Below are 144,179 nucleotides of genomic sequence, written 5' to 3' on the forward strand. Positions count from 1 at the left end.
GCAGAAACGATCGCGTGGAAAATCTTATAGTAAAGTTTTACACAACTTTCACCAGACACCACCTAGCTTTGGCAAACAACGCAGACTGTCAGTTAAATTGACACCTGAACACACAAAATCACTCTATGCATCAGATCCGGTAACATATAATCACTTCGGATAGAATTGTTCGAACTGGAATTAATTAAACAACTTTGCCATCTTCTAATTAGTCATCTCCAATTTTTGCACGAAATCCGTCGCTAAAACTGAGCATCCCCATTGATCTGCGACGAACAAACCACCTTCTTAGACTTGTTTACAAAAAAATTCCCAATCTCAACAATGACTGATGCTACTGCGCACCTAGCTGGAAAGAAAATATTTGCATAAACGGCTTGCAGTCAAACATATTTTTTTGTGCAAATGGCAGATTACCCGAGTACCAAGTCACTAGCATTCAATTTTGGTGCACATAATTTTGCATTCAAAAATTTAGCACAAGATCGCAGACGATCCCCAACAGCATTTAGCTCCGGCGTTAGTAAACAATAAGAATCTATAGTAGGAAACGACAAATATTTTGTCTCATTTGACGATCTTGGTAGTGGTGCAGTGGACAAAAACTCTCCCACCAATATTTGGAACATATTTTTCCATGCATAGGAAAACTGGGTTTAAACCTCTCTTTTGAGAAACGTCAGGATGGTACGGGAGAAATTAAATTCCTTGGTTAAAAAATTATGTAACATTGAATATCTCCAAATCGTGAAAAATTGAAAAAATTTTGATATTAAATAATTGCTCAAATGGATCTAGCAAATACGATGTCTTATTGAACTTATAACTAATCTAGTTGTAAAATGGTTACCATTCTTCAAGTTTGTCAGAAAAGACCAAGAATTTTGATCATCAGAGAACGTCAATAGGGTCTTTCTATATTGACAACAGACTCAGTTAGCTAACGTAAAAATTCCTTTCAACTGGATGGGATGTCAATTTGACATTTTCGATGACGCGAGTCATTTTGCTGCAGGATATACTTTCATCGAAGTTTACCTTTTCCACTCTAGGGAAAATGTATGCCCCAGTTGCATTTGGTTTACGTTTTTTCTCTCCTAATCAATTAGCTCTTTTTGAACATTATACAAGTTACCGTACAGCCCTAGGATATCCTTCTACATTTATTTTACTTGGAAGAATTCCATTGGATCCTATTGGTCTCTAAATCATTAAAAAAAATCAAAAAAATACCAAAATCCTCATCAAAATGTTATCACGTCAGCAACACTCAAAACAAATGCTCGATTTATTTTCAGATTTGAAAAAATCACCTATAGTGTCCGTCAACAAAAATTGCGAATGCACTTGCTTCTTCATCCAAAAAAGTTAACCGAACATGACGAAATTGGAAACCTTGAATGCATATGAATAGATGTATGTCCCATAGGAAATACACCTATTTACTAGCAGTAATCACTTTATACAAAAATCAAGTAATAACCATACCCACATTGTACACCATTGTGTCCGCTTGAAACGTTCGAATATTTCAATGCAAAGAAAGATTGAAAGAAATGAAACGGACTGAGTAGAAAGCTTACAATCTCCAAAAAATTCGTTGAATCGGCTAACAGAAAATACGACTCCAATCATAAAATAACCGGAACGCCTTTCAACAAACAGAACTTCCTTCATCAATAGAATCGCCAGTGGAACAGGCAGTGCACTGGCTACAAAACTGCTTGAGCCAAATGTCGCAGTATAAAACCGTCGCAAAAGCCTTAGACAACAGCAAAAACAACAGCAGCAACAACGACCTCAACAAATTTAAACGCATTCAACAAGTCGATCGAATCCTGTGCTAGTTTGTGCACCCCGGGTATCTAACACAACATCCAAAAACCACATTAAAAACTATTTCATTTTTACTATCATCGTTGTATTTCATTCACAGTTATAACAACGTGATTTTTCCAAAATACATTCCTTGTACTAAACCTTTACTTATTATTTTTTCAATTGCATTACGGCATTCTTAGATGCTCGTAAATTTGACATTTGTTCATTGAATTTATAGTACCGTTACATACTTAGACAATAGCCTATTATTGTATATAAACACTGCATAATCCATAAAACAGCGTCTATATTTACAAAATAAAAAGCACTGCCTCCAATAGTGCCCCAACTTATCACCGCAGCTAGGATAAGAATAATTCTTGAACTTTCAAACAATAGCGAAATAACTGCGTGTTATTACTAATCTTATTAGAATGCCGAAAAAAAGATAAATTAGTTGTGCAAAAACAAAACCGTTTTTGAAAACTCCATTTCCGAGATTTTGATCTACTCATTGCCCATTCTAGATTGATAGTTACTTCATATAACCAAATATTTAGCAGTACTGTGGGGTAAATGACTAGGGAGCCCTTAACTTAAATGCATTGACTGCAGATAAACAGTCTGCACATTTTACTTTGCCGCCATTTTGGAACTGCTTGCTCCATGCACGACGAATGACTGAAAGTACTACATGACTCTGTGGTTTGTTGAGCCAACAGACAAATGAATGTTGCTTTTTATCAAGGAACTACAATTCTTCAATATATGTTTCGTTTTATGTTTCTGCCATTTTGCTAAAACCAAAAAAATATATTATATTTGTGAGAATTTTATTTCACCCATATGCTATAATTTTAACCTTGTTCTTTAGCTCGCTTTTCCAGATACATTTTACGATCGGCAGGTTAAAGCTTTGCTTTCTTCTTTTCATTGCTCTAATTTTGCCGTTTTTTCAGCGACGCTTAGTAGAAGTATTTGAAGACACGTTGAAAGCATGCAAATAATCAGTAAGAAAACCAAATTTAATACTACGGGAATACGCATTGATTTGCCAATTAAAAGGTAGCCCTCAACGCCAGCACAGTTTGAAGAGGATTTAGATCACTCATGACGTATACCACTGCCACAACTGCGCGATAAACGAACAATTGAAAAAGAGCATTTTTAGAGGCTTCCCAACCCCATACCAATAACACAATAGCCGTAAAAGTAACAACAGCCTGCGCATAAAAAACTATGTTGGTACAAAAGGAAGTTTCGCTCGGTAATACAAAAATTTACAGAACGTTTTGGGGCCCGCACTTAAAAAATTTCAGAAAATCATGATTAAATCAAAATTTTATTTCAAAGTTAAAGGAATGCACACCCGGAGTACAAATGGAGAATAAATTTTTTCCATTCAATGTTATCGAAAATGAATTTTCGCCTGCTGTCTTGGTGTGAGCATCAGTCTACAAAACATTAAATCGGACAGTTGCTTTAGAGTTTATTGTTTTAAGAGCTATGGGATTTAAAATTTTACAAAATTTTGGACTGAGAAACTATTTGACCATGAAAACTTTATAATATCACCATTCCATCGTATGATATGGATTCTCTTCCTTGGGATCTTTGTAAAGAGTGAAGATGAAAATATTTGTGTAATAGATTTTGATATTCAAATCATGTTTCATGGAGGTTGTATAAAAAACAAACAGTTGGTGATTCTGTACACCAAATAGAAGCTCTACCCAATTGTTACAAATGTAGCTTGCATAGTCAGATTGGGAGTTCCTGCTGCAAGCCATGATTCAGCACCGTTTAAGTCAGCAACTGGTAATGGTTGCCAATCGAATGATATTAATCTGTTTGTATTACGGTATGTTTAACTGAGTTTTTCGAAACAATCGTGAATATCACGTTGATTTGTGTTTTGCCTTGTTTGAGCCTTTACTTTTTAAAAAAACATATCTAATACTTATCCTGAAAAATTAGAAATATAATAGAAAGCGAAGTTATTGCAACCATTAATTGCCGCAGTAGATTCAAATACCAAAAACTACTACACAAAGCCAACAACAATCACAGAAGACCAGCACAACAGAAACATACACGTGGCCCTTGCCAACTTTAACAGCACCACAACAGGAATTTTCTCTTCATGGCACGTTGTAGACAATTAAATTCCCCTCGTAAGCACATTAACTTTTGCAGCCTACTAAGTTAGTGTCACTGTCCAGCTAAAAAGTTTTACAAGAGGCAACCAAACAAGAAGAATGGGAAGATAAACACTCATAATTCAAACTTAAAAGAAACATTACTTGATTTTCCTCTGACTTTATTATTTTCTCAAACATTACGTTTGCAGAGCTAAAAAAACTACAATAAGAACATTTTGTCCATTGATTATCGAAAACTCACCCCGTTAAGTTAAAAACTCACCCGTATTTAAGATAGCTTAAATTAAAACTTAATTACAACTGACGTCTATTGACAGAAATTTTCGAAATTGATGCAACAACAAGCTTGAGCGTCATAAAAATTGGATAACCTGCAGCAAAATTTTTTGAAAAAAAATTACGTTACTTCAAAAAAGATATCCTCAAATATAAGTTCTTCATGGAGCTGTTTTGATTTAGCGAAAATCATTAAAGTCTCGCCGCTTTGCCGTTAGGCCCCCTTTTCGAAAGAGGACCAGATGTTGTAGATTACCTCACCGGAAGTATCTAATAAAAATAATTTTTATCTCACATTTTCTGCAGGCTGTTTCGTTTACTTCTGTCTGTCCACTTAAAGTGTGACGTTAGTCCCGTACAAAAAACAAAAAAGAAGATCAATAATTAGATCTCTTTAATTATTGTTTTCGTGCTCGAGTACAAAACTTTGTAACTGCAATTTTACATGATTTACATGATCCTTGATTCCAGCAGCAGATAACTCTAATTTTGATATTATACAATATTGTTGTAAACTTAACAGTGTTTATATTATGCTTGTTCTAAAATTTTTTGGAATAATTTTGATTCCCTTTGCACAACCACTTCCAAGCCTTGATATGAGTTTAGAAATTTTATCTACAGTTTTTGAATGATTTAGGCGTATTTTCAAATTTGGATGCAATATGAGCCATGTAAATACTGACGAAAAAGATCTGAATTTTTGATGCAAGCGTTTTCAAATTTCGGAAACGCTTGCATCAAATATAACAAATGCTAGACAACGACGTGGTTGATTACCATTGATTGTTTTTGTTGCTTTCTCTGCATTTGCAGAAGGAGCTTGTGCAGTAGTTAGTATTTTTGGAGGTTGCGTCGGTTCAAGTAAAAATCGAGAGGATATTGTTTTCGTCTTAAAAGAATTAGATGAACACTAAGAAAAAAAAGACAGCAGTCAAATCGAAATTAGAAATGGAGTTCTCCTTGTGGCATCACAATTGACAGAAATGAAGCAAACAGAAAAGCAGATTTGATTGTGCAAAGACACGAAAAACATTTGATGGTTTTTAACTAAACTAATCATTTGATAGATCAAACTTTCACAAATTTATGCCGTGTTCAAAGTTTTTTTACACTGAAAATCAAAGACTGAAACTTCAAAAAAATTTGGCAAGCTCTCTAATTTTTCTTAAAAATAAGATAAATTGCTATAGAATTGCAACAAATGCCTACTGGTTAAACACCTTGATAGCCATTATTACAATGGTTAATAGAATAATCCCGGTAATTTTTTACCTAAACAAGAATTGAAACAAATCTTGAAAACTTTTGAGTGAAAAAAACTTACGTCAATCAATCGAATAACTTTGGCAATCCCACGAGTCCAACTTTTGACCTATTATGAAACAAAACTTTGAGTGATTCGGAATTATCTTCCGACTTGCTATGCCACTTGCCTCTGGCTCTACTGAAGTGAATTTGTATGATCACTATTTCAACCAATGTGCCAGTGAATATTTTCGTGGGCTACGTTTCACAATAGGGAACAGAGGCAGACTTGATTGCAATTGCAGAGTCAACAAAAAAAATTGCGCTCCTCTCTCAGCTTGATTTTTCTATTTGTGTCGGTTTCAGCAGTTTTTGGTCGGTACTAAACGTTTTTCTGTCGAAGCGGCAGAGGACACTTGTCTCTGTCTCTTCTCGTAAGAAATTAGTTCGCATCTCTAAAATATTGCAGTGTAAATACAGTTAAATTACCTGTCAAAGATTATGCGCAAAATCTAGGAATTGGAATTTGGCTCGAAAATTTCTGCTTCTGGGCAGTTCGATATATTTCTGAGTGAAGTGAGGAACAACTATCTTCTCGGAAGAAAGAGCCTTTGCGGATGTACTGCTTGTCTTCTTGAATTTGAAAGCCGAACGAAAAAGAAAAGGAGTTTCATAGAAATACGAGCTTTAATCTTCTCTTGTACGAACAACAGTGCAATTCCAGTGGACGTAAAATTGACAGGTTTTCTGCGATTTCCCTTTTCAAAAATCACTTTGCGAAATGGTTCGTATTGCAACAGTAACACGTGAGCAACAACAAATGAGTGCAGTTAGAGATGACGACAAGGAGTAATTATTAAAGGAAATCATTTGACCAAACTGATGAGCTGACAAAGCCAATAATAAGCTACATGAGTACCATAGGCCAAAGTGTGAGAAGTTGATTTTCAGCTACAACAAATTGGCAGTTAACGAATATGATAAGAATCCTTTCTTTCAATATATCAACACTTCTCCAATATAAGTTTGGATTTTTATGGAATCAGTTGCAAAAACGTCACTCAGTTGATCATTGGGAGGAAAGAGATACAGTTCGGACCAGACAAGCTCTAATTCCAAGAGCCCCGAGTTATGACAAAGTGACAAGCTCTCCAGTGAGAGAGAGAGAGAGTTTAGGCTTCTGTGGGTCTTTCCACATGGGTTTGCACCCTTCATATAACGACTGAGCTGAGCTTCTGCACCGGGTTACAATGTCCACAGCTGCAGTTGAAAGCCCAGGAACATAAGTTGACTTCCGAATAACTTTTGAAGAAGTAGTTCCAATATTTTTTTGTTAAATATTTCTTATCAATTTGATCGAGATCGACATTCCCTACTTTTCGTATTATATTTAGTAAATAACTGGTTCTTTTCCAGAAGTTTTCATCAGCCTTCCTTGTTCTTGTTTCATTAATTGTTATTAGCTCGTTTTGACGTGTGCTTAACAACCCTTCATTATTGTTTGTTTTAATGGGTATTTTTATATTGTAAGATCCTTTAAGCAGTGAGATGAGCATTAATAGATCATGCAACTCAAAGTAATATGACAATGGCAGCGACTTCAGTGTGGTCAGTTTTTGCTTGTAACTAATTTCCCAGTTACTGATTATCCACGACGTTGCTTTTCTTTGAATGCGCTCGATGTCTTTGCTTTCGGTCTTATTCGCGATCCATGCTTGTGAGGCATAACTTATGACTGGTATAACGTAGCCGACATATGCATTGAGTTTTGTTGTTTGCGATGCAAGGTTTGATATGTTTCGTTTTAGGAAATAAAACGCTTTCCAGGCTTTGCTACAACGTTTCTTTATATTCGCTTTCCATGATAACTTAGTAGCCATAATTATACCTAGATCTTTTTGCTCGCTTTTATTTGAGAGAGTTTTAGAGTTAAGTATAAAGGAGTGCCAATTTTTTTCGTTTACTTTAATCGGTAGGATGTGACATTTGCTTTCATTGAGTTGCATTCTGTTGTTGTGGCACCATTTTTCGTTTTTTTCCGGGTCACTTTGTATATTTGCTGGATTTGTTGATACATGCTTGAAATCATCTGCGTATCCAAACGCAGAGCGTTTTGATGTTTGTTGTGGAAGATCGTTTATATAAAATATGAAAAGTAGGGGACCTAGGAGAGATCCTTGGGGGACACCACTGGTTACTGGTACAGTTTCAGATTCCGAGTCATTTACTTTCACGTATTGTTTTCTATTTGATAGGTAACTGGCTACAATCTTTAAGAAATTTCCCCCTACACCCAGGTTCTCCACTTTGTTAATCAGAAGATCGTGAGGAACTGTATCGAACGCTTTTTTGAAGTCAAGGTAAGGTACAAAAATTTCGTTGTCTTTTTCGTCGAATTCATTATACAACAGGTCTAGGAAAAGCAACATCTGGGTTACTACTGATCTATGCATTCTAAATCCGTGTTGTGATTCTTCTAGCTTTGTCTGGACAATTTCATATAATTCGTCGAAAATTAGTTTTTCTAATACTTTTGAGGCGCTACATAAGAGACTAATAGGGCAGTATTATTCAATCAGTGCCCGATTCTCATCCTTAAATATTGGTACAACTTCACTGATTTTCCAGTAGGATGGAAAAAAGCCTTTGTTCAAGGCAGTTTTGAAAATCAGAAAAAGGGATTTAGACAAGGCTGGCAGATTTTTTCCTATCCTGTCTGGGCCGCAGGCTTTGTTTGTTTGAAGTTTTGACAGGATTTCTTTGATCTTACTCTCGTCTATTTCAATTTTAATGTGCTGATGTTTATCGAAGGAGTTTTTATTGATTTGATTGATTTTAAGGAAAACTTTAGAAAATAATTCACTGAAAAACGCACACTTTTTCTTATCTTCATTAGTTTGTGCATCCTTGTACTTCATTGTTTCCGGGTATCTACTACTTTTATGACTTGACTTGAGATATTTTTGAAGTACAATCTTTTCTCATAGTGAATGCACTATGAGAAATGATTAAACTACAGTTAAAAAACAATTAATGGGCTAATATGCATTACAATTAATTTATAAAAAGGCTGTAGAAAACAATTTTGAGGCGTTTTTTGAAAAAAGAGGCGCGGTAATCTTAGCAATTTTGTATTCAGAAGCTTATTGATTAATACATTTTGGCTAAAGAAAGGGCTAAAATAGTTTTTATGTGGCTTTTATATAAAGGCGCAGTGTCATGTGAACTCTCTAATACTCGTACATGATAGTTAGTGTGAAATGAATCTCTTGCCGATAGAGTCAAATTTTTAAATCTCTCAAAATTTAATAATTTTTAATGGCTGCTTAAAGTACGTGAAATTTTATAGAACTAACCAAAATCAAGTAGACAGTTGTTGATTATTAATAGACTGAAAGCAGTTGAAAAGAAAGAACAATTGAATTGCAGAATTGTTTTTAAAGAGAAAGGGGACAGACCTCACAAAGAACACCAAGAATTCGAAGACCTGAAACAAGGAGAAAAGATAACACTGAGATAGCAAATCTGATTTCATATACATACACGTCGTACTTAAGAGAACCAATTAGTTTTTTGGTGAGGGCTTTCTACTTAACGAAGAACCTCTTATTCCGAGAACCTCTTATTTCACTGTTTTGTTTATTATTGCAATTTAAATAATTTTATTTCTAAGTAGAGTTGCTTTAAGTTGCTCTTTACCAGATGATGCTAGATATAGCGAAAACGTTTGTACTGTAAATAGAATGACTTTAACTTGCATTTTACATTAAATTTTATGATTGACTTAGCTTTAACGTTTTGTTATGCGTTGAAAAAAAATTCATTATATATCCACCGACTAGGCAGATACTATGTTGTTTATCCATCTGGAGATAATTAAATCTAACATGCGAGCAAAGGCACTTGAATGCGCTTCAACAGCAGAGTGTACTTACCAAAAAAAACAGAGTTTTACTTAATAACATATCGAGTTGCAAACCGACTCGAGCATCTCGTGAACTTTAATGTCATGATTAGCATCAAACTTTATTGGAAGTAATGCGGGAGTTTGAGGACGATCAGTTCTTGGAATTGAACATGTGCTCGTGGTCTTTAGCCTGTGAATGCCAACAGTGTCGTGTAAACTGGACGACTCTTTAGAGGCATATCGGGTACAAGCTGCCCCTCAGCCTTAAAACTTCAAAAACAAAAACGATCCCCAACAACAAGGACGATAACCGCGTCTCATTTTTAGAACCGATGAACTCTGAAAATCTATATCAGCTAACTCTGAAAGTCCACATCGGCGATGTCTTTGCTTTCGGTCTTATTCGCGAACCATGCTTGTGAGGCATAACTTATGACTGGTATAACGTAGCCGACATATGCATTGAGTTTTGTTGTTTGCGATGCAAGGTTTGATATGTTTCGTTTTAGGAAATAAAACGCTTTCCAGGCTTTGCTACAAAGTTTCTTTATATTCGCTTTCCATGATAACTTAGTAGCCATAATTATACCTAGATCTTTTTGCTCGCTTTTATTTGAGAGAGTTTTAGAGTTAAGTATAAAGGAGTGGCAGTTTTTTTCGTTTACTTTAATCGGTAGGATGTGACATTTGCTTTCATTGAGTTGCATTTTGTTGTTGTGGCACCATTTTTCGATTTTTTCCAGGTCACTTTGTATATTTGCTGGATTTGTTGATACATGCTTGAAATCATCTGCGTATCCAAACGCAGAGCATTTTGATGTTTGTTGTGGAAGATCGTTTGTATAAATTATGAAAAGTATGGGACCTAGGAGAGATCCTTGGGGGACACCACTGGTTACTGGTACAGTTTCAGATTCCGAGTCATTTACTTTCACGTATTGTTTTCTATTTGATAGGTAACTGGCTACAATCTTTAAGAAATTTCCCCCTACACCCAGGTTCTCCACTTTGTTAATCAGAAGATCGTGAAGAACTGTATCGAACGCTTTTTTGAAGTCAAGGTAAGGTACAAAAATTTCGTTGTCTTTTTCGTCGAATTCATTATACAACAGGTCTAGGAAAAGCAACATCTGGGTTACTACTGATCTATGCATTCTAAATCCGTGTTGTGATTCTTCTAGCTTTGTCTGGACAATTTCATATAATTCGTCGAAAATTAGTTTTTCTAATACTTTTGAGGCGCTACATAAGAGACTAATAGGGCAGTATTGTTCAATCAGTGCCCGATTCTCATCCTTAAATATTGGTACAACTTCACTGATTTTCCAGTAGGATGGAAAAAAGCCTTTGTTCAAGGCAGTTTTGAAAATCAGAAAAAGGGATTTAGACATGGCTTGCAGATTTTTTCCTATCCTGTCTGGGCCGCAGGCTTTGTTTGTTTGAAGTTTTGGCGGGATTTCTTTGATCTTACTCTCGTCTATTTCAATTTTATTGTGCTGATGTTTATCGAAGGAGTTTTTCTTGATTTGATTGATTTTAAGGAAAACTTTAGAAAAGAATTCACTGAAAAACGCACACTTTTTCTTATCTTCATTAGTTTGTGCATCTTTGTATTTCATTGTTTATGACTTGACTTGAGATATTTTTGAAGTACAATCATTTCTCATAGTGAATGCACTATGAGAAATGATTAAACTACAGTTAAAAAACAATTAATGGGCTAATATGCATTACAATTAATTTATAAAAAGGCTGTAGAAAACAATTTTGAGGCTTTTTTTGAAAAAAGAGGCGAGTAATCTTAGCATTTTTGTATTCAGAAGCTTATTGATTAATTTATTTTGGCTAAAGAAAGGGCTAAACTAGTTTTTATGTGGCTTTTATATAGAGGCGCAGTGTCATGTGAACTCTCTAATACTCGTACATGATAGTTAGTGTGAAATGAATGTCTTGCCAATAGAGTCAAATTTTTAAATCTCTCAAAATTTAATTATTTTTAATGGCTGCTTAAAGTACGTGAAATTTTATAGAACTAACCAAAATCAAGTAGACAGTTGTTGATTATTAATAGATTGAAAGCAGTTGAAAAGAAAGAACAATTGAATTGCAGAATTGTTTTTAAAGAGAAAGGGGACAGACCTCACAAAGAACACCAAGAATTCGAAGACCTGAAACAAGGAGAAAAGATAACACTGAGATAGCAGATCTGATTTCATATACATACACGTCGTACTTAAGAGAACCAATTAGGTTTTTGGTGAGGGCTTTCTACTTAACGAAGAACCTCTTATTCCGAGAACCTCTTATTTCACTGTTTTGTTTATTATTGCAATTTAAATAATTTTAATTCTAAGTAGAGTTGCTTTAAGTTGCTCTTTACCAGATGATGCTAGATATAGCGAAAACGTTTGTATTGTAAATAGAATGACTTTAACTCGCATTTTACATTAAATTTTATGATTGACTTAGCTTTAACGTTTTGTTATGCGTTGAAAAAAAATTCATTATATATCCACCGACTAGGCAGATACTATGTTGTTTATCCATCTGGAGATAATTTAATCTAACATGCGAGCAAAGGCACTTGAATGCGCTTCAACAGCAGAGTGTACTTACCGAAAAAAACAGAGTTTTACTTAATAACATATCGAGTTGCAAACCGACTCGAGCATCTCGTGAACTTTAATGTCATGATTAGCATCAAACTTTATTGGAAGTAATGCGGGAGTTTGAGGACGATCAGTTCTTGGAATTGAACATGTGCTCGTGGTCTTTAGCCTGTGAATGCCAACAGTGTCGTGAAAACTGGACGACTCTTTAGAGGCATATCGGGTACAAGCTGCCCCTCAGCCTTAAAACTTCAAAAACAAAAACGATCCCCAACAACAAAGACGATAACCGCGTCTCATTTTTAGAACCGATGAACTCTGAAAGTCTATATCAGCTAACTCTGAAAGTCCATATCGGCGGGAAGCTTCGTGGATCCTCTCCTCTCCAGAGACATGGGAATATGACTTTTACGCCACCAGGCGCACCTGCTAACTTTTTAAAGATTAACATGCTATACGCTGTTATTGTTTGTGGAGTTTAACATCAATATGCTGAGGGGATTGCTCCCTTGCAGTCAATTAGAACGTCGTCCAGGTGTTTCTGCAGTTGTTACAGTCACATTGCAACTACCAGGTGCAGGCATTCGATTTAGAACTTTCCCCAACCTTTCCCATCCGCAACCTTTCCCATCAGAGTAATTAAGCTATTCTTAAGTCCCACTGGGTTGAGAAACTTAATTGGATTGGATGAATACGGTTCTTCACAAGCCTGTGCAGCCTGAAGCCGAATTCCGTTCTCGTTTTCTAATATGGTTTTCGGGAGTTGAAAGAGGTGTTTTCTGGTCTCGTCTCGATCCGACTCTAGCGATGAAATCACATAGTTGTCTCCGCTTCACATCATTGTTAAGTGAAGAAGCAGGCGATTCAGCTGGATGTACAAGGGCAATGGCAGAATATTAAAAACCCTCAGCTGTGTTAGGTATTCGTCACTCGCTCCTCATAACCATCTAATTACTCTCTTCTTAAATCTCCCATTTAGGCTGGCTCGTGACTAATGGGCACATTTGTTTATCCAAAAATATAACAACTAACACATGTTCCTGAACTAGACTCTGCTGCAGCAATTACAACCACATGCACAAAGTTCTTACTAAAAACTCTCTAATACTCGTACATGATAGTTAGTGTGAAATGAATGTCTTGCCAATAGAGTCAAATTTTTAAATCTCTCAAAATTTAATAATTTTTAATGGCTGCTTAAAGTACGTGAAATTTTATAGAACTAACCAAAATCAAGTAGACAGTTGTTGATTATTAATAGATTGAAAGCAGTTGAAAAGAAAGAACAATTGAATTGCAGAATTGTTTTTAAAGAGAAAGGGGACAGACCTCACAAAGAACACCAACTTTTTAATTTCATGATCCTTGTTGCACAGTGTTGCTGATGTTGGTATTGTTTCGTTGATGTTGGTTTGTGGTTAATGTTGGTAACTGCTATGGATTCAAGCAGCTAAGCTCATCAACATCTTGTGGCGACACCACGAATGGCCTGAACAAACAGAAACTCACAAAGATGTACTCCGAATTCTTCAACAGAATCTACAACGAAATGGATTCCTGCACCTGGAGGATTTTATGTTCATGTGGCTGATGCAACCCGCTCAAGAAAGTTGTGCCACTTGAAAACTGAAGGGTAAACAACCCCTGAATGGAATGCTAAAGACTTTCCTACTAATACTACTACTACTACTATATGCAAAGTTCTAATTTTTCCAAGTGACTGAAGTCAAGTTTTGTGATGCTCACACCCAGGACTTTAATTTTGCATTATCAAAATCCCTTAACTATCTAAATTCTTTTTAATAGCAGCGTCAGCAATTCAAGGTGACTATTATTGCGCTCCTAATTTTTTTTTTAATTCAAAGAATTTGAATTGTATAGGGGTGCTGTCTTTTAAGATCTATTCAAACATTTTCAAGATTTTTGAAGTCAAATTGGAGTAGTGATTTTGGTCAAGCCGAAACAGGAAATGGAGCGAAAAAGCGAGTGGTTTTGCGGCGTGAAATTTTTTCGCTCTAATTTTAAAGTAGAGTGAGAAAACAGTGTTTGAACGAAAATTCGCTTTCTCGCTAGAGGTTTTTTTGTTCACATGCGGCAATTTCACTTTGATTTTTACTGTTTTTTCGATTTTTTGGATCGGATTTTTTTCTAAGTGGTTTTCCCAATCTATTCATAGTTCATTCTAGGCCTAGTTTTTTTGTTTGAACCAAACTTCCTTTTCTCGCTAATGGTTTTGTGTTCACATGCGGATTTTTCACATTGATTTTTTTTGTTTTTCAAATTTTTTGATCTGATTTTTTCAGAAATGGTTTTTCTCAATTCACTTTTAATCCATTTTAGGTCTGGTTTATTCCATAAAATTTTTTGAATTGTACGTCAGGACTTGCCCTGCTATGTTTTTTTATTATTCTAATTCAGAGTTTTGTTTGTTTCAAATACTGTCCTTAGTAGCCTTCTCTGCTTTATTAACGCTTCAATGTGGAGACACCAAATTTTGTTTTCAATACTTGCAAAGTAATGCTTGATTTTACTTTGATTTTGGTTTGCATTTTAATGTATAAATTTAAATTTAAATGTTTGCATTTAATAACATTGATGTAAAAGTATCAGTTATTGACCGTATCCACTGGGGAAGAGTAAACGTAGTTTTTATTGTGGGTTAATTACTGATCTGGGTTCTTTAATTTTTGTTGCATGTCACAGTCTGAACGGAAACCTGAGTGTCCAGAGAGCTAATTTGAGTATAAAGAAGGAACTATTTAATCAACAACCAATCAATAACGGGGATAAGCTTCAGAGGTAATAACTCCAAGGTGTCTAAATTTTTTGTATAATTTTGCACCACAGAATATAATTGAGCTTTTATATGACCCGAATGTGCTCAGGTTGTCAAAAGCATGCACCGAGTTGATCACTGCAAGAGTTACGGGATAATACCATTTTATTTTTTGATAGATTGTTTGTAATTAAGCTTTAAGCCATTTTTGAAAATTAATGTTAATTCCTGAATTGTAGAAAAATGCTGAGTGTACAGCATGGTTTTGGGTCTTAATTTCTAAAATATAACGAGAACTTACTGAGTCAGAAATTTATGATCGTGAAAGGTCGGTACAAAGAGATTTCAATTCATCTGTTTTTAGTATGATTTTTTTCCGATTGGATTTACAAGTTAACTTCTGTTTAGTATCCGTCTTAGCTAGTGCGAGCTACTTAACCCTTATTGATAGCCGCGTCAGCAATTCAAGGCGGCTATTATTGAGCTCCCATTTTTTTTTTACTTGGGCAAACAGATTTTTGTTTCGTCTTACCCTGACTTCTTGGAATTGACTTTTTCAATGGCTTCAGTGACTTCTACTGCTTTGCGTACTAAATTTGTGTTCGTGACGTCATTTCTGCTTTTAGGTCAATTGCGTGATTTACCTCACTCAAAAAATGATTTCTGAACTCACTGATGGAACTTTATTTCATGAACATGTACTAGTTAAAGATCAATAGTGTGCGTCTAAGTAGTCCCAACTTATATGCCCTAATTCTTGAGTATTAGTCGTAAGTTTTTGATTTCGAATATGTTCATTTTGAAAAAGCTCTTTTAGGGCTTTTTCCTTTTAGACCGTATGTGTCAAAATTGAGAGTCCGAATCTGACCCAAAAAGTCTAGTGGTCTATTAAGGGACTGATGGTCGATCTGTCTATCTGATTTCTTTAGTTGTTTCAATTCCATGAAAGGCCACAAGCGTCTATCGCGGCTATTTTCCGGCAATCTGCCGGCTATGTTTACTGAGTCAATTGTTGTGACGGTTTTTTGATGTTTTGGTTATTAGTCTTTCCTATTATAGCTTCAATTCTGATATGTGTAGGGTAATGGGGATATACGTTATATAACCACTAAGCGAGGAGGAGGGCTATAATAGAAAAGACCCAAATTTTCTTTGGGCTGCGGCGGAAGTTTTCAAAAACAGACAGGTTGGTGAAAAGAGCTTCAAATAAATATTCCCCTTCATCAAAATCGATTAAAGAAACATTAAATGTTTATTGTTTATATATCTGTTATCTCTTCTACTTATGTTTGTTGTAGCTTCCCTCTTCAGCTTGCGAGGGATTTTCAGCGATGTGTGTCTTCGATTTTTAGAATGTATTTCAGATTCACATGAAAGGTGAATCTGGGAAGACAAACGGGGCTTTCCCATTATAGCCCCCCAAGCTTAGTGGTCGGATAACCTATGCCCCCCACCAACTATGGTAAATATACCGTAATGGGAGGGGGTATAATTTCATGGGGGGTATAATGGGAAAGACCCAACAAAACATGATAACTTTGTTGTGATCGATCGAATGACTTACGCATTCTATTTTCAGATTGAGAATGCAGGCGTTGGAATGGAAGACAATCATTCGTATAGAGAGTTCCAAAATGAGCTAGCTAATTCCGTATCAATCACAACTGAAATTAATAGATTCGAAGCAGTTCACCCGCATATTTATAAATGCTACGATTTGCTTCAACGCGTTGATGATGCTGCAATAAGAGAAAGCATACAAAACTGTCTTCTCTCTATTGAAGGTACTTTTTGATGTATTGAAATTAACTGTTGCAAAGGTATTTGCAAACTGGAATTTAAAAATTGTTTACTGTTTTCAGAGTCCTTCGTTAACAGTCAAGAATGGACTTTAAGCAAGTTTGTTCCTGAAATTAGATTGGTATGATTTTTTTCATCCTGTGAAATTAAAAAATTGTAGTATTTATATGCATAAAATAGAAGTTTCAGGGTGTACTTGGTAGTTCAAACAGTGGGAAAAGTGCTTTAGTGCATCGCTATCTTACAGGGACCTACCTTCATGAAGAGTCACCCGATGGTGAGTTTCAATTTTCTGAACTGCCCACTTCCCTGGGTACATTTTAGAGCTACAATTAATATTACACACAGATTGATAATTAATAGCCGCCCTCATCTTCTCAGCCGGCTATTATAGCGCTCCTATTTTTACAATTCAAAGAATTTGAATTGTATTGGGGCGCTGTATTTTTTACGACTCGAAGAGGAGTATTGGTTTTTACGACTCGAAGAGGAGTATTGGTTTTCTTAAGGTTTTTTTTTTTTACCGGAAGTACTATTCGTTCAGACGATGTTTTGACCTAAAAGCGAAAGGGAGTAAAATTGCAGTGTGAACTAATTTTTTCTGAGCGAGAGAAGTTTTTTGATCATGCGCTGCGTTTAGTGAATGACTTTTTGACATTGAAAAGTAGTTTTTGACTGAATGGCACATACAGATAACCGTTTTTAGCCGTTTTTTCGTCTAAGTGGCCTAGTTTTTTTGCCTTGTAATTTGGTTTTTTGTAGAAATAATTTTTAATCGATGCTATGTTGAAATGTAAACCCCGGAAATTGATAGCACAGTATTTTGCATAGCCTGAAATTGCGTTTCAAATGCGAAATTGGCACATATTTCCTGATTTTTTAGTTAATTTTTGGCTTTTTTTTCTATTAATTTCTTCCTTTTTGGATCTTCTAGCTGTTTTTTGTCAAAAATCAGTTAATATGGCAACTTCCCTTTGATAATTCATATACTCAATGCCTCTTTCTACCTCGATGTAATTTTGTTTCATAAAATTGTACATTTGCTAATCCGATTTTCGTAGTTTTTTGCCAAATTTTTTCAGTATTTTGTTTGTATTTTGCTTTTAATTACTAGAAATAGTTTTTTGGGGAACATTAGGGACTTGCATTTCGTTTCAATAAAAATTCAATCATTTTTTGGAGTTAAGTTTTTGAAAAAACAGATAAATTTTTTTCATAAATGCTGTCTTAAATATTTTTTGACCACTTTTTTGCAAAATGTTTTATTGTTTCGTATGTCTGAATTCTTCTTTTTCTTGTTTTATTCTGTTCAGCAAGTTGGATTTTTGTCTCGAATTACTCGTTGTCTTTTCTATGTCTCGAATGCTGATCAATGAAATGTGCTCGTTTTTCTTGATTTTTTAAATTTGATTTTTAACTTTCAAAAATCAAGAATTGGTCTTTTTGTTACGGTGTTCCTAACATTGTGTCCATATTCTTACCATTCTCGTTTGTATCATTCAAGTTTTGTCCTGGCACCTACTTTTATATTAGTTATATTCATTTTTTCGGTTGTTAAAAAATTGAGTGAATTCAGCTTTTTCTTAGATCTTGGTTTCTTCGGTTTGCAATTGATTTAATTCAAAATAAGGCAGTACTGGGAGTCTGCTAGAAAGGCTTTTCAAACATTTCTATTTTTTACTATTCATTGCAATTTTCATCCGGGCTTGGTATTGTTTTTGGACAATTTTTTTGTTTTTGAATATTATTCTGTTGCTTTTGTTTCTCTATGATTAATTTAATTTTTGGATTAGTATGAAATCATGTTGTCTAGCATATATACAACAAGGAAGAATCATGTATTATTTTTTGTCCTAATTGCCTTGATTAGAAACCTAATTGTAGTGGTTCTCTGATTCTTAAGTTTGAGCACTCTTTTTAATAATTTTCACTTTCCTGTCTTTTTTGAAAAGTTTTTATCTGCCGTTTGCTTTCGCGATCTTTTTGATATTAGAATCATTAATTATCTAAGGGCAATTGATGGCCCTGTCACCTTTGTCAGGCTATCAGTTTTTTTGATCATCCTAAAAATTTCAGATTTTTTTAACGTTACCAAACGTTTTCAATAATAAAATTTTGCTGCATTTTCTTTCTCTTGGTGACAGTGGTTTAAATTTCACCGATTTTTAGATCAGACACGGGGAGGTAATGAGTTAATGGTTTAATACAAAAGGTAATGGCTTCAGCTTTTTGTGAAGTTTTGGTGCTTCGAGTCGCTTCCGGAATTCTTCCGGCTATGTTCTTAAGGTTTTTTTTTTACCGGAAGTACTATTCGTTCAGACGATGTTTTGACCTAAAAGCGTAAGCGAGTAAAATTGCAGTGTGAACTAATTTTTTCTGAGCGAGAGAAGTTTTTTGATCATGCGCCGCGTTTAGTGAATGACTTTTTGACATTGAAAAGTAGTTTTTGACTGAATGGCACATATAGATAACCGTTTTTAGCCGTTTTTTCGTCTAAGTGGCCTAGTTTTTTTGCTTGTAATTTGGTTTTTTGTAGAAATAATTTTTAATCGATGCTATTTTGAAATGTAAACTCCGGAAATTGATAGCACAGTATTTTGCATAGCCTGAAATTGCGTTTCAAATGCGAAATTGGCACATATTTCTTGATTTTTTAGTTAATTTTTGGCTTTTTTTTCTATTAATTACTTCATTTTTGGATCTTTTAGCTGTTTTTTTTGTCAAAAATCAGTTAATATGGAAACTTCCCTTTGATAATTCATATACTCAATGCCTCTTTCTACCTCGATGTAATTTTGTTTCATAAAATTGTACATTTGCTAATCCGATTTTCGTAGTTTTTTGCCAATTTTTTGTTTGTATTTTGCTTTTAATCACTAGAAATAGTATTTTGGGGAACATGAGGGACTTTAATTTTGTTTCAATAAAAATTCAATCATTTTTTGGTGTTAAGTTTTTGAAAAAACAGATAAATTTTTTTCATAAATGCTGTCTTAAATATTTTTTGACCACTTTTTTGCAAAATGTTTTATTGTTTCGTATGTCTGAATTCTTCTTTTTCTTGTTTTATTCTGTTCAGCAAGTTGGATTTTTGTCTCGAATGACTCGTTGTCTTTTCTATGTCTCGAATGCTGATCAATGAAATGTGCTCGTTTTTCTTGATTTTTTAAATTTGATTTTTAACTTTCAAAAATCAAGAATTGGTCTTTTTGTTACGGTGTTCCTAGCATTGCGTCCATATTCTTCACATTCTCGTTTGTATCATTCTAGTTTTGTCCTGGCAGCTACTTTTGTATTCGTTATATTGATTTTTTCAGTTGTTAAAAAATTGAATGAATTCAGCTTTTTCTTAGATCTTGGTTTCTTCGGTTTGCAATTGATTTAATTCAAAATAAGGCAGTACTGGGAGTTGCTAGAAAGTCTTCTCCAACATTTCGACTCAATACTATTCATTGCAATTGTCTTCCGGGCTTGGTATTGTTTTTAGACGACTGATTGTCTTTGAAAATTATTTTGTTGCTTTTGTTTTTCTATGATTAATTTAATTTTTGAATTAGTACGAAATCATGTTGTCTAGCATATATACAACAAGGAAGAATCATGTATTATTTATGTCTTAATTGCCGTGATTAGAAATCTAATTGTAGTGGTTCTCTGATTCTTAAGTTTGAGCACTCTTTTTTGAATAATTTTGACTTTCCTGTCTTTTTTGAAAAGTTTTTATCTGCCGTTTGCTTTCGCGATCTTTTTGAGATTAGAATCATTAATTATCTGAGGGCAATTGACGGCCCAGTCAGCTTTGTCAGGCTATCAGTTTTTTGACCATCCTAAAAATTTCAGACTTTTTTAACGTTACCAAACGTTTTCAATAATAAAATTTTGCTGCATTTTCTTTCTCTTGGTGACAGTGGTTTAAGTTTCACTAATTTTTAAATCAGACCCGTGGAGGTAATGAGTTAATGGTTTAATACAAAAGGTAATGGCTTTAGCTTTTTGTGAAGTTTTGGTGCTTCGAGTCGCTTCCGGCATTCTTCCGGCTATGTTTTTTTTTAAGGTCTGTTCACACATTTTCATGATTTTTGAAGTCAAATTGGAGCAGTGATTTTCGTCACGCCAAAACAGGAAATGGAGCGAAAAAGCGAGTGGTTTTGCGGCGTGAATTTTTTTCGCTCTAATTTTAAAGTAGAGTGAGAAAATGGTGTTTGAACAAAAGTTCGGTTTATCGGTAGTGGTTTTTTGTTCACATGCGGCAATTTCACTCTGATTTTTACTGTTTTTTCGATTTTTTGGATTGGATTTTTTTCTAAATGGTTTTCCCAATCCATTCACAGCTCATTCTAGGCCTAGTTTTTTGTTTGAATTGAATTTTCATTTCTCGCTATTGGTTTTTTTTATCACATTCGGCATTCTGACATTGATTTTCAGTTTTTTTTTTCTTATTTTTTGATCTGATTTTTTTCAAAAATGGTTGTCTCCATTCACTCATAGTCCATTCTTGGTCTAGTTTTTCTGTTTAGTCAATGAAAATTCTTTGAATTGTACGTCAGGTTCTGTCTTGCTATGTTTTTTTACTTCGTCGAATAAAAAGATGTTTCGCTTTACCTCATTTTGCAGCTTTTTCAACATTTTGCGTGATATCTTTTTGACTTCTCTAGGCTAGTTTCTCTCTTCTCTCATTCTGCTAAAAGTGATTTTGAACATCAGTTGCTCAGCAAAGCAATTCAAAATGAACAGTCAGTATAAAAAAATTGAAGTCAGAAGTAGAAACGGGATAAATCCATTAAGCCCAATTTTAGATGCCCGCTATGTGAACGTCGTTCCTATAAGTCTTAGTTACCATCTCTAATGCTTATTGTTATTGATAGTAGCCCCTGTAGCCTCTCTCTAACAAACAGAAGTACGTTATGTTCAACTACGAAATGCCATCAAAATAAATCGGACTTAAAAAATGTTTTTGTACAAAAATCTTTTTTTTTTTTCAATATCTTCTATTCTTTCGATCCCAATCATGCTTATTGGAATCAACGGCGGCTATTTTCCGGCAATCTGCCGGGTATGTTTACTAATTGCTGTGAATACTTCTATCTCTTAATAAGCGATTCAATTCGTTATCAGTGCAAAAAAAATCAGGATTAGCACATTCTAATGAAAAAAAATCTGTTCACAGTGTACAGTGGGCAGAATTTGATTCATTTAATAATCTGCTTGGGCAAAGTAAGTTTGTAAGTTTGTGCATTACCAGGAGGACGCTTCAAGAAGGAAGTGTTTGTGGACAGTCAAAGTGTTCTCATGCTCATCAGAGATGAAGCTCCTGGTCCTGAACTACAGGTGAGTTAAAATAGGTCGCTCTTGTCTGTTTCATTTTCAATTTATATATGCCGTATTTCATTAATTGATGAGTTCTTATCCTACCGAAACCTCTTTTTATAAGCGCATTGGTAATGTTCTTTGTTTATTTGGTGGTCTACTCGCCTCTTAAGGTGACTTGGTTTAATTTTAAACGGTACAATAAAATGTAGGGTTGGGAACATGTAACCTATAAGACGCTTGAGGCCATGTTTAATTTGGAAATTTCAAGATCAAGAGGATACAGTCAAATGTCCACATCGGAATAAACTTTTTTGGGAGGAAAACAGCTTATTGATGCTAGATGATGAAACCAGCAGCAAAAACTGGGTTAAGAGCATTAAATAATTGATTTTAAAGAACAACGATTGTGAGTTTTTAGATAAACCGAGGAACTAACATTTTTTCTTCTACAGAATCAGCATCAGTATAAAATTGACACAAATCAGTTCAAACACAAAACAATTCCGAAGTAACCAAATTGACACATAGGAATGACCCGATGTGGGCAATAAAATTGTCTTAGATACAAAGCGTTCAAGAAAGACAACAATAACTACAAAGCCGATTCACGAAAATCAGCTTAATGACATGATCAAGGGTTTTTGCTGATATCAGAGGCCGTGGCTCCAAAATGCCCCAAATTGTCAAAATATATGAGAAGTGTAAATTCTTAAATTTGCAGTCGCTCGTGCACTCACTGAACAAAAGATTGGTGTACTTACTAACGTAACAATGCAATATCGGACTTAATATTTGTACTTTTTAAATTGTTAATTTTTATAGGTGTAAGAGTTGAATATCCTCAAATGAAGGAAATTGTTAACATGCTTTTTTCCTCAATTTTTGGTCCAGCGAAGTGTTTTGTTAATTAGTAGCATTTCGATATAAAGCATTACGTTTCATTGAGATTTTTTTTGGTCATTGACTTAAATCGATCGCTCAACCACATTTGTCTGTGAGATAACCTTTTGTACTTGGTTTTAGAAGTTACGAACTCTTTTAATTGTGAAAAGGTTGCCTGAACTATAGGATGTTGCTTGAAAGTGAAACTAAATTAATGTGCGACTATTTCTTTTCGCCCCAATGTTTTTTTTTTAAATCTGTGTCTTTTTTTTGTGCTTCCTTTAAGGTACTCTACCGACTTTTTTTGTCGTTATATGCTCATATTTTGTTCAATGATTTTTTTTAAAGCAAGAGCTCAATTTGCTTTAATGACCCCGATCAAAACTGATTTTAGAACACCCAATCCTTTTTCAGTTAAATAATGGGGTATAGCATTGTGGTATAGTTTGTTTATCCCTGCAATGTACAGTTTGTTTAGTTGAGCTTTCTTCGAGGGGGGGGGTAGTGGGTGGATATTTTGGCGAACATTTCTTTCAAGTTTGTTTTTGATATTGAAAACAATGGTTTTTCTACACTGCCTATCATTTTTAACCGGTCGTATAACGATGGGATTCGAGGAGCTCGCTGATGTTTTTGGACCTAATTTTCGGATTAAGAATTTCATTGAGGTATAAATTTTAGATAAAAAATAATTACTTAATTTTTAGTTCCGTTTTTCAAAACAATGCATTTGATTCATAGAAACCTTTGTCGAATTTAGAGCATATGAAATTACGACGGTTTCCGTGACGTTTCCTCCACGTCAAAACTGTAGGAATTTTTTTTTATATTTATTTATTGTATTGTTCTACTCTGCAAGGGCTTTGAAATGATCACTCATGCCCTTCGCCCTAAATTTTCGGTAATTAAGACAACCGAAATAATGAAGTCGAGCATGGATTCTTTTCTCCGGTACAGGTTTTTAAATTTCCAAAAGAAAGTCCTCAACTGGGTTTAGCTTTATGCGTGATCGCCAGGTTGAAACAAACCCAAAAGATCTTGCTCACTATCTTCACTTTGTGCTGTATTGGATTTTTTTTAATCTAATAGATAGATTGATTAATGTGCCATTGAAGTCAGATTTGTTATTATAAAAGCCAGGTAAACCAAGAGTTACATTAGAGTACCAAAATGATGCGTAACATTTTGTTCTCTTTACACGGCCTATTTTGAAGCAGCGGTTACGGAAATAGAGTTTTTGTAAAGATTGTGATAAAATTGGAGGCTGAGAACAAATTTGACTCAGATTAAGGATCTTACTGAAAACTATACAAGCTATGAATTAGAATTTTAAAAAGCTTAAGCCACAATGACGTGTTACTATATAACTGACTGACACTCAAGGTGTAGTTTTATTGATTACCGGCGCCAGCCTCTCATCGGTTATTATTCAATTCCTCCTTTTTTACAATGCAAAGAATTGGGGTGCTCTTTTTTAGGATATGTGTACACTTTTTCATGTTTGAAGTCAAAGTGAAGTAATAATTTTGGTCATGCCGAAACATTGTAGAATCTTTCAGTAGAGTGAGAAAATGGTATTTGAACAGAATTTCTCTTGTGGTTTACGTTTTTTAATCAAGTTTGTGTTTTACATAAGTCACGACATAAGTTTGTGTTTCACATTTGGTCTCGATTTACCTCAATCACTGTTTCTACTGAATGAGTTTTAATGTGGTGCTTTAGGTTATCATGGTGCTGTACGTTACTAAATTTGTATTGGAGCGATTACTTGCTGCTATTATTATGATTAATAGCCTTTAGTTTAGAAGCTTAATTAGGTATGATTTTAGAATCTAACTAAAACTGCAAACCAATTTCGAAAGTGCTCTAAAAATTTCGGTCAATCTTTTCCTTTTCTTTTTTTTTGTTTTAATTCTGATATGCGTCAGGGGCGGCTATTTTCTGGAAATTTGAATGTTTTAATGTTCTTGACGTTTTTAGGGTGTCGCAGCTTTTTTGGTCCCAAAGTAAATTCTGTCAGCACAAATTTTGTGAATTACATTTCCAGAGAAGGTTTCAGAATGATCAACATGGTGGTAGGAATTGTTTTCATTTTGTCCTTTTGTGAAAAGAAGTCTTTATCGATAAGTAATTTTTTCTATAATTTGTTATTAGGTCGCGTTGTTTTATACTTTTATAGTTTGCAATTTTCCGCCACCATTATCCCCCATTTGACAAAATGTAGCTTCACACTAATTTTCCAGCAATATCATTATTAGCATTTGAGAGAGTAGTATTTTTTGTGAATCAGGCTTTAGTTATGTTTACAAAAATTGTTCGCAAGCATTTTATTGTGTACGTATGAAAGTTAATTTCTGATTCATTCTAAATTTGTAATTCAAAATGAATGAAAGGCAAAAATGTTATTTTTACCGATTTAACTAACGTGTTTGTTTAGTTTGCCCTATGGATAGACGCAGTTGTGTTCGTGTTCGGTCTACACGACAAGGAAAGTTTCAACACAGTGCTAGAATACTACCAGGTATGAGCAATAACTTGTCTCGCAAAAGAGGAGCGCTTTAATTACTCTGTATTGGGTTAATTGAGTCCAATAAAACTTAGGACACATTAACAAGACAATTGGTTCCCTGTCTAACCAAAACATTCGGAAGGCCTTGAATGTAGAAAAAGGCCTTGAAGGGACTGAAATTGAGTTAAACATTTAGTTATCAATTACAGCGAAAAGTAACATACTAATATGCTTTTGAAATAAATCACACCCAGAATTCTTTTAAATTTAAATTTATCATGCTTATAAATGCTATTGGGGTTGCTCGTTTTTCCTAAAATAGGTCCCTTTTGTCTGTTTGGTGTAATAAACTTATGCTGAATCAGCTGAAAAGAGAGTTGATTTAGTTAAAATGTGCTTCTCATTAAGCTTATTTGCCAGTTGAATGTGATGGGTGACTTTTTTTTTCATTTTAGAATGCTTTGTAGGATTAGAATGATTGTTGTTCTAGAAGCTATCATTCTATCGGCTGCTTAAAGATGTGCCTGTAATACTGGTTGGAACCCAAGACTACTTGTCTGACGATGTGCCCAGAGCTGTGGATGACGCAAGTGTCCGCAAACTGGGAGCTGAGATCAACAAGTGCGCTTACTTTGAGACCTGTGCTTCTTACGGTCTCAATGTTGAGCGAGTCTTCAACGAAGGTTAGCGGGCCAAGCGGGACTTCTTCCAGTTTGTTTCGATCTCTAGATTAACTAAGTTCTTTGTCCGTTAGATCCCTTTAATGTTACCCAGTAACGTGCATGTTGATCAGTTGGGTCTTTTTAGTTGCTCTCAAACGAAGTTTGTAGCAATTATATTAGTCATGTCGGTCTTTTTTATGCGATTTTTCGTCTGAAGCTTTTGCTTTTTCGTCCTCAAAAACGGGATAAGGAGGTAGCGCCCAGCGGGCATTATGTGCTCTTAGAGCCTTTCAGCTCTGTTTCAGCTCAAACTGTTTTGGAGACTTATACTTATGGTGTGAAGGGCGGTTATTAGAGGTTGGAGACCCCTCCACTGTTGACTCCACCCCCACTATTGCCCCCACCCCCCGCGCGCTCTTACTTCTCCGCCAACCCCACTGTTGTACCCCCTCATCAGCCCTCAGTGCACCCCCCGTTTTTAGCTACTGACGAACAACCGCTTGCTAAATACACGCAAATTTATACTATTTTGCACAATTTTTCTCAATCTTTTTGAAATTTTTTTGACATTTTTAATTGCTCTCAAACGAAGTTTGTAGCAATTATATTAGTCCTGTCGGTCTTTTTTTTATGCGATTTTTCGCTTGACCAATTTTTCGTCTGACGCTTTTGACTTTTCGTCCTCAAAAACGGAATAAACAGGTAGCGCCCAGCGGGCATTATGTGCTCTTAGAGCCTTTCAGGTCTCTTTCAGCTCAAACTGTCTTGGAGACTTATACTTATACTTATGGTGTGAGGGGCGGTTCTTAGATGTTGACACCCCCCCCTTTGTTGACCCCCCCTCACCCCCACTATTGGCTCCACCCCCCACCGCGCTTTTGCCCCCCCCCCACCCAGTGCTGCCCCCATCAGCCCCCGGTGCAGCCCCCCCCCCGTGGCTAGCTACTGACCAAGCCAACCGCTCGCCGGTCGTTTGAGAGCAATTCGCCCGACGTTAGTCGGTTATGTTTTGAATTTTATTAACCCTAGGTGTCAAGGAACCTCCTCTAAGTTTTAATGATAGGTTACTGCATAGTTTCTTGTGGTAATGGAATTGTTGCTTTATCATGCTTTCAACATTTTATCATCCAACATTTTATCATGTTTAAACGAATTTTAGCATTTTTTGACAGAACGTGCAATTTTTTTTCAAAATTTTTTTCCTTTATTTTTCCTTTTTCAGGTCTTTCCAGACTCAGGGGCTAGAAAACTTCCTAAGGGGTTTGATAATAAGTTACTGACAAATTTTTTTTGACCATGGAATAGGTATTCATTTTTTTTAATGTCTTAAATTTTAGCAATTTTGTTTATAAAACATGTTAAAGTTTTTTGAAAATGTTTTGTCGTTTATTAGGTTTTTTGAGCCTCAAGATCCAAGGAACATCCACTAGGGTTTGAAGATTGGTTACTGTATAATTTCTAGTTGTAATGGTGTGTCTTGCAAGATTTCAACATCACTAATTTTAGCGTTTTTGCCATTTCTAATTTTTTGACATTTATGGTCAGTATTAAGGTTTTCTGAGCTTCAAGGATCAGAAAACTTGGGTTTGATAATAAGTTACTGGAAATTTTGTGGTGGTCATGGAATAATTTTCAACTTTTTGATATCACTTTTACAAGTTTTCTCTTTTTACAAGTTTTTTGAATTTTTTTGTCGTTTTTTTAAAGTTTTTTTTCTAGCCGCAAGAGCAACGGAACCTCTTCTAGGGTTCGATATTATGTTACTGCATAGTTTATAGATGTAATAAGATTTGATTATCACGAATTTGATCAATTTTTTAAAATATTTGCATTTTTTCATGTTTTTGAATTTTTTCCGGCACCCGAGGCCCTGGGACTTCCTCCAAAGTTTGATGATAAGCTGCTGCATACTTTCTAGAGTTAATGGAATGGTCATCATTTTTTTTACTCCAGTTTTTGTAATTTTTGACAAAATATAATTTTTTTTTCAAATTTTTGGAAAAATTCTCATAATCCAAGTGTATGGATCTTTGAGACAGTAAAACTATTTCAGGCTTGGAACAGGCTACTAGTTGGTCTCTTGAGACAATGAAATGGTTCTTAAATTATTAATACCTTGAACAAGATTTAAAATTTGCAATTTTTTCTAAAATTTTCAATGTTTATCCTTTTCTGAGTTTAACGACCATTACTTCCCAACAAAACTTTTCAAGTCTTGGAGATGGTTTACTTGACAGAACTCTCGAAACAAAATGGTTTTGAACTTTTTTACTGCGAAGTTGAAAACTTTTGTTTTTAGTATTGCCTTTTTTCAGTTTTATAATTATTTACTAACAAGGCTAGAAAACTAGAAGTTGCAAAGTCGAATCCCATCATGGAAAATATTCCTCTCTTGCTCTCTCTCTCTGTCGGTTGGGGTTTATTTCTTTCTCGTTCTCGTTTTTAGCTCTCGCTCTATCTCTCTCTCTCTCTCTCTCTCTCTCGCTTGGTTGATGCTGCTCTTCAGCTGCTGTTATGGCGTAATGTCATCATCTCGGATCCTCATTAACAATGAGTTATACAAAAGCAATTTGTAGCAAATATATTTATCCTGTTTCTCTTTTGTGAAATTTTTCGCTTGGCCGATTTTTCGTCTGACCTATTTGACTTTCGTCTTCAGAAAAGGTACAAAGAGGTAGCGCCCAGTTTGCATAAAGTCTTCTTAGAGCCGTTCAGCCCACAAGACTTCAAGTATTCAATTAAGAGGAACTGTTTTGGAGACTTATATTTATGGTGTAAAGGCGGTTCTTAGAAATTGATCCCACACCCCCACCCATCCACCGCCCGCACATCAGTCCCCCAATGCACTTTTGCACCCCCGCTGCGCAGCAAACCGTGGCTAGCTACTAACGAAGCCAACCACTCGCCGCTCGTTTGAGAGCAATTCGCCCGACGTTAGTCGGTTATGTTTATCGCTGTTAATATTTGCTCTTAAACAAACGTGTTTTTTCTTGCAAAGTTATTCAAAATTTTTGAGCACCTGAACGTAACTGGTGCCAGTTCACGTTTAAAACTTTGTATCGGTGGATAATAAGCTCTATGAACATTTTTTGAAGCCTCTCAGTCCCGCCCCTCTAAAGCAGGGTGGAATAGAATGGAGGGCAATTCGTGCAACGTTTGTCGGCTGTGTTTATCTGTCATCACTTCATGAAAGGTGGTTAGGAACTATATAGAGCCTTTTTGAAGAGCCCATTTTGGCGAGCCCATTTTGGCTGAGCAATTTGTATCATCAAAAGTTTTTGAGAAACGGAAGCGGATGTTGAGTTGAACAGACCTTATTCATTTTTTTTCGCTTTCTCGATGAGAATTGACTCATTAGTTGAACGTTAATTTTTTTGAAATTTAACATTTGTTTAAGCGCTTAATTTGTGCTGTAAAATTGAGCAGATTTCTAATAAATATGATAAGATAGATAGCTAATAATATCTAATAGCATTAAGCTTCAGGGTTTTTTTCCCAGACAAACATTCGGACTACATTTTTTAAAATAAAGAGTAAACATTTGAAAATCACGTTGCCTCTTGACAACTGAAGAGACCACGGGAAAGGGTTTTCGAATTTGGGTTAAATTTTGAATCTAAAACTTTGACTTTGGCCTTTTGAACTTGCTGGAATGTTTGCGTTGGGGTATATTTTTAATTGCTCACGAACTAAATTTTAGGCAATTAGTGTAAAGTGTGCTTCCTTTTTGCTTGTCCGTTTTGACTTTTTGTGTGATCTAAATTTCTCTCTCATTCACAAAACAAAGCTGGTAAACTCAATTGGCGGAAGTTTACTACTAAAAGTTATCTGAAAAGTGGACCGAATTTTGTGTCATTTTTAACTTTAAATATTAATTATGTTATATAATAACCTTTAATGACTTCATTTGAATTTCCTTAGTAAACTTTGTTTTTCTCACTCTTCCGCGCTAACTCCTCTCTTGACATCAACAGGCTGTAGTAGATTAGAGCTCCACTAGTTGTTTGGGAGCAATTTTTCCGGCGTTAGTTTGGATATCATTTTTTTAAAATTACAACGAAAAGGCGATTCAATAACAGATCAGACTTTTTGCAATGTCTTCTTGTTTTATATGCTCTTTAATGATCTAATTTCTGTTATATTACTGCCTTTTTGTGTCATCTTTTACCCTGCTGAGCCAGCGTCCTTGAATTTAATTTATCTACAGCCGAAATCAGACCCATCTGATTTGCTTGATTGCTGCTGAGCGAACTTTGAGGCTATTGTTTTTTTTATATGAAGAGGAGTATTGTATTCCGCTTTTTTAAAGGTGACGCTGATTTTTTGAGTAAAATTTTTGAACATTGACCTCTGTTCACTTGTTTACATTGACATCTGTTCTTTCGTTGTTCATTTTTGTTCATCGAGTTTTTTTTAATCATTTGCGTGATTTAAGTCAGAGGTGACTTACCTCACTCTCAAAAATGATTTTCCTCACTTGCAATTGACTTTTTGTTGCTCTAAGGTTATTTGAGAGTAGCTGATGTGAGCAGCAATAATGTATACATATTCTTGATTAAAATATGACATTGAGCAGTTAATAAAAAGAAGAAAAATGGCTTTTTTGGTATCTTTTTTTCATCGTGTTTTGTGACTGAAGATCTTCAAAGCTATGGAAGCTTTTTTCTGGCAATCTGCCAGCTCTGTTGTTCTATTGCGCTTTTAATTTTTACTGTTTGTTATAAATATTGTTGCATTCATGGCTTTCTTTTCAAAATTTCTGCGTGGCAGTTTTTGTGTTTACGGGTTGTTCTGTCCCCGACGTTTTGCGTGATCTTGACTGGTTGAGTATTCTCACTTTTAATCAGCTGACCTCAAATTAAAAAGAAAGTCAATTAAAAAGAGCGCCAAAATTGCTTAATAATTTAAATATAAAATTTAGTGGTCTATAATATTCACCGAGAACGTCATTTGAATCCTCGTAGTGGAAATATTGCCCCTTTCCTACTAAACGGGCCGTCTCTCGCCGCACAACTACATCTCCGACTTATGTAGTCTACAATATAACCTAGCCGATGCCAATTGTTTGCGATCAACTCCTTGGTCTGGAATGTAATAACTGTTAGTAGAAGAGTTAGTAACTAAAGTGACCGGAAGAACTTTTAACGTGGCGCTTTTTCGCTTATACGTTACACTAAACAATGCTAACTTCCAGATGTTTTTTCAAACGTAACAGCGATAAAAGAGTTCAGGAGTTTAAAGTTACCAACATTGGGCTGTACTTTTTGTACAAGCGTTGAAATAGGAAATTTAAAACCAAAAACAGTACAGCGACGAAATTTGAAGGGCTTGGGCTGCTTGATATATCATACCGGCTATGAACGCTTTTCATCATAAAATCAGAATTTCTCTCATACATTCAAAAAATCGATAGAAATGAAAAAAAAATAGGACGAGTCCTTGGTAATGTAATTACCAAAAATGACATCAAGAAACAAAATTTTGGTTCACCATTGAAATAAGGAATGCCTCTGCAAAAATGAACAGCTGTTGTGAGAAAGTACTTAGATGAGAGATCAGTAGAAAGTAGAGAATATAATCGATAAAATAATATACCAAAGATCGGCCGCGGAACGCAAATAAGGTTTACTGTAAACATTCTTCTGTAAACAAATTGACTCGAAAGGAAAAAAACTTCTTCGGTTACTTGAAAATTTGTCAGATTAAGAACTTAAAAGTACAAAAACGGGAACGAAAAGTTTTTTTTCATAAAAATGTCTGTTGGACTGTCACTAACGAGGAAACTTAATGAAACGTAGGATTGAAATACTGTCCAGTCTATTACTAATTCTTTTCTGCTGAAAGCGACAAAGATATGTCCTTCGTGAAATAAGAAGTCTAGCTGGTAAAACTAGTAAAGATACTATGGGTTTTAAAAACAAATCAGTAAAGGGGGAAATTCAATTATAAACGAATATCTAGCATTTTTTAAAGTAAGGGTTTAGACTAGACTGAATGCTCAGGTAATATAAAAATCACCAAATTAGAACCAATCTTAGAGGAGAGATATAAATTTGTTCTAATTTGGTCTTATAGACCTTCTTTATTCCGGTTTTCGGCCATTTTTTGTTAAAATTATACATGAACGAAGTACATAATGAGTACACAATCATACATAATGCCTTTTTTATAAAGCGCTGACTAACAAGCAATTTGGCTTTCCATGCAAACGATCAACAGTAGACACATTATCGAAATTCTAGATAGTTTGAAATTTATTAAAAAAAGTATTCTGTCTCATGTAGGTTGCTAGGCCTATGAAAAGCTTTTGAGACAGTTGGTCTGGATACTCTTGGAGAAATTCTCCAGATATTGTGTCAGAGTTTGTTTGTGGGATCTGGAATCATACCTAGACGCAGACAACAGTCTGCTTTCTTTCAGTCAAAGAATTGATTGGAATTGGTCACAAAAGTAAATAGTAGAGTTCCTCAAGGATCAGTACTTGGTCATTTGCTCTCACTTAGGGGACCTGGTATCAGTGCAATAGAATTAAAAATTTTCTGATGATTTAGTTTTGGCTGTATTGTCAAAGAAACAAAGCTCATGAATGACTTTATTGCATTATCAGTTTTTTTAACGGGAACTTAATTTTATAATGATTGCGCAGTTTAACAAATTTAATCTTAGTTTTGATCAACATCCATAAAAATTTAAATGAATCCTGCAAGGTCCGATGGTAACAATTGCTGAGCGCAACTTTACTGCGCAACGCCAATTTTCATTTTTTTGGCATTGAAAACGTAGAGGTTAATTTGAATTCTTGTATTTTGATATTTTGTAGCTCCCTGCTGATGGATGAGGACAAAAACTAGTAGTAAAGTTAACTGGGATGAGGACAAAAACTATTAGTAAAGTTAACTGAAGTCCCCACTCATTGGCCGACATTTAAACAAGGAAGAGCTCCCCTCTCATAAAGTGAGTCCGATATCACTTGAGGTTAGTGAGTTCTTGAACCCGACTTTCTTGACCCTCTCACTGGGCATAGCGGCGCAATTGGATGCGACAGTCCTCATCATCTCTGGCTCGTAATCGCGAATCTCTTGCAAACAGCTTTGTAGCTGAGCCACGTATGGCACTTATTGATACCGCTTGAGTGAGGCTATTGAAGGCAACTGATAGGGCTGGAAACATTTATCATATAAAGGTGCTATTCTTTTCAATGTTCTTCGCGTTGTTTCGGATAGTACGCCGAAAGTTTCTAACGAAGGTATTAAGTGGATGCCCACATCGCTGTACTTGTGGTAATAATGACCAATCCTTCTGTTTTCCGCTAGGGTTAGAGCAAAACCACATGTCCTGCCGCATCTGCGATAAGACTGGCTTGCAGTGGGGACATAATAGTGACGTCTAAAGCTGCGGCTTTTCCTGCTATAAAATTGGGCAAATGCACGTCGCCTGGACTTGAATTGTTTTCCGGCAGATGTTTTGCTCACATACCTGCCATTATTGTGTCTCGTATTCTGTCATGACGAGAGATATCGCCATCCCCCTGATATGAGACGGTATGATCTCCAAATATGTCCAAATTAGCTCTTTTACAATATGGACATCTTTCCGAATCAGAGTGGAATTCCTAAACGGTATTTTAAGGCAGCTCGGAACTCGTTAGGTTGAAGGTGTAAGCTAAGAGCGGGGATAGGTGCTGACGTCAACCAAGCTCTTGATTGAGGGAGGGAAAGAGATAGCAGTCTAGCTTTTTCTCTGGTAGAGGTTTGACCTTCAAGAGGGTTGCTTAGAGCTGTATTGTCAAATTGTTCTTGAATTTTCTGTTGCGTCAAATGAGGAATCACCAAAGTGCTAAACTTCTCCGCTAAATCTGAAACTACTTTCGTGAGTTGGGTTCACTCAGTAATTTATTCTTTGTTTGCTGACTGAGATAAGGAACCGACATAAGCAGCTTTGAATTGGTTCAGAGAACGTAGAACTCCAGCTCCTGTTTTGCTTATTGGCAGGCATGCTTGGTCCCATGAATTTTTGCTGATTACAGAACCCAATATAATTTCAAAAGTTCGTTGGAGATGATCAAATTGTTCAAGTATTTTGTTACTCTCAGGGGACGGAGTGTTGCATCTCAACGAATACACCAATTTAGGTGCACCCAGACATCTACGCAAAGTTCCAAGAGTGCATTGAGGTTCCTCTAAATAGCCTAGATTGTCTAATACTATCTCGAGTTTTTTAACCCGTTTTTTTATACAAGATGCAATAAAAGTGGGTGTTCCAAATGTTGCGCTCAAGATTTCGATTCCTGATTGGCTGTTTTTCCTTATTCTGCTATCAGCAGCATTAAAACACGTGGTGGACCACAATTTCCACTTGTCTCTTCTGAGTTCAAGGCCACACTTGTTGCCATGAGTTGATAAAATTTCTTATGATCCACATAGCTTCTTCCGTTCCTGCTATAATTCATCATCAAGTTAGCAATAATTCTGCATAAGATTTGTTAACTTTTTGTCGAATTCTTTGATAATAGGCCAAAGTGCTAAAGAAAACAGTAAGGGCACCAGCCGGTCTCATTGTTGAACTCCTGATTGACTTTGAATGTAAGTTGAATTTAAAAAGAGCTTGCTATGCTGAGAATAGCAAAAAGAAGCAAAAGGGGCTAAAGCGGGAATAATTTTTTGCACTGCATCTAACCCACTGTTTCTATTAATAGAATTCAAAGCATTTTGGAAGTCGGTTTGAAGTAGGCCCGGTTTTTCGTTGTTCAATAACTTTTGAAAAGTTTGCTTTGTTGCACGTACAATGCTTTCAGCGCCGCATTTGACTGTCACGCCATGTTTTCTGGATGAAAAAAGTTCAACAGCCTCAGAACTGGCGTCTTGCGCAATACATTTGGCTATGAGACGTCGAAACACTTATCCCACGGCGATTGGCCGTACACATTTGTCTTTTTCAGCGCTGTAAGCGAAGCAGAGCAACAAGTTGGAGCAACGAAACTGGGGAGCTGCTCTGTGCTAGCCAAATCCACTAATTATGTGATGCTTGAAATAGATTTTTTGACTGATCGGGGACTGAGCACGTTATGGCATGTAGGTGCTCATGATACATTTTGGATGGATCGGCTGCTGTAAAGTTTGAGAAAGATTGCAATTGTGTAAACACAGACGCTTCGTCAAACTAATAAGCGTAACTACTGTAATCATTAGTTTCACTCGGTGGCACTTCTGCTGGATGCAAGTTCATCAACTTTGTTTCTTTATCAGGGGCCACTCCATCCGCAGACAAGAGTTTTGCATGTCCAAATGGGCCTTGAAGGCAAAGAGATTTGCACGTGCTGCAAGTGAATCCATTGAGTCATGTATTTCATTGGCGTGTTTCATTGAGGCTGCTTCGAATCATAGCCCATCATAGTCGCCATTCTTCCAAAGCTCAAAACTACTCAACATGAGCCGTTCTTGCTGCTGTTTGTGTTTCTTACCCCCTCTGTTGCTAGCGCGCTGAACGCACAGAGTTTTTTCCAATTTTCTGGTGAACTTCGTTGAGAATCACAGCCCTCAATGATAGGTGTTAGCAATTCAGACCATCTTTTCCGGAACTTGACAGAAATAAAGCGGAGTGTAGGTACTTTTTCTTGCAAATCGTTTCAAGGTCTGGGAGGGCTTTTAGGTCCAAATCTGCTGTTTTGAAAGTTGTTACTTTCGACATGTTCTTTGCTGTTTGTGGCAGAGACTAGCTCGTGAATGCGGGCTGCAATATCATGGGGAATTTTCTTATCTGTTGACAATTTACTACTAAATTGAGAGTACGCCCAAATTTATCTACAACATACCCATTCGTCAAAGCTTGCGCCCCAGTCTTCGTATCGTGTTTGTTTTGCTTGATTGATGGTCGAGTACAACTACTTTATATAAGTTGTCTTTTTTATCGGGGTAGAAGAGGGTTAAGTGTGTGTAGAAACTTTGAAACGCAAATCAAAATCATCAATAGTTAAATTTTGCATTTGTTGTTTCAGACCTGACGAAGTATTGGTCTAGTTCAAAAGCGTTGAATTTTGTTTTTCCTGTCTAAGTTCCGCAGCTTTCTTTTTCCTGGAGGTTCAAGGCATGTTAACAATATCTGCAATAAGGGAATATTCATTGCTATTAACCGTCTTTTTCTTTCGGTTTCATGTCATGTTAATGAAAAACTATTTGTATTTTTTTCTTAATGCTTATGTTTCCTAACGCGTTTAATTTTCCTAATGTGCTCGTTTTTCAATGTTGTTAATGATAAGAAGAAATGTTTCTTACATAGAATCGAAACGGGGTTCTTGTTTGTCTTTTTCTTCTGTTATGTTAACGGTAAGGAGAATAGTTTCCTAGAAAAATTGCAATTGGTTGTTTCTTTTCCTTAATTTTGTTTTTGTTTGAGACCATGGAACTGCTGTGTGAAATTGATAAAGCCTGGAAAAAGAGTTTTTGGGTCAACCACCGAATAAAAAGGGAGAGGGGGAGAAATTGGTTTGATCTCAGTTTATTTCGTCCGTTCACACCCCAATAAAACTTCTATTCCTCGAATCCAAAAGTAACATTCCATCACAAAAGTCTCTTGCTGCTGTCCAGTTTCAAAATAAATAGTAAAAAGGGGGTTATGTTCGAGTCCAAAAGATGTAGTCAAAGTTCAAGATATATTTTCTGCCAATTTTGTTCTCTTTGGGTAAAAGAGATTAACTCAACGCACGTATCAAAGTGGCTGAAAGCCGAATGTTCGCTTGTTCTCCGACGATTATTGAAAAGATGAGCGCAGCAGGTACTGGGCAACAGATTTTCACGAAGTACCTAGGTATTGAAAGTGACAAAGTTTCATTTCGTGAACGTTTATACTTCGTTTGCAAAAATGTAATCAGTTTTTTAAACAAAAAATAACAGCAGCAAGTTGCTTGTGAAGATATACAAACACTATGCTCAGCCACAATACAATAATGGAGTTCTTATATGCAGAAGAGCAATTAGAAGAATCTATATAAGTTGCAGCATGAAAAAATGTCTTAAGGATCATTTTGGATGCCGACACGAAGACAACTAAATTGCTTCTATTTGAGCTGCATGATTTCGAAATTTGAAATAGTCTAAAATGGCAAGAAAATAGCATTCCAGCAAAATAAATAATGCGCTTTTAACAGTCAGAAGTAACGAGTTCACTTGATGAAGTTAGATGAATAAAAACGAAGCCCTTTATAGAGAAATTAACAGAAACCTAGAAAATTCGCAAATCTACTCGAAATCGAATTCTCTATAACTCTAGCGAAATTTGACTTAGTTTCAATTATAAGGGACTGTGAAAGCAATCGGCTAAATAAAATGCTTCATTCTTTTTTCGAAATTAATTGCTCTCAAACGAAGTTTGTAGCAATTTTATTCGTCCTGTCCGTCGGTTTTTTTAATGCGATTTTTCGCTTGACCGATTTTTTGTCTGTCCCATTGACTTTTGGTCCTCAAAAACGAGATAAGCAGGTATTGCCCAGCGGGTATTTCAGCTCACTAGTCTGCAAATATGCGATTCATAGAAACTTTGAAGACTTATACTTACGGTGTGAAGGACGGTTCTTAGAGGTTGACACCTCCCACATCCCCCCCCCCCCAACACTCAACCCCCCCCCCCCCTCATAAGCCCCCTCTCACGTCACCCCCACCCCAATCCCCATCCCTGCACATCGTTCAGGCCGTAAGGGCCATGTGCAGTCAAAAAACCCTCCCACTGTTGCCTCACCCCCCACCCACTGTTGCCCCCCCCCCCCACAATTAAGCTAAAGCTAAAGCCTCGCTAAACCGCGACGAAGCCAACCGCTCGCAGGTCGTTTGCGAGCAATTCGCCCGACGTTAGTCGGTTATATTTATTTTTTTGTTCTCCGTGATTTGAAACTTTTGAAAACCCTTCTTTATTGTGGGCTTTTGATTATTGATTCCGAAAAGGAGCCTCCTTTTTGCCGCTTTTTAGAGCAAAACGTTGTAGGTTCTCATCGATTTTGTTCTTGTCTAAATATAGTAGTCCTTGCTTTTTGGCTATTCAATTTTGTGAAAAGTCCCATGAAAAAATTATTTCAAGCATGTAATCAGCTATATAGATTGACTTTGAACTGCTCTGAAAAGGTGCTGAGTTATGCTAAACGCCTCTTGGCATCCGCTGGGTACGGTGCTAAACAAATATCCAATTTATATTTGTTATTGTACACAAAAATGATTTAATATTTTTATATAGAATGGAAAATTGGTTTTCCAATTGAATCCCTGGCCAACTTTACTTAAAACCGGTAGACGGAAAGTTAATATTTAGTCTAGGATAAGAAACGAAAAGTTCGAATAGATAAGAATAGCTTCGGCAATAGCCTCTGTTCTGTGTTGGCACTTGTTTCAATTGTAATGGAGGTAATATCTATGACGCAACACAGCCGATCTTCAACGTCATACCGATATTTTTGGGCACAGGAAAGATTTTAAAAGTTCCCTGAGCCCAAAAGTTTTTTTCGATAAATTGTTTGTTTGCTTGTTTTGGGACACCAGCTTAGCTTTGCATATCATCGTTTTTCGTATAGTTTTACTATAGAATCTCTTCAGAAAGTCTTTATACTCTACACCGCTTTGTGTTTAAGATGTGATCATTCGCCCTATGAACTTATTTTCGATTCAGTTAGTTTTTTGCTTTCATTTTCAGCGGTCAGTATAGTAGTATTAAGCTTTTAATTCAATACTTTTACTATTCAGCTGTTAATTAAAAATAGTGAATATACAAGTCAAGTTAGCCTGAAGTGATCTGATGATAATTAAAAATAAACATGTGCTGCACATTAAAAATTCGAAAATTCTGAGCCAAATTCCTTAACAAATTGTAAGCTTTTGCGGTTGAATACAATCAATTGATGGTTTTCAGCGGCTTCACGTACAATCACACTTAAAAGGTCTTTAAATGGCCTCGCTAACTCTGCAATCTACAACACGTCAACATCAACAGCTAGTCCTCAACACTTCTTCGCCCAGAGTCTGAACAACTCAAACGCATCTGGGCTAAACAACCAAGGCAATAAAAATCACTCCGCATCCTCATTGTTGCAATCTAATAGTGGAGGGGCTCTCGGAAGTTGCAGGTTTGTGAAATATCAATAATAACATTTTTGTGCGTAATTAACTTCTGCGTAAATTAGGTACAATCAATTTATTGTAGAATATGTAAATATTTAACCATCTGGCTATCTTTTCTCAATTTCAACGTTTGCAATAAAAAAAAATCGCACCAGAACGGCATTAAGCCCTTCACTCTGTAGTGGATTAACAGATGATTGTTCTCAGCTGTCGATTTCTATTAAGCCCCACATTTCAGACGTTCTCGCGAGCACCATGGCTCTTATTTGTTTACCATGGTCACTTTTTGACGTCTGAAACTTTAACCTGGTGCCACCAATTCAGCCGAGATTAATCCAATAAAAAGCTTTTCAGCAGAAGCTATGGATATTTGGGATCTATTCTGTCCCCCCGCCCAAGTGTTTTTATGACCCCCAGTTACAAATTATGTGCTGTTATATAGCACGTTACTATGTAAAAATAATGCACGTGCGCTTGGAGGTCATAAAACATATATTCCCACTAAGCTGGGGGGGGGGAACAGAATAGATGCGATATTTTAACTACTGGTCTGGCTATTATCGTGCTTTTTATTTGTTCGTGCATTGGAGGCGTATCTCTTTAGACCTGAAGGGAAGTTGTGTTGATCTATTTTGATTAGAGCTAGAAAGGGAGTAATGATAGAACAATTTTAGAAAGTTATCGAATGCAATTTGTTACGTGTTCTTATTATTCAATTTTTCAATCCCGATGCAGGTAAAAAAAGAAGTGGGTAATCGAGGCTAAGATGACAGCGTACTCTGAGTGCCAAAATACTTTCTAACCACTTAGTTTGCAATTATATCACAGATGATCATCTGTCGTATCATCCTATTTCTTTTATCGCAATGTTCTATTACTTCGGCAGCTGAAATTTCGTTTTCCGGGCATATTATGTTAAGTGATTTGCTCTTCATAATTTTAATGGAAAACAACCAGCATATTTAAGGTAGCTGGGATCTTTTGTGGAGTAATTACTGTTTACGTCCGGTAACGAATTGAAATTTCTTCGTTCGAACTTAATTCCTTGACAACGGTAACGGCAGCAATTTTAAGTAAACGACCGCTATTAGTAGACTGCATTTTCGAACAAATTTTGAGATTGGAATACTGCTACTGGATATTACTTTCCAGTGAAACGAAACATGATACATTTGGTACAGATAAGCAAGCTCTTGATATTCTAGACAAAAACTTGAGATAACTTAGTTACGTTTAAAATAAGTTCGGATGGCTTATCAAAATGCTTCGTCAGCAAGATCTGATCAATCGATTTCTATCAAGTTTTATTCACGGATTGAAGTAGTGTGGTGAACTTGGATTTTTAGGTACTCGGACCACAGTGGATCAAACCAGGGCTCCTCTACGTCTCTGAACCGGTTGACCAACGCCTCATCATCCTCACAACAGCAACTGGTGAATGCCTACGCCATCTCGGACACCTTGCCCAGCTCCAGCCAGCCGCCTCCAGTGCCACCCGCTCTGCCGCCCAGGAACCTGCCTCACAGGGCCACAAGCACAGCTACTCTCGCCACAACCAACACCAGTGTCGCAAACGCAACCACCCCAACGCCACAAAATGTCATGCCACAGGTGCCATTTACATCCCAACCCCCCTCCCCTCCCAATTTTTATATATGTCTATATGGATTAGTGAATAAACTAATCCATATATACAAAAGCTTGTTTTGCCTCAAACAGAATTGGTGTTATATCACAATCAATGCACACTATTGCGATATTAGAAAATTAGTGAGATGAGAGGAGAGAGATATGTATCAAATATTATGCAGTCTACTATGAGATTGGATTTTAAATATCCCCAATCAATTAGCCCAATTATAAGGGTGTCGAGTTTTAATCGTATTTGTTGTTTTCTACGGTCTCAGATTAAGAACGAGTTTGGTTAAGAGCGTTTTAACCTGATTTCATTATTCCATGTGACTGATTTTCATGGTTCCTTAGGTGGGCCGAGGAATAAGCCAGCAATCATATCACAGCCAACAACTGGTGACATCGACAGCAGCCAATTACCCTCAAGTGGGGCCCCCTCCAACTGGTCACGTGATCCACCAGTTGCCAGGCGCTGCAGTTCCCTCGCCAATGCCACCCCTCCAGACAGCAGGAAACACCAGCTCTCTGACCTCCAATGCCAGCAGTTCCTTATCTTTCGGTGGCGCAATCAAATGTTTCCCAGCACAGCAGGTAACTACATCATGATCAGCTTGATATCGGATAACTTCCATGACGCGACTGATTATATATTCTTAGTCAGGAACTATAAATTGAGATTTGAAAAAATCCGTTTTTGTGAAAAAAAACTGTTCGCAGACTTAAAAGTTTTTTAAAGGTTTCTGTAAGATTCAGCAATAGGGAACAAAATTGCTCAGTAAATAGGGAACATAATTTTCTAATTGACAACGTCTAATCAAAATAAATAAATCGATAAAAAGTGGTGGCTCCTGGAACAACTTGCATGCTAACGGGAAGGTTTAGTTGAGAGTGTAAGGGTTAAATTACGGTTTACATCGCGATCTCGTTTTTTGGCCTTTCCTGCATGTTATCTTTATACATTCTCTCAATAAGTGACAGCTGAACTGTAAAATGTTTGGATGTGAACGTTAAATGGAATCATTTAATTTTTAGGGATATCTATGTAAGAAAAAATTTTGACTCAAGCCTAGACTTAAGTTTGCGTCCAGCTTAGCCTGTTCACTCACAAGGGTTTATTTAATAGCCGAGAAGGGATAGCGGTTATTGTTGGGGACATCGTGGTTTTTTTTTAAAAGCCAAAGACTTTGGATTGTATTGGTGCGCTGTCTTTTTTAAGATGTTTTCACACATTTTTCAATGACTTTCATCTTTCAAAACGGGATAAACAGGTAAAGCCCAGCGGGCATTAAGTTTCACTAGAGGTCCAAAGTGGTCTTTAGTAGTCCTTCAAGTGCTTAGACTGGTGCAGCTGCTGGGATGACCTTAATTTATGTAAAAAAAAAGGCCATTTTTAGGAGTATTGAGCTCAAAATGGTGCAATTTTTCATGTTTTTCTTGTGTTTTTTGTGTGATTAGTCTTTGGTTGAGGTTTTTAAAAGTTGATGAAGGTCTTTTGCGAGACAAAACTCCTAGTTATGACCAATTTGTGATTTATATGTTTTGGTACTACAAACACAGAAAAAATGATACTCATTTTTGCAATTGTTTTCGAAGTTCTTTTTTTTTAAAAAATGTATTTTTCGAATTTTTCTAGCCTCAGGGGCCAGGAAATCTCCTTTAAGGTTTGATAATAGGCCACCGCATAATCTTCAGTAACAATAGAACGGTTTTCAACATTTTAATGTCTTTTTGATGAAATCTGCAATTTTTTTCAAATTGTCCAAAAATTATTGTCAATGTTTGGTTTTTGTCCAGCCTGAAGGGCCGAAAAACCTATTCAACGATTTGATAAAAAAAGTCACTGCATTGTTGTTAGTGTCAATGGAATTGTTTCCAACAATTTAACATTTGGAATTTTAGAAATTTGATTAAATTTGCAGTTTTTTTCAGAGCAGGTTTTGCAAGTTTTTTTGAAGAGTTGTCTTTTATTCAGTTTTTCTTGCGCAGTAACAGGTAACCTCCTCCAGGGTTTGATAGTATATTTATATTCTTACGTAATTGGAAGGGGGAATGGAATTGTTTTAAACTTCTTAATAGAACAAAGTTCTTTTTTTTGATAAAATTTGAAATTTTGTCTAAAATTTTTTGTCTTTTACCTAGTTTATCGATCTTTATGAGACAATGAATTTTTTAAGGCTGGGAATTGGATTACTGGATAGCCTCTAGAGCCACAGAAATGGTTCTTAAGATATTGATATAACGATCTTCAGCAACATTTCATTAACTGAGTTCTGAAATGTTGAATCTGATTTTCTTGAGTTCATCGATCTTCACGGGCCAACAAAAATACAAAAATTGGTTTTGAACATATTTTTGAAATGGGTATGTTTAAGGGGATGAAATTTTGCCTTCAGGAGTTTTAACGATGAGTATATTTTTGTTTTGTTTGATTGTTTTAGTTTCAACTTTTTTTGATAATTTTGTTTGTGTTTTGGCTGGCATTGTTGATATGATCTCCTGGTCAGGCATAGTACTTCTAAGTTCTTCATTTAATTCTTCGGGTTGTATTTCAGGACTTGTCCTGCTATGTTTTTTTAATTTGTCGTCTCCGTCGATCTTTCTTGCGACCTGACTTCTTGGAATTGACTTTTCAATTTCAGTGATTTCTAGTGCTTTGCAGTTAAAATTTGTGTGCGTGACTTTATTTCGTCTGCTTTTAGGTCGATTGGGCGATTCCCTCTCAAAACAAATACTTCTGAACTCACTGAATGAACTTTAAATTTTATGATCATTTACTAATTAAAGGTCAATAGTGTGCATCTAAATGGTGCCAAACGTATATGAATGAACTTTTTCAAAATTATGAATGCCCTAATTCTTGAGTATTAGAGTCTTGACTTTTCAATTTCAAATATTAATTTTGAAGAACCTCCATTAGGGCTTTTTCCTTATAGAGCGTATGTGTCTCGTAAAAATGACATTCCGAATGTAACCAAAAAAGTCTAGTGGTATATTAAAGGACTGGTGGTCAATCGTTCTATCTTATTTCTTTAGTTGTTTCAATTCATGGAAGGCCAAAAGCGTCTATCGTGGCTATTTTTCGGCAATATGCCGGATATGTTTTCTGTCGTTGGTTGTCAGCAGGCAGCATCCGGAGCTTGCGATTGAAACTGAAAACAAAATTTCAGCTTTCTTTTCGTTAATGTTGAACCCTAATATTAACAGCAGTTTCTTTTTTTTTCACTCAAGCAAAGCATGTTGAAATAATGTATTAACTCTTCTTTTGTATCGTTGCTTTCAAATTTGCGAGAGCCATCTGATCTGTTTACTAATAACGGAATAAAAAATTCGACAGAAAAGACAGGTATCAATGTGCAATCAAAGTAGTTCGTTTCAATATGATTTGTGTAAAATATAATAGGTTTTAATTTGCCCTCAAAAAAGTTTTGGTATTAATTGGGTCCTGTATATATTTTTCCTGCTATTTAATTGCTCTCGAATGAAAATTGAAGCATTATTGTAAACGTGACACTTCTTCGACTTTCGCGGAGGAGTATTGGTATTATAAAAGATTTTACTTGAAGCTCATTTGATCATAACTTGAACTTTGTCTTATTTCTTTTCAAACTGTGACTTCTGCTTTCCAATGTTGGGCTTTACTTAGGGACTGTGTTCCTGATGTGCAATAGTTAAGTAACCTCTGGCAATAGTCAAGGTAAACATTTGAGAAGTTTCGTTCAAAATAACTCATACGCCACGCCCTCCTGTCTTCTCAAACTGGAGATTTTACGTACCCCCTCCCAGCCTCATGTCCCCCACTCAACCAAAAATACTACATGCCAATTATCCCCCACCCCAACCAGTTCGAGATTTTTAATTGCTCTCAAACGAAGTTTGTAGCAATTATATTAGTCATGGTGGTCTTTTTATGCAATTTTTGGCTTGACCGTTTTTTCGTCTAACCCATTTGACTTTTAGTTCTCCCAAACGGCATAAACAGGAAGCGCCTAGTGAGCATTAAATTCTCTCCGAGCTTTTCAGTTCATTAGTCTCCAAGTATGCGATTCACAGGAACTGTTTTTGAGACTTATACTTATGGTGTGAAGCGCGGTTCTTAGACGTTAGTCCCCGCCCGCTCCCAACGTCAGACCCCCTCACTTAACCCCCCCCCCCCCCAATCTCCACCCCTGCACATCGTTTTGTTATCTCCGCTCCTTCAATGTGCTTCCCTTGCCCCACCTAACGGGCGAGGCTGGCTATGCAAATATTTCGCTCTTTTACAGCCTTGACTCTTTCGTTTCGCGTGATCTAAAATTTTCTTCACAATTATCAGCAGCTGAACACAAGGGGCGGCAGTTCACTGGTAAAAGTCAAATGAAAAATACGCCGATTGGTGTGTACTTTTCCACCTTAAATTTTAATGACTTATGACGTCATTTGAAGCTCACTTGGTGAATTAGTTGATCTCCCCCTCCCCTGAAGACTGCGCCCCATTAAGAGTTTACAAAGATCGTTCTTCTGCTCTAAATTTTTCTCCGCTATATTTGCTGTTTTTAAACAGTGTTCTGTAAACGTTGTTGAAGTTGATGTTTTAAAACCATGATGATTCTGCGAACTCGGCGTGGGATTTTCCGAAAGTTGGTATGTCGGGGGGTTTTTGAAGATTTCTCTTCAGGTAGTTTTCGTTTTGAAAAATGTCTATTGGGCAGATTTTTTGTTTAAAGAAAAAGTCTATAGAGCTTTTTCTCTTTTATGACAAGCTTTCGCAGCTCAACTGGGTTGCTTTTCAGGTGAGCCGATTCAAATTTTTTTCGGATATGTCAGGCGATGATTTAGAGCATTTCGTGCGACATCATTTTTTGCAATTAATAGGGTTCTGTTATTAATAGCCAATTGCTCCTGGCGAGAGGAGCGACTTTACGGACAATGACGAACAGATGAGTAGTGGCAGTACACCCAATGCACGTAGAAAACACGGTGGAAGCTCCAAGCGGAAGTCCAGTCTGTTCTCGGTTAGTCAGTTGGAGTGATAAACTTCACATAAACTGTCCAAAAGTTGCCAACAGCTAATTGCGGTTTTTGTTGAATTTACTCGAGCTATGCACAGATATCTAGTCAAATAGCAAATAGCCAGTTTCGTGTGATAGTTTTTGATGATAAGAAAAAATGCACCCAATCAAATTTTGAATCTTTTAATTTAGAACTTGGGATAATGAAGTATAAGCACTATTAGCCTCGAAATGAAAGCCATGAAAAAAAAATTGCTTAACTTGGTGTCGTCAATGCACAATAACTTAATGTAGTGTTTGTCTGCGGTGTTAACTGAGTGCTTTTAAACTGCCTGCGTGCTAACAGAGCGCAATGCTGGAGTGCTTTTCGCCTCAAGCGGTGCTGCCGAGCCTCCCAGGGGTGAACAGTAGCTCGTATGTGCTCAACAGTTCCCCCTGCTCCGGCAATAAATCCGGAATCTCCAAATCGGGCTTTGCTGGGGTATCCAGCAGTATACGGTCGAGGCGAAAGTCGACAAATGTTAGTGATTCGGACAGAAATTCCTTTGATAAGAAGAAACAGGCCGCTTCGGGTTCTGGGGCAAATTTTGCGGCGGTCGATGGTGTGAGCGGTGTGGGTTCTGTTGATCATGATGCTTCAGTCTTTTCATCGGGATCTGGTGCTGCAAAAGTAGCCCCCTCCCCCAAAGCAGGGAGACGGGCAAGTAGTTTGGTGCGTAGGTCACTTGTCTGTCAGACAATCAACCCGCTATCCTTTAATGTTGAATAGTTGCAGAAGTCTCTCGAACCTGTTTACATCCTTTATATGTATGAATGCTTGCTTTGAGAAGTGGAAGCCTATGTTTGATGTTTTGATGTTCGGATCCCAGATTTCGAAAGCTGTGTCGAAATTGTTCTTTTTTGCTAGCTTTGTTCATTACACCTCATTACAACTTTTGGATTGGACAAAATGAGATGTTTGTATCTTTCATCATGAGCTGAATTGAAGTATGCATTTTAGCTTAATCTCTGCTTTCGGAGCGGCTGACCTCAGTTCATTTCAGTTAGAGCTGGGGAATATTTTCCATACTTGTGCATTGCCGCTTAAGTTTCTAAGGACAGACGGGTTAACGCGTAACTGTTTGCTTCTCGAACAAGCAGTCTTTTTGCATTGCATCTCATAATTTTTCCAATTAATTTCAAATTGTTTCTAAATTCAAGCTTTCGAATTGTTTCTAAATTCAAGCATGCATATATGTTCTAGTTTGATTTTTGCGTTGTTCAAATTTGAAAGTAGCCAATAATCGCCATTGCAGGCAAGAATTGTTGTTCAAACAATAAGAAAGACATTGGTGCTGTCATTTAAAGTCGTCGCAAAGTAGAGAACTACTCGAAAGAGTTGTTTTGAATGTAGTTTTTTCTGGGGGATATGAATTTTAAAAAAATCAGTTCTTCCTTGAAAGTTAGGTAAAGTTATCCCAAACTGTCTAAAATAATAATGCCAGATTTTGATACTGATATTTTTGGTCCGAGTGGTAAATCCTTAATTCCAAAAAGACCAGGCAAGATCTTGTTTTGTTTGTTTAAATATTACGCAAAATGTATAAGTTGAAACTTAAGCTGAAACATTTTTAACATATATGTTTGCAATTCTAAGATTCTCGCCACTGGGAACGTCTACAATAACAATTCATATTATTTAGGGAAGCGTTTAATTCTCAGAGGATATCATAGAACGACCGTTGAAAGTAACGACAGTCAGCTGCAGTTGATCTTTTCGAAACTCTTTTTGTTGTGAAGATATAATAAAGAATAAGTTTTTTGCATTCTTTTTTCTACAATTCAATTCTATATACATTTAATTGAAACTAAGCAACGGTAAATGATTTAAATATTGTATGAAGTGTTATCTAGCGGACGTTTTCGATGCTCGAATCGTCTTTCAGTTTTTAGGTGGAATCCTGTAATTAGAGTGTTGAGTCCTGTTTTGTCCTGATAAAACATAAAATTTATGGAACAATTAATTGTTCTCAAACGAAAAATTGAGCAACTGTATTAGTCCTGCTGGTGTTTTTGCAATTTTTTTTTGTCTGACCACCAATTTTTTCCACTTTAAGTGAACTAGTGAAAATCGAGGGCATTAAGTTCTCTGCACACCCTCTAGTCAGTCACTGTATGCTATTTGCCAAAGCTGTTTGAGACATGGTGTGGAGAGCTATTCATAGAGTTTGACCCACTCGAACTCAACCAAAATCTCTACTTACCACACCTCTCTGCACTTACCCCCCATTTATCCCCCCGCCCCCACTCACGCCGCCTCATTTGATCTCCAGGAATTGCTCTCACCCATCACTACCCACCCCACGCCCTTGACCTCATTCCTATCGGTACCCCACACGCTCACCTCTACCCTCGCTCAAAGACCATCCCCTCCTCCAATGCTCGCCTCATTAGTTAACTTAAAGCTAGTGTCGCTAAGCTGCAGCTAGTTATTGACTAATCCAATCTCGATTGGAGACCTTTGTTTGAAAGTAATTCACCCGAAGCTACATTTGTTCATTTGTAATTCACCCGTTTGTTCATTTGTTCATTAATGCAGACAAATCAAACGAGACAGTATCCGTTTTATAGTCTTTTTTAAAAAAGTCCAGTCAATATGTACTAGTCTGTCGGAGTCCGTAAAAGAATGCCAAGTAGTACGAGTTCAGAGTAATTCCGCATAGTAAATTAATTGAAAGAAACGGGTTCTCAAAAAATAACCTTTTAAAGCAGTTCGCTAGTTAAATGCTCTCAAACGAAGTTTGTAAAAGTTATATTGCTCTTGCTTGTCTTTTTATGCAACTTTTCTTACAACCTACTTTTCTTCTGATCTTGTCTGAACATTTGACTTTTTCTCCTCGAAGAATGGATAAGCAGGAAAAGCTCGAATAGCATTAAACTGCTGAGCATTCCTCTTAGAGTCGTGCGACCCACTAGTCTCTAAGGGTGTTTGGCCGAAACTGCTCGAGGCATTAATTCACGGTTAAATAGCAATTCAGTTAACCCCCCACACACTTAAAACCCTTCCCCCATCACTTGAGAGAGAGAGAGAGAGAGAGAGAGAGAGAGAGAGAGAGAGAGAGAGAGAGAGAGAGAGAGAGAGAGAGAGAGAGAGAGAGAGAGAGTTAATTTATCCTCGCTTGCAAAGTATAAATAAATAAAATAAATACAAAATTAAAAAAATTAAATAAAATAGCACAATCAGCAGAGTGTATTGAACTTAAAGCAAGGACAGGACACGCATCGAGGTCGTTCGACCTACTTCACAGCGTGCCCAGAAGAAAGAGAAACATTTTTAATTTCATCATTGACGAGAAACGTTATTAAAACGTTATTCATTTTTTTAAATAAAAACTGGATTTTCCAAAACAAAATGTGATTCATTCAAAATTTAAAAATATTATATCAACTCATTTCTGTTTTCCGGCTTCTATGGTATTTAAGAGCTGACTTAAGAGAACACACAAACTTCGTTCAGTAATAAGGAGAGAAAAAGGGAATTGTTGATAAAATTGCATATTAGAACACAAAAACTCCTAAAAAACATCTTTAGAACTTAAAAAAATCAAGTTTTGATTGCAGAAATCGAACCGCAATGCCTTCTACGAAGGCACCGCAACTAATTTTTGTTAAGATAATAATTTGCAAAGCACGCATCAAGGATAGCAGGGTTCCCAACAATTAGCCCAAAAACTGTTCGATTAATTATATTTTAAGGAAGAAAGGGTCTTAGAAACTATGATAGATAACTGAATAATGGCTAATGATTATTTCTACGACTACAGACCGAAGACTTCCCTTGACAGCTCTTGATTTCTTTAAATATAATTATCTTTAATCCTATGAACAGTCGACGAAAAGTTTTGATTTGTAAGGTCTTCACCGTCGATGATGGAATTTTCATGCAAAAGGTTATACCGTTTACTTCCACGATACTTTATAGAGCAGCGCTGTATTTTGTTTTTTGTCATTGGAACACTTAGAAAGTTTTCAGTTGATATTCTGGTTGAATAAATGCTTGTTTTTTCAAAAGAAAATAAATTATTAAGAAAACTTTCTGCGTGCATCTTGAGGATAGATCGGGAAAAAAATTTAACTAACTCGTAAACATAAAGTTCATGATCCCTACTTTAACCCCTCCCCACTTGCTCTCACAATTTTAAGCAGCTTTTGTCAAGTGCAGTACTTTACTACTCAAATTCAAATATAAGCTCACCAAAATTGATTTTAATGTTTTGCTTTTAATACTAGAATACTATATAAGCATTAACTATATCCTTTAAAACCACATAGAAAAACCATCGCCTCGCTCCTGCTAATCCTTTCGCCCGGTGAAAGACTTTAGTAAAATTTTCCACCTGAGAATCGTTTGAGAGGAATTGTTCCGACATTTGGAAGTTTCTCTCGTATTAGCAGTTGGTGGTCACGTGTGCCAATAGGAGACTAGCGAGCTATTGAGATTTTGGCGGTTTAAAAGTTTTTGTTGTTCAGCTAAATGTCCGGATGACCGATTTTTTGTTCAACCCATCTGACTTTTAGTCCTCAAAAACGGTATAGAGAAAGCAGCGCCCAGAGGGCATCAAGTTCTCTTAGAGCCTTTCAGCTCACTAGTCTACAAGTATGTGATTCACAGAAACTGGTTGGGAAACGTATATTCATTGCATGAGTAGCGGTTCCTAGAGTTTGTACACCCCCACTCACTCCACCCAATCCCCCTGCACTTCGTTCAGGGCGTACGGACAAGGTCTCGTGCAGCCAAAGTCACCCCACCGTTGCCCCCATCAAACCTCTCCCCACCAGCCGCTGCGCTAACCTCACGCCACTTCTTCAATTAAGCTAAAGCTAGCTTTACTAAAACGTAGCTAGCTTATGGCGAAGCCAACCTCTCGTCGGTTGTTTGAGAGGAATTCGCCTGACGTTAGTTGGTTATGTTTAATTTTTGTATGGGTAAATTGTACGCTTGCTTTGTGAAGAGATCCAAGGCTTTTCATTCCTTATGTAAATAATGGATTAGTCATTTATTTTTACCGTTTGCATGTTAATCGCAAATGAGAGGAGTGATTCGTGGACATTTTTTGCGATTTCATCTGTTCCTATTTTGTCGACCTTTTGTCAAATTAGTGCAATCATTTTGGTAGTAAGGGAAGCAGTAGTATGTTTTAGAAGTAACAGAAGTGAGGAACGAATCTTTTTAAGGCGTGACCTTTTTCAAACAGTTTTCAAAAGTGAAATGAAGAAATTGTTTTTAAATAGATTTTTCATTTTTTAGAGCATTTTTTTCACGTAAGGCGATTTGACATGGTTTCTGTTTGAATATTTTAAAAAGGCCATGAGTTATCTTATGACGTATAGTGGCAGTTGTTCAAAATCATAAATGTCAACTATTAGTTTTTAAGAAAGACGCTACTCCTCGTGGAAGTTTTAGTGATTTTTGGGTTTTGTTTGTTTTTGTTATTTTGTTATTTAGTCCTAATAATGATAGGTATCAATGACTCTTTATACAGGTATATTTAAATTGGTTTACCAATTTTAACTAAAAAAAATTAACGGTTTTAATGAAGTTGACAACATTACCTGTTTTCAAAAAGTATTCCCCTTTTTTGATTTTTCCATATTTTATCATTAACTTTTCAAAGCAGCTTGGAGTTAAATGCTCTCAAACGAAGTTTGTAAAGATAATATTGCTCTTGCTTGTCTTTTTATGCAATTCTTTTTACTCCCTATTTTTCTCCTGCCTCTGCCTGAAATTTGACTTTTTCCTCTAAGAATTGAAAAGGAGGTTGAGCGCGGATAGCTTTAAACTGCTGAGCACTTCTATTGGAGCCTCAGGACTTACAAGTCTACAAGTGTGTTTGATCGAAACTTTGAGACAAGAATTTACGATATGAATAGGAATTCAGTTTGAACACTCACAATTAACAACCCTCCCCCATCACCTACCCATCACATCACCCACCCCAAATTTAACCACTCACGCTATAGTCAAATGCGGTACTTTACTACTCAAAGTCAAATAAAAGCTCATCAAAATTGATTTCATTTTTTGCTTTTAATACTAGTATTCTATATAAGCATTAATGACATCATTTAAAGCCGCAGGCAAAAACCATTGCCTCGCTCCTCCTAATCCTTTCGCACGGTGAAAGCAGACTTCAATAAAATTGTGAACCTGCCAGTCGTTTGAGAGGAATCGTTGCAACATTGGTCGGTTATTTGGAAGTTTTTCTCGTATTGGCTTTTGGTAGTCACGTGTGCCAATTGGAGACTAGCGGGCTATTGAGGTTTTTGCGGTTATAAAGTGATTGTAGTTCAGCTAAATGTCCGGTTGACCGATTTTTTGTCTCCCATTTGACTCTTAGTCCTCAAAAACGGGATGGAGAAAGCAGTGCGCAGAGGGCATCAAGTTCTCTTAGAGCCTTTCAGCTCACTAGTCTCCAAGGATGTGATTCACAGAAACTGGTTGGGAAACGTATGTTCATTATGTGAGTAGCGGTTCCTAGAGTTTGAACCCCCACTCCACCCAATCCCCCTGCACTTCGTTCAGGGCGTACGGACGTGGCATCGTGCAGCGAATGTCACAACACCGTTGCCCCCATCAAACCTCTCCACACCAGCCGCTGCGCTAACCTCACGCCACTTCAATTAAGCTAAAGCTAGCCTTAACTAAACCGTAACTGGCTATTGAGAAAGCCAACCGCTCGCCGGTCTTTCGAAAGCACTTCGCCCGACATTAGTTGGTTATGTTTATTTTTGTACTGGCCAATTGTACGCTTGCTTAGTGAAGAGATCCAGGCTTTTTATTCCTTATGTAGATAATGTATTACTTTTTTTTACCGTTCCCATTTTAATCGCTATTGAGAGCAGTGATTCGTGGCCATTTTTTTGATTTTTAGCTGCTTGGTTTTTCTGCCTTGAAACAAAACTTTCTGCTTTTAATTAGACAGTCTTTGTTACGCGGATTAATTGCCGCCCACATCGTCTCAGCCGGCTTTTATTGGGCTCCTATTTGTCGTTTATAGATCAAAGAATCACGTGCGGCAATTTGACTAGTTTTCGCTATTTTCTGTACGAATACTTTTAAAAGGTCATATGCATTTTCTAATAACGTATAGTTGCATTTGTGCAAAATCATAAAAGTCAACTAATGGTTTTTAGACGCTACTCCTTTAGTTGAATTTTAAATGATTCAAAGTGATTTCTTTGGGTTTTTCTTGTTTTTGTTGTTTTGTTATTTAGTATTAATAGTGATATGTATCAGTGACTCTCTATACAGGTATATTCAAGTTATTTTTCCAATTTAAACTAGTAACTAACGGTTTTAATGAAGTTGGAACTACCTGTTTTCAAGAAAATATTGACTTTTTTTGGATTTTTCCATATTTTATCATTGTTTTGTAATTTTTAAAGCATTCTGTCACTTATGTCTCGTTATGGAGTGCTCATTGTGTTTCTTTGTGAGTTACAGTTTAATCAATTTAACGGGTTTTTACAAATTTAACACTTGTTTTCAAAAATTTTTGATTTTATTTTTCCAGCTCTTTCAGTTATTTTTGTTTGGTCACGCTTTTGGCAATTCTCAAGGCCCTCTGATGAGTCGTGTTTTAATCTTCTTTTCTTAACTATTTTTTATGCCTTTGAGAAATATAAGTGCTTTTTTGCTGTTTTTGTTCAAGTTTTGCTTTGTTATTTAGTCTTAATAAATGATAGTTCTGAACTCAGTGAAACTCTATACAAGTATATATAATTTAATTTGAACTGAAAACTAACGGTTTTAATGAATTTGACGCTACCTGTTTTTAAAAAACATTAACAATCTGTTCTTTTTTTCGTTTTTTAATCGTTTTTTTTTGTCTGCACTGTTTCTGCCTCTAAGCAAACTTTTCTGTTTTTATTTAGTTAGTCTCCTTCTAAATTTTTGCTGAATTCATTTGAAAAGTAACGGTTTCAATGAATTTGACAAAAGCTGTTTTCACAAAAAAATATTAACGAATTTCTGGATTTTCCATGTTCTATCTCTATTTTTAATGTTTTGTCACTTATCCTAATCACGGAAGATCTAAGTGGCTCTTGTGAGTAAAAATTGAACAAATATACCAATTTTTATCCGTGTTTAACTGATTGCAGGACTTTGACACGACTTGTTTTCAAAAATTTGTAGTGATTTTTTTCTGCACCGTTTAGATGTTTGTGCTGTTCTGTCACTTTGTTCGCTATTAACAGGTTTCAGCTCCCTCTAACGAGTCATGTTTTATTTTTTTTCATTCTTAGTTAACTGTTTTTTGACTTTGACACCACTAATTTAAACAAAATTTTAGTGCATTTTTTTTATCTTGCCCGGTTTTTGTTTTTTTTTTCTTGTTCTGTAACTTAGTTATTAATGAGAGCTCTCACTTGCTCTAACTAAGCGAAATTGGATGCAATTATGGGCTTCCGCTTATTGCTAATGTTTTTTAAAACGTTTACACTATTTGTTCTCAAAAATTTGTTGGTTTCCATCATATGTTGCTACTTTTTGTATGTGGTCCCTCAATTGTTTTCTTGAAAACTGATTTATGTTTTCTTGATAGAACGACAGATTTCGAAGTGTTCAAGTTTTAGTTGCGTGTCTCAATAACTAAAATCGTAAAAAAAATTGATTTCTGCCAAAGGTTTGTTCTTTTACTTCGTCAGTAGTTTTTTACGAAGCTGGCGTTTGATGTCTAAATTCAAATTGTGTAAAGGTCTTACGAGCTTGGAGAAATTAGACAGAGTAGATCCGATAGCCCTGTTTTTCTGAAAGAGAAAAAAATAAAATATATTTGTAGTGTTCTGTTTACTTTTGTGGACCTTTTAAGGAGGCTGATAGTGTTGTCTTCAGTCTGTTTAATTCTTTGAATTGTAATTCAGAGCTACATTTCTTTGAATTTTAGTTCTTTGAATAGCAATTTTGTGAATGCTATGTTTTTTTACTTCGTCTAAAAATTTGTTTCCCGTTATCTTAGTTACAGCTTGATCAATATTTTGCGTGAAATCTTATGGAGTTCTATAGCCTAGTTCCACTCTTCTCTCATTCGGCTGGGAGTGTTTTTAAGTAGCAGTTTCTCAGCAAAACACTCTAGAGTCCATGAAGTCCATATCGAAAAACAAAATCAAAAATGGTAACTGGGATAATCCCATAAAGCCCAATTTCAGATGCCCGCTACTTGAAGTTTTTGTTTCAAGTCAGTATCAAAACCCAATAACCATCCTTAATGCTTATTGGGTTTTGATGCTAATTGTTTTCTTTCATTAAGAATTAGGAGTATGTCTAACGCCGAAATGAAATGAAAATAGTGCTCACTGTTAAAATTGTTAAAATGACATCAATACTTTTCTTTTTTTGTTCTTTCAATCCAAATTGTGGTTTTAGGAATCAATGGCGGCTATTTTCCGGCAATCTGCCGTGTATGCTCTCACTTTTTGTCTGAGACCTGATAATTTCCACGTTGTGCTGATCTTGATCATTAGCCTTCTTCGTTCTAAATCGGTTGGCTGAACTTAGATGAATTGCATTGTGTATCATTGTTGAGAGATTCTCATTTGAAAATTCCTTATTTATATCTGTGAAAATTATTAGGTATATAGAAGTATAAACCCTCACAATAACCGAACTTTTATACGAAGAAAGGTGAAGCGTACAGTGAAGTTTTTCTGGTCTATAAATGAAAATTCATCTTCTGAAATTCTATCTGTAATCAATCGTCTTGTAATCACACCTCATCGATTTGAGTTCAGCCATGTAAATATCTGATGTGTTAAAGTATTAAAAAAAAATTGCATACTATTATGCCCTGCAGCGAATTAACGGTTATAACAGGCTATTTGTCCTCGGATGCATATTCTTGCAATTAATTCATACCTCAGCTATGCATTTTTAAAACCCTAATTCGGATAACGTAAATGACTGAGTGATTGATTTTATAGAAGCTGCTTGGCGTAAGTTGTTTGTTGTTCGTGTTAATAAACAAAATTCTTGCTGGAGTTGTGGAGATTCCTTAATCCTCCTAACATTCATTAGATGACATATCGCTTTGTCATATCTAATCAAGTCAGTTTTTGTAAGAATACAGGTGGTATCATAGAGAACGAGTTTTGAATTTAGATGAAGATCTTTTTTGCTCAGTATTTTGCATTAGCACACCAAGTCAATTAGAAAGGCACTTAAGGCAATTAGAAAAAGAAATCAAATTGTGAAGAACTAAGTACATTTTTAAATTAAAAAGTTTCCGTTCCCCGTTTCTTCCAGTTTAATGATTCCAGGGTTCTTTTTGAAATGCTATTTTTTTCAACATTGAACCCGCTTTTGAAGTTAAAAGCGTTAACTTTTGTATTTTCCAGACAATTTTTTGTTGCTGATTAATAGCCGCCCTCATCTTCTCAGCCGGCTATTATAGCGCTCCTATTTTTACAATTCAAAGAATTTGAATTGTATTGGGGCGCTGTCTTTTTTTTTAAGATCTGTTCAAACTTTTTCATGATTTTTGAAGTCAAATTGGAGTAGTGATTTTGGTCACGCCGAAACAGGAAATGGAGCGAAAAAGCGAGTGGTTTTGTGGCGTGAAATTTTTTTGCCCTAAATTTAAAGTAGAGTGAGGAAATGGTGTTTGAACAAAAATTCGCTTTCTCGCTAGTGGTTTTTTGTTCACATGCGGCAATTTCACTTTGATTTTTACTGTTTTTTCGATTTTTTGAATCGGATTTTTTTCTAATGGTTTTTCCAATCCATTCATAGTCCGTTTCAGGTCTAGTTTTTCAGTCAATGAAAATTCTTTGAATTGTACTTCAGGACTTGTCCTGCTGTGTTTTTTTACTTCGTCGAAAAAAATGTTTCGCTTTACCTCATTTTGCCGCTTTTTCGACATTTTGCGTGAAATCTTTTTGACTTCTGTAGGCTAGTTTCTCTCTTCTGTCATTCTGCAAAAAGTGAATTTGAACATCAGTTGTTCAGCAAAGCAATTCAAAATGAACAGAGTCAGTATAAAAAATTGAAGTCAGAAGTAGAAACGGGATAAACCCATAAAGCCCAATTTTAGATGCCTGCTATTTGAAAGTCGTTCCTATAAGTCTTAGATACCATCTCTAATGCTTATTGGTATTGATAGTAGCCCCTGTAGCCTCTCTCTAAGAAACAGAAGTACGTTATGTTCAACTGCGAAATGCCATCAAAATAAATCGGACTTAAAAAATATTTTTGTACAAAAATCTTTTTGTTGTCAATATCTTCTATTCTTTCAATCCCTATCATGCTTATTGGAATCAACGGCGGCTATTTTCCGGCAATCTGACGGGTATGTTTTTGATAGATTTCGAGAAAAGTTAAATTGCTCAGCTGCTCTCAAACAAAGTAATTCGTATTTTAATCTATCTAATGCGTATTACTTGTTAATAATTTTCCTTTGAAAGGAACAAGATCAACTGGCAAATCTTTGATGGCAAATAGATGACGATATCGCTTTGTCATATCTAATAAGTCAGTTTTTTTAAGAACACAGTTGGTATCATAGACAACGGGTTCTTAATTTAAATGAAGATGTTTTTTGCTCAGTATTTTGCATTAGCACACCAAGTCATTCCCATAAAGCAATTAGAAAAGGAAATCCAATTGTGATGAACTGAGTACATTTTTAAATTAAAAATTTTCCGTTCCTCGTTTCTTCCAGTTTAATGATTCCAGGGTTCTTTTTGAAATGCTATTTGTTCAACATTCAACCCGCTTTTGAAGTTAAATGCGTTAACTTCTGTGTTTTCCAGACAATTTTTTGTTGCTGATTTTGGTAGATTTCGCGACAATTTAATTTGCTCAGCTGCTCTCAAACAAAGTGATTCGTATTTTAATTCAATCTAATGCGTTTTACTTTTCAATCTAATGCGTTTTACTCTTAACAAAATCTACTGGCAAACCTTTGATGGCAAATAGATGACGATATCGCTTTGTCATATCTAATAAGTTAGTTTTTTTAAGAACACAGTTGGTATCATAGACAACGGGTTCTTAATTTAAATGAAGATGTTTTTTGCTCAGTATTTTGCATTAGCACACCAAGTTATTCCCATAAAGCAATTAGAAAAAGAAATCCAATTGTGAAGAACTAAGTATATTTTCCAAATGAAAAATTTTCCGTTCCCCGCTTCTTTTAATTTAGTGATTCCAGGGTCCTTTTTGAAATGATATTTTTTCAACATTGAACCTGATTTTGCAGTTAAAAGCGTTAACTTTTGTATTTTTCAGACTTTTTTATTGCTGATTTCGATAAATTTCGCGACGAGTCAATTTGCTTAGCTGCTCTCAAACAAAGTAATTCATATTTTAATTCGATCTAATGCGTTTTTCTTTTAATAATTTTCCTTTGATTGGAACAAAATCTACTGGCAAACCTTTGATGGCAAATAGATGACGATATCGCTTTGTCATATCTGATCAAGTCAATTTTTGCTTGTAAGAATACAGGTGGTATCATAGAGAACGAGTTTTTAATTTAAATGAAGATGTTTGTTGCTCAGAGTTCTGCATTAGCACACCAAGTCATTCCCGTAAAGGAATTAGAAAAGGAAATCCAATTGTGAAGAACTAAGTACATTTTTCAATTGAAAGGATTCCGTTTCCCGTTTCTTTTAGTTTAGTGATTCCTGGTTCCTTTTTGAAATGATATTTTTTCAACATTGAACCTGATTTTGCAGTTAAAAGCGTTAACTTTTGTATTTTTGAGACTTTTTTATTGCTGATTTCGATAAATTTTGCGACGGGTCAATTTGCTCAGCTCCTCTCAAACAAAGTAATTCGTATTTTAATGCGATCTACTGCGTTTTTCTTTCAATAATTTTGAAAGAAACAAGATCAACTGTCAAATCTTTAACTTTTTTTGCCCTAATTTCGAGAAGCAAATTTTTTACTGGTCTCAGAAATTCAAGGTTCTGGGAAACAGCTGGGAGGGCGTTTAAAGGTTTTTATATATGCGATGCTGCATTGCTGTTTTTACAATTCAAAGAATTTGAATTGTATGGGGCGTTGTCTTTTTTACGACTCGAAGAGGATTAATGGTGATCAATATTTATCACGATTCGATGAGGAGTTATGATTATCTATTTTAACGATTCGAAAAGGAGTTTTGGAGAAATCCTTTTTAAATTACTTTTATTGAAGTGAATTTTGAAGCAGGAAATAAAACGCGTGAAAAATATTGAAGCTGTTTGAGTGCTGAACAAAATTGAAGTGTAGAGCGAATTGAGTGGTTTTTTGTTCATACCTCTTTTTTCGAGATAGCAAGCAATTGAGGTGTGAAAAAATTCTATAAGCGAGCGATTTTTTGTTCACGCGCGGCTTTTGAAGAGATCAAAAGCAAGGCATCAAGATTTGGAGAAATTGGGCTGAAATTTGCCGGAAATTGGAGTTTTTTTTAATTTTAAAAAATAAAATGGGCGAAACTGTAATTTCACATCAGTGCTAAATCCCTGTGATGGATTGTTGAAGAACAAATAACCCTCAATTCAGTTTAATAATATGTCAATATTTTTTGTGCTTGTCTTTGTTGACAAATATGCATAAAATGGCTGGTATCGTCTGATATCCGAAACAGGACCTGATTAAATGCAAAATAATAATGCAAAATAATTCGTTTAAACGGTTCAGCAGGCGTTGTTCTATCTTACTTCAGAATACGTTATAATAATACTTATACACGGCTCTGACCTAAAACCGAAAGTGAGCTTTTTCTGAGCTAGACAAGTTTTTTGATCATGCTGACTGAATGACTTTTCGTCCTTGAAAAGTGTTTTTAATAGAATTGCTCATATAGATAAACTTTCTAGCTGTTTTTTTTTCGTCCAATTGGCCCAGTTTTTTGCTTGTTTGGTTTTTGTGGAACTTTTTTTATTCGATGCTGTGTTAATTTGTAATACTCTGAAATTGATACCAGTGTGTTTGATAGGCTAATAATGCGTTTCAATTTTAAAATGGGCACATGTTTCTCAATTTCTTTGTTTATTTTTTTTGCTTTTATTTGTCTTTTTTATATCTTTGAGCCGACTTTTTTTGAAAAAAAGTGCATATAATTTGTTTTGCAGCAGCTTGAATTCTTTTTGACAGTTAATTCGAAAACATGACAGAAGTAAATCTTAATTGTCTTAATGCTTAAATGCGGTGAAACCAAAATTGAAGTTTAGTGTTTCCATGACCCCTCTACTCTAAATTGTTCGTTCTCTTTTTTGATGAATTATTTTGGTTTCTAAGAATGATGCCTGCCTTATGCTCTCTGCCGGTGTCTTTTAGGTCGCAAAGTTAAATTGCGGAGATCACTCCTCTTTTAATTCGTAGTTCTTAAGAAAAATATCTTGAGTTATTTCAAGACATTTTTTAGTGCGGTTGGTATTTTGAGCCTATTATTATTTTTTCCATCATCAGAATTTCTGCCAATTTTCATCGTTATAAGATATTTCTATTAATTTGAAAGTTTGCGGTACCAAGCTTTTTTGAATGATGGCAGTGCTCAAATCTTTCGCGTTATGGAGTATAAGTATCATACCAAACATTTTAATCAAATCTGATGAGGTAAAAAAAAAATAAGTGTCTTGAGACAAAAGATAACTGTTTTGGCTGTAATAACGGTTTTGCGTGCGAAGTTAGGACGCTTCGAGTTGCTTCCGCTTACGTTCTTGTTTCGTCTGACTCGCTTTTTTCATTTTGCATTTGTTCACACAGCAAAGCTGAAAACGTCAAATTTTTTTAATGATTTCTTCCTCTCCTTAACGGCGTTTGTGCACGTGACGTTTGTGCGCGGCGTCGATAACTTTTTCAATTTATATCTCTGTTTCTGTCACTATTATACGGCACGCAAGTCTGTTTTGCAGCTATTCCGGCAATCTGCCGGCTGTTTTTTTAATCATTGAAAATTTCAGTAGAAATACGGCAAGCATGAACAAGAAGCGTGTAAAAATCAGCCGATTGCTTAAAAATCTCGATAACTCCTGAACGATTCTCCGTTCGATTTTTTTTGTTTTGATGTTAGCACTCAAATCTTTGTGTGTCAAATATCAGTAAGCCAAAATTTACAACAAGAAAACGTGCTGAGCCTATAGTTACTCCTCCAATATTGTGCGTGGGAACAACAAGTTGTCTGCAACCAATGCTTTTGATTCGTGAAAGAGCTGGCTCTGTTCTTATCACAAAGCCAGTTACGAAGCCATATTTGAGGTTTTTTAATTTTGGAATTAAATTATTGATTTTTCGCTAAGGGTAATCCAGTCTGTTGACGTTTATAGTTGGAACCGATTTAGTGTTCAGTATTGTAGTGCGGATTTGTATAACTGGTGGCATCTTATAGTTGGTGTTTGTTCTATTGAAATAGAATTTATAAAGAGTTAGTTGATAATACGCCAAGTTCTGACGCAATTTAGACCAATTATTCAATGGATGCTTGCATTGTGAAGTCTTGCATTTTTAATCTTGGTGTATTCACTTCTCCCTATGTATTCCAAATATGTTTGGATAAAGAATTAAGATACGCTGTTTGTTTAATTTTCTCTTTAAAGGCTTCAAAAGATGTGATTTAGCAACTGCATAAATTATCTCCATAATTTTTATAGAGGTACGTACATTGATTATTTATTTTTTTTGTATGCTACTTTTTTCCTACAGCGTCAGCTGGCCTCGTAATGTTTTACTGTGCCGAACTAAGATGTATGTTGGGATTTTTAAAATGAGATTTGACATTTTTGTTTGATTAATTCAGTATCAAATGGATTATTTAAGCTTTGAATCAAAACTGCACAGCCACAATTGTATCAAAATTCTCACAAGTGCTGCGAATAAACATGATTGAAACTGCGCAGCCTTATATGCTGAAGTGAAGCACGAAAAACCAACACATTCTCTCTCTTAAAACGACTCTGTATTATGGTCTCTTTTACAGTAAGCTTCATTTACAGCTGAAGTGAAAGAGTATCAGATTTTTTGCATTGTTGGCTACTCTAGCCCCCTTCAGAGCTGTACTTTCTTAAACTGTGTGTGCTTTTGGTCACACGCGTTTGTGATATTGTTTATACGTACTTGTATAACTTTTCTCAACTCTGAGAACGTCAATTTTCGCTGTTTCGCTTCACTTTTCCTGTTTTGCTTGTTTTTGATTGAGTTTCCCTTTCCTGTGTTAGCCAGCCAGCAATTACATGTGAATTCCTGGGCCTGTTTATTTATTCTGGTTTGACCTATTCCGCAATTGAATTGAATTGCCCTCAACTGAAATTTTCCAACAGTTACTGTGGCAAGGCTAGTTTACTACAAAATCCACATGAATAGATAGGTACTATTACTTATAATAACTTCGCACTGTAGTTTAGTCTGAATAAATTTTGTGAGAAATTTCTGAGTAACTGTTTGGTTAAAATGTTGAATTCTTGAAACTAAGAGTTGATATCTATTTTGGATTTGACGTCAGTAAAATTTCGGAGAGAAATTTGAAAGTCTTCAAATTTGAAAGCTGATAATCATATCCTTGTAAAGTGCGTTAAAATGCGGAAGACACAATGAGTTCTATAAAAGTTGAGAATCAAAGTTGTAAAGAAAAAGAGCTGTTAGCTTCAAATTTGGGCAGGCAGTAAAACAGTACTCAAAGTTTGTTGTTACCTATCTTGGAGACTATATGTTAATCTTGGAAGTTAGCTTGGAACTTTTCCTGTGTATGGTTAAGGCTTGTTTGGTATCTAGTATAGTTTGATTTAGCTCCGTTCGACCACGTGTGAAAATGTTGGAAGGATTTTGCGTTCATTGCGACAGTTGTTTATGTTGCTTGGCTTTCACTTAACCGTTACCATTTTAACTGATTGGTTATAAACATTTACTGCTCAGGTGAACGAGTTTTAACGTTGAGTGCTGTTAGACAACACAAAATTTGAGTTTTGTAGAACTGAGAAATTTTAAATTAATTAAATTTTGATTTTCCGTAGCGCTCTAACCGAATTGACCCCGCTTTTTTCACCTATTTTGATTAAAAAATACCAAGTAATTAACGCCAATAGATATTGTTTCTTTTCAGAAACCGGACGGTTCTTTTTTATCTTTAAAAGTTCTTATTTTTTTGATATCGAACATTAGAAGCTTCTGCATGATTAGTTTGCAATTGTGTTAAGAAGGTTGGCAGTTTTAGATAGCTTCAGAGAACTGCGGATCTTAAGTTAGCTCTGGAAAGCTAACTCCTTGAGGGTACGCACCCCAACCCTATTTAGGAACTGATTCCTTAAACAAATTTCTGTCACGCTTAAACTGCTCGAGGTAGCAGAATGTGGCATTACTAGTTCTGACCTTGTTCCAACAACACTTTCGCGTGTTTTCTTTAAGAGCTGTTTATAGATCGACAAGCTGTTATCAATTGCCTGAAGAAGTTGCATTACTTATCATTGCTGGTTTATGAGCTGTACTAGTAAGAAACGATAGATAGTTGATAGCTGTTTTGTCCTTTTTCAATTTCGATCTGTGTCGTTTCCTTTGACCTTTTTGTTTGCTAATCATTGACTTATTTTAACTATGCTTCTTTTTATTAAACAACATTAGTTACTGCTAAGTCCTCTAAGTTTTGTTTAAAAAACAGCATTGTTATAAGAACTTGATAACACTCGTTAGGTTTTAAATTTTTATTATTTTTTTTGTATTTTTGTTAGTTTTCATATACCACTTCTGTTGAAGATGTTACATGAAGACACATTCTCAAAACGATTAGTGTTGTTTGGTTATCTCAAGTCTTATACTATCGATGCGCATGATAAGTGTTGCAATCGAAAAACCAAGGCTGTTTCGGGATTTCAATTTAGTTTCTTTTTTCTCCATTTTTTCTTAGTGAGTCTTAAACCAATACTGAATTTGGATGCAGACAACGGTAGTCAATAAAGTTTGCATTTTTTGCTGATTTTTTGGGCTCTAAAAAAGCAGTAGGTGTAAAATACACAACCGCCAGTGTATTGCTCTTTTTAGCCATTAAGCTGAAGTAATCAACTAGCAGCACGGCTTACAGTTACAGTAATGTACCCGATCGACCACTGCATAGATATCTCTTACCCATTAACCCCACGTGTTGTTTACACTTATACCCTCTGAGCCACCCCTTAGTACCCCAGTCACGTGAACGTGAACTGAAATTATAATACTTCCACCTCCAGTGCAATTACAGTATGCGTACTCCGTTGTGCGCACCTTAGACACAACGTGAAATAATTTTACTTGCCTTTCTCTCCCCGTATTACCAACGGTCTTACCAACCCCCCTATTGTGTGCGTTTTCTCCTGGTGTTACCATCATGTAAATGAAGGAATGTAAAGAGGAGCTACGCAGCGCATGTAGTGTTTGTTGCGTTTATTACATTTACATTAGCCATGGATAAAAAGTGTATTTCCTGTTACAGTTTTTAATATATAATTCCTGTAGACGAATTTCCTCTTAAATTATAGTCTCATTGTGAATTCATTATGAGGTTTTTGCTGCGTTAATTTACCTTTTGTGTTTCACGAAAGAGAATTTGCGTAGTATTAAAAATGAGGTTTTCAATGCATGGTTTTTGCTGTTCTTGATTTAGTTTTTGTTGCAATTTCAATAGTGAATTACAATTCGAATTCAACTGCTCAATTTGAATGCTTTTAATTTTACCTCTTTTTTCGAGTTTGTTACTAGAAATTGATCGTTTTCTTTTCAAAAGTAAGATAAATTGAGAAGAATCACGAATTGCTTTAAAATTTACAATTTGCTATTTATTATCACTGCCTTTATTTAAGAAACACTTTTTTACTGGGAGTAGAGAGCGAAAACGAAAATGTCGTGTCTTATATCAGTGTATGCTACTTTGCTGGTACGTATAGAAAGCAGTGCTGTCTATTTAACTTCCCCTATGGTGATCGATTAAAATTTCATAATTTGAACATACTGGGGACCGTGGTTTGTATTGTTATTATTGTTGGGAAAATTTCTTTGGATTAACATTCGAGTTTTTATATACAGTTGATGTGCTACTTTTTGCTCCGCCCACTTGTTTACACAAATGGAAACCCAGTGGTTGGTACGAAGAGTTATGTCAAATTAACTTAGGGTTTACGCAATTGGGTGTTTTCGTTCAGACCATTCAATCCTATAAATACTCTCTTGATAAAACCTTGAAATATATTGAAAGCGTATGCTCCAAAATGCCTTGAAGAAGGTAAAATTAGAATTTTATCTCTGCAGTATTTAAAATAAAACCCGAAAATGATTAATTGCTCTCAAACAAAGTTTGAAGCAATTGTTGTAATCGTATTGGTCTTTGTTTATGCTAAATTTTCACTTGATCATTTTGCTTTTCTTCTAGAACATTCTGTGACTTCTTGGGTGACTTCTTCGCGCTTCACTTCATTTTGAGTGATATAAGTTGCTCTCATTCTGTAATGAAGTTTGTTGCTTATATAAAAAGTATTGTTAGCTGCTGAGAAACAACGCAGTTGTGGCTTAGTGGTTAAGATGTCTGACTGCTATCCGGGAGGTCACGGGGGGACCCATGTCAGGTACAAGTTTTTTGCACCCAATAAATTCTAAGCTACACCCCTAAATGAAATTGCCCCCCCCCCCCCCCCCGCCTGTCGTTCGAGAGCAATTCAGACAACGTTAGTCGGTGATGTTTGTCTATGAAATCTTCGAAGTTCTTATATCCCCATTTTCCCCCTAATTTGAAGACATTATAGAACTTTCCACTTTTCTGAGTTTTAATCAATTAGTTTTATTTGTTAAATTATGGATGGCTATATCGTGTATCTTATTATTTTGAAGAAAGCAGGTACTTCCGAATTTGTCTGCTTTTTGATTTTTAGTCAGTGTTAAAATTTCAAAACCTTTGGACGCACTCTATGGCGTTCTGAGGCTGCTTATTTCTAACATCGTCGGCTACTCAGCTGGCTATAATCATTACTTTTTTGCGATCAGAATCACACTGGGTAGAATTCAAGTCGGAAAGGTTTTTTTGGAGCATATAGTGATCCATTGGTTTTTATTAGCCGCGAAGTGATAGCTGAGGCTATTATTGGCCTTCTCTTGATTTTCTTATACTGTCAAGATTTTTGCTACGACCATATGACGTCACAGTCACTTAAAATCAGCTTTTTGTTCATTCGTTCATCCAATTTCAACTGAATTGCGTGCATGACGTCATTTTTCATTCTTAGTGGAGCATTTTTTTTGTTCTTTCGCGTGACTAAGTATTTGGTCACACGTGACTTACCTCACTCTCAAAAATGACATCTTCACTCTGAAATTGACTTTTCTTTATTTTAATTCAAAAAGATAAGGTCAAGCGAGTGTAAATCACTCTAATTGAAGGTAATTTTAGAGTAACGAATAGAAACATCAATAAGTTATACAGACCCTTAATCAAAATTTAACATCTCAGCCCTTAATGAATAGAATGGGTTTCTTTTTGATATGTTTTTTTACTTTCTTTTTGAGACCGCAGAACTGCGAAGCTATTGCGGCTATTTTCTGGCAATCTGCCAGCTATGTTTGGCCATTTTTTCTTTGAGGGTTCAAAAAGTTGGTGTTTACTTAAAGTCAGTCACCGTTCATATGGATCATATTTATCTAAGCTTAATTTTGTGAGCTTATTTGAGTTGTGAATTTTGCTAAGATTTTTGAAAATTAATGTTGTTATTTCCGCCTTTTGGCTCCAAGCAGATAATCAAGGGTTTATTTTTGGTTGCATGCTCCATTTTGGATGCGTTATCAACATAACAAAGTTTTTGAAGGCAATTCAAGACGGATTTTTGCGTAACTTTGTTTTGTTACTTTTTGTTCGGTCAAGTAGGGCTGATTTTGAAATTTTTGACTAGTAGCGAGTTTTTGGAAAGTTTGTTTTAAATCGCTATTTTGTTTGTGTATGAGTGGAAGATTCCGACAGCTCGCAGTTGGTCCGCTTCCTAGTTTTTCACATTGGAAGAATATAGTTTTGACGAACTGAACATCAAAATTATAGAGAGTTTTGCATGCTATCAATTTTTTGAAAGACTTTTTTTAAGCTATTTTGAAACAATTTAATTGTTTCAGTTCAAAGCGAATGCTTTATATCACTTTTATTTTTATATATCACTTTTATATCACAATTTATTTGAAAAAATATCGAATTGTTGAGTTTGTACTGTTCGCCGTTCGTTTGAAAAAAAATTGCAGTGAATTTCTTGAGTTTGGTAGCATTTGTTGAACTTCTTGCTGTCTTATCCGTTAACCCCATTAATGACAAATTTGATTGGTTGATTATGAGCCATAGGGCAATAAGTCACTTGAGTTCAGAGCAGTTCTTGTATTTTTGTCGCTTTATTTTCAAAAAATGAGAGTGGATTTTTTTAGTCTTTTATGTTTTGACGTTTTTCATGTGGTCTTATCGCTTAGCTTTAAAGACAACAATTTTTATTGGCCTTCTTGTGTGACTTAATTTTGGTAGGTTTATTAGCTCTTACATTTAAGTTACATGTTTATTGACGGAGATACTGTTTGTTTTCGGAATGCTCACGACCATATGCGAAGTAAACAATCTTTAAAATGAGAAAATCCAGAATTTAACGTTTTAAGAATCATTGAAAAAACAATACGTTATGAAAATATTGACCCTATGCACCGTTAGAATGGTTACATAATACTAATTTTTAGGAAGCAACGAGAAAGAAGCAAAAAAGAAGCAAAACTGAAACATTTAACAAAAACCAGAATATCTTTGAAAGCCACTGGCGTCAAAAAAGGAAACCTCATAACTACATGCCAAAATCCTTAAACACTGCATACAAAACTTCCGAAGTAAAAAAATGCCCCTTAGCAGTTCTAATGGCTAAAAAAGGACAATAGAATGGCAAATTCAGACAAGATCCACAAATTCACTTGTTAAATGTCTTAGTTCAATGTTGCTGTAGAAAATTAATGGTCAGGTCATAAGATAAATCAGCTTTTTGTAATGTAATTGAGTTGAGTGATGAATACGGAGTTAGAGAATTCTTTGATTCTCAGCAGTCACTCTCATCTGAGCAGGCTATTATTGCGATACTTTTTATTTCCTCGAACAAACATTTGTTTTGCTTTACCCCATTTTGCGGATTTTTCAATATTTTGCGTAAAATCTAGAGACTTCTAAACGCTAGTTACATTGTTCGCCCATTCGGCTCAATTTTAGATGCCCGTTACTTGAAGTTTGTTCTTTTAAAGCCACGATCTCTAATGCTTATTGGTATTGATACTAGCCCCTGTATCCTCTCATTAAGAAACAAGAGTAACGACGACTGAAATCAAAATAGTTCGTACTTTAAAAATATGTTCTTAAATCAATTATATTTTTCCATTTCTTGCTGTTCTTTCAATCCAAATAGGGGTTATGGAAATCAATACCGGCTTTTTTCCGGCAATTTGCAGGGTTTTACTGAGAAGCAATAATGATGGCATTAATCAATTGACTATAGAATAGGGGCTGAATTGGCGGAACAATTTTAAGTAAATAGCTCAAAAAATTTTCAAAAAGCTATGATGACAAACAAAAACGACATGGAAATGCTAAGAGTTGACATATATAATTCTCGATAACTTTTCTCTCGGCAAATTCCTTTCTTAGTTTTTTTATTGATTTCGGCAGTTTTGAGTCGAACGCAAATTCAACGTAACTAATGGAAATGTGGCGTGAGTTTTTAATTGCCTAATGGTGTTTAAGTATTGTAATCATGTGCATTTTTGTAGACAAAATTTTTTCTTGGCCGTTGTTGAGCTTTTATTCTAGAACCTTTTTCGATTTCACTTTTGGAGCAATTTTTTCGCGCTTAACTTCTTGATTGTGCGTAATCTAAATTGCTCTTATTCAGAATTTTAGCCTGTTGCTAAAACAAAAGTCGAGTAGTCAGCACGCCTCGTCGGGTTTTTTTGCACCAATAAAAATTTATTGAGGCTACAGCCCCTCTCTGAATTTTTTTGACCTCTCCTGTACTTCGAGAGCAATTTGTCTGACGTTTGTCAGTTTTCAATTGCTCTTGAACGAAGTTCATAGCAATTATTGTAAACTTGTGCGTCTATTTTTTATGCAAAATTCTCGCTCGACAATTTTGACTTTTCAAGTGATTTTTACGCCCTTGACTTTTTGCGTTTCGCGTGATCTAAAATTCGCTCTCAATCAGAATTTCAAGCACACCTGAATTCAATTCGCGACAATTTAATACTAAAAGTCAAATGAAAATTGCGCCGAAACTGGTGCCATTTTTTACTTTAAATCTTAAGAGTGGTATATGTTAACCTCTAATGTGGTTATTTGAAGCCCACTATTGAAATTTTTTGTCCCATTTAGGCTCCCCCCTGACTGAAGCAGGCTGCAATTGATTAGAGCTCCCACTAGTCGTTCGCGAGCAATTCTTTCGACGTTGAGTCGGTTATGTTTTCCAAATGCAGTTTTTAATTTGTCATCATTTTACTCTTAATTCCAAATGTAAGACTCAGAAAACAGTTTGCAATTCGTTCAGTGTTTTTGCCAGTTGCTGTGTTCACTTAAAGAAAGATGTGTTATTTTAACCATATAGTTTTGAAGGGTTTTTTGTAGGCTTACTCTTTTATCCATTATGTTCAATATAAATAGAATTTGGAACCTCAAAGATGAACCCAAATTAAAAGCTTTGTCATTTTCCATTTTAGTGTTTCGGTATGATACCCTTTGACTGTTTTTTTAAAGACCGTAAATGATAACTTCAACCAGTGATTTTTTATGTTTGTAATTTCACGAGAAGGAACATTTGACAACTCATTAAACTCGCTCGCAACTCCAAAACATAAAACAACTTTTCCGGGTTTTTAATGCATTTGTGTCCACTGGAAGAACCATCTAACCTTACATGGACCTAAACCGAAAATATAAATAAATTAGCTTTGTTATTATCAAAGACATTGTTGTTACTAACCATTTTTGTTAACTGAATATCGTTTGTTAACTTGGAAATCGTTTGGAAGAGTAAACTAAGAGCGAGAAAACTATCGAAAATAGTAAAAGCAGCCGAAACTCATTGATTTCGGCTGTAAAAGGCGTGGTTTGTAATTGAGAAATCAAGCTGTTTGTTTTCGAAAATAAAGAAGTTCGTAATTTGTCTCATTGATTATTTTGAAAAATGTTTGTACAATGCAGACAACTTGACGAAAATTGGCTGAAATTCGCAAGAAGTCAGAATTCGACTGCAATACGAAATTTAAACCTTGATAACTCCACGAAAAAGTACTCTTTTAAGCTTAAGGTAAATATTTGGTAAATTGACTGTGCAAAGCAAATCAAGTTGAGCATTAGCTCCTCTGATGCAACTAATAAGGTATCGGTTTTTTATTAATCATATTATTAATTTAAAGCTGCATACCTTTTTGTATTATCTGTCACGATGTTGAATTACGCAGTTGTTGATAGCAAATGCACTATACATCACACTAAAATTTTGAGGAAAAGGTCACAAATTTCATCTTGAAACAATAGCGACATATCTAACAGGTTCGATAAAGCGATTTCTGGATCAATTTTTAAACGATTTTTTTGTCTGAACGATTCGATACTAGTCTCTTATTATTGTAGGTTTCGGCAAAACTGCTGAGAGGTCACATGTTTATGGTATAAAGCAGTTATTTTGATAGGTTTGGACCCCCGGATTTCGCTCTACAATCATTCGAGAGCAAATAGTTTGATGTTAGGTGCTTATGTTGTTCTTAATGAATTATTTGCTTGTGTAAAACCACAATTTGATATGATCATTGTGAACCCAATTTTAAGTTGCTTTATTTTGCTTAAATGCTGCCGAAATTTGAATTTTTACGTACAGTAATTAGCGCTATGAATTTTCTGATTCGTTTCAATGCAGAACGTCTCAATAGTTAGGTTTGAAAATTATTTTTGCTTCAAATTTGCTCGAACCCGTAGTATTGCCTAATTACCTCAGCGTTCAAGTTCAGATGCGCCTTGATCTTAGTGGAAAGTTTATTTTGGTTTAATGCATTTTGATATTGGCTAAAGCTAAACTGTTCAAATTCTGAAATCTGTTTTTGTCAGTTATTTGACACTGTCTATTGCATACATTGTCATAAGCGCACAACTGCTGTGTTCATTGATATATTTTTGCTGAGACTTATTTAAAGTTGCTAGTTTGTGCTTGAATGCTGTATTTTTTCTTTTCATTTTTCCTTGAGCTTTTTATTGTAGCTTGCATGCATATTGGGAAGCACAATTGGTTGCAGTTTTTACGTAGTTTCATTTATGCGTGATATATTATATTGAAGTATGAACTGTAGCGTCCCCTTATTTCATTCCAGTTTTCCAGAAAAGGGGAAAAGAACTGTCTACTATCAAACTGAAATGCGGAAAAAAGGGAAAAACGCAAAGAGATTAGCTGACGCCGATTTGCGTTTTATCTTAAATTTTTGCTTGAATTTTGTTTAACTTTGGAATTAGCATCATGATTTATCGGATCGAACTTGGTTGTGTTTCGGTGCAATTTTGTTAAACTTCAAAACCATCTGTGAAGCCGGCATTTGGAAACTTCATTGTTGTCTGAAATATACGTTGTTGAGAAATTTACTTTAATGAAAGAACTTTTTACGTTTCAGTAGTTTTTTATCATTTTCGTCTATGGTTCTATACGCTGTACGCATCTTTAAACTGAGTTACACTAGATTGTTATTAACTTTAAAAATAAATTTTGAAGCGAACTTTTCAGCCGCGCGGTTTTTTCAGCCGCTTTGTGCTTTGCAACTGTGTGCTAATAATTGAACGAGTTTCGTGAATATTATACGCTATGATGATGTTACGGAAACTAGTTGGTACTGAAGTTATTATATATTTGTAGTTGTATCAGCAGTTGACTGTTCTCATTGTGGTAATAATTGAATTCCTGCAGCGCAGCAGACATTTGTTACCATTAATTATCACATTGTTACCATTGACCGTTTGCTGTTTTTCATTTTCACCATGTGTTTGAAGTTGCAGCGATAGTATATTGTTAACTCTATTTTCAGTTATCGAATTGCGAAATTTGCGATTTTTGGTTGAAAAAGTTTGAAATTGTCCCTTTAATTTTTGCAGCTTATTAAATTTCATTTCCCATTCCAGAATCCGTGCCACCATTTTGTAGGCGCATATACCTTTAAAATTGGTGACTATCGGGGTTAATCATTATTGTGTCACATTATAATTACGCTATATGGGTCATTTTTGGTTATCAACATCTTATTTTTGTCAATTTAAATCCTTTCCGCGATTTCCGTACCTTTACTGTTAAAATTGAGTTCCGTCGTATTTAATCAGTGATGAAAGACCAATGAATCAAAATTGCGTGATGAAACAAACTATACGGCGCGGCTCTTTAGAAAAAGTCAATTAGCATTGCTTTTTAATCCTCTCTTGTGCCGGTGGTACTTCAATCGGATTTAATCTAGTCAGTGATTGTTCTTACACTCATTACCTGTGTGTAATTGCTGTTACTTAGAGAAATGAGTCATTTGTCTTTTGGGGCATTTTGAATTCTGATTTCAATGATTAAAAATCCCGATCTAAAAATTTGCCAAAGCTTGGCATGAATTGCGATGTCTAAATTGGACTCAAAAAGTAGTATTCTAATTAGGGTTTTTGTTTCCGTTACCCTAGTTGAGTATGACTAGTTGAGATTTTTTGCAACCCTTAAAAAAATTGGCTATGGGTCGAATACTCTTTGATTCTTATTGTAAGGCCCTTTGAAATCATTATCAAGGGAAAAGATGAAAAATTTGTTCACGTGCAAGGAAAACAGATCCCTAATCAATTCCAAATCAGAGGTGAACTTCTAATCTCAGCTTGGATATTTCACATCAGTGGCGCTTAGATAATAAATAGTAATAATTCCCGTTATTTGGGTACTGTTACTTTAACTATTCCCGTTCCACTAACCGTTCCCCGCTTACTTTTTCATCCTTTGATTGATAGATAGGCTTTTCCCAAGGTCTCTTGAGACGATAACTGCAGAAGCCACAGCAGCAAAGCACAAGTTATATCCTTGAGCCAATTGACTGAGAAATGCGAGAGAAGGCATTGAAGTTCCCGTTGAAATATACGCATGAGTGAATGAACATGTAAATTGGCTGAAAGTAAGATTGACTTTCTTCACCAGAAAAAGTAGCAATCCCAGTTTTCTGTATACTACATACATACATACATTTTGCACCGGAGGAAAAGATGTATGAGATAATGTATTGATGGTCTCTCTCTCTCTCCAATCTGTTACCATTACTGCTTCTGCTGCAATCGACAGTTGATAGCTCTGACCGCTATGTAATGAAAGGGTTGTAAAAATAGAACAGTCAATCTATCAGAAAATCAAAAGATTCCTTAAAAGGAAAAAGCATGTCCGTTGTTCCGTCTTTACATGTATTTACTCCCTTTACTCCATTTTTCATGCGTTGTTACCTTGCTTCCTATTATGCAATAATAGACCGTATGCCAAGAATTATGCATCCTAATCTTTAGATACGCGAGAGTGATACTTTCGTTTGTTAGCGTTTGTTTATCAGAATTGCATGATCACGATTGCCGGTTTTCCCCGTTTTGCGTGTGAATTCTATTGCTCTGCGTAACTATGATGAATTGCCTAATTTGTGAAGTAAGTTGGCTATTTATTGCATAGATGTCATGATTCGCGATTTGTAACATTTGAATATGCTAATGATATGTGAGGAAAATCTCGTGTTACGGACGTAATTCATTCGCTGCTTAGACGTGTTGCTCTGCTTTGCGTTTTGATATCCAATTAAGCATTGCTTTAAATGTTCTAAGCTTTTGCAAGGCTTTTATTTCTGAAGTTCTAGGATCTAAGTCAAGCTGATTTTAAGGGCAACGTGAGAAATGTAAATGGTTGGAATCAAGTGCGTTTGGCCATTTTATCATGAAGACTCTGCTTTCATCTTTCAATTGCAGCCAGACACATTTTTCCACGGCAATTTTTGATCCGACTTGTGTTAGTGAGTTATAAGCTTTACAGGTTCTCTTTGTCTGTCAACTTTAGGCGTTCGGTATAATCCCTTTATAATATTTTTTTTGCTATTCATTGGTGTTTAAGTTTTTAGATAACAGACACTATTTTTGGCGCCCATTCTTGAAGTAATGATGATAAATTCTTGAGGCATCTGTCCGCATATTCTGGTAAGTGACAAGCAAGTAGAGATAATTGGAACAGTTCCTCTGGATTTGTGTTTAGAGGAACGGGTCGGTAGATTATGTGGAGAATGTTTTGGATTTTACTCTTATTGAGTAGTTTTTGATGAGAACCTGTCAATGTTTCATAGCTTGTAATTTCCCTCAAAAGAATGTTGAAGCAGCCATTGGAGTCGTGGCTGTCTTTGTAATGCAAAATTTCCGCTTGGCCGTTTTTCTGAATCATTATTTGGTAGCTTGAGCTATTGGACTTTTTCGGACTTGACATCTTAATTTTTGTTATGTAAGTTGCTGTCATTCAAAATTGAAGCCGGCTATCTAATTTGCGGGAGTTTGCGGAACTAAAAGTCTAATCAAAAGAGTACACAAATTGATTTTTTAAAAAATGTGGCAGTGGTCTAAAATAAACTAATACTTCACCCTCTGCAATAGAAGCTACAAATAAATCGAGTGTTCGCCTGGCGTTCGAGTTTAGTTCGTCTTAAGTCTATTGTTTGTTTTTAATTTATTTCAGTTTTTTTTGCGAAATGTGCTAATTTCTGCTTATTAATTGCTCTCGAACGAAATTTGAACCACCAATTATTGTAAAAGTGTGCATGTGTGGCTTCCCATACAAATATTTTAAACAGCAGTTTTAAATCTGTACAGTTTTAAACAGCAGTTGCTCAGCGAAGCAATCTAAAATGAACTGAGTCATAAGAAACGCACAATTTTAGATGCCCGCTACTTGAAGTTTGTTCTTACAAGTTACGGTCACCATCTCTAATGCTTATTGATATTGATACTAGCCCCTGTATCCTTTCATTAACTAGCAGGAGTGTGTCTAACAACAAAATAAAATCAAAATAGTTTGCACTTTGAAAAAAAGTCTTCAGTTTATTTTTTCTGTTCTTTCAATCCCAACCTGGTTATGGGAACCAATGGTGGCCATTGCCTGCCGTCTGCCGGGTACATTTTGTTTATTATTGTTTTCAGTTTTTTCTTTTTGTGAATTGTGCTAATTTTTGCTTATTAATTGGTAATGGCTCTCGAACGAAGTTTGAACCAATTATTGTGAAAGTATGTCTTTTTATGCTAATTTTTTGGCTTTACTGTTTTGATTTTCAGTGACTTTTACGTCCTTGATCTATTCCTTTTTAGCGTCATCTGAATTTCAATGTCATTCACAATATTCAGCAGCTTAAACATAAGTGGGCGTCGGTTTATTACAAAAAGTTAAATAAAAATTGCGTCAAAATTGGAGTCATTTTTCACTTTTAATCTTTGTAGTAGTATATAATAACCTCTAATGACAACATTTGAAGCTGCCTTGGTTAATTACTTGATCTCCCACTCCCATAAAGATTAAGCTCATACCCCCGCTGCCCCGCATTGAAGCAGGCTGCAATGGATTCGAGCTCCCACTAGTAGTTCGAGAACAGTTCTTCCGACTTTAAACGATTGTTTTTTTTTATTGAAGGTTACTTCTCTGAAACCCATATTTTGTATAGTCGGCTAAATTTTTACTGATGCCATGAAAGAACGAGTGAGATCATAATTTTTGAAAACAATTCAATGGAGTGCGAATCTATCGAGGAAGCAATTTCGTGCTGCACTTCTGACCGTCTTTCGGCGTTGCAATCGTTCCTTTTGGAACCTTTTCGAGCATAATTTGTGGTTATCAGTTCGTAGAATTGCGCCAGTTTTTAGCGGATTGTTTCCTCTTCAACAAAGCTTGTAACAATTGTTTTGGTCCTTTTAATGCAATTTTTGTTCGAGAGGTCTAACCGATTTAACTTCGCGTTGATAGTAGTGGTGTAAGCTGCTAACGCCCAAAGGCATTGAATAGCAGTGCATTTCTGTTCTAGATTCACTAGTCTCTTGTGTGTGCGGGTCACAAGAACTTCTGAGGACGCAATTAACTTTGGACGAGTAAAGAGCAAATTTTCTCGGTTTGCCCTGTTCGACACTTATCCAATTATACTAACCTACCTAATCTCAAGGTTTTTTTTTTACAACCAAGGCGAGTCGCACTTCAATTTGTTTGAGAGCAGTTCGTTTGACGTTCGCTGTTCGTTTTTTTTGCTCCTCTTTGGTTGCGTCGAAGTTCAATTTTTGGAACTAATCATGTTTGCAGAAAACCCTACAGCATTGTTCAAATATACAAATGTGATAGTTTTTCAATCTATTGAATAACTTTTTTGGTACAAAATGTGCTTCCTTTTTGCTCCTTTTTTGAGTATTTTAGTTGTGAAATTCATTAAAAAGTGAAGTTGCGAAGTTTATTGTTAAAAAAATATTATCTTGAATTTATTTGTGTGAAATTAACGTAAGAAGTTTTTTTACCTAGATTTCACAAAAATGGTGTGAAAGATCAAATTTTCTGAACCCATTTTTTGCTGATTAATCATTTTTGCTGCTTTGTGCCGAGTCTTACTTTTGCTTATTTGTGAATTCAAGTGGAAGCATATTTGTGAAATCTTAGTAGAATTTTTCGAGGTCATGACTAATTTTGTTTCTTGGAGGTTTTCTACATTCAAATTGTGGGAATGTGTAAATTGCTCTTGTATAAACTGTCTCTCTCATGCACACGATTTGTGCATTTGACCGTGTTTGTTTGTTTATTCTGTTCCCAGTATGACTTAAAAGTAGGGTTAACTGCAGGTGCAGACATGTTCCTGAATTTACAATAGCTGCAGGCACAATTGAGACGAGAACAAACATTTGAACCTAATCGAATGCAGAGCAAACTTTATACATTTGCTTCTGGACTTCCTTTACTTAATTTTCAAAAGCAGAAAGTGCATATGGACTTTTGATAAGCATTGACAAGCAAGTATTAGGATAATTCAATTTATACGTCGTTGTTAGCTTGTATTGTGGTTACAATTCGCCCATAAGTATTGGGTTGAAATGAGTGAATGAAGGCCTGTGTTAGGTGTGTCATAAGCTGAAGGGCGCAACTAGGTCTTGTGAGAACAGCTACCAATTTCAGTCTAAATTTCATGCGCATTCTACCATTAGTTAAGATTAAAAGCAAATTTATTCTCTCAAATTGATGCTCCATTAGAAGCTTCTTGGGTTTATAATGAGTCCATTATTATGTTGATATTTTGTATCTGCATGTTTGTGATTGACTGAGCCAAGCTATGTGTATTGATATATAAATGTTAAGATGTTATTAGTGTTCTTTGGCCTCCATAGTTTAGATTTTTACGTACATGTTGAAAGTTGTTCTGGAAAGAATGAAAATTTGCGATAACATTTTATTAAAAGTCTGCGAAATAATCCATTCTTACAACTGATAAATTACTGATATATTTGCCAACAACCACGAAGTAATAGTAGTTATTGTTTCTCGCGTACATTTTAGGATAGTCTTATCTATTTTTGTTTTTCTGTCTTTGGTGCTATTTTGAGATCATGCATCATTTACATGCTTCGGTCATAAAAAGACACAGAGGTTTGTGAAAGATAAGTGATGTTTTGATCAATTTGACTGGGGGCCTGTATGCTGACGTGATTTTATACGTCATTTAAATTTTTTGAATTTATTAATAGCCGCCGTCAGCCTCTCAAACGGCTATTATTTAGGCGCTCTTTTTTACGAATCGAAGAGGAGTATTGGAGAAGTCCTTTTTTAAATCACTTTCGTTGAAATCAAAATCGTGAAAAATTTTGGAGTGGTTTGGGTGCGGTAGGCGAGCAATCAATTTTCTGTAGGCAAGCAGAATTTTGTGTTCACGTGCGGCTTTTTAAGACCTTTTTTTTAATAGCCGCCCTCATCTTCTCAACCGGCTATTATAGCGCTCCTATTTTTTTTACAATCCAAGAATTGGATTGTATTGGTGCTCTGTCTTTTTTTTACAATTCAAAGAATTTGAATTGTATTGGGGCGCTGTCTTTTTTTTTTAAGATCTGTTCACACATTTTCATGATTTTTGAAGTCAAATTGGAGTGGTGATTTTGGTCACGCCGAAACAGGAAATGGAGCGAAAAAGCGAGTGGTTTTGCGGCGTGATTTTTTTCGCTCCAATTTTACAGTAGAGTGCGAAAACGGTGTTTGAACAAAAATTCGGTTTCTCGATAGTGGTTTTTTGTTCACATGCGGCAATTTCACTCTGATTTTTACTGTTTTTTCGATTTTTTGGATCGAATTTTTTTGTAAATGGTTTTCGCAATCCATTTTTAGTCTGTTCTCGGTCTAGTTTTCTGTTTAGTCAATGAAAATTCTTTGAATTGTACGTCAGGACTTGTCCTGCTATGTTTTTTTTATTTTTGTAAGATGTTTTCACACCTGTTTTCATGACTTTGAGCTTTCAAAACGGGATAAACAGGTACAGCTCAGCTGGCATCAAGTTTCATTAGAGGCCCGCCTATAGTAGTCCCTCAAGTACTCAGCGTAGTGAAGCTACTGGGAAGGCCGTAATTCAAGGTTAAAAGGTCATTTTTGGGAGTTTTTGAGCCTAAAATAATGAAATTTTTAGCACTTTTTCGTCATTTTTGAATTTTGTGTTAGACCAGTCTGAAATTGAGGTTTATTAAAGTTGATAGAGGTCCTTTGCAAGACGTAATTGCTTTTTACGGCCACTTTAAGCGCTATATCTATTGCTACTCCAAACATAAACACGGTAGTGTATACTAATTTTTTTCAAATTGTTTGAAAATGTTTGTCATTTTTTGAGTTGTTTTAGACTTTGATGTCAATAAAGCTCCTCTGGGGTTTAATAATAGGTTATTGCATATCTTCTAGTGGTAATGAAGTGGTTTTAAACATTTTAACTTCATGAATTTTACCAATTTTTTTAAATCAATTTTGTTTTTTAATTTTTCTGACATTTATTGTCATTATTCAAGTTTTCCAGCCCCAGGGGGCAAGAAGCCTCATCTAGAGTTTGCTAACAGTTAACTGAAAAAATTTTTTGGCCAGGGAATGGTATTCAACATTTTAATATCGTTTACCAATTTTTTGATAAAGTTGCAATTTTTTTCTTTAAATTTTTGTAATTTTTGTTCAGTGGCCAGGGAACCTGCTATAGGGTTTGCTAGTAAGTTACTACATAGTTTCTACGGGCAATAAAATAGTTTCCAATTTTTTAATTTTGCAATTGTAGGGAATTGTTTAAATAAAGCTTGCAATTTAAAATTTTAACTATCTTTACTGGCCAACGAAACTTTTAAATGTTGTAGACGGTATACAAAACAGGACTCCAGAGTAAAAAAAATGTTTTGACGTTTTTAATAGCCCTATTTTTGGAAATTTTCCTTATATTTTCTCTTCTCAGTTTCTTGATGCTTTTGTCATATTTGTCCAGTTTATCTACTTTTAGTGGCAGATTAATCTCTTTCAAGGTTTTTGCGTGAGTTAATGAGTATTTTGAGATGAATCATATATGGACTTCAATTTAAAAACTTCAAGGGTTTTAGCAATGATCGTTTTTTGGTTAGTTTGTTTGATTCTTTTGAGAGTTTCTCTACTTTTGAGATTTTGTCTTGTTGGCTGGGATTGTTCAATTGATCTGCTGGTCAGGTTCATTAGGTCTGTCTTTCATTCAATTACTTGGATTGTATTTTAGGACTTGTCCTGCTATGTTTTTTACTTCGTTGAATAAAAAATGTTTCGCTTTACCTCATTTTGCCGCTTTTTCAACATTTTGCGTGATATCTTTTTGACTTCTCTAGGCTAGTTTCTCTCTTCTCTCATTCTGCTAAAAGTGATTTTGAACATCAGTTGCTCAGCAAAGCAATTCAAAATGAACAGAGTCGGTATAAAAAATTGAAGTCAGAAGTAGAAACGGGATAAACCCATAAAGCCCAATTTTAGATGCCCGCTATTTGAATGTCGTTCCTATAAGTCTTAGTTACCATCTCTAATGCTTATTGGTACTGATAGTAGCCCCTGTAGCCTCTCTCTAAGAAACAGAAGTACATTATGTTCAACTACGAAATGCCATCAAAATAAATCGGGGACTTAAAAAATGTTTTTGTACAAAAATCTCTTTTTCAATATCTTCTGTTCTTTCAATCCCAATCATGCTTATTAGAATCAACGGCGGCTATTTTCCGGCAATCTGCCGGGTATGTTTTAATTCTTTTGGTTTAGAAGTTTGATTAAGATATTGTTTTATTTTTAGGATTTTAGGGTCGTTTTGATTGTGGTTTGTAGGTTTCTGGTCATTAATATGAATTTTATACCGTTTTGCTGCTATTTTGCTGAATTTTAGTCGAATTTTAGCAATTTTTTGCATTTTGCTTTGTTATACTGCTTTGTATGGGCTTTGAATAGAAGCATATTAGTTATGGAGTTTTTAGCTACGAAGTGTTGACAATTTTATTGGTTTTCAATAATTTTTTGTTGAGAATATTGACAAAACTGAGAAATTTTTAATTATTTTTAATTTTTTGTTTTTTGCTGCTTTTCGTTTTTTTACCTCATCTTAGAACCCTTTCTTAGCCTATTTTACTTGCCTATTGTTTTGGAAGCTTTTCAATTCTCTATTTTCTCCAATGAACGGTTTTTGGCTCTATGTGCTCTGGTGAAATCAAAAAGTGCATAATTTTAAAAATTTTGTTTGAAGTTGTTTTTAAATGCCTTTTGTATTCTTCTAGTTTTTATAGCATTTGGGGATGCCTATAGTCCAAATTGATTTTGCTGCTTGTTGATGGTTTTGATTTTAGTTTTCTGTTGTTTTGATAAAGATAATTGAGTAATTTTTATGAAGATTCTTCCGGCTATATTTTTTAATTCGCTGTATTTTAGATTTCGTTTTTGAGTCACGTTTGATTTGCTTCAATCACTGTTTCAAATGAATTGATTTTAATTTTTAAGCTTTGAGTTACGTAATTTAGTGAGTAGGGTTAATGTCAAAAGAGCAAAGTCGAAAAAATGGGATAAACCGTTAAAGCCCGGTCATTAAGGTGTTTTGAATTAGGTTTTCTAAGTTCATTAGAGCGATTGCTAGCTGACATTAGTATTAAGCTGAATACCCTTCATTTTAGAAGCTGAAGTTAGTGTAGGTTTAGATTCTAACTGAAACTGCACACTGAATTAGAACAATTTTTGAAACTTACGAAAAATTACTTATTCTGTTTCAATCGCGATGTGCGTCTAGCGCGTCAACGGCGGCTATGTTACGGCAATCTGCTGGCTATGTTTAACAATTAATTTATTCGTTTGATTACTAATTCTGTAAATAGTGGTGATATTGTTAGTTGAGTAGCAAATGTTGTGTGCTCTCAAGCAAAATTTCTAGTGCTTTTTGAGACCGACTGGTCGTTTTAAATGCAATTTTTTTTCGAGTTAGTAGTTATGGCGATGACCAAAGGCAGGAAGTTGCGGTTAAGTGTTTGTAGAGCTAAAGCAGGCTTAGAAATTCACGGTGCACCTAAAATAACGGGAATGCAATAATTTATAATGTAAAGAACAATTTTGCAATTTTTGGATCACTCCCCAGCTCAATAGCCTGAGCTGATTGCTACCAACCCTCAACCCCATCTTTCGGAAGAAATTCGTCAGACGTTAGTCCTTTGTTATAATTGTAACAGTTTTCGCTGGTGTAACCAAAGCGCACAAATGGCTCTGTTGCTGTTTTTCTTATTAGAAATTACTGTCATCTACTCAAACAGCTATAATTTATGAGCTCTACTATTTTATTCGCCTTACATTTCATTCAAGTCCTCGGTGTAATTTGCTGCATGGAAATTAATGTTTCATGTTTTTACTCCTTCTCACATTTTATGCGTTTTACGAGATTTGAACGTCCGCGCGCTTACAAGTTTAACATTCAATTTAACAATTAATTTATGTAGTAATTTATGTAAGTCGTTACGTCTGTAAAGTGTTTTTTTTTGTTAAAAATACTTTACAGCTATTATTTACGCAATCGCTTTTTTAATTCGCTTTTTTTCAGTTGTCGCACAAAAGTCGCTTTTCTTACGTAGCTGTCTCGACTGACAGGAATTTTGTATTTAGCCGTCAAAATAGCCAAATCAAAAGAATTGGGATAAACCGATAAACCCCTGTCATTAAACTTGGTCAAGTCAGACGACGGACTACCTTTGCTAGATTTTGCTGTTAATTGCTCTCAAACGAAGTGTGAAGCAATTTTTGTGAACGTGTGTCTTTTTTGGCAAAATTTTAGCTTGACCGTTTTGCGTTTTGTGCTGCAACATTCTTTGACTTCTCGAGTGACTTTTTCAAGTTTGGTTTGTTCAAGTTTTCTCCGTTGGAAATAATGTTCCTAATATACCAGCGATTGTGAACGCAACAGATTTAAAGCCTTTGTAGCTGAGTGGCTAGGATGTCAGACTGCCATACTAGAGCTCCGGGGTTGGAACTCCTGTGGGTGAGATTTTGCCGCCATTAAACATTTTTATGAGCTACAACCTCTTAATTAAATTGCCCCGCCTGTCGTTCGAGAGCAGGCTATCCAAAGTTAGTGGGTATATTTTCAGTAGGCAGGTAGAAATATTTATTAACAGCCGTCAGCTTCTCAAGGGCTAGTGTCTAGTCCCTGTCCTTTTTTAATTCGCTTTTTTAATTGCTCTTGAACGCAGTTCATAGCAATTATTGTAAACGTGTGTGTCTTTTTTTATGCAAAATTTTCGCTTGACGGTTTTGACTTTTCGAGTGACTTTTACGCCCTTGACTTTTTGCATTTCGCGTGATCTAAAATTCTCTCTCAGTCACAATTTCAAGCAGCTGAACTCAATTGGCGGCAATTTAATACTAAAAGTCAAATAAAAAGTGCGCCGAAACTGGTGTCATTTTTTTTACTTTAAATCTTAATAGTGGTATATGTTAACCTCTAATATGGTTATTTGAAGCCCACTATAGAACTTCTTAGTCCCATTTAGGCTACTCCTCCCCCCCCCCCCCGACTGAAGCAGGCTGCAATTGATTAGAGCTCCCACTAGTCGTTCAAGAGCAATTCTTCCGACGTTTAGTCGGTTATGTTTTTTTTACTATTTTTGCTCATAAAGGATAATGTGCTTTTTTGGTGTTATGGTTTGATGTTGCTGGATAAATTTTGTTGTTCAGGTTTTGGTCACTATGTAAATCAATTTGCTGGATTGCTGCTCTGGACTTGTCCTGCTAAGGTTTGTACAATCCAAAGTATTTGGATTGTAGTGGTGCGCTCTTAAGATTTCATTTTTTGACGTCAGTGGCAAGGCAAATTAGAATGGTAATCTTAATTACGCTGGAGTAGTGAAGGTAGCGCAAAAGCGAACAGATTTGAAGCGTGCTTTTTTTAAAAAGAACCTTTCAAGTGCAGTGAGAATTTGGTATTCGAACTATTTTTCGTTTTTGTCAGCAATTTTTTCAAGTGCAGATATTTGTTTTCAGTGTTTTGTCTCTTGAGTGCTATTATTATTGTATCTATGAATTCTAACTGCGCCTATTGGCAAGTGTTTGATAACGTTTTTTGTTCATTAACAGGCTGATACTGTTTTTATGACTTTGACACTATTTGTTTTCATAAAATATTAGTTATTTCTGTTGTCTAATATTACTTAGTATACGGAATTGCAGTTCTTATAGGTCGATAATATGGTTTATTAATAGCCGCCGTCAGCCTCTCAAACGGCTATTGCTTAGGCGCTCTTTTTTAAACTCTTTTTACCTTTCGATCACAATTTTCGTTTTCAATAAGTCACGATTTTCACGTTTGACTTCGGACTTAGTTCACTCACTGTTTCAACTGAATGGATTTTAATTTCTTTCACGCATTCAATTACGCAATGCAGTGAATACGATCAAAGTCAAAAGAGCAAAATCAACTGGATAAACCCATAAAGCCCGGTCATTAAGTCATTGAGAGTTAGGTTATCAAGGAACATTAGTGTTTGCTAGCTGACATTGGTGTTCACCTTATTAGCTTTCAGTTCAGAAGCTGAATTATGTATAGTTTTAAAATCCAACTGAAACTGTACGCCACACTGGAACACTTTTTGACACTGAAAAAAACCAAAATAAAAATCGGTCAATTCATCTCTACTTTCTGTTTTAATGCCGATGTGCACCAAGGGCGGCTTTTTTTCCGGCAATCTGCCGGCTATGTTTTTAAACTAGTTAGTGGTTTGCTGCTCAAAGCCAGTGCTTTTTTGACCCTGACACATTGCTTTCTATAAATTTTTGGGTTTTGCGAGTTTTTTTTAAACATTTTGTCTTGTCTTATCACATAGTCTCAATGGCTTGTCTAATCTGTTGCTAAAGATGCCTAAATTAATGGAATTAATTGCTAATTAATTAAACAAATTTCGATTTCAAACAAATTTAGTGAACTTTGTTTTGCTAGTAGTTTTTCTTATTGTTGTCCTATCACTCAATCTCATTAATGGACGGTATCAGCGGTTGGTTATGAGGTGTTAGTTAATCGAAGTGTCTCAGTCCGTAGCTATTGCTTTCTGGGACTTTTACACTACTTGTTTTCAAAAAGTATTTGTGAGTTTCTCTGTTTTTGGTCTTATCGCTTAGTCTAAAAAACCATTTCATTTCGGCCTCCTAGTGCGGCGTAATTTGGGTTAATTTCTTGGCTCCAAATTTTAGCCAACGTTCTTATTGACTGAGATACGATTTTATTTTCAAATTGGTTTTTGTGACTATTGTTTTCCTTTGTTGTTCTATTGTCACTTTCAGCCATTAATACTGCTAAAAAGTTTTTAATGAGTTATAAAGGTGAATGGTGTACCGTGGTTAAGGATTTGTCATGTAGTTCTGAGGTTCCCTTACTTCGACGCCACTGACTTTCAAAGTGTTTGTGATTTCAACCAATTCACTAGTTTTTGACTCTTTTTGCTTTTGTCATTGATTTCCATAAGGTTTTGGCACTGAATAGTACATTCTGAGGATGAGTAGAGGCAAATTTCAATTTTACTAAAGATAAGTCTTAAAACTTATAATTGTTTTTATATAATTTTTATCTTTTCTGAGCATATTGGGTCATGGGCTTTGCTTTGTTGACTGTCTGAGTTTGATCTTGCTATAAAAGTGTTAATTGTGAATACATTGGCTAATGTATATCTCTGGGTTTTAATTCAGAGGACTTGTCCTGATGCTTTTTTTTGAAATCGTTGTGACCTTCGATCACGTTTTGGTTTCTACATAATTCAAGACTTTCATGTTTGACTCCGGACATACCTCACTCACTGATTCAACTGAATGGATTTCAATTTCTTTCACTCATTGAATTACGCAATGTAGTGATTACGATCAAATTCAAAAGAGCAAAATTGCAGGAAAGGGGATAAACCAATGATATCTGGTTATTCAGTCATATTTCATTAGGTCATTAAATTTCATTAGTGATTGCTAGCTTGCAGTACTATAAAGGTTGATAGCGTTTAGTTTTGAAGCTGTGTTGTGTATATTTATAGAATTTAACTGAATCTGTACATCAAATTAGAAAACTTGTTGGCACTCAAAATCAAATTCACTCCATTTATATCTCTTTTTTTGTTTCAATCTCAATGTGCATCAATCCTGGTTAAAGGCGGCTATTTTCTGGCAATTTGCAGCCTCTTCTTTATGTTAATTTGTTTTCTCTAAATTTTTGAGAAAATGGGGATTTTCTCAGGTTATGTTAACTGAACTGTCATGAATTCTTCTTGAAAACTTTTAATAAATGCGTGCTCTACGCCATTTAAGCTAGGTTTTTTGTAAAGATGTGAATAAGAGCAATCAAATGTGAAATCATGCACAAACCTGACTTCTGATTTCTTAAAAGAGAATCGTATCCTTTTTCATTGGTGGCGTACACTTGTTAGCCGTTGAAGTATCACATGGTAATGTAAGATTCATTGTCAACTTTCTAGAGTATGAGCTATTAAATTCTGGTGAATAAAAGTTCGAAAAAAATTGCTTAAACGTTAAATTTGTACTAAGAACCTTATCAAAATCCTTCGCCAATTCTTTCTGACCATCTTCATAGGCCTCTTAAATTAAATAACAACGATCTTACACCTTTATTTACCTTGCGTAAATGTCTGCTTCGTGTTAAACAAAAAATACTTCAATAAAACAATACTTAATTGACTCTAGATATGATTACTGTTCACTTTCGTGCTTGATACTTTTCAATTCATTTGTGTTGAATGAAGTGAGATCTTGAGGTGTCAAATTTTATTGCAATCATGAGTGACAAATCATCAGGTGATAGTTTTTGAGGCCTCTTCTTGGCGTGTAAAGTGTGCATGCAGCATTTCACTGAAATGGTCAAGTGTCTCTCATAACTGCAGATTGTTGAGGCGGACAAAAGAAAAGCGATACATCTAATAGCTGGGTACACACTGAAGTTGATCTGAGCTGTCAGAATTGTGGTTTATTACTAAGTTCTCTAATTAATAGCCTGTCGAGTTTTTGATCAAGATGGTGTACTTTTAGGCTTGTTTTCATGCTCGTTTGGATATTTTTCGTGATTTGATGCTTTTTTGCAAATCATAAAAATCAATCAGGAATGCTGATTCTTTCAGTGAAATTAGTTCAGATTCTCATTTAAATGTTTCTTCAGATATTTTGGGAAAATTGTCAAAATACAAAATTAATTTTGCTGTCTTCTGATGTACGTTTGTGATAGGCTGATATTTTTGACGACCTGAGTATTTTTTGAAATGGTTTGAAATCATTCATGAAAGTAGTTGATCTGTTGATGAAATTAGTTTTTAGAAAAATTGTTTGTCCTATATGTTTTGGTTTCGTTTGCAACTTGTTTATTCATAACATTAATCAAGTATGACGTAGTTTGTAATGACCTGTGTCAATTTCGTCAACTCTATAATTGTTCTGTCACAAATTCTGCCCTTGAAATTTATGTATTAATTTTGCAACGATAGATCTATTTGTTAGCGAAACCATTAATGATTTCCATTCAGTTTTCTCACTGTTGTATCATCGCACACGGCTCAAGTGGCTTTGCACATTGTTTGATATAGATCGAGTTAGATTTAATATTTGTAAAGATGCGTAATAACAGGTTTAGTTGTCTGTTACCGTTACCCGGGTCCCTGTTTCAGACGGGCAATAAGAGGAAACAGCAGAATCAGCTGCAACATCAGCAGCAGTTAATAAACACTCATTACCAGCAGCACCACAACAACCCTATTAACCAAATCAGTAGCTACAATAGCAGCAGTGCTAACCAGAGTTTAAACAGTTCTCTCACGTCACAACAGCTCGGGGGCTACCCCAACTACCAGCCCCACCACCAGTCCAACTTGTCTGCGTCCGGAGGAGGGGTGCTGGGTGGGGACAGTGCAATGTCCTCTATGTCCAATGCGACCAGAGCTAGCTGTGAGTCGGTCCAAGGACTGGGAATCGGCAGAACCATACCAATTAAAGAGGTACGTTGTTTGCTGTATTCTTGGTCCATTTTTTGCTGTTTCTGTCACGTGAGAGATACCATAAGTGAGGCTCTATGTTAGCGTATTTTTTTGTGGACGAGGGAACGCGTGTGATAAAATATCCGATTGTCTCGTAACCAATACAGAGTGCAATTTGAGAACGTGTTATTATAAATTAACGAATGGAACGTTTCTAATACTACTTCACAGCCAGTAATCTAAGTTAAATTTCGCTGCGTCTTCGATCAACTAGATAGACAACATGGTTGATGCACTGATCTGCCGTCAGTCATTAATAAATTGGATTGCAAATCTGAGTTCTGAGAGTGGGTTGGCTCAAAAATAAGGCTAATATCAACTGTATCTTCGGAACCAATTTACCTGTTACTCTCAACTTTTAACCGAGAACACAAGCTTTAAGATGTTAATTTAGCACTTGTTGTTGTGAAGTGCGTTGCTAGAAAAAGTAATTCAAACAAAGTTACAAAAAGATATTTAGCAAATATTGAGGTAAATATCACATCACGACATGATTTCGCGAAGTTTAAGTACCTATAGTTTGAAAGTTTAAATCGACATATAACTGAAATTGAATGAAATTCCATCACATTCTTGGAAAAATCCATCCTCTCTTGGCCATGAGAAAGAAGAGCTTGATTGATTGGCCTAGCAGAGAGTTGAAGCAGTTCTGGAATAGGAATAGAAATATTTTTGGAATTTTGTTTAAGTGCACCAGACAGGTAGCATTAAGTGGCTTCTACTGGATAGTCGCTTGTGGGTTTTTTCGCTAATTGTATTGAGATGGGTGTTTCAGGGCTTCCTCTACAAGCGCAGCTCCAAGGCCCTCGGGAGAGAATGGAAAAAGAAATACGTCACTCTGAATGACAACGCTACACTCACTTATTACCCTAATTATTCTGTGAGTACTAATAATTTTCTATCCTCAAAAAAAATCGTAATCTATTTGTCGCACATAGTTTTAGTTATAAAAGCGAAGCAATTTCTTGTTTTTCAGTTATTTATCTGTATCGATTTTTGAGCACCTTTTCTTGACAGATTTATAACCTCATAACAGCTTATTTTTCGAATGGAAATAGAAAACTTGCTAAAAGATGATTTTGAAGTAATGTTGAACTCCATTTGAGGTAGTTTACTACTAAGAGGCAATCGATAATTGTTTAAATTGGTTTCATTTTTTAATCTAAAGAATTGGTAGTGCTCTATAGATTAGTGAAGTTGTTACTACATTCCAAGTTTGTTGTATTATGTCAATTTTCAATGAGTGGTTTTTTTCAGATTTTGGATACAATATATTTTTTTTTCACAAGCGCTTGTTCGATTCCTGTTCACACGGAAGCCGACCTTTATGCGAAATTCTATACTAGCGCCCGAACGAGGTTTGCAGCAATTATTTGTGTCTGGCTGGTCTTTTCGTGCAATTCTTTGTTGACTGATTTTGCTGTGACCATTTGGTTTTTCGTCAACAGTGGTAAAAACGATAAAACCCGAAGACATTTGGTTGCTGTGAAGCTCTCGTAGATCTTTATTACCGTTCAGCGAAGCTGCTGAAGAGGCTATAAAATTCATAGTATGAATGGCAATTTAGCCCTCCCCCAAATTTTTAGCCTCTACCCCCGCGTTTCTGCCCGTTCCCCGCACTCAAAAAATGGGTGAGGCCATGATTACTACGCTTCAGCTAGCGACTACCAAAGCTAACCCGTCACCGGTTTGTAACTAATTAGGCGGTCCTATTTTGTTATGTTTAATAGCCGCCCTCATCTTCTCCGCCGGCTATTATGGCTCTCCTATTTTTACAATTCAAGGAAATTGAATTGCATTGATCTGTTCTCTCTCTTTGAAGATCTGGTCATACTTTTTTCGACCTTTTCTTTCTTTTTCAATTTGGAAGAGTGATTTTATCTTACCGGACTATTTTACATGTGTTGTTTAATTAAACCCGTGTTGTTTAATTGCTCTTGAACGAAATTCATAGCAATTATTGTTAACGTGTGTCTTTTTTTATGCAAAATTTTTGCTTGACAATTTTGACTTTTCCAGTGACTTTTACGCCCTTGAATTTTTGCGTTTCGCATGATCTAAAATTCTCTCTCAATCATAATTTCAAGCAGCTGTATTCAATTGGCGGCAATTTAATACCAAAAGTCAAATGAAAAGTGCGCCGAAACTGGTGCCATTTTTTAAATCTTAATAGTGGTATATGTTAACCTCTAATGTGGTTATTTGAAGCCCACTATTGAACTTCATAGTCCCATTTAGGCTCCCCCTCCCTCCCTCCCTCCCTCCCTCCCTCCCTCCCTCCCTCCCTCCTCCCTCCCTCCCTCCCTCCCTCCCTCCCTCCCTCCCTCCCTCCCTCCCTCCCTCCCTCCCTCCCTCCTCCCCTTGACTGAAGCGGGATGCAAATCATTAGAGCTCCCACTAGTCGTTCGAGAGCAATTCTCCCGACGGTTAGTCGGTTTGAAAACCGTACGTTCACGCGAGTTTTGTTGAAAATTTATTAGTTGATTTGTTATATTGTCAGTTCTTTTTTTGTTTTTTTTTGCTCAGTGTCTATAATGTCTTTTCTTAAGTTTCTCCAATGAGTCGTTTGTGAATCTAATTTAATCGTTTTCGTCTATAGTTGACAATTGTGAGGACTTTATAACTTTTTTGAAGAAATTGATTGTTTTTTTACCGTTTTTGTAATTGTTTTTCGTTGTTTCGTCCCTTACTCATCATTGAGAGGTTTGATTTGATCTATTGTTGGGCATAATTGTATCTGATTAAGAATCTCAGTATTTTGCAAATGTTTTCTGACGCCATTTTTTGAAAATTTCAAAACTTTTGCTGTTTCGTGCATTTGTTGGTACTTTTTTAGGTGGTCACCCAGGGGTTTTCATTGAAGTTGATATCTATCGATAGTGAAATAGATGTATAAGATTTCGAGTGTTTGTTGGAAGTTGTAGTGACTTTGATGACACATGTTTTCAATGACATTGTAAAAACAAGTTTGAATTGCAATTCAAGACTGGTCCTGCTTTGTTTTTACAATTCAAGAATTTGTTTGTATTGGTGCTCTTTTTTGTTTTTGAACATTTTTCTATGACTTTGATCTTTGGAAACGGGATGGGAAGGTAACGCCTAGTGGCACTAAGTTTCATTAGAGGCCTTAAGCTGGATTTGGTAGTCTTTCAATTGATTTGAGTGCTGCAGCTGCTGGGAAGGCCTTAATTCAAGACGAAAGGGTTATTTATAGTTTTTGAGGCAACATTTTCACAATTTTTTACGTTTTTTCATCATTTTTTGCGTTTTTTAATCGATTTGTCTTAAATTGACGTTGATTAAGGTCTTTTACAAAACATAATTACTTTCTATGTCCTTTTTGTCAATTATGTTTCCACATTGCACACTTTTATCCATTATTTTTTGCAATTTTTCCCAGTGGCCCCAAGGGCCTGTAAAGTTCCTCTAACATTTGCTAATTGGTTACTGCAAAGTTTTTAGCGGCAACGGAATGGTTTATGATTTTAATATCACTAATTTCAGCAATTAATCAATAAAATAGTGAATTTTAAAATTTTTTTTAAGATTTATTTTGCGTTTTTGAGTTCATCAATATGGGAATGTGAAATTGTCTTAACGCTTGAAATTATTTAATGGACGTTTTCTGGAGACAATGAAATGGTTCTGAAGACATGTCGCAAATTTACTTTCCTTATTTTTTTGAGTTTATCGATCTTTAAGGTCCAGTTAACTTTTTCAGGGCTCGCTGATGTTTTACCGGGCGGCATCTAGAGACAGATAAAGAATGTTGAAGATATTAATATCACGAATTTTATCAACTTTCAGTCAATATTGCAATTTTAATTTTTTAAAATTGTTAGTCACTTTTTTATAGTTTTATTTTTAGAAAAATTTTATTGGGCAATAAACCTCTCTCAAAGCGTATGAATGATGTAGTTAAATGGATCAAATTTGGCCTTCACGATAAATGCTTCAAGAGTTTTAGCAATGCTTTTATTTTTGTTTTTCTCGAACTTGTGAGAACTGGTCATGTGAAGGAGTTTTAGTTTTTCATTGAATTCATTGGATTGTATTTCAGGACTTGTCCTTTTCAGGGCTATGTTTTTCTTTTACTTCGTCGTGTAAAAACATATTTCGCATTATCTCATTTTGCCGCTTTTTCGACATTTTGCAAGAAGTCTTTTTTTACTTCTCTAGACCATTTTCACTCTTCTGCTCAAAGTGCTTTTAAACAGCAGTTGCTCAGCGAAGCAAATGAAAATGAACTGAGTCAGTGTAAAAAACCGAAATCAGAAATAGGAACGGGATTTTAGATACCCGTTTTTGAAGCCCAATTTTAGATACCCGTTTTGAATTTTGTTTTATAAGTCTTATTTACCATCTCTAATGGTTATTGGTATTGATACTAGCCCCTGTATCCCCTCATTAAGAAACTTCCCAGTTCGCACTTTAAAAGTATTTTTGTACAATTATTTTCTATTCTATCAATTACAATCGAGGTAATTCGAATCAACGGCGGCTGTTCTCCGGCTATCTGCGGGGTATGGTCTATAATTGCGTGTCATTTACTCAATAGCTTTTCCCCCACATTTTTCACGTGTTTTTTGTCTTTTTTGAAACTAGAAATAACTTTTCTTCTCTTAATTTTCTTAAAATTCAAAGATGGTGGTTCTGCTAGTTTTGTGGCGCCCCGAAGGAGGCTATTAGCAACCGTTATGATTTTAAATAAACTTTGTTTTTAGGTGCTTATGGGAACAAATATTTGTTCACGAAAGCAGGAGATATCGCCCTTCTTTTTAAATCTTTCTTGATTTCAGACCAGTTTTTTCTGTTTGCAGGACTATCAATCGAACAATGTAAAAACATGCAAAGAAATCTCTCTCTACAATTCCAGCGTGAAACCAACGAGCATCAGTCGGCCACGGAGTACGACAGGTGTTGGCAACCCACCACCTAGCTCGGCGGCAGGTGAATACCAAATTTCAGCTACTATTTAGCCCAGGACGTTTCTTTTTAGCTCATAGTTCATCATCGTAACTCTAAGTTCTTCAAACATGAGCGGTACGCGAAGCAACCTTGCAGTTCAGCTAACGTAGACCTCGAAGGTAGCGTTCGGGTAACTTCATTTGGAATTAGATTGATCATTTGTTGACTCTACCTTCGGTATTGTGTCTTTATATTATATCAGTGTAAGTTAACCGAATTGATATTCATTGAAACTCTCAGTAAACAAGCTTGAACTAGTTTGCTGAAAGTCCTTGATGTAAATATTACATAAATGTAAATATTATCTTAACCCATTTCTTTTGAACTGTATTTGCGACTTCAAAGCTTCTATATTATGAAAATTTCACTCTTACTAATTGTCACTTGTGAAGGATCGCCATAAATGAAAATGTTTTTTTTTTGTATCACCAGTAAAAAGCTCTACAGGTTTTAGTTATTCGGAACTTTCTAAAGATAAAGGTATGAAGATGGCCTCATGACCTTTTGTCAATTATTTGTGTTTTCTTTTTCAGGCAACCCGAACAACTTCCAGAGCAGGACTCAGTCCATGTCAATGGCACCCACTTCCACAGCGTCCAAGTCCTCTCCGTCCACACCCACACACCTCATTGGAAACAATGTCAATGTGAACGTTAATTCTGTCAACAATGGCCTCGCCAACATGCACATCGATGGAGGAGGTCAGTTTCTGAAATTTTTCTGTTTTCTCGGTTGCATAAGAACTAACATTTTTTTGATCTGATTAATATATAATCCCGGGGTGACCTCAGTTATGACAAAGTTGTAGTCGTATCAATTTCTTATGACTTTTTGAATGAATGAAGTCGATGCTCCATAATATGAAAGTTCTATCATTAAAACTTTTTGTAAACCCGGGGTTTTGTAAACATGGTAATCTTGCATCTGTTTTTCTTACAAAAATAACACTACGGGCAATAAATATAGCTGTCTGCCAATACTGCAAATCTACTGTCCATTAATTGAACGAAGGACAAAAATCACGTACGCCTGGAAATTGTCATCCATTTGACTACTATTTTTACACTCGTTATTAATGGTTGCACCTCGTGGCCTATAGGCCTAATTTAGAAACAGCTAAAGCTGACTGATGTCTTGTTTGTGCAACTGTTGTTTATGTGTTGGATTTTTTAGACTCCTCATTAACGAATAACCGTAACTCCTACAATGGAGCTGCTTCGTCGGCTAGAGTACTCCCTTCTACATCCTTCGATAACAGCAACCTAACAAACAATAACACAACAGCATCAACAACAGCAACATCGCATGCATCTTCAAGGACACCCAACAACCTCACTCCTGAACTTGACCTTACGACCTCTGTGAACGGAGCAACTGGCAACAATGCGCACAACACTGGATCCTTTGGATTGAGTAATAAGGATAACAAGGATGGTGGTGGTGGGAATAGAAAGAAACACAGAAGACAGAAGAGCATTAGTCAGACCAGACATTCCGCCTTAAACACCGATGGTGAGTCGAGGTCTATTCACCCCCAACTGTGTTTTTTATGCCTCCCATTACAATTAATGTATTGTTATATAGCACTTTACTGTGTAAAAAAGATAGCACGTGCGCCTGGTAGCGTGAAAGTCATATCCCCGCTAAGATGGGGGCGGGGGTCATAAGAGGTCCCTTTTCTACAACTTCCACAAATTAAGTGCGTGTAAGTCTTTTAGACCACAGCACGCACGTCCAATTTTTTACGTAGTAAAGGGCTAAATGTCAAAGTAACATGTTCTACCGGGACTAATGCTCGTTTTTTATGGGCGACTTTTTGCTTTGCCTACTAACAGTTAGGACTTACAGTGGTAACTGGTCATATTTCACTGGAGGGAAGACGACAGTTTTCATGAGGCTCTTTGAACTGCTGAGCTGGTTTAAGGTTCTGTTAGGTAGTAAAAAGCCGATTTAAAATGAAATTGCGGGTAGTATCTGTATCAGTACTCTAATTCGGACACGTCTGATGAAAAAAGTTGCAAATTTTAGCGCTTAGTTCGTTTATCTGAATTTTGTATGCCCTGCATCTTGTGGTTTGTTTTAGACTCGGATGACCTTGAGTTCATGATAATCAAGATGGACAAGAAGTGGCAATTCGAAGCTAACTCCATTGAGGTATGCGAACTAGGTTTCAATTCTCTCCTGTTACAACATGTAAACAGTGAAGCTTCTCAAGAATTTCCTTAGTAGCTGTTAACCAACTCCTCGTGTTGTGCAAGTAGAGTCTATTCTATTGTTACAGTAATGGATCAAGACAAACTGTTTATTCAAACCGACAATTTATATGCCTCAATGTTTAGTATGGCCTGATAAGCGCCAATATCAGTTAACCATTATTAACGTAGAATAAATCAGGAACCGGCAGTTAAGTTTTATGAAAAAGGGCTGTGTACTTACATTGGGCTGAGTCCTTTGTTGTAAAAAATGTCATTTAGTACATCAGAGGACCCTCCTTGGTACAGATATACTACGCTATGAGCTACTCAGTTCTCAGTATTATTATTAGTCATGGTTCCAATATTAGGATCGGGACGAGTGGATCTCAGCTATCCAGCAGCAGATTGAGACCAGTCTCCTAAGTTACTCCTCTGGCCTGAGTAGGAACATGGGTGGAGACTCCTCATCTGTCACTCCGGGTAGTCACCACTCCGCAGGAGGCGGATCTCTTGACCACCTCATGATGGCAGTGTCTCAAGGTGGTCCAAATGGTATCAACTTCCACTTGAACCAGACTTCTGTCATCGGTGAGTTTTCAGGTGTTTCGATATTTGTTGCAGAACTGTTAACCAGGTTGCACAACTTATAGAATAACTGACAATTGTGTGATTTAGTTTTGGGAATAAATAAATAAAAATTTTAGTTTAGTCGCTCCAGAACCGAGTCGGATCCAATTTTTAATAGCCGCCGTCAGCCTCTCAACGGCTATTATTTAGGCGCTCTCCTTTTTTACAGTTCCAACATTTTGAATTGTATTGGGACGCTGTCTTTTTTTAATATGTGTTCACACATTTTCATGATTTTTGAAGTCAAATTGGAGTAGTGATTTTGTTCACGCCGAAACAGGAAGTGGAGCGAAAAATCGAGTGGTTTTGCGGCGTGAATTTTTTTCGCTCTTATCAAGTAGAGTGAGAAAACGGTGTTTGAACAAAAATTCGCTTTATAGCTAGTGGTTTATTGTTCACATGCGGCAATTTCACTTCGATTTTTACTGTTTTTTTTTCAATTTTTTGTCGGATTTTTTCTATATGGTTTTTCCAATCCATTCATAGTTCATTCTAGGCCTAGTTTTTCGTTTGATTCAAGTTTCGCTCTCTTGTTAACGGTTTTTTGTTCACATGCGGCATTTTGACATTGATTTTCAGTTTTTTTAAAAATTTTTTGATCTTATTTTTTTCGAAATGGTTTTCCCAATTCTTTCGTGCGTTCTATATTTAGTTGTTTGTTTAATCAATGAAAATTCTTTGAACTGTTCGTCAGGACTTGTCCTGCTATGTTTTTTACTTCGTATAACAGATTTTTGTTTCGTCTTACCGTGACGTCATTTCTGATTTTAGGTCATTGTTTCGTCTTACCGTGATGTCATTTCTGCTTTTAGGTTAATTGCGTGACTTAACTCTCACTAAAAAAATTGATTTCTGAACTCACTTATGGAACTTCAATTTTTATGAACATTTACTATTAAAGATCAATAGTGTGCATGTAAGCGGTGCCAAACATTTATGCCCTAATTCTCAAGTATTAGCCTTGAGTTTTTGATTTCGAATATAAATTTTGAGAAAGCTGTTTTAGGGCTTTTTCTTTATAGACCGTATGTGTCATAAAATTGACAGTACGTATCTAACCCAAAAAATCTAGTGGTCTACTAAAGGACTTTTTGTCAATCTGCCCATCTTGTTTCTTTAGTTGTTTCAATTCATGGAAGGCCACATGCGTCTATCGCGGCTATTTTCCGGCAATCTGCCGGCTATGTTTGTAGTCCTGTCTTAATGCAAAATTTTTAGCATGAAATGCTGAGCAGGTCTTAGAACTCCACCACAAATGAAACCTTCTGCTGCTTTTATCCTCTACTCTCTCACAATCCTAAGCTAGCCTCAATAAGGCAAGGCTAGCTTCTACCAATGCCAACTGCTCTCTAATCGACTGAGAGCAATTGGCCCGACGTTTGGTGGTTATGTTTAATTGCTCTCAAATGAAGTTCGTAGCAATTTTAAAACGGTATAAACAGCTCAGCGGGCATCAATTTTCATTGAAGGCTCTTAGCTTCGTTTAGTAGTCCTTCAAGTACATAGAGTGGTGAAGCTACTGGGAGGGCCGTACTTCAATGTTAAAATCTCATGTTTAGGCGTTTTTGAGCCCAAAAGTTTGCAATTTTTTGCATTTTTCGTCATTTTTCGAATTTTTTGTTAGACTAGTCCAAAAATTTTGTAAAATTTTCCTAAAGGCCTTTTGCAAGACGTAATTACGTATTAGGACCATGAAATTTTATCTAGGGTTTGATAACAGGGCACTGAATAGTTTTGGCCATGGAATGGTTTTCAACATTTTTTATACTACAAATTTTTGCAATTTTTTTTTTATAAAACTTGCAAATTCGATAAAACATGCATAGTTTCTAGTGTTAATGGGAAGTGTGTTTCAAGATTATAATTTTAAGAATCTTAGCGATTTTTATAAAATTGCACTTTTTAGTTGCTCAAAATTTACGTATTTTTTCCTCAGTGGCCAGGAGGCCTCCCATTGGGTTTGCTAGTATGTTACTGGATAGTTTCTAGTCGCAATGAAATTTTCAGTTTTTTAGTTCAGTGCTTTAGCATTTTTTTAAAACCTGCAATTAATCAAGTTTGAAATTTTCCTACACCAGGGGACCAGGAACTTCCTCCAGGGTTCGATATTAAGTTATTGCATAGTTGCTAGAGGTAGTGGAATGGTTATCATTATTTAAATAACACAAGTTTTATCATTTTTTGATAGCAATTTTTTCAAATTTTTTGAAATTTTTTTGTCATTTCGTAGGTTTTTCAACGTCCACGAAATCTCCTGTAGGTTTTGATAATAGTTTACTGCATAGTTTCTAGTGTAATGAGGAATTTGTTTTGAGATTTTAGTCTGCAGAAATTTAGCGATTTTTAAAAGTTGCCCTTTTTTGCTTCTGAAAATCTAAGCGTCCTTTCCTCAGTGGCCAGGGAACTTCTTATAGGGTTTAGTAGCATGTTGCTGCTTTGTTTCTAGTGGCAATGAAATTTTCAATTTAAAAAGTCGCAAATTTTAGCGGGTTTTTAAAAATAAAACTTGCAATTTTTTAAGTTTTTTTTTCGAAAATGCTTGCATTTTTCGAGATTTTTTTTGCTCCAGGGGGCAGAAACCTCCTCCAGGTTTTGATGATAATTAATGCATAGCTCCTAGAGTTAATGAAATGTTTATGAATTTTTTAACTCTAGTTTTAGCAATTTTTTGATAAATGTTCAAAGTTTATGGATCCTTATGGGCCCGTGAAACCATTTTTGATTTCAAATAGGGATACTCGATAGTCCCTGGAGACAATGAAATGGTTCTGAAGATATTAATATCAGGAATTCAAGCAAGATTTTGTCCAAATTTTTGATTGTTCTTAAATTTTTTTGAATATTGTCTTTTTCTGAGTTTAACGATCTTTACTGGCCAACGAAAATTTTTTGTCTTGCAGATGGGTTACATGACAGAGCTCCAAAGCCAGAAAAGGGTTTTGAACATTTTTTTCCAGCGAAAATTTGAAACTTTCTTTAATTTTGCTTTTCTCAGTTTTTTTGAAACGTTTGTCATATTTCTCGAGTTTATCTACCGTTAGTGGCAAATTAATCTCCTTCAAGGCTTTTGCGTAATTCAATGATTATATTGATTATTGTCATACATAGCCTCAGGTTAAAAGCTTCAAGAGTTTTAGCAATGTGTTCTTTGTTTAGTTTGATTTGCTCCTCTAGTTTCTCAACTTTTGAGATTTTGTCTTTTTTGGCTGGGATTGCTCAATTGATCTGCTGGTCAGGTACATTAGGTCTGTTTTTCATTCAATTCTTTTGATTGTATTTCAAGACTTGTACTGCTTTCTTTTTTTAATTCGTCGTCTCCATCGATGATTCTTGCGACCAGTGACTTTTTCAATTTCAGTCACTACTGCTTTGCAGTGAAAATGTGTGCGTGGCGTCATTTGTTGTGCTTTTAGGTCACCTGCGCGACTTAACTCACTCAAAAAATGACATCTGAATTCACTTAATAATTAACATAATTGACATCTGAACTCACAATTAAGCTTTAATTTTCATGAACCTTTACTAGTTAGAGATCAGTAGTGTTCATCTAAATAGTGCCAAACCTCTTTGACGTATTTCTTGAGTATTAGATTCTTGAGTTTTTGATTTCGAATATTATTTTGAAAAAGCTCTTAAGGCTTTTTCCTTATAGAGCTTACGTGTCTCATAAAAATGACAGTCCGAATCTAACCCAAAAAGTCTAGTGGTCTGTTAAAGGACTGGTGGTCATTATGTCTATCTTATTTCTTTAGTTGTTTCAATTCCACGGAAGGCCACAAGCGTCTATCGCGGCTATTTTCCGACGGCTGTTTTATGCGATTTCGAAGATAGGGAGGTTCCTATAGTTTGACCTCTCTCCTCCTACATAGCTCTACCACTCCCCCTACACGTCACCCATCCCACTCCGTCCGATATACATCATTCCACCCGTAGCCCTGCCTGCTCACCCACCCGCGCTCCTTCAAGTCAGCTACTTTTTGGTGACTCCTACGGCAGGCTGAACTTGTGTGCGTGGCGCCATTCAGTACTGTATCGATCGCATGAGAAATTTTTTGAGCATACATGATTTAGGGTTTAGGTCCGATGGACGTATCATAAATATACCCTTAGTTCTTTGAAATTTTGGAACAATAAAACGTCTTCATGGTTTTTTTGTTATGCTTTTCTAGCAACAATGTTAGCTGTTCCAGCAGCTTTTGGTTAGTTTCTCTCACTACTAGAAATTGGTGTCTATCTGTGTCTTAGCATTATGCTTTGTCTGACCAATTTCTGAATTATCATTTATGTTGGCTTACGACAGGTAACGCATGTAAATTACACCGCAATCTTTTAATCTCTTATTCTGGTTTTGTGCAATCTATCTATCCATCTTTGCAGTGTTCGGTTTCATGGTGTTACTGATGTCCCATATGAATTTGTTCTGTGTGGCCCTATTGGCTTTGACTCTAACTAAATTTGATCTCACTCTGAATGATTACTCAGTAAAATTTTTGGCGGCACTGCTTTTGAAATTGTTGGCAGCACACTTGTTAAGGGTTCACAAACATAAAATTAACAGCGACAATTCATTGTAGAGTTAGAATTTTAAAGTTCTCGACAGTTTGCGAGCTTTACAGCAGCAAATACTTGTACTGTTTCTAAAAGTAACAAGAAAAGAAAAAGGCCAACTGTAGTCATGCCAGCACGTTGCAACAATCAGATGAGCTCTTTAAAAACTAAAATTTTTCTGAAGAATTTAGATGGCTAAATCGTCAATCATTTAAAATGCTTAATTAAGCAAAGTAACATACGAGATAAGGTTTATGCGCAGTTCGTTGATTTGATTTGATTAATAAAATTTAAGATTTTAAAATCTACTAAGGCCGATTGATGCGGTAATAAAATAACTAAATTTAGAGCGAGGTTTAAGAATTTGTTTCAGTTGAAATATTTTTTCAGTACCGCGGAATAACACAAATTATATCCAGTCTCAACAGTTCCAAAACTCAGGTCCTGCGGGCACACGTGGTGGCTATCCTCCTGGCACTCAAGGTGTGAACGGATTGGGAGACCACGCACCCTTCATACTTCCGTCTCTGAACCTGAATGATGCACACAAACAAGCCATTCTGAATCTACCTGGAAACAACAGGTGTGCTGACTGTGATGAACAGGACCCTAGATGGGCAAGTGTGACGTACGGAATCCTGGTGTGCATTAAATGCAGTGGAGTTCACAGAAACCTCGGAACCCATGTGTCCAGAATCAAGTCATTAGATCTGGATAACTGGACTAGCGGTGCTTACAACGTCATGATATCAGTCGGGAATCTAGTTGCCAACCAAGTATTCGAAGGTCGTCTCTTTGGATCACCCTCGGATTCCATGTCCGGATTCAAAAAGTGCCATCGATCGTGTTCGGACGAGGAACGCAAGAGTTACATTCAGTTCAAGTATATCGATCGCAAGTTCCTCTCACCACTACCATTGTCTGTTACAAGCAGTAACGCCAACAGCAGAGCTGCATCTCCACAGCCCCTGGCAGTGCAACTGATCGCTGCTGTGCAGAGATGCGACGTCCCATTGGTGCTACTTCTCCTAAGTCACTGCAATTCTCCCACCTCCCACGCCAACTCCGTGACCTCTCCCTCCCCCTGCCCTGCAAGACGGGGAAGCGTCGTGGGCGTCAATTTGCCTGTTTCTAGTAAGTGAGAACAAATATTTGCTCCCAAAGTGTTCTTTCTATGTTCCACGTTCTATGACTATCGTAAATTTTCATTTGGCGAAGCATGTCGACGTGGAAACCAAAACAGAAAACCGAAGTGTTCGGAAAAAGGCGAAAGGTCCAAAATTTACAATATTTCATTCACGTTATGTGGTGAAATCTACAATTTTGTGGATTAAATATATAATTGGGATGTATTTTGTAGGCTTTGAGGGTTTAATCATCCAATTATTTAGCCACATTGTATATTTTAAATGTTGATTGTCGCTCGATAGTAATAAGTTCTGCGGTAGATGATTCATAAAACATACTTTAACGTGTCATTCTTTTACTTCAGATGTTGCTGGACAGATGATGTATTCGGGTAATGAAGTGAACCAGCATGATCCCACAGATCCCGCCCAGAAGACAGCACTCCATGTCAGCTGCGAGTCCAATCAACCTGCTATCTCTGCTCTACTTCTTGCAGTAAGTCCATTGCTAGCTTCTACTTTCATAAGACATGGCCGCGGCCTATAACCCATTCGCTCAAAAATAGAGTTGAAGGCGATTAAATTATCCATTTGTCTATAACGAATAAAACCATTTAAGGGCATTACGCTAGCGTAAGTGAGTGTTATTTTGGTAATATATTAAGATACCAGAATTGGAGCCAGCTTTAAAAATGGCTACATTTACCGCAAAATTTGACTCCAGTAAAATATTACACTGGGTACTCCAATTATTTTGTCATCCTTTGAGAAAAGCACTTTAAGAATGATTCAAAGAAGATAGTAGTGGTTATCGAGAAGATTTTGCTAAAATTATCTTTAAACTTCGTTAAGCTATTAGGCAGGGCTGATATTTAAATGTTAACTAGGCCTGGAAATTGCCATGATTTTCTTCAAAACTTTTCAATTTCACTACAAACATCAGAACTCAAAGTTTTGTTATTATTCCAGCTAGAAGCTTATTCAGTTATTTCGACGCTTTTTATTCAACTTTTGTTAAATCTGATAGGGGATGAGATATTAGACGAAAAATCGATTAGGTGAACGCAATTTTTGTAGCCATTAGGCAGAAATCACGAACTAGTTTTTTGGGAGTTAGGCGAAAGCCATTTAAAAGACTTAAAGGCGGTGCTTCAAAATCCACTGGATATTATAAAGTTTTCAAGTGTCCCTATCAGTCGTCTTTAATTGCCAAAGAGTTGTTAAAAGTACATACGAAATGTATCATTTTTTTTAATGTTTTGGATTTTACTCTTCTCAGTGTCATCAGGGCCAATGATTTTGATTTTTAAAAAGGAACAAGGAAAGAATGGTGAATATTTAAAATTACGTTTCAATAGCTTCAATTGACACTTGAGAAACTACTGGTAGGAAATGCCCACCGAATTGAAGGAGTTAAGGTAAACTACATCGTAAAAATGCTAAAAAATGGAAAACAATTTTTGATTGCTAGGAAGACAATTGAATTGTTATATTGACTTGACTACATTGGTGTTTTACTTGGCATTCGCCTAATTTGCACAGAACTTAGGCTCAGAAATTTTGCCAATTGCTGCAAAATTTCCTTTCGCCTAATTGTTTTTTAGTTTTGTTTGCGTGCACAGCAGTTATATTCAGCTGCTTTTGACATAGAGAAGTATAAAGCGATGTCATTCTGCTTTTTAGTTGCTCTTGAACGAAGTTTGAAGCAATTATTGTAAACGTGCTGGTTTCTGCAAAATTTTTGCTTTATGATATAACTTTTCAATTAACTTTTGCGCCCTTGAATTTCTCTCTCATTCTCAAGTTTAGCAGCTGAACTCAAGTGGCGGCAGTTCACTACTAAAAGTTAAATGGAAAGTGCGCTGGATTTGGTGTCATTTTTTCACTTTAAATTGGTGTAATAATGGTATATAATAACCTCTAATGATGTCCTTTGAAGCCCCCTTAGCGATTTTAGTCCCCCGCGACTGAATCAGGCTGCAATAATTTAGAGATCCCACTAGTTGTTAGAGAGCAATTGTTCGACCTTAGTCGGTTATGTTTTAATGACATTAAAATTTACGGCCTCAATGATTACTGGACACAATGCGTGTCGTTCCGACTTTGGCTGGTAATATTTTTTTGTCATGCCAAAGCTGACAACCATCATTAATATCCCATTGGCTAGTGAAAGTGCAAATCAGAACTGAATCAGTCCAAATACATTTCGTTTTCTTTTGTAAATAGTCTTGACAATCTACACTGGTTGTATAGTTGAGCAAAATCTACTGTATGTTCACAATCTTCACTAGATGGGATTCGAATTTCTGCATGCGGAAATGTTTAACATATGGTTGGCGCATTATGTAACCAAGCAGATAAGCGTGGTTCATGGAAATAACCTGCAAGCTGCCTTTGGTATAAAAGAGAAGTTGCATATAAAAACTTAAAATGCTCTTGAGATACGCTATTTAAGAACTAAAATTGTTCTTAATTGCTCTTAACCGAAGTTTGAAGAAGTTATTGTAAACGTGTGTCTTTTTAGTGCTAAATTTTAATTTGTGACAGTATTCTTTAGAACATTCGTTTGATTTCAATTCTCTAGTGAAATTTCACGCTTTGTTTTTTTGAAGTGTTTCAAGTGATTTGAATTGCGCGCATTCATAAATTTAGTCTGTCGCTAAAATAAAACCAGTTGTGAGGGATGAACAAGCGCGTATAGCGTAGTGGTTGATGTCCAACGAGACTGATCCAAGAGGTCGCAGGTTCGAACCCTCCTTTGTCAAAAGTTTTTGCACCATAAAAGTTTTTAATTGCTCTCAAACGAAGTTTGTAGCAATTATATTAGTCCTGTCGGTCTTTTTTTATGCGATTTTTCGCTTGACCAATTTTTCGTCTGACGATTTTGACTTTTCGTCCTCAAAAACGGGATAAATAGGTAGCGCCCAGCGGGCATTAAGTGCTCTTAGAGCCTTTCAGCTCTGTTTCAGCTCAAACTGTTTTGGAGACTTATACTTATATTTATGGTGTGAAGGGCGGTTCTTAGAGGTTGACACCCCCCCCCCCCCCCTTGTTGACACCCCCCCCCCCACCCCCACTATTGCCTCCACCCCCCACCGCGCTGTTGCCCCCCGACCCAGTGTTGCACCCTCCATCATCCCCGGTGCACCCCCCCCCCCCCCTCCCCGTGGCTAGCTACTGACGAAGCCAACCGCTCGCCGGTCGTTTGAGAGCAATTCGCCCGACGTTAGTCGGTTATGTTTCTAGCTTATGCCTCCTAATTTGTTTGCCTCGCCAGTCGACCGAGAGCAATTCGTCCGAAGTTGTGTGAAAATAATCCGCCTCGTTTGTACAATTTTTATAATACCCCACTTTTCCTGTATGGCTACGGTTAGGAGGCTCTGGGTTTCAATATTAAGGAGAGAAGGGATTTTTAAATCTAATGAGTTGTGTTTTTAGTTCGCATCTGGTTAGTCTTTAAAGCGGTTGAATTACACTGATCGAGATTTGTGCTGTTTTTCAGTTCGGAGCTGAGAGCAGGATGCGAGACTATGAAGGACGAACTGCTCTTGACTACTGCAAAATGTTTGGAGCCAAAGTGTGCGAGGAGCTGCTATCAAATTAGTCACCTATCCCTCATTCGCCAATCCTCATCTTAACTCGCACTATCCATCAAACTCACCCTGGCTGTATGATATCTTAGAATTAGAATTAGCACGAAAAGGAGGATATTGCGGCTGAAACAGTCATTTACGCTCGATTCGCAGCTATAGTGATTTATGAGAGACGTGAAAATAAACTAGTCGGCTAAACACAAACAACTCGTCCAAGTATTTGACCCATTTCAACACTCGCCATCAAAATATGACAAATGAAGAGCTTTTAGCGTTTCTTCCCCTGCTATAAACGGGCATTTGAGATACGATAATTGGATTTATCCAACAGAAGTTAATCACTAGCCTGAAATCTGTTCAAACTACAATCAACCGATCTAAAGGCAATATTTTAGGAAGAACTCTTATTTTGTGTATTGTGGAGTGCCTCCTATTTCCTATTTTTTGTGCCGTCCATTCCATAATAATGCTGTTGTTCTTTTTACGTAAAACAAGGAGATTAGTAGTGAATATGTGCAAGTTTATTCCATTTAAAGTTCACCAAGTGGAAATGAGTTCTTCGAATTTCTAGTAGGATCAGTTGGGAAATCGTTGATATAATCTTTTGTGACGTCATTTGTGATCTTTGAATGATACACCCCATAAAGACAATTTAAAGCCTACAACAGCCAGGCAGTAGTGTTAGTTTCTTTTATTTTTGTTGACAAATCTTACAAATTTAACTAATTTAATACACACCCTTCTTTGATGCGCCGCTGTGAATTAATGACATCGTCATGGAATCCAATTAGTATCCTGCAGTTTTTCAAATTTATTAACAAATAGATTGCGCCTATATTTCAAAATTGCTGTCGAAAACCAAAAGTTTTGACCGCGAAACATTAAAATGCCCTCTTCTGAACAGGCCCTTAGTATGTGATAAGATTATGGAAATTGTGTATCGTGAAAATAATTGATTCGTGACATTTTTTTTCAAATTATTGATCTTGATTGCGACATGACAACCAACCACAGCCATCATTAATCAGCCTGATGTATGTTTAATTGATCGTGAACAATTCGCCCAGCACCAGTAATGAAAAATGATGTTTAATTTATATATGACGAATTTGTACATACTAGAATACGTTTATTCTTCATAGCTTTGCATCAGTTTTGTAACAACCTATCGTCACTTATTTAATGCCTGTTACCTCCTTTCAATCTCAAATCGTATGTTGGTGCATTTGAGCACGATATCCATCTTAATAGTAGTGAATGTTCGAGCTACGAGAGAAGGGAATTTTCCAAGTAATAGTTTGTCATTCATTTGCTGTCCAACAATTCCGAGGCTCTTAATGAATTATTTTCCATTTTCAGTTTTCTCTTGACTCATTAAGTCAGGAAAAGGTATACTATTAAGATTCAGCCTTGCAGGAGTATGCAGAAGGCATTTGTAAACATTCGATGTACTTGTGGGGTCACGTCCATGTAGTATATGACCTCTATAATAGATAGTTCTTCTGCAGATAAAAATTCCTCTCTGAGTTCAGAAATATTTCAACGATTATTACGAGACGAATGTTTAAGTTTTTAAGTGAATGAAGTGTGCAGTGGCAGAAGTTGAAATGCCAGAAGAGAAATTGACTTCCCTGAAATTTTTAGGGCAATTTCAAATTTGCAAGTTCCGGATTTTAAGCATGATTAGGAGACTGCAAAAGTCACGTCTAAATTCTGGCTCAACTGTTTGAACCGCTACGCTCTTCTGGATAAATACCAGAACTTCAAGCAGAATGACATGCTATACTTCAAAAGGTAAAATGAAAAAATGCCACAAACGTAGGGTAAGACGATACTCCACAATTTTTTCAGCTTCAGGATTCTTCAGTGTAATCAATTCTTGCAAGTTTGGCTATGTAATTTTGCAAAAGTTCAACTGAGAACAACAAATGCTATTTGCGTGGAGTTCCAACAAAGATTGGTAATGTTCGCACATAAATGTAAAATCGAAATTGTAAGAGTAAAATGTAACATTATCACTGATGACTATCCGGAGCTGTTTCTCTGAACATAGTTTTCTACTATTTGATGAGGTTTTCCATTAAGTCGTGAACATTCGATGCATTATTTTATGCTTTGAAAATCTATTAAATATTCTTTTTGCAAAAAAATAGATCGCCTATTTGTCGTTTAGTCAAATTTGACCATGAATATCTTTTTAATTGCTCTCAAACGCAGTTTGTAGCAATTGTATTAGTCATGTGGTCTTTTTGCAAATTTTTGCTTGATGGATTTTTCGTCTGCCTGATTTGACATTTGTCCTCAAAAACGGGATCAACAGGCAGCGCTCGGAGGTCATTAAGTAGCCGCACAGCTGTCTTCGAGACTTACGCCTTACTAGTCTCTAAGTATGCCATTAACCGAAACTTTTGAGGAGACAAAATCCGGGTTCGAGTGAGAGGTTCTTTGTCTAACCTTGACGCTCCTCAGACATCCCCCCTCAGACACTGCCTCCCTCCACCCACTGCCCCCGTCCGCCCTCCTGCAACCTGGCGAATTGGAGCCACCTCTGGTTCAGCTCTCCCACAACTCCACCCTACATCGCTCTAGCCCCCCCCCCCCCCCCACCGCATCGTTGTCCTTTCATCAAAAAGAAAAGTTTATTTTTCTATAAGTACTAATTGACTCAAGAAAGTTCACTTGCTACAATTTTTCATCTCGTGAAAAGAAATCGAATGGCAAAAATTATACTTGAGAAAAAAAGCCACGCTAGGATAAGTAGCGTTACCCGCAACTAAATTTTAAGAGTTCTTGTATATTCTATGGAATTGTACTAACTCTCCTAAAATTGTTTCTCAGTCAAATTTTCGCCACTCGATATCTCTTGAAGAGATAAAAATATACCAAGGGAAATTTCTTGAACCAATTGGTCCTTATAGAAAATTAGATTTTTTACTTGATGATTTTGGTTGCCCGTGTAATATAAAAATTTTTGATATAGGAACTTTAAAAATTTTTAATTCTCATGAGTGCTTTAAGTAGGTACAATATTTTTTCAATTAGATTTTTGTGTTTTCTCAAAATTGATTACGGATTTCTTCCGGGCTGTTATTTTATTGTTCTAAAAATTTGAATTGTATTAGAGATCATCTTTTTAAAATCTGTACTCACCTTTTCATAATTTTTGAAGTCGAAGTGAATTAATGATTTGGTCACGTGGAAACGAGAAGTGGAGCGAAAAAGCAAGTGGTTTTGAACTTACTAATATTGCAAGAATTACTAATTTTTGCAAATTTCAATTTTAAAGAACTGTCATTTTTCTCTTTCTCTTTTTTAGTGGCCAATAAACCACTTTCAAGACTTGTGCGCGGGTTTTTGGTTTATTTAAATAGATCACCGTTGGCCTTTGAGTAAACATTAGTGTTTTGGATGATTATATTTTTTAGATTGTTCTGAATTCTTTGAATTTTTGAGACGGTCCGTTTTTTTTGCTTGCATCGTACATTTGATATGCTGGTCATATAAATTATTTCTAAAATTTAATTCAATTCTTTGGATTGTATTTCAGGACTTATCCTGCTATGGCTTGTTAGAAAAAGTTCTTCTTATCTTGTAATAGAAAAATTAGGTAAACACTGTTTGTAAAATAAGCCGTGCACAATTGCAACCTCCTTTATGTCCTGGTCTAGGTGAACAGCCAAATTTTGTTCTGGCCAATTGGTTGTTACATTCTTTCAAATCTTTTCCAATAGCAGTTGTTTCCGGTTGAATTTTGTGAGCTTGTGCAAAGCTTTTGAGTTTTTTCTTTTAACCAAGCTTTATCCAGCCTAGAATTTGTTTCATAATCAGTTCAATATATAACTTTACATGACTTTACTTGATTAAAATTATAATGTGATTATAATAAGCTAAAAATCAGAAAAATGGCTGATTTAAGAAAAAATACCACATTCTGTTTCTTGACATTTTACTTGTGAATAATCTACGTCCGTGCTTTATTACTAAAGGATAATTGTTTGTTCAGTATCTTTTGATAAAAATTCGTTAAAAAATTCAGACCGAAGAAAAGTTTTTTTTTCGTAGCACAAAAGTTGAGAATCAAAATTTGCCAGAGGCATACACTACAAAAGCTGAATTTATTAACTTCTGACAACATTTGATAAATACCATTTTAGTACAATGAAAAATAATTCAAGGTAGAAACTATTATAGCAATGTCACCAAAGAAACAGTAATTGATAATTTCTACATGCGCATCAATTGAATTTAGTTTTTTAGCTGCAAAGATGTGAGCTGGAGCTGCAATGGTGTTCTGTTTTTTACGACTCAAGGAGGAGTGTTGATGGTCTTGAAATTTTGAAACAGGCTGTACCGTTAATATCGGCGTAGTTTTGACCTAAAAATGAACGAGTTTTTTTCATTTGTGTTGTTTTCAAAAAAAGACTGACTTTTAACTTTTTTGGACAGACTGGTGACCATAATTAGCCGTATTTTTGGCTAATTATTTGCACCAAGGTTACATTTGAGCAAATTTGATTAATATTAATTGCGCTGGAGTTGATAATACACTGATTTTGAAAGCTGAACAAAGCATTTTAAAAGAAAAATCGGTTCAAGTTTACTAATTTTTTTAGGTTCGGCTCTTTCGAATTCTCTGGATCTTAAAAGGGAGATTTTCACGATAAGAGAAGAGGTTATGATAATGACTTTCAATTGGATTAGGCATTGCATTTAGTATTTCATCTAAAACAGCAAATTTGTACATACCGTGTTTACTACTTATTCACAAAAGATTTCCAGATTACAATGAATTGCTAGGTTGCACAAATGGGTAAAACATAAAACCCGCAAATTTTACAAATCAAAACAAATCAAGTCATCAATCAATCAAAACCAATTAAGGAAATCAAGCTTGTGCTTGAACACTCCGGGCCGCGTGCATGAGGGTAAAACTGAATATTCTTGCTGTATTTTACAATTTAAGATTTCGACAATCAAGTTTACAATATTCTTTTGCTGATCTGTAATTTCAAGGTTGTTTTGTAATGTCGAAGCTGTAAAGATGATCTGTTGTCGTAATTGAGGGCATTTTTGGCTTCCTGTGTGTGTGTGTGTGTGTGTGTGTGTGTGTGTGTGTGTGTGTGGGTGTGTGTGAATTTTTTGTACACTCTTCCGGGGCGGCATATACATTGGCTATATGTTGGTAAATGTTGTGATCATACATTTGCATGGACGTTTTCCTTTCATGCGGTGTAATTGGAATACTGTGTTTTTGAATGACAAGGCTGTGTGAAGGTAGTTATTAGGCTTCACGGGGCTGTGAAAATTGTTGGCTATATATAATGTAAACTCTGTTGGTGCGAAGCCTGTCCATGAAACTATGTGGGTTGGATTTTGGAGACAGCAGATTTTGTGAAACAGACGAATAGGAAAAAGTAGTGAAAACTTGATGATGAAAGTTATTGTTTAGGGTGAAGGAACACTTTGAGCTGGAATTGGCGTAGTTTTAGAGAAGTTAAGGATTTAGGGAAGTTAAAATTCTCTTTTCGTTTAGCAGTTTCACCGCGTTGTTGACTTCTTCACGTGCTCGATCGTTTGAATTTGTGTAGAATTGAACTATTGGTACGCTGACTTTGGACATGAAGATAATGGAACTTTAAAGCCTATACGTTCTTTGAAATTTAAAACTTAATGGTTCAAGCATTGTGTAAAACTTTAGATAATTTGACTGCTGCTCTGTTCAGCACCCCAGTTGATGTCTTGATTTCGAAGGATCGTGCTCGTCCGTCCATTCCATTGTGGCAGTTCGCAATTCGACCAATTGGCCAAATACCTCTCGGAATGAACTCATGCAATAACCAGGCTAAATCGCCTTCTTTCAATTCCTCTGATCATGTTCTCCACTTTGGGCGGCTGATAAGATCTGATATGTACTCCTTTTTGCAAACGTTTTCAAAAATGATCCAGTAATGTTTGTGTGTAAGAGAACTCCTTTTTACTAAATGATTGGCTGCTTGATGTCAGCGGTGCTAAAGGGCTGTTAGGGCGTCTTAATAAAAAATGATTTGTTGTTAGTGCTTCTTCGTCGTTTGTAATTAGCGTTTGTATTTAGTAAGTAGTTAGCCTGGAGTTGAGAAGTCCTTCATTCTCGGCTATAAATGTCTGAAAAATTTCGGCTTTCAATTGTTGGCTACCTAAAATTATGAGCAAAGTGCGTTTTGCAGGCTGAATTAGCCTTTCCCATAACCCACTGAAGTGAGGGGCTAATGGTGGATTCAGTTTTCTTGTAATATTTTGCTGCTGTAACTGGGACTTGAAGTAGTTGTTGTCAACACTAATTTTGTTCAGATCCAACATCTTTTTTTTACGGATGTGAAGTTGGCTCCATTGTCAGAAAAAATTAATTGGGGATATCTTTGTCGCGATACAAATCTTCTGATAGCTATTAGGCAACTATTTGTGTCCAACGTCTGACAAATCTCCAGATGCACAGCTCTAGTGACAAAACAGGTGAAAAGACATACATATTGTTTTTCTAATTTGCAATTTCTGTGCTCGATGAAAAAGGGTCCGAAAAAGTCTAACCCAACATTTAGTAAAGGATATTGTTGTTCTGCTTCTGCGACTTTGAAACTGGGGAGGTAGGCCATTAGGGAGGTAATATTTTATGCTCTTCATCGTCGGCAAATGTTTTGCTTAGTTGTTTCAAAAATCGTCGCAGACCTATAATGATGAAATCTTGTTGCAGGTGTGCTCGGACAAACTCTGTCCCAAAGTGTCTACAGTCGTCGTGGGCTTGTTCAGTTATTAGTTTAGTAATATTTTTCTGACTATCAAAAATAACTGGATGTTTCTGGCTGTAGGGTATTTTAGCGTGCCTTAATCTGCCTCTTGCTCGTATTAAACCATCTTTGTCCAGGAGGGAAGGGGATTGTAATAACTTGTCCTTTTTGACTAGTTCATTTTCCGTTCAACGTTTCTTATGCTTTCAGAAAAGGTTTTATGCTGTGATTGTCTCAATAGATGATGTCGTGTGTCTTCTGGTCTGACTGGTCTGTTTGTGACTGGTCTCTTTCGGAAGATATTGACTGCTTTCATCACTGTTTCGGTTCGTCGCATAAGTTTATTCCAACTGCAAAAATGGTTAATGTCAATAACAGTATCTGCAATTTCGGCACGTAAAATTTTCGTCGCTGTAATTTGCTGATCTCTTTGAAAATTTGGAACAGGATTTTCTTGGAGAAATTTTGGCGCTGAGAGCCATTTTTTGGCGCTGAGAGCCATTTTTTGGCGCTGAGAGCCATTCTGTTAAGAATAGTCCTCTTGTTCCGTCATCTGCAGGGTTGATTTTACCAGGTACAAAATTCCATTGTTCTGACTGAGAGTTTGCTAAAATGTTCTATTTGCTACAAAAACTTTTTGGGGCTTTGTCGATTTAATCCGACCTAAAGTGGCCATACTGTGTGTCTAGAATTGAATTTTGTTAAATCGTACTGTTATTTCGCTTCGAATAAAGAAAGGAAGCAGGTTCTGCTCCCATAGGTTCTGCAACTCTTGCTTTGCTAACAACATATTGAGTTGTTATTTCTTCTGCGCTGCTTGATCTGATAAATATTGTCGTTGCTATTGCTGTACTTGATGCATCGGAAAATATGTGAAGTTCCTGCTTAGCATCTGGGTTGGGGATCGGACATCTGCTAATAGAAATTTCTGGCATCTGATCATATTCGTCGACCCATTGCTGCATGTCGTGTTGGAACTCTCTTGGAATCTGTTTCTTCTAGTTATTACCTTGTTTTACTACCGATTGAAGAATGCATCGCACTCTAAAAGAAAACGGCGTGATGATTCCAAGTGGGTCGAAAAATGATGAGGCGAGTGAAAGCAATTGACGTTGTTGCATGCTTTCGACATCCAGTTTCAATTCTTGTCTTTTGAATATGAAGATATCTTCGTTTGCATTCCACATTTGTCCTAATATACGTTGTTCTTTCACTGTGCCTGCATTTTTCCAGTTATTTTTATGACGGTTCTGGGGTCATTACTAAAAAAATTTGTAAGCTCAGAGCCACTTTTCTGTAACGTATTCTTTAACTCTGTTGTTGTGATTGCTGCGTTTTTAGTTGTGCTGAAACTTTGAAGGTAATCATCCATGTAGAAATTGTTTCTTATGGCTGCGTAGGCTTTGGGACTGCCTAATTTGTTATCTTCGGCACATCTGTGGAGTATGTATATTGCACATGAAGGGGAACAAGTTGCACCGAATATTAGTCTCTTGTACTTGAAAATTTTTTCTTCTCCATCTTTGTTCCACAAAAATCTGAGTGCGTCTTGGTCCTATGATCGTATGGCAACTTGCGTGAACATCGCTTCATTATCACCGGTTCCTGCAATTTTGTACTGTCGAAATCTCATAAGAAATCGGACAAGGTTGCATAGTAGATCCAGTCCGGTTAAAAGAGCTTTGTTAAGTGAATGTCCTTTGTATACAAAAGCTGCATTTGTGACTCGTCTTGTTCAACGGGGTGGTCTGGGAGATACCAGAATTATAAAATCATAAAATTGGGTTGACGTTGTGTCTCTACAACAAATCTTTTTTCGATGTCTGCTTCGATGGTTTGGTTGTAACGACAAAATAAGTCTGGTTCCTGTTGAAGTCGGTTTTCAGGTGACTGTAATTGTGCTTTGGCAAGAAAGTAGTTGTTCGCTAGTTTAGAGTCAACTTTCCAAGGCAGTCCGATCTCATAACGAGAACCGATGTGTCTTGTCGTCCTTCTTAGTGCTTCAGCAGCTTTCATGTCATCTGCTGTCAACGTCTTTTTTCCGCTCACTAAATTTTTTCCCTCCATTGTACAAAACATTTCAAGCATGTCGTTCTCTGTTTCTTGTTCTGGGTTTTTATTCTATTGTAAAGCGTGATGTTGTTATTGATCTCCTATTTATTACTGGTTGACTTGTATTTCTGCGTTATTTGTCCTGTAACGGTCCATTCAAGCTGTGTCAAGACTCCGTATGGCGTTCCTGGTGGTCCTGTTGTGAATTTCAGTGGCACTTTTGCTATGAAGGTATCCGCTCCGCTTAATACTCCCATTCTGTTATCTGGTATTTGGGGAAAAATGATGTTATTAAGATGATCGTAGTCGTCGCAGATAGAGTTCAACATCTCAACAGGTACATTCAGCATTTGAAAGTCAGATGCTGACGTGGCGTACACCGGTAGGTTGAAAAGAAGAAATCCCATAAGAACTTCGGTTGATCTTATGATGTGTTCTCCGTAAAGTGAAGAAATTGGTACTGCAATGTGATCTGTGTTTTTTATTCCAAGTGCTTTTGCCATTGAGTTTGTTGTTTTTGTGTTGTCGCTCTCGCTATTCAAAAGAGCATATAATTCTCTCGATACGTCTTCTGTGTAAAGGATAAACGGAATTGCTTGAAGTTGAACTTGAGGTCTTATCCACTAACTGATTTGGTTGTTGCTGCATGTGTGATTTTGTGGTCGGGGATTGCTGTTGTTGTTGTTAAAGTTTTGTTGCCTTTGGCTTTGATTTTCTGTGTCTGTTTGATTGTGGGAATGTCCGGTGTTCTGGTGTCGTGAATTTGTATATAGCATAAAATTGTTCGGAATGTTATAATTTCTTTTGAAGGAACTTCCATTGTTGTTGTTGAGATTGTAATTCTGATCCAAACGGTTACTTTTATTGTTTTGGCTACAGGCATTACGTGTGTTTTTGTTATGATTGTAACCAACCACTCTTCCATAGTTGAATCCATGTGGTTGAAACTGTGATCTGTTTGCGGTTATCTGTGTTTTGGTATCCGATGTTCTGTTGACCACGATTGTTGTGATAATTGTTTCCAGAATGATTTTGAACATGGTTGTTTGATTGTTGTTGATGTTGTTGCTGTTGGTTCCTGTGCTGTTGCTGAGTTGGTGGAAATGTCTGTGAACTGTTGAAGTGGTTTCTGTGAATTGTTGAGTGATGAAGTGGGTTGCAGTTTTGGATGCGACATCGGTAATGACTGTTACACTGTCCTTTTGGTGTTCGGTGAGGCAGTTGGGGCAAATTTTCAGTTGTCTTACTGTTTGTTGTCTTTCGTTAATATCTTTATTAAGGAAATGATTGCATTTTCCTAAGTTGTGACTGTATCCACATAGAGGGAATCTTTTGTTACTTTGCTGTTGGAAGAGTCTGTTTGATCTTCTAGACGAACCGCTTTCTTGATTGGTTGGTCTTTGTGATGTTGACAAATCTTCTCAAGCTTCTGCGTAATTATTTGTCCAGTCCTTAAAATGTATTAAGTTAGGTTGAATAATAGCTTGCCTAAGGGCGTATTCGATCCATCTGATTATACTTGTGGGCGCAAGTTTATCTTTTGCAATCTTATGGACAGCTGAGGATTGACGATCGTATGTGAAATTGTGAAGTATGAACGTTTGAGCCATTTGTCTAAGAAACGCTGCAAAAGATACAAAACTTTCGGGGTTATGAATGGTCGGTTTGGGCCAGTGTTGCAACTTATCAGGGTAAGCTGCTGTAACATGTGGGTTTCCCAAATCGTTTTTGTAATTATTGCATGCTTCATTATAAAACTCTCCGTTATATGAGTATCCGATGATGCTATCTTGGGCTCTGTCGGCGAGGGCGTTTTGAAATTATGTCATACGTTTGGCATCTGTCAGTGTTCCATTGTCATGTATTGTGGCTTTGAAAAAACTAAACCAGTCGTGCCATCTCAACGAAACTCCGCTGAAGGATTTGAGTTGAGTTTTTAGAAGATTAATGCTGGATATGACAGGTTGTTGTTGCGCTTGTCGTGGCGAAAAAATGTTTTCTGTTGTCTGTGTATGTTGAAACTGTCTGTCTGGTTATTGGTTAGTAATGTTGATGTAATTTGGTAGTCTTTGGTCTTGGGCGTTGAGATTAAAATTGCAAAGATTGTTTTTCGTTTCTGGGATTAGGTTTTTGGCGGTTTTTCTGCTCAATTCCATGTCATTTGATTGGTTACTTCTAATAATTTTGTTCGCATGTTGATAAAAATGGGTGCTTTGAAGAAATTGCTGTTCTCGATTTTGAATATGTTCGTGAATATTTGAAGTATTTTGACCTTGAGTCTGCTGAAATTGGGTATTTGTTGAGGTTTGGTTCACATCATGGATTTTGTCAGTTTTTCTTTATCTATTTCTGGCTTGTTGTCGTTTTGGCTGCTGTTCATAATGCATTTGGTTGCTTCTTTGTCTGATGTTGTCGATTTTTTGATGATCGTCGCTTTGATTGTCTGTTGATTGTTGATCATTACTCTCTTAGTCTGTCGTCTGTTGATTTCTTCTGTTTGAAGGCGTGATAATATTTGATGATTGTTTCCTGTTAAAAGGAAGTAAGCTTTGTTGTCTTGATTGTGGCTGTGTTTGCTTTTGTGTTTTCCGTTGGTCTGGGACGTTAATGTCAAATGTTTGATTTGATCTGCAATCAACTTCAGCACTTACATCTGATTGGTGTCCTTTTGGTTTCCTTCTAGCGTGTTTATAGGACTTGGGTTTGTCGTTTGATGTAGTGGTACCAACATCGCGTCTTATGTTAATAAGTTCGATGCTTTGCTCTTCAATTGCTTCTAGGGATTTTCTCCAGACCTCATCACCAGTGTTTTTTCTTTGCTCTGCTCTCAAGCGATGGTCAACATTGTTGTTGGGAAATCTCGCTATCATCTTTGAGGAAGTGCATTCTGAGTGTGACTCATCGTTCACCTGTAATGTTCTCTCACGGATTTGTGTGTAATCCCAGACTACGTTCTGCTGATCTCTCCATTATTTCCTTCAATTCATTCTGAGTGAGGCTGTATTTAAAAAGATTGTCGCAGATTTTGTCTAACTTCAGCGTTTGTTGAGAAGGTGACTCATAGGACAAATTGATGTTCCCTAAATTTTCCTCTTGAATCATTGCCACCAGATAGTCGACATTGACTGTTCATTCTGCTTCTCTCCTCTGCAGCTGTTCTTGTAGCGCCTTTTTCTTATTGTTGGCGCTTGTCATAATGATACAGGTGCTTCTTGCAACAGTTTTGAACTTTGTTCTTGTTTGATCTATCAGTTGATCAGTTCTGTTTTTTTGTTAAATTTTTTTTGTAACTGCTGAAAGAAACTAGTATTATCAAAAGCAACTTCAAGGGACAGGCGTAAGAGTATTCAGTTTGTTTGCTGCAGTAAAACAGCTGCTCTGAACGCTTTTTCTTGTCATCCTCTTAATGTGTTGAAGGTTTTTATTGTTCTGTGGCAGAACGATATAATGGCTTTTATACGAGAGCTACAGAAACAAGTGTTTTACCTTTTCGATACAAAAATCTTTTGTTCTGAAACTTGGGTGAAAAAGCAATCAGACCTGTTTTTTTAATGAAGTGAAATGTGTTGTGGCCAGTTTTTTTTAAACCTGAACTTTGTTGGGTCTGTTGCACTTTGCGGATAGTCAGAGAACGTCATTTTTTTACGGAAAAATAATATTCAAAATGTATTTATTATTGCCTTGATGCTGACTATTATTTTTTGACGTTTAAATCTCTTCTGCAACGAACTACCTAAATCTGAAGTTTTATTTTTGTTTAACGTGCTCTCTGAAGTAGAAAGCGTTTGACTGTAATTAGTGTGTTCTTTTTTGCTTTATACTTTTTTCTTTTGAAAATTGGAAACAATGATTATAAACTACGATAAAACAACTCTCGACTGTTATATTTTTCCTAATGTGCGTATGTGTATTAACACTATCTACTTCAGAGCTGGAAACAACGTACACGCAACTTGAAAAACTGAAATAATCATTGAGGAATATTATCTCGAAATATGGAATACTCTTTAGCAATTTGAACAAGTGTAATGCTTTTTCATAAGGAGCGTGGACAAAGTTTTCTCATATTAGATACTAAGTGTATAAAAATGATATTAGTATAAAAATATAATATTAGTAGCTATTTTATAGGTATAGAATAATTTATGTGTTACTTCGGCCTTTGATTTTTTTGTTAAGTTTGTTCTTCGTTACAATTTCAAAATGAAATAAAAATTATTTGGTTGCTGAGAGAAAATCTTCTGTCGACGTCATTTCTTGTAACACACTTTTTTGTACTTATCTGTTTTCCTTTCATTCTGCTTTTTTTTAACTCTCTAACTTTTTTTAATCTGGTTCTGCGTTACTGTCGCTAAGTGATGGCTCCTTTCTAAAGGGTTCTAAAATGCAGCAAATTTTTTGAGTTATGAGAACATTATAAATGGTATTGAGAAGAAAATTTTTTAAAGTACTCACTGATTTTGTTAAAGTTTTTTTCAGTGATTCACTTTCAGAGGTTTGGTTGCTTTCAATGTGTTTGTCGTTAAAAAAGGTCACCAATGTTTACTACTTATTCGCAAGAGATTTCCTTAAGTTGGTAAACATAAAACCCGCAAATTTTACAAATCAAAACAAATCAGAACTCATCAATCAATCAAAATAAATTAAGGAAATCAAGCTTGTGCTTGAATATACCGCAAAACCAATTTTGGAAGTTTTGACCATTCTTTTAAAAAAATTGCGCCTTCCATTTTACAAATAATTTCCATGCGCAAGTTTGTGAAACGTTAGATAATTACAATTCCCGATATTGCTCTTTCTTTTATTTTTTGGCATTGAGCTTTTCACTTTTGATTTCTCGGAATTGAAATTTCTCGGCTTAATCTCCAGGCTAGGTTTTCGTTTCATAAAAAGATTTTTTGTGATTGGGTTTTAATCTATTGCTTTCGTCTTTTCCGATAATATTGAAATTTCTAATGGATTTAATTGGCCAGCTTGACTGGATCAATTCTGTTATGGGCCCTCAGTGAAAGAGTAGTTTGTTCGCTATGAACTCACTATAGGCTGAGTGGTGTGCTGCGGGGGGGGGCAGAATATACCCACCAGGCCATATGAATGAGATTCGCCAGACAAGTACCCCCCCCCCCCCCCAATCTTACAGCCTTTGACCCCTTACCCTTCACCTAAAGAAATAATCTCTTCACTCTTGTATCAAAATGGGAGAAATGTAGGGCGGACTTGCGGCGCGGGACAATCACAATTTTCACATCACTTCCGTTTGTACCCCCGGTACGTTATGCACCCCGACCCACCCCACCCGTTACAGAGCATGTGTCATTACACGGTAAATCATTATGTAAAATAATGACGCGTGCGTCTGGAGGGTGCAAATAATACGCACCCACTAAACGTGGAACCCACAAACAGAGAAGATCTCAATTTTTTTTTGTTCTCTCAACTTTTTAATAAATGGTGAAACAGAATAGACCTGTTTTCTTTCGGATCTTTTCCTTTTGCGCCACCAGATTATTGGGTGCATATTATTTGAGGGTCTTTCCCATTACAGCCCCCCATGAAATTATATCCCCCATTATGGTATAATTACCATGATTGGGGGGCTATAGGTTATCTGACCACTAAGCGGGGGGGGGGGGCTATAATGGTAAAGACCATTATTTGAAACCGCCCAGACAGACGCACGTGCCATAATTTTACATAATGACTACTAATTAGTGGCTCATGCTCTGTGGGGTGCATAGCGAACGGAGCGGGGTGGACACAAATGGCAAACGTAAAAGATCTTTTTTGTCATGATCATTGGAAAACCCATTTGTAAATTGACAACTGGTTGATTAAGGCACGTGACCATAAAAATCTATCATTTGTTTCAGTTCTTTTTGCAAAATTTTTTCATAAAAGTAACTTTCAATTCAATACTCGCTCCCATTATAATACTTCCTTTGACTATTTATTTCGTAGAGAACTTTGTGGGTGTAAGTATGTGATAGAACATTAACCGGATCTATTCTGTTTCGCCCCCCCCCCCCAGTGTTTTTTATGACCCCCAGTAACAAATTATAGGTTGTTATATAGCACGTTACTATGTAAGAAAATAGCACGTGCGTCTGGGGTCATAAAAACTTTATGCTCACTAAGCTGGGGGGCCACCTGAATTTTTGTTACATTCTAGTCGAGCAAATAAAAATGTTTTCTTCATTCCAATTTCTTTTCGGAACAACATAGGGGTAGTTTTGTTCAAATAAAGCTCGTCTGCGAGCCGGAAAACGAAATTACTTATACGAATTTTTGGATCTATTCTGTTTCGCCCCCCCCCTTGTCAAATTGGGACGGTTATCTGCTAAGATCTTGCAAGACTCTTGCAAGACTCTTGCATGATTATGCGTCATCTTGTAAGGGCTCTTACAAGACTCTTACCAGATAACCGTTAATCTTGCAAGATTCTTAGCAGATAACCGTTGTTCTTATAAGATTCTTACCAGATAACCGTCGACTTTGTAAGACTCTTGCCAGGCATCCGTCGCTCCAGAAAGGTTCCAGACAGAAAACCAATGCTCTTGCAAGACCAACATAGCTATAAAAAGCTTTCTAAAATGTAAAAAATGACCCCCAAACATACTTAAAAACGCCCATAAGGGGCTTGAACAACATATAATACATAAAACTTTGTCTCAGCAAGCAAGGTTCGTGAGCTCAGTAACTATGTGTACCAATTAGAAACCTATAAATCGATTTCGAGATTTTTTATAGGATTTCTAAAAAGGTAACAGTTTTTTTGGCTCTTTTTTCTAACAAAAATCTGAGACAAAACTACACATCAACATACATCATAAAGAAGCTAAAACAATAATAAAATAAAGCACCTTGATTCAATAAATCGCAAGAAAGGATATAATAATATAATATATAATAATAATATAATAATAATATAATATAATAAGCGAAAAAGTCGATATTTCCGATTGAAATACGAACTTTTTTTCTATGAAAACTAGGCGGACCGATCTTTTTGCATTACAACCTAAATAGTACTGGTAGTCTGGGATATCAATTTGGTTCACTTTAAACAACTCTAAGATCCGATAAAATTTAACTATTTTTTAAAATATAATAAGCGAAAAAGTCGATATTTCCGATTGAAATACGAACTTTTTTCTATGAAAGTTAGGCGGACCATTTTTTTTGCATTACAACCTAAATAGTACTGGTAGTCTGGGATATCAATTTGGTTCACGTTAAACAACTCTAAGATCCGATAAAATTAAACTTTTTTTTAAAATATAATAAGCGAAAAAGTAGACATTTCCGATTGAAATACGAACTTTTTTCCTAGGCAAGCTATACCAATTTTTTTTGTTTTTCAATCTAGGCACACAAGAGATACTACATGCCAAGTTTGGTTCAATTTGGACAACTCCTTGACCCGAGGAAATAGACCTATTTTTAAAATTCAATAATTGCAAATAATTTAAACGAAATAATAGCAAATTTCCGTATGAAAAACTAACTTTTTTTCTAGGAAAGTTAGGCGGACCTTTCTTTTTGCATTACAACCTTAATAGTACTGGTAGTCTGGGATATCAATTTGGTTCACTTTAAACAACTCTAAGATCCGATAAAATTTAACTATTTTTTAAAATATAATAAGCGAAAAAGCCGATATTTCCGATTGAAATAAGAACTTTTTTCCTAGGCAAGCTATACTAAAAACTTTTTTGGTTTTTCTCTCTAGGTACACAAGAGATACTACATGCCAAGTTTGGTGTAGTTTGGACAACTCCTTGACCCGACGAAATAGACCTACTTTTAAAATTCAATAATTGCAATTTAAACGAAATAATAGCAAATTTCCGTATGAAAAACTAACTTTTTTTCTAGGAAAGTTAGGCGGACCTTTCTTTTTGCATTACAACCTTAATAGTACTGGTAGTCTGGGATATCAATTTGGTTCACTTTAAACAACTCTAAGATCCGATAAAATTTAACTATTTTTTAAAATATAATAAGCGAAAAAGTCGATATTTCCGATTGAAATACGAACTTTTTTCTAGGAAAGTTAGGCGGACCTTTCTTTTTGAATTACAACCTTAATAGTACTGGTAGTCTGGGATATCAATTTGGTTCACTTTAAACAACTCTAAGATCCAAAAAAATTTAACTATTTTTTAAAATATAATAAGCGAAAAAGTCGATATTTCCGATTGAAATAAGAACTTTTTTCCTAGGCAAGCTATACTAAAAACTTTTTTGGTTTTTCTCTCTAGGTACACAAGAGATACTACATGCCAAGTTTGGTGTAGTTTGGACAACTCCTTGACCCGACGAAATAGACCTACTTTTAAAATTCAATAATTGCAATTTAAACGAAATAATAGCAAATTTCCGTATGAAAAACTAACTTTTTTTCTAGGAAAGTTAGGCGGACCTTTCTTTTTGCATTACAACCTTAATAGTACTGGTAGTCTGGGATATCAATTTGGTTCACTTTAAACAACTCTAAGATCCGAAAAAATTTAACTATTTTTTAAAATATAAGCGAAAAAGTCGATACTTCCGATTGAAATACGAACTTTTTTCCTAGGCAAGCTATACCAAAAACTATTTTGGTTTTTCACTCTAGGTACACAAGAGATACAACATGCCAAGCTTGCTTCAATTTGGACAACTCCTTGACCCGACGAAATAGACCTATTTTTAAAATTCAATAATTGCAATTTAAACGAATTAATAGCAAATTTCCGTATGAAAAACTAACTTTTTTTCTAGGAAAGTTAGGTAGACCATTCTTTTTGCATTACAACCTAAATATTACTGGTAGTCAGGGATATTAATTTGGTTCACTTTGAACAACTCCTTGACCCGATGAAAAAGACCCATTTTTAAAATTATTTTTTTGAAATAACAGCAAATTTCCGTATGAAAAACTAACTTTTTTTCTAGGAAAGTTAGGCGGACCTTTCTTTTTGCATTACAACCTAAACAGTACTGGTAGTCTGGGATATCAATTTGGTTCACTTTGAACAACTCCTTGACCCGATGAAAAAGACCTATTTTTAAAATTGTTTATTTGAAATAATAGCAAATTTCCGTATGAAAAACTAACTTTTTTTCTAGGAAAGTTAGGCGGACCTTTCTTTTTGCATTACAACCTAAATAGTACTGGTAGTCTGGGATATCAATTTGGTTCACTTTGAACAACTCCTTGACCCGATGAAAAAGACCTATTTTTAAAATTAAATTATTTATTTGAAATAATAGCATAGCAAATTTCCGTATGAAAAACTAACTTTTTTTCTAGGAAAGTTAGGCCAACCATTATTTTTGCATTACAACATAAATAGTACTGGTAGTCTGGGATATCAATTTGGTTCACTTTGAACAACTCCTTGATCCGATAAAATTTCTATATTTTTGAAAATAGAATAAGCGAATAACTCGATATTTCCGATTGAAATAAGAACTTTTTTCTATGAAAGTTAGGCGGACCCATCTTTTTGCATTACAACCTAAATAGTACTGGTAGTCTGGGATATCAATTTGGTTCGCTTTAAACAACTCTAAGATCCGATAAAATTTAACTATTTTTTAAAATATAATAAGCGAAAAAGCCGATATTTTCGATTGAAATACGAACTTTTTTACTATGGAAGTTAGGCTGACCATTCGTTTTGCATTACAACCTAAATAGTACCGGTAGTCTGGGATATCAATTTGGTTCACTTTAAACAACTCTAAGATCCGATAAAATTTAACTATTTTTTAAAATATAATAAGCGAAAAAGCCGATATTTCCGATTGAAATACGAACTTTTTTACTATGGAAGTTAGGCTGACCATTCGTTTTGCATTACAACCTAAATAGTACTGGTAGTCTGGGTTATCAATTTGGTTCACTTTAAACAACTCTAAGATCCGATAAAATTTAACTATTTTTTAAAATATAATAAGCGAAAAAGTCGATATTTCCGATTGAAGTACGAACTTTTTTCTATGAAAGTTAGGCGGACCAATCTTTTTGCATTACGACCTAAATAGTACTGGTAGTCTGGGATATCAATTTGGCTCACTTTTAACAACTCCTTGATTCGATAAAATTTCTATACTTTTGAAAATAGAATAAGCGAATAACTCGATATTTCCGATTGAAATAGGAACCTTTTTCCTAGGCAAGCTATACCGAAAATTCTTTTTGTTTTAGACACTATATATACAGGGGATAATACATACCAAGTTTGGTTCGATTTGAATAACTTCTTGACCCGGTAAAAAAGACCTATTTTGAAAAATACTTATTTGAAATAAAAGCAAATTTCCGTATGAAAAACTAACTTTTTTCCTAGAGAAGCTTTAGCAAAATTTTTTTTGCATTATACTCTAGGCACACAGGGGATACTCCATACCGAGTTTGGTTTGATTTGGACAAGTCCTTGACCCGATGAAAAAGACCTATTTTTAAAATTCAATAATCTCAAGTTATTCGAAAAAATCGCACATTTCCGTATGAAATACTAACTTTTTTCCTAGGCAAGCTATAGCAAAAATTCTCGTTGTTTTAGACACTATTTATACAGGGAATAATACATACCGAGTTTAGTTCGATTTGAATAACTTCTTGACCCGATAAAAAAGACCTATTTTGAAAAATACTTATTTGAAATAATAGCAAATTTCCGTATGAAAAACTAACTTTTTTCTATGAAAGATAGGTGGACCAATCTTTTTGCATTACAACCTAAATAGTACTGGTAGTCTGGGATATCAATTTGGTTCACTTTAAACAACTCTAAGATCCAAAAAAATTTAACTATTTTTTAAAATATAATAAGCGAAAAAGTCGATATTTCCGATTGAAATACGAACTTTTTTCCTAGGCAAGCTATACTAAAAACTTTTTTGGTTTTTCTCTCTAGGTACACAAGAGATACTACATGCCAAGTTTGGTGTAGTTTGGACAACTCCTTGACCCGACGAAATAGACCTACTTTTAAAATTCAATAATTGCAATTTAAACGAAATAATAGCAAATTTCCGTATGAAAAACTAACTTTTTTTCTAGGAAAGTTAGGCGGACCTTTCTTTTTGCATTACAACCTTAATAGTACTGGTAGTCTGGGATATCAATTTGGTTCACTTTAAACAACTCTAAGATCCGATAAAATTTAACTATTTTTTAAAATATAATAAGCGAAAAAGCCGATATTTCCGATTGAAATACGAACTTTTTTACTATGGAAGTTAGGCTGACCATTCGTTTTGCATTACAACCTAAATAGTACTGGTAGTCTGGGTTATCAATTTGGTTCACTTTAAACAACTCTAAGATCCGATAAAATTTAACCATTTTTTAAAATATAATAAGCGAAAAAGTCGATATTTCCGATTGAAGTACTAACTTTTTTCTATGAAAGTTAGGCGGACCAATCTTTTTGCATTACGACCTAAATAGTACTGGTAGTCTGGGATATCAATTTGGCTCACTTTTAACAACTCCTTGATTCGATAAAATTTCTATATTTTTGAAAATAGAATAAGCGAATAACTCGATATTTCCGACTGAAATAGGAACCTTTTTCCTAGGCAAGCTATACCGAAAATTCTTTTTGTTTTAGACACTATATATACAGGGGATAATACATACCAAGTTTGGTTCGATTTGAATAACTTCTTGACCCGATAAAAAAGACCAATTTTGAAAAATACTTATTTGAAATAAAAGCAAATTTCCGTATGAAAAACTAACTTTTTTCCTAGAGAAGCTTTAGCAAAAAATTTTTTGCATTATACTCTAGGCACACATGGGATACTCCATACCGAGTTTGGTTTGATTTGGACAAGTCCTTGACCCGATGAAAAAGACCTATTTTTAAAATTCAATAATCTCAAGTTATTCGAAAAAATCGCACATTTCCGTATGAAATACTAACTTTTTTCCTAGGCAAGCCATAGCAAAAATTCTCGTTGTTTTAGACACTATTTATACAGGGAATAATACATACCGAGTTTGGTTCGATTTGAATAACTTCTTGACCCGATAAAAAAAACCTATTTTGAAAAATACTTATTTGAAATAATAGCAAATTTCCGTATGAAAAACTAACTTTTTTCTATGAAAGATAGGTGGACCAATCTTTTTGCATTACAACCTAAATAGTACTGGTAGTCTGGGATATCAATTTGGTTCACTTTGAACAACTCCATGACCCGATACAAAAGACCTTTTTTTAAAATTCGCTAATCGCGAAATTCGCAAATTTCCGTATGCAAAACTAACTTCTTTCCTAGGCCAGCTATAGCAAAAAATCTTTTCGTTTCAGACTCTATATAAACAGGGGATACTCCATACCAAGTTTGGTTCGATTTGAACAATTCCTTGACCCGATGAAAAAGACCTATTTTTAAAATTCAATAGTCTCAAGTTATTCGAAAAAATCGCACATTTCCGTATGAAATACTAACTTTTTTCCTAGGCAAGCTATAGCAAAAATTCTTGTTGTTTTAGACACTATTTATACAGGGAATAATACATACCGAGTTTGGTTCGATTTGAATAACTTCTTGACCCGATAAAAAAGACCTATTTTGAAAAATACTTATTTGAAATAATGGCAAATTTCCGTATGAAAAATTAACTTTTTTTCTATGAAAGATAGGCGGACCAATCTTTTTGCATTACAACCTAAATAGTACTGGTAGTCTGGGATATCAATTCGGTTTACTTTGAACAACTCCATGACCCGATACAAAAGACCTATTTTTAAAATTCGCTAATCGCGAAATTCGCAAATTTCCGTATGCAAAACTAACTTTTTTCCTAGGCCAGCTATAGCAAAAAATCTTTTCGTTTCAGACTCTATATAAGCAGGGGATACTCCATACCAAGTTTGGTTTGATTTGAACAACTCCTTGACCCGACGAAATAGAACTACTTTTAAAATTCAATAATCTTATTCTATTTGAAATAACCGCAAATTTCCGAATGAAAAACTAACTTTTTTCCTAGGCAAGCTTTACCAAAAATTCTTCTTTTCCTATGATCCTCCCACCCTGGGGATACTCCATATCAAGTTTGGTTTGATTTGAACAACTCCTTGACCCGATGAAAAAGACCTATTTTTAAAATTCGCTAATCGCGAAATTCGCAAATTTCCGTATGCAAAACTAACTTTTTTCCTAGGAAAGATATAGCAAAAATCTTCTGGTTTCAGACTCTATATATACAGAGGATACTCCATACCAAGTTTGGTTCGATTTGGACAACTCTTTGACCCGACGAAAAAGACCTATTTTTAAAATTCAATAATTGCAATTTAAACGATATAATAGCAAATTTCCGTATGAAAAACTAACTTTTTTTCTCGGAAAGTTAGGCGGACCATTCTTTTTGCTTTACAATCTAAATAGTACTGGTAGTCTGGGATATCAATTTGGTTCACTTTGAACAACTCCTTGACCCGATGAAAAAGACCTATTTTTAAAATTCGCTAATCGCGAAATTCGCAAATTTCCGTATGCAAAACTAACTTTTTTCCTAGGCCAGCTATAGCAAAAAATCTTTTCGTTTCAGACCCTATATAAACAGGGGATACTCCATACCAAGTTTGGTTCGATTTGAACAATTCCTTGACCCGATGAAAAAGACCTATTTTTAAAATTCAATAGTCTCAAGTTATTCGAAAAAATCGCACATTTCCGTATGAAATACTAACTTTTTTCCTAGGCAAGCTATAGCAAAAATTCTTGTTGTTTTAGACACTATTTATACAGGGAATAATACATACCGAGTTTGGTTCGATTTGAATAACTTCTTGACCCGATAAAAAAGACCTATTTTGAAAAATACTTATTTGAAATAATAGCAAATTTCCGTATGAAAAATTAACTTTTTTTCTATGAAAGATAGGCGGACCAATCTTTTTGCATTACAACCTAAATAGTACTGGTAGTCTGGGATATCAATTTGGTTTACTTTGAACAACTCCATGACCCGATACAAAAGACCTATTTTTAAAATTCGCTTATCGCGAAATTCGCAAATTTCCGTATGCAAAACTAACTTTTTTCCTAGGCCAGCTATAGCAAAAAATCTTTTCGTTTCAGACTCTATATAAGCAGGGGATACTCCATACCAAGTTTGGTTCGATTTGAACAACTCCTTGACCCGACGAAATAGAACTACTTTTAAAATTCAATAATCTTAATCTATTTGAAATAACCGCAAATTTCCGTATGAAAAACTAACTTTTTCCTAGGCAAGCTTTACCGAAAATTCTTCTTTTCCTATGATCCTCCCACCCTGGGGATACTCCATATCAAGTTTGGTTTGATTTGAACAACTCCTTGACCCGATGAAAAAGACCTATTTTTAAAATTCGCTAACCGCGAAATTCGCAAATTTCCGTATGCAAAACTAACTTTTTTCCTAGGAAAGATATAGCAAAAATCTTCTGGTTTCAGACTCTATATATACAGAGGATACTCCATACCAAGTTTGGTTCGATTTGGACAACTCTTTGACCCGACGAAAAAGACCTATTTTTAAAATTCAATAATTGCAATTTAAACGATATAATAGCAAATTTCCGTATGAAAAACTAACTTTTTTTTTAGGAAAGTTAGGCGGACCATTCTTTTTGCTTTACAACCTAAATATTACCGGTAGTCAGGGATATCAATTTGGTTCACTTTGAACAACTCCTTGACCCGATGAAAAAGACCTATTTTTAAAATTCGCTAATCGCGAAATTCGCAAATTTCCGTATGCAAAACTAACTTTTTTCCTAGGCCAGCTATAGCAAAAAATCTTTTCGTTTCAGACTCTATATAAGCAGGGGATACTCCATACCAAGTTTGGTTTGATTTGAACAACTCCTTGACCCGACGAAATAGAACTACTTTTAAAATTCAATAATCTTATTCTATTTGAAATAACCGCAAATTTCCGAATGAAAAACTAACTTTTTTCCTAGGCAAGCTTTACCAAAAATTCTTCTTTTCCTATGATCCTCCCACCCTGGGGATACTCCATATCAAGTTTGGTTTGATTTGAACAACTCCTTGACCCGATGAAAAAGACCTATTTTTAAAATTCGCTAATCGCGAAATTCGCAAATTTCCGTATGCAAAACTAACTTTTTTCCTAGGAAAGATATAGCAAAAATCTTCTGGTTTCAGACTCTATATATACAGAGGATACTCCATACCAAGTTTGGTTCGATTTGGACAACTCTTTGACCCGACGAAAAAGACCTATTTTTAAAATTCAATAATTGCAATTTAAACGATATAATAGCAAATTTCCGTATGAAAAACTAACTTTTTTTCTAGGAAAGTTAGGCGGACCATTCTTTTTGCTTTACAATCTAAATAGTACTGGTAGTCTGGGATATCAATTTGGTTCACTTTGAACAACTCCTTGACCCGATGAAAAAGACCTATTTTTAAAATTCGCTAATCGCGAAATTCGCAAATTTCCGTATGCAAAACTAACTTTTTTCCTAGGCCAGCTATAGCAAAAAATCTTTTCGTTTCAGACCCTATATAAACAGGGGATACTCCATACCAAGTTTGGTTCGATTTGAACAATTCCTTGACCCGATGAAAAAGACCTATTTTTAAAATTCAATAGTCTCAAGTTATTCGAAAAAATCGCACATTTCCGTATGAAATACTAACTTTTTTCCTAGGCAAGCTATAGCAAAAATTCTTGTTGTTTTAGACACTATTTATACAGGGAATAATACATACCGAGTTTGGTTCGATTTGAATAACTTCTTGACCCGATAAAAAAGACCTATTTTGAAAAATACTTATTTGAAATAATAGCAAATTTCCGTATGAAAAATTAACTTTTTTTCTATGAAAGATAGGCGGACCAATCTTTTTGCATTACAACCTAAATAGTACTGGTAGTCTGGGATATCAATTTGGTTTACTTTGAACAACTCCATGACCCGATACAAAAGACCTATTTTTAAAATTCGCTTATCGCGAAATTCGCAAATTTCCGTATGCAAAACTAACTTTTTTCCTAGGCCAGCTATAGCAAAAAATCTTTTCGTTTCAGACTCTATATAAGCAGGGGATACTCCATACCAAGTTTGGTTCGATTTGAACAACTCCTTGACCCGACGAAATAGAACTACTTTTAAAATTCAATAATCTTAATCTATTTGAAATAACCGCAAATTTCCGTATGAAAAACTAACTTTTTCCTAGGCAAGCTTTACCGAAAATTCTTCTTTTCCTATGATCCTCCCACCCTGGGGATACTCCATATCAAGTTTGGTTTGATTTGAACAACTCCTTGACCCGATGAAAAAGACCTATTTTTAAAATTCGCTAACCGCGAAATTCGCAAATTTCCGTATGCAAAACTAACTTTTTTCCTAGGAAAGATATAGCAAAAATCTTCTGGTTTCAGACTCTATATATACAGAGGATACTCCATACCAAGTTTGGTTCGATTTGGACAACTCTTTGACCCGACGAAAAAGACCTATTTTTAAAATTCAATAATTGCAATTTAAACGATATAATAGCAAATTTCCGTATGAAAAACTAACTTTTTTTTTAGGAAAGTTAGGCGGACCATTCTTTTTGCTTTACAACCTAAATATTACCGGTAGTCAGGGATATCAATTTGGTTCACTTTGAACAACTCCTTGACCCGATGAAAAAGACCTATTTTTAAAATTCGCTAATCGCGAAATTCGCAAATTTCCGTATGCAAAACTAACTTTTTTCCTAGGCCAGCTATAGCAAAAAATCTTTTCGTTTCAGACTCTATATAAGCAGGGGATACTCCATACCAAGTTTGGTTTGATTTGAACAACTCCTTGACCCGACGAAATAGAACTACTTTTAAAATTCAATAATCTTAATCTATTTGAAATAACCGCAAATTTCCGAATGAAAAACTAACTTTTTTCCTAGGCAAGCTTTACCAAAAATTCTTCTTTTCCTATGATCCTCCCACCCTGGGGATACTCCATATCAAGTTTGGTTTGATTTGAACAACTCCTTGACCCGATGAAAAAGACCTATTTTTAAAATTCGCTAATCGCGAAATTCGCAAATTTCCGTATGCAAAACTAACTTCTTTCCTAGGAAAGATATAGCAAAAATCTTCTGGTTTCAGACTCTATATATACAGAGGATACTCCATACCAAGTTTTGTTCGATTTGGACAACTCTTTGACCCGACGAAAAAGACCTATTTTTAAAATTCAATAATTGCAATTTAAACGATATAATAGCAAATTTCCGTATTAAAAACTAACTTTTTTTTCTAGGAAAGTTAGGCGGACCATTTTTTTTGCTTTACAACTTAAATATTACTGGTAGTCAGGGATATCAATTTGGTTCACTTTGAACAACTCCTTGACCCGATGAAAAAGACCTATTTTTAAAATTCGCTAATCGCGAAATTCGCAAATTTCCGTATGCAAAACTAACTTTTTTCCTAGGAAAGATATAGCAAAAATCTTCTGGTTTCAGACTCTACATATACAGAGAATACTCCATACCAAGTTTGGTTCGATTTGGACAACTCTTTGACCCGACGAAAAAGACCTATTTTTAAAATTCAATAATTGCAATTTAAACGATATAATAGCAAATTTCCGTATGAAAAACTAACTTTTTTTCTAGGAAAGTTAGGCGGACCATTCTTTTTGCTTTACAACCTAAATATTACCGGTAGTCAGGGATATCAATTTGGTTCACTTTGAACATTTCCTTGACCCGATGAAAAAGACCTATTTTTAAAATTCGCTAATCGCGAAATTCGCAAATTTCCGTATGCAAAACTAACTTTTTTCCTAGGCCAGCTATAGCAAAAAATCTTTTCGTTTCAGACTCTATATAAGCAGGGGATACTCCATACCAAGTTTGGTTTGATTTGAACAACTCCTTGACCCGACGAAATAGAACTACTTTTAAAATTCAATAATCTTAATCTATTTGAAATAACCGCAAATTTCCGTATGAAAAACTAACTTTTTTCCTAGGCAAGCTTTACCAAAAATTCTTCTTTTCCTATGATCCTCCCACCCTGGGGATACTCCATATCAAGTTTGGTTTGATTTGAACAACTCCTTGACCCGATGAAAAAGACCTATTTTTAAAATTCGCTAATCGCGAAATTCGCAAATTTCCGTATGCAAAACTAACTTTTTTCCTAGGAAAGATATAGCAAAAATCTTCTGGTTTCAGACTCTATATATACAGAGGATACTCCATACCAAGTTTGGTTCGATTTGGACAACTCTTTGACCCGACGAAAAAGACCTATTTTTAAAATTCAATAATTGCAATTTAAACGATATAATAGCAAATTTCCGTATTAAAAACTAACTTTTTTTTCTAGGAAAGTTAGGCGGACCATTTTTTTTGCTTTACAACCTAAATAGTACTGGTAGTCTGGGATATCAATTTGGTTCACTTTGAACAACTCCTTGACCCGATGAAAAAGACCTATTTTTAAAATTCGCTAATCGCGAAATTCGCAAATTTCCGTATGCAAAACTAACTTTTTTCCTAGGCAAGATATAGCAAAAAATCTTTTTGTGTCAGACTCTATATATACAGAGGATACACCATACCAAGTTTGGTTTTATTTGGACAACTCCTTGACCCGACGAAAAAGACCTATTTTTAAAATTCAATAATGGCAATTTAAACGAAATAATAGCAAATTTACGTATGAAAAACTAACTTTTTTTCTAGGAAAGCTGGGCGGACCATTCTTCTTGCGTTACAACCTAAATAGTACTGGTAGTCTGGGATATCAATTTGGTTCACTTTGAACAACTCCTTGATCCGATAAAATTTCTATATTTTTGAAAATAGAATAAGCGAATAACTCGATATTTCCGATTGAAAAACGAACTTTTTTCTAGGAAAGTTAGGCGGACCATTCTTTTTGCATTACAAACTAAATAAAAATTTTTTTAAAACTTTTTTTAAAAATTTAATAAGCGAAAAAGTCGATACTTCCGATTGAAATACGAACTTCTTTTCTATGAAAGTTAGGCGGACCAATCTTTTTGCATTACAACCTAAATAGTACTTGTAGTCTGGGATATCAATTTAGTTCGCTTTAAACAACTCTAAGATCCGATAAAATTTAACTATTTTTTAAAATATAATAAGCGAAAAAGCCGATATTTTCGATTGAAATACGAACTTTTTTACTATGGAAGTTAGGCTGACCATTCGTTTTGCATTACAACCTAAATAGTACCGGTAGTCTGGGATATCAATTTGGTTTACTTTGAACAACTCCATGACCCGATACAAAAGACCTATTTTTAAAATTCGCTAATCGCGAAATTCGCAAATTTCCGTATGCAAAACTAACTTTTTTCCTAGGCCAGCTATAGCAAAAAATCTTTTCGTTTCAGACTCTATATAAGCAGGGGATACTCCATACCAAGTTTGGTTCGATTTGAACAACTCCTTGACCCGACGAAATAGAACTACTTTTAAAATTCAATAATCTTAATCTATTTGAAATAACCGCAAATTTCCGTATGAAAAACTAACTTTTTTCCTAGGCAAGCTTTACCAAAAATTCTTCTTTTCCTATGATCCTCCCACCCTGGGGATACTCCATATCAAGTTTGGTTTGATTTGAACAACTCCTTGACCCGATGAAAAAGACCTATTTTTAAAATTCGCTAATCGCGAAATTCGCAAATTTCCGTATGCAAAACTAACTTTTTTCCTAGGAAAGATATAGCAAAAATCTTCTGGTTTCAGACTCTATATATACAGAGGATACTCCATACCAAGTTTGGTTCGATTTGGACAACTCTTTGACCCGACGAAAAAGACCTATTTTTAAAATTCAATAATTGCAATTTAAACGATATAATAGCAAATTTCCGTATGAAAAACTAACTTTTTTTCTAGGAAAGTTAGGCGGACCATTCTTTTTGCTTTACAACCTAAATATTACCGGTAGTCAGGGATATCAATTTGGTTCACTTTGAACAACTCCTTGACCCGATGAAAAAGACCTATTTTTAAAATTTGCTAATCGCGAAATTCGCAAATTTCCGTATGCAAAACTAACTTTTTTCCTAGGCCAGCTATAGCAAAAAATCTTTTCGTTTCAGACTCTATATAAGCAGGGGATACTCCATACCAAGTTTGGTTTGATTTGAACAACTCCTTGACCCGATGAAAAAGACCTATTTTTAAAATTCGCTAATCGCGAAATTCGCAAATTTCCGTATGCAAAACTAACTTTTTTCCTAGGAAAGATATAGCAAAAATCTTCTGGTTTCAGACTCTATATATACAGAGGATACTCCATACCAAGTTTGGTTCGATTTGGACAACTCTTTGACCCGACGAAAAAGACCTATTTTTAAAATTCAATAATTGCAATTTAAATGATATAATAGCAAATTTCCGTATTAAAAACTAACTTTTTTTTCTAGGAAAGTTAGGCGGACCATTTTTTTTGCTTTACAACCTAAATATTACTGGTAGTCAGGGATATCAATTTGGTTCACTTTGAACAACTCCTTGACCCGATGAAAAAGACCTATTTTTAAAATTCGCTAATCGCGAAATTCGCAAATTTCCGTATGCAAAACTAACTTTTTTCCTAGGAAAGATATAGCAAAAATCTTCTGGTTTCAGACTCTATATATACAGAGGATACTCCATACCAAGTTTGGTTCGATTTGGACAACTCTTTGACCCGACGAAAAAGACCTATTTTTAAAATTCAATAATTGCAATTTAAACGATATAATAGCAAATTTCCGTATGAAAAACTAACTTTTTTTCTAGGAAAGTTAGGCGGACCATTCTTTTTGCTTTACAACCTAAATATTACCGGTAGTCAGGGATATCAATTTGGTTCACTTTGAACAACTCCTTGACCCGATGAAAAAGACCTATTTTTAAAATTCGCTAGTCGCGAAATTCGCAAATTTCCGTATGCAAAACTAACTTTTTTCCTAGGCCAGCTATAGCAAAAAATCTTTTCGTTTCAGACTCTACATAAGCAGGGGATACTCCATACCAAGTTTGGTTTGATTTGAACAACTCCTTGACCCGACGAAATAGAACTACTTTTAAAATTCAATAATCTTAATCTATTTGAAATAACCGCAAATTTCCGTATGAAAAACTAACTTTTTTCCTAGGCAAGCTTTACCAAAAATTCTTCTTTTCCTATGATCCTCCCACCCTGGGGATACTCCATATCAAGTTTGGTTTGATTTGAACAACTCCTTGACCCGATGAAAAAGACCTATTTTTAAAATTCGCTAATCGCGAAATTCGCAAATTTCCGTATGCAAAACTAACTTTTTTCCTAGGAAAGATATAGCAAAAATCTTCTGGTTTCAGACTCTATATATACAGAGGATACTCCATACCAAGTTTGGTTCGATTTGGACAACTCTTTGACCCGACGAAAAAGACCTATTTTTAAAATTCAATAATTGCAATTTAAACGATATAATAGCAAATTTCCGTATTAAAAACTAACTTTTTTTTCTAGGAAAGTTAGGCGGACCATTCTTTTTGCTTTACAACCTAAATAGTACTGGTAGTCTGGCATATCAATTTGGTTCACTTTGAACAACTCCTTGACCCGATGAAAAAGACCTATTTTTAAAATTCGCTAATCGCGAAATTCGCAAATTTCCGTATGCAAAACTAACTTTTTTCCTAGGCAAGATATAGCAAAAAATCTTTTTGTGTCAGACTCTATATATACAGAGGATACACCATACCAAGTTTGGTTTTATTTGGACAACTCCTTGACCCGACGAAAAAGACCTATTTTTAAAATTCAATAATGGCAATTTAAACGAAATAATAGCAAATTTACGTATGAAAAACTAACTTTTTTTCTAGGAAAGCTGGGCGGACCATTCTTCTTGCGTTACAACCTAAATAGTACTGGTAGTCTGGGATATCAATTTGGTTCACTTTGAACAACTCCTTGATCCGATAAAATTTCTATATTTTTGAAAATAGAATAAGCGAATAACTCGATATTTCCGATTGAAAAACGAACTTTTTTCTAGGAAAGTTAGGCGGACCATTCTTTTTGCATTACAAACTAAATAAAAATTTTTTTAAAACTTTTTTTAAAAATTTAATAAGCGAAAAAGTCGATACTTCCGATTGAAATACGAACTTCTTTTCTATGAAAGTTAGGCGGACCAATCTTTTTGCATTACAACCTAAATAGTACTTGTAGTCTGGGATATCAATTTGGTTCGCTTTAAACAACTCTAAGATCCGATAAATTTTAACTATTTTTTAATATAATATAATAAAAATATAATATAATAAAATATAATAAGCGAAAAAGCCGATATTTTCGATTGAAATACGAACTTTTTTACTATGGAAGTTAGGCTGACCATTCGTTTTGCATTACAACCTAAATAGTACCGGTAGTCTGGGATATCAATTTGGTTCGATTTGAACAACTCCTTGACCCGATTGAAGACAACTTTTTTTTTAAAAACAGTTTTAGTTTTGGCGATTTGAGAACGCAAAAATCAGTGCTCAGATTTTCAAAATCATCACCGCACATCTCTGTATTTATTGAAGAAAAATCATTGAATCAGGGAATAATCATCAAAACAGTCAAAATGATAAACTAAATCTATTCAGGAAAAAAACACAGCAAAAATCAATGAAAAGTAACAAAAGGAACAAAGAAATCAATCAAATTGTGACGCGCTCAGAACATATATTAAACTGCAAATAGTTAATAAACAAAAACAAAAAAAGTACTCAATCAAGCAACAATTCACTTAAGAAAACAAAAAGACAAACGAGATCGAAACAAAAAAAATGAGCTAATGATTTGCACAATTCAAGCGTAGCATAAGAAAATTAAAACAAGGAGCAAACTACTCATTGCAGACCAGTAGAAAGCTCGAGAAACACGACTCAAAACATCGGAACATTGATGACGCGCTCAGAACAAAACAGAAGGTTTCAGCAATAGAGCATCCAATAGAAAACGATTCAGAACAAACGAAAGAAAACACGAAACCAAAACAACAAACCAAAAAATTGAGGGACAGATACGGAAGAAGTACAAGCATGACAACATCAGACCAAGACTAAAATTAAAGAACAAAGAAATTATAACACCAGCAGAAAGCAAAACAAACGATAAAGAAACCATTGATTTTCAACCAAACCAAATCAAACGAAAATAAAACAGTTGAAACAACAAATCAGAACGAGGAAAAAAAGTTAGCGAAACAAAATGTTGAAAGCTCGCAGCAACAGCAAACTGAACAAACCTCGATAAAGGAAACCACTCAATGGAACGTGACAAACAAGATTTCAACAAATCAGTGAAAAACAAGACGAAGTTCAACTAATATTATAAGGAAAATTGACAAAAACCAAGAGGAAATTTGAGAGGATTGTTCATCACAGCGCGTCACAGATAATTACAGAAAACAAAATTGAAACACAATCAACGAATGTTAATTTATATAGAACTAAAAAGCCAATTAGGAGGAAGAAAGAAGCTCATGCACAATTATCAAGTAATCATCAGATTTGAAGCAACAAATTATGACAAAAGAAACTTCATCAAACTATCAAAATACATCACTCACACATAAACGCCCAAAAAAAGAAACCAAACGACAAGAACCTTTAGAACTTTTCGTCACGGCTCAGCATAAACAACGAAAAGAGCATAGTTGAAGCCTCACACACTAATCTTCAACAATTCTACAAATTTCACAATACTAGAAAAGACAAAAAACAGGATGTTTTCGAGACTTGTTCATCACAGCGCGTCACAGACATTTACAGAAAAAGTAAACAAACTCAAGCAACCATTGTTATGATACTTAATATCATTCAGAAGAAAAATTCAGAAGAAACAAACTTCAGCACAATTATAATGTAACCATAAGAATTGGAGCAAAAATATGAAAAAAAAACTCATCAAACAATCAAAATATATCACTCAAATATAATAAATCAATACAAACACACCAAACTGGAGAAGAGAATTTAGACCTTTTTGTCACGGCCCGCAATAAAGAAATCAATTACAGCAGAGGTGAGGAGCTATCTCTACAGATTGCTCAAAATCAGCGTTTGAAAAACATCGAGACAAAAGCTCCAGAAAAAGAAGCTATTTAGTGAACATGGTTCAGATTGGAGCATAAAACTATAACTATTAAATCGATTTATCAATATCAACAATTCTACAACAATTTCAACAAACATTAGAAAGACAAAAGCCAACAGGAATTTTTCAACTTGTTCATCACAGCGCGTCACAGATAATTATAGAAAAAAACGAAAATAGAACACAAGTAACCAACAAAGTTTCATATAGAGCTACATGGCCAAACAGGAGGAACAAACAAGCTCATGAATAATTATCAAGCAATCATCAGAATTGGAGCAACAAATTATGACCAAAAGAAACCTCATCAAACTAACAAAACTCATCACTCAACAATAAACGCTCAAAACAAAGAAATCAAACTGGAGAAAAGCCTTTAGACCTTTTCGTCACTGCCCGCCATTAATAATCAATAACAACACATGTGAGGAGCTATCTCTACAGATAGCTCAAAATTAGCCTCGAAACACATCAGGACAAAGGTACAGAAAAAGAAGCCACAGAAACTTCAAAAACCCTCATAAAACTATCTAAATACATCACTTAAAAATTGAACCTGCAAAACTTTAAAAAACAAACTGAAGAAGAGCTTTTAGACCTTTTCGTCACAGCGCCTCAAAAATAATCAATAACAGCAGAGAAAATGAGTTATCTCTACAGATAGCTTAAAAAAGCATTTCAAACAAATCAGGACAGAAGCTCCAGAAAAAAGTCATTCAGCACAATGTGTGGAGCAAACAGTATATCAATTTATCGAACAACGGTGAGGTATCTCTACTGATAGCTCAAAACTAGAACATGAAAACTGAAGTAGAAAAAGCGACAAGTTAAAACTCAATATAACTTAGAAAGCAAACATCAATGACAAACAAAAGTCAAAGCCCAAAACGTTTTTTAATTACTCTTAGAAGCATAGCCCGGAAATCACGGGCGCCGTTGAAATTGAAATGAACATCATCATTCTCTGGCATATATTTGAGTCTCAGTTTACATGGTATATACCGGTCTCCAAGAAAATAGTAAAGGAGAGAGTTCGTTTCATGTACTATTCTAGGATCAATATCACCACGACAAGCCATACCGACGACAGCGCACTCAACATTTTTTGACTTGAGGACATTAGCAAAGGCAGACAAGTTAGTACACACATCAGAGGGAGAAGCTGCAGGCCTATTGTGGAATGCAGTGAGATCATTGTTGCCGCACGCTACTATTACATATTCATATTGAGCAGCTGCCAAGCTGAACATGGGACCAAGTTCGTTTGACCGCAAGCCGCCAAACGCAAGAAATGTGATGTCGAAAAGGCCCAGTTCCGGATCGTTCACGATGTCATCACGGAGACGTCTCACATTCGAATCGCCGATGATAAGAATTGAGCTAAACAGTTATTAAGCAATTACTTTTACGAAAGCAGTCGTAACTCAAATTTGGTAGCAAAAATACCAGACAGAACACTTCTTTCGAAAGGAAAGGTTTGATTTTGCACATTTGAATGAAATTTTTTTGATTTTATGAACCCTGATTAGTTTTTACCTGATGCATGAAGGTATTGTCTCTTTCTTTCTCTGAGCTGCAGGATTACACCTAATAAAAAATCTAAGCAGTATCATTATTTCTCAAAACGGGCTTTTAATCTAAAAAACTTTCACGAAGCAAAAAAAAGTTGACTATCAAAACTAATTGTGCTCGAAACCTTCTTTCAAAACACTTACAAGATACGTTGAACCCTCAGGTAGAACAATTGGTTTGAATTGCAATTCATCAACGCTTATCATAATTAGATTCCCAGCCTCTTCTAACTTGAATGCATATGAAAATGATAAAACATTTGCCTGTAAACCAAAGTCAATTTCCTCGGCTCGTTTAAAAAATCGACAAATTGCATAGAAACTCTCCAGTTTTCTAGCAAAACATTCAAGCAAGACAAAATTACCATTATTTAACATGATAAAGCATTCGCCTAAATTGTCATTCAGACGTGAATAGGAAAGTGATGAAAATTTTTTATTGCCTACGTACCTGCTGAAGACAAGTTCAACTTTCTGTTCGTCGCAAAACTTTTTGACTAGGTCGCTTATTTTAGTGAAATTTGTTACACATGCTATTTTACTTGATTTTTCTGCTTGCCAAAACTCATCGTAAGAAGCTTGATGCTTAAAAAATCTGTCAACCATTTTTTCGGGATTTTTGATTGTACCTGAGAGCGCGGAGAGGAGATGATGATTTGCTGACTCAAAACAGAAAGCAGGGAACAGCCAAAGCGGGCCATTCCTTCTCACCTGTTCTATAAAGTGTCTCATTGTATGGAAATTAAAAGATTGTGAGTCTTCGCCGTAAAGTTCCAAAAAAGTAGAAAAAAACGAATCTATTAGCGCATTGGCTTTTTCCAGATTTTCCTCTTTATAGTACAAGTCTGAGAGCAATCGTATAGTTATGCTCAGCCGGCAGAAACTTACATAGTGCAAATCGGAACTGCCTAAGCGATAAAAAACTAAGAGGCCTGTATGAAAAAAAAATAACTTGAAATCATGCGCCTTCCAAAATTTTACTTCGCCTAATTTTTTTGGTCGATGAAGAAAATCGAAGGGTACCCTACACTTTGAAATTTTTCCCTGCAACAAAGTCGTAAGTTTTCCTTTCACAAGAGATATTATCATTTTAGACAACACTTTACCAGTACCAAGAAAAACTTGGTGCATCGGATCAACGGGCAATCCCATGGTAGGCTGAGAAAACTATTTAACGGCGTCGACGATTTTACTCCCGACACAACCTATTTTAGTTTGTCGGCTAGAATACCACACTTTTTAAAACTGTCATTTTCTCGGAGAATAAACGCCTTATTGACTTTAAACAACATCCGCTTGTTTTTGTGATAACCTTTAATGAAGCAATGGGGGCAGCTATTATATCCCATGTGCTGTTTCATGCACAAAACGTACGCAGTGGCGGGCATATCACAGATAATCGATCTCACCTTTAACTTAATCCGACCAAGCTTTTGATGCTCTATAGTTGAATTGCAGAGGTTGCTTAGCTCTAAGGAGACATACGAAAGCAGTTGATTAAAATCTGGTTTCGAAGTACCGTACCATAATCCTAATAGGGACAGATTAGACAAACTTGATCTTAGAACAGGTGGTAAGTTGAAAACTTGAACCCAAATAGGCCATATGGAGATTTTTCGGGATTTAAAAACTGGAGCTCCATCTGTGTTTAAAACTAACTGAAGTTCACCTTCTGAAAACAAGTCAGTAGAAAACTCCCTTGAGCAGGAAGCAGACCAGGATTTCTTAACATAACAAGCGTTTCTGTTTACAATTCTTTCAATCTGTGCAAGTAGGTCAACAAAAACATACGTATAATCAGATGACTTTTTGATTGTTACCAGTGGCATATTGGTTATGAGCAATTCAGCAAAAATTTTGTTAGGGCGGGGCAATGTGCTAGCAATAATCTTCAAAACATCATTTCGTGCCGATTGAGAAAACTTATGCTGATTACAGACCGATTCAAATTTTTTCATGAATTTGTCATAACCAATATCCGCTCCTTCGTACAGTTCTATGTCTAAAGATTCCTCTGTTTGCACCGCTTCACAGGAATCATCATTTGCCTCAAAACTTTTTAATTGAACAGGAGAAGAACATCTATTGGCTTCTAGAACGTTGGGAGAATCAGTAAAAAAAGAACTGTTTGGTCAGCTTCGGAACTATCCGGAGCCGTGGGCTCTACAGCACACGGTTCTACATCAAGCGGCTCGGGAACTAAATTAGCGCTTAGGGTACATGTGGTGGAGTCGGCAGACTCAGACATATCAAATGAGCCAAAGACCGCCTCATATGTAAGGAAACTATCTTTTATTTCTTCCTCAAAAAGTTCGGGGAAGACAATTCTAGCCCTGCAAGGTAACCTCTGTCTCGAAAATCTTGTTTGAAAATCAGCAACTTTATTTGACGGTTCGTTAGGCTTTCTCCGTTTTCTAGGAATTTCCGGAAAAGGGTTACCATGCATAATTCTATGTGGACACAAACACTCGATGTTATTAATGCCAAAATAATGGTTTCCACAAAACACCGTGAGCTCCTCACCGGCTTTTATATCTCTAAGTGGTACACATACCATTAATTTACGCACTTTAACATAAGCAACGTTTGGTTTACAGGATGCATTTATGAAGGATATGGGACCTAGCATCATCCACTCAATACCTATCCTTGAACTTGTGATAATGGAGAAATCATTCAAGCCTTCAATCACCTCGTCTGGCTTTATTTCTAACAAAAAACCTATGATTCCAGGAACTTCTTCACGATGTGTGATATCAGATTTTGCAATCAAGCCTAATGGAGTATAAAAACTGTTTTCAAGGTAATTTACTCTATTAAAGCGCACTGACCGGAGACTTTTGCCGTATTCTGCATCGAGGAAGCTTTCCACGTCTCTCCCATGATCATTTTCTTGTATTGTATCAAGGCGGACACTATGTGCTACAATGTTATCAAAGTTCACCCACTTTTCTGTTAATCGCTTGTCTATTGAAGCAACATCTTGCCACAAGAGAGGAAAAATATCAAACTGTTTAGCAACAGAAAGATACTTTCTGAATTTGCTGGGATCAAGAACTGACATGTTTTTCTCTGAAAACAAGTTCTGGATGAGGAAAAGCAGTTTCAAAATGAGGAATCAAGTTAAGTAATGAAAAAAGCTGAGACCGAGAAAATTAAATTTCTCGATGGAACAACAGTTGTTGTTTCAAATTTTGCCGATTACGCTCATGTCGGCCTAAGGAGTTTGCCGCATCCTTTGCTCTTCGCAGAGCATATAAACTATCACCACATAAATGCCGGACAGCTTCTAAAACAAATCAATTATTTTTTACTGGAAAACCTGTTTCAAATATTCAACAGGAAACCTTTGAAATAGTATTCATCTTCTTTAGAGGTCATCTCACGTCCCTCGTGCATCTCGTTCGATCGTTGACCGAACCAGCATGTTTTGATCCTTTGCTCTTTGCTGAGCATTTTGTGCGAAATAAAACGACCAACAGCACCATAATTGTTAGGTTCTTTGTAATCAAGAAGGTTGATACCTTTGTAGACAAATTTTGCGTCACGATTCCCTCTAACAGCTTTTGCTCTATCGTCGTTCTAAAAAAAATTAAAAACCGGCGTTTCGCTTTCACTTATAACAAAAAATTGGAAGGCATCGCGGCAAAAAAAAATTGATTGAACTTACCAACTTTGAAAGGCGCTCCGAGACCTCAAGCAGCCCGTTATATGATTCGATTTCACCAATATTGCCTTTTCTCAAGCTCCTCTCCAGGTTTTCAAAGGACAAAATAATTCGCTCAAAGTTTTCAATGAGACTCTCCATTATGACCTGAAGTATATTATTTGCATGAAAATCTTGAACTATATCGATGAATACTAAGAAAATTGCCGATAACGCTGCGAAAGACTGGCTAATCGGTCTCTATATGAAGTACGCAAAAAATATAATTTCTGAAAAAAATAGACGTTAAATAACTTTCGACAATTCGATTTTTTTGCAATTTTTTAATCTAGAACCAGTCAGCCGCGGCCTCAATTGCACAGTTTTTCTACACTTAAATAAAATAGTTAAGAGCTTCTTTAAACGAGCTTTTTGTTGAGAGACAGCAATAAAGCAACAATCAGCCAATCCTTTGCAGTTATAAACAAAAAAAACTACATCAGAAGTTTCAACCGTTAAATTAGGAACAAAGCAACTTCAAAAATCAAGTGACAAAACTGCAACTTTAAAGAATAATTTACCGCTACTCAGCATTCCTAATCTTTTCCGGGAAACAATTCAAGCAGAAGCTACCTTCGGCTGCACACGTTTCTCTGATTTACCAAACGCAAAGTCTTATTATAGAGTTTTTCTGAGAAGTTGTCAGCAAAAACCATTTCTACTGCTTGACGATACAACTTCGTCCTCTCCTCGTCAGACGCCTCCCTATCGAAATTCTGACTCAATGCTCGTTTCCGATCAATACACAACTTGATTCTTTCCTCAGCAGACCAAAGAGCTTTCGCTATGTTCTGAGCTTGATCAACTGGAGTTGCCCCACCCTGGTCCAGCTAGTTGATTTCACCGTACAACAACTCAGGCTTATTTTGCTCTTCATTAGCCTCGTCTACGACTTCGCTTCTCCTCTTTAGGGGAACCGTATTTTCAGAGAGTCGGTAGATTTCATCTAAAGCTCTTCTCGCAAATTTTGTCATCTGATCGAGCAATTTGTCGTTTCTATCAAGTCTCGCCTCAATTCTTTTCATAACACTTTTAAAGCGACTAACGAGCACGTCCTAAAAACATATAACTTTCGCTGTTATTTCAGTTGCTACTAACTGATTTCTTAACCGGAGAGTTATGAAAAATCATGAACGCAATTTAAAGACCATCTTAATCAAATGTAACTTTTTGAGAAACGGTAAAAATCTGTGCTTGAGTTACGAAAAAAATTTTTAACCAGTTTTTTAGTGGTCAAAGCAGGCACATCTTTTGCCACACCTGCATCTTGGGTGTTGGCATTAGGAAAAACGGGTTCATCGGGGTTGTCGTCGTTATCTGATTTGTCCGATTCGTCATTGGGTTCGAGTTCATCGGCTTCTTGCTCATTATCGTTAACTAAGATCGATTTGGCAGCATTTTCTCGCACCTTTTTCGAATTTTGTGTCAACGGCAAAGTATTTTCTTTCTCATCCTCTAACTCCTTATAGACGCGTTGAAAAACAGCGGTCAAGTTCATATCCTCTGGCTGAATTCCAAAGTCTATTTGTAGATTCATGTAATCGCCAACCCGTTCGATAACTTTTTCAGGACCGTTAGTAATTACTTTTACTCACAAAATTTTAATCACGCGAATGAACAAAAAAATCGATCCAATAAGAGCGGAAAATGACGTC

The 144,179-nt window shown here is 35.7% G+C and overlaps 1 protein-coding gene across 3 annotated transcripts; it reads left to right on the top strand.

Annotated features, from left to right (window-relative positions):
- The first annotated feature begins 16,382 nt into the window (after nucleotides 1–16,382).
- Nucleotides 16,383–105,647, top strand: LOC142344848 (arf-GAP with GTPase, ANK repeat and PH domain-containing protein 1-like). Of its 3 annotated transcripts, XM_075396866.1 has the most exons (22): nucleotides 16,383–16,583; nucleotides 16,662–16,720; nucleotides 16,789–16,876; nucleotides 21,842–21,927; nucleotides 25,229–25,312; nucleotides 25,791–25,983; nucleotides 38,851–39,064; nucleotides 40,406–40,670; nucleotides 41,043–41,282; nucleotides 45,560–45,682; nucleotides 46,026–46,199; nucleotides 86,866–87,192; nucleotides 88,007–88,111; nucleotides 92,052–92,181; nucleotides 92,733–92,900; nucleotides 93,373–93,711; nucleotides 94,283–94,353; nucleotides 94,763–94,982; nucleotides 99,191–99,220; nucleotides 99,960–100,703; nucleotides 101,062–101,192; nucleotides 104,199–105,647. In XM_075396866.1, the coding sequence occupies exons 1-22, from the start codon at nucleotides 16,400–16,402 to the stop codon at nucleotides 104,298–104,300; spliced, it is 4,077 nt and encodes a 1,358-aa protein (XP_075252981.1). In that variant the 5' UTR covers nucleotides 16,383–16,399; the 3' UTR covers nucleotides 104,301–105,647. The 3 variants fall into 3 exon arrangements, with proteins under 3 accessions (XP_075252981.1, XP_075252982.1, XP_075252983.1); XM_075396867.1 differs by lacking the exon at nucleotides 99,191–99,220; XM_075396868.1 differs by lacking the exon at nucleotides 46,026–46,199.
- The last annotated feature ends 38,532 nt before the right edge of the window (nucleotides 105,648–144,179 follow it).

Source organism: Convolutriloba macropyga, chromosome 8, assembly GCF_964194025.1.
Source record: "Convolutriloba macropyga chromosome 8, txConMacr16.3, whole genome shotgun sequence".
NCBI classification, from domain to species: Eukaryota; Metazoa; Xenacoelomorpha; order Acoela; family Convolutidae; genus Convolutriloba; species Convolutriloba macropyga.

Bases quoted from the DNA above. Each gene is read 5' to 3' on its own strand.
- LOC142344848 (XM_075396866.1), top strand. From the start codon at position 16,400: ATGGAAGACAATCATTCGTATAGAGAGTTCCAAAATGAGCTAGCTAAT. The intron at 16,721-16,788 runs GTATGATTTTTT...TAGAAGTTTCAG, and splicing joins TTGTTCCTGAAATTAGATTG to GGTGTACTTGGTAGTTCAAA. The intron at 93,712-94,282 runs GTGAGTCGAGGT...GGTTTGTTTTAG, and splicing joins TTCCGCCTTAAACACCGATG to ACTCGGATGACCTTGAGTTC.